Raw genomic sequence first — 121,917 nt, forward strand, 5'->3', positions numbered from 1 at the left:
AGATGCGCCATCATTTTCGTCCGCCTGTTGGCCACAGCCTAATGCTAGCTGCGGGGCCGACGCTGGGCAGCCTAGGGAGACTGCAGTGGCTGGCACCAATTTTTTTTTCTGCTCAGATATGCAAGTGTGAATTCTAAACCCTATGTTACATAATTGGTGCCACTACTCAATTATGACTGAACAGCACATAATAGCAAAGTATATCCACAAAAACATGGTAAAGTCATGTTAATACAAATTGTTAACCACTTTGCTCTTTAATCTACATTTACAGAATCCTTGCTATCTCTGTACAACCCAGATCAAAATTCTGACAGTTTCTAAGTACTATCAGTTTAAGAAGAGTCTGCTAGACAAATGTAAAGTGAAGAGTGCTGGTGACTGACTTCATGCAGTCAGTTAACATTAAAACTTTGTCAGCTCATCTACTAAACACTTGAAGCAGCATCATCTTGTGATCAAATCTGGCCTATGCTCCAGTTATGGAAGATACATATATATAATATCTAAGAAAAACATGCTATCAATAACAAATTGGCCAGTCAACCCTGTGCCCCCCTTGCCAAGGCTCCAGCTGCCCCCTGCATATGGCCAATTATCCTTATAGCTTCATTGGCATGACAATACTGAGACCTTAATGTTGGCAAGCTGCAAATGATGGTACTGGATGTTGATCAATGAGGATACTTATTACAACATCTTTAGTTGTCACATATGTGATAGGCAATACAAATCTTGTATTAAATCCAAAAGTGCAGGTCCTGTAGGCAGGTGGGAAGGCTTAGTGCTGCCTATATGATTTAATCTCTGAAAAAACAAGCCTGGAATGCAAGAAAAAGATGCTACCCTAAGCATATGTACAAAACAATTAAATCTGAGCTCTGTGCACTAAGTACATGGTCAGCTGTAGCTTGACAGTAGGGAGAGCCCATGCTTCAAATAATTATGCTGTTGCAAAGGTTATCTCAAGCAAACATGCCACAAAACAGTCTTGAAATAAAAACAAATATGATAATTGATCACACTTTGACCACACTTGAGCTTGCCATGCACACCAGGTTGAGACAACTGATGTAATATGGGTATCTTACTCGCTAGATTATTTTCTGTGGACTGGAAACCAACGTTGCAGGATCATATGGTGCAGGTCATATTGAGTGAGGGGCTCAGGATTCATGTCCCTTCAGGTTTTATCTGAGTAGCCCAATACTGGGCATGAGTATTCAAAAAGAAGAAAGAAGAAACATCCAAAGGCTAAGAAAGTATCCATCAATAATATGTTATAACATAGAGACAAATGTTGCTGGTGAGGGCCATGAAAAATCTAAAATATTTGTAAATTGTTTTCATGGCAAATTAGCAGGCAAATATTTGATGACCAAATAAGCTGATATCTTCTTCTTCAAGTTCATTTGGCTAGAGCACCAACCATCCAATTATCTCACCCAAGGAAGAGAAAAATAACACTTCAGGTGGAACGGTGACTCGTTGTTTATAGGGCTCATGTAATAAACACTGCTTACTATGAGTGCTGGTCTCATAAACAAATTCCATGATAATGTATGGGCTTGGTATTTAAGGAAAATGAGGGAAGCCAATTTTGCATACATGGCTTGAATTTTTACATAGGTCTGCTAATTGTGATGTAATGAGGCAGAGGTCAGCATGCACATTGTACAAACACACCCAACTTTTGTGTTAGGAGCACCACATGCCTTTCAGGGCACAACATAGGTTGCATTTAATGCACAGCAATAAAATCAAATTTAACCATTGACTTAGATCTGGAACATGAAGCATTCCATTAACAGCATGACAAGCACAATAGCATGACAACTAACACAGGTCACACCCACCTGTATGCATTGAAGACACGACTACTCCCCATCTTCAACTGAAACTCACATGCCCATCCCTCACAGCTGTCAAAAGCAGATGCAGACAAATTTCGGTTTTCTTCCTACATAAAGCAGGGAAGAATGCATCCAATCTATTACCGAGTGGCCGCGCTACAGTCGAAAACGGAATGTTGAGGAGCCATCACACCAACACATCAGACATCCGCTGATTATTCACGGTAATCTCCAGATTCAGCGGACCATATGACACCGCTCAATGCCTTACGCAACTCGCGAACAGAAACAAACAAGGCACCCGTCACTCCCCGCTCTCCTCGTCGTCACGATTTTTCTAAGCTGCACGCAAGGTTCACCGTGCAGCGTACACAATGGGCATTTCATACGCAACACATGGCTAGCCTTAACATTTTTTAGCCAATCAAAAGTGACATAACGGAGGGAATTATTGATTCGCTTGAAAGACTAAGGCTTGATTGGGTCCTTTTCCGTGAGTCGAGCAGCGCATAACGTAGGCGGAACACCCGTATAGGTGCGCAGCTCTTGCTAATATTCTATTTTAAACACAAAATTTCACGGCTGGCACCAAATGTTATATGTAGAAATCGGCTGCGCTTGCAGAAATCACTATATCATCTCCAGTTAGCTGAACTTATTTTGGTGATAATGTACTCCGCGGCGTTTAATGCGTTTGCTGGCCCAGCACGTGACGCACAAAACCATTGACCTATACAAATCTCAATGCACAAAACTAGCAGTGTTTAAAAAAACGAAACAAAATGCTATGATCGCACGAGCTGAAGACGAAGTCAAATATAAGAATGAAAACAGTACGAAATGAGCCTGGAGAATCATGATAACTAGAAGAGCCTCTTAGCCTTATAAGGCAATCGCTCACAGCGGCCACCCGCCGTGTAGACAACACAACGGTAGCGTTTTAAACGGATTAATGATGCACGCGTGCAATGCAATTTTGCGCCTGACAGTACTGCTCGAGGGCTGTTCTCTCCTTGGACTCTGGTACTGCCTGAGTCGTGTTGGATGGCACGAGAATCGCTCCTGGCGGCGATTAATATTTGCTGATATATGCGCCCTTAACAGCCGAATGCTAACTCAGTCGGCACAGCAACCCTTTGACGCAAACGCCCTGTTCGGAACTCGGGTTTCCTGACCCACACAGGGCCTTCCAATGCCTCATCATGAACTCTCATCGTAAGCTCCCTTATCCACCTTCATCGTCAGAGGGCTCCGACCAACGCAAGAGGCCCTCTGGCCTTAAGAGTCCCGTTCCTGTCTCCGTTCAACATGCATTCTCTTGGGCGACTGGGGGGCTCTGGCTAACACAGGAGCCTCTGTTACGCACTGTAGATCACTGACCGACAAAGGGGATCTCATTGCTTCAAGTGTCTTAACCAATGCACATCGCGAGTCCCGGCCTTGTCGCTGCTTGGGAAATAGTCCTCAGGGCTCAGATCGACACAAAACCGACGACTCGGTGTTGGCGTTCTCTGACCGAAAGAAAGGCTTGCATTGTCCCAGGGTGTCCCCAATCGGTGCATGAGGCTTTCTGACCGACTTGAGGGTTCGGTTTCTGTGGGTCAGGGCCCTTACAGGGAGCAATGGCGCAGGCAGGCAGGGGGCACAGGGGGCACAGGGGACACGTGCCCTCTTAGGTTCCGAGGGTGGAAGGGCCCCTCGGGGCCTACAGTTTTGGGGCCTGATGTGAGGCCCCGAAAAGTCCGAGAGGCCGACCGGAGGATCGCATCCAGCGGCCCGGACCGCAGGGTTGGGCACTTCAATGCCATCTGGAGGGACTTGCGCGTTAATCAGGGCCCCCGAGTCGATAAGAGCGTAAAGGCGGTCAGACACCACCCATTACGCACAGTGTCGGCACTGGGCCTGAGGGTCCATTCTCAAAGCAGGGAGAGAGCAGGAGCCAGCGATTTACATTCTTCGGGACGTCTGCCAAGGGCCCACAGCGCCTAACAGGGAGCTTTGTGTTGGCAGAGGGTGCGAGTCGGCCAGAGGTAGTGTTTGAGGAGACCCGAAGAGTCTAGAGGAGCTACCGGGACCGACGATCAAGGGCCCGATTGGAGGGATTAGGGGCACGAAGTGTTGGTCGGGTATTATTCAGGGTCTCCAGCCTGTAGGGACAGGCCCTTAAATGGCGGTCAGATGGCCGATTGCGCCGATCGCGGAACCTCTGAGTCGATATGGGCCTATATGCCGATCAGGTACCGCCAGTACCGCACAGTCAGCTCCGAGTCGATATGATCCTGAGGGCCCACTTCCCAATCATCTACAAAGCCGGAGATAGCGACTTACACTGGCCGGGGCCTCTGCATCTGTCAGGGGTCCACAGTGCCTAACAGAGGGTCCTGTATTCGCAAGGAGCCCCTAACTGACCAAGTGCAGTGTTCGATGAGGCCCGGAGAGAGGCCAGGGCGGCCCGCCCGAGCCGACGATCAGTGCTCGGTTAGAGGGCATGAGGGCCCGAAGGACTGGCTGTAGATCGCATAAAGAATCACGGCCCGTTGGGTCGCGACCTTAAACATCAGCCAGAGGTCCTCTTGCACCGTTTGAGGACCGCCTGAGACAACGCACGTGTCTCAGTCGACCAGAGACCACGAGCAGCGAACGATGGGACCCCTGTCAGTCTCAACACTGGAGCAAGAGTGAGGCCGCGGCCCCGAGTTACGTTGGCCTGGATCCCTGAAACAATGGCTGGGCCCCTGCGTCGGTCAGGGGCCTACAGTGCCTAACAGGGGGTCATGTGCCAGCTAGCGGCTTCAGTGCCTAACAGGCACTGAAGTGCCTAACAGGCACTGAAGTGCCTACAGTGCCTAACAGGCTAGGTCATGTGTCAGTCGTAGGCTTTGTTTGAGGGGGCCGAAGTTGGCCACCGGGCCGACGCTGCGCCGCCCACGGAGATTGCCCACGCCGGGCGTGGAGGTTTTTGTTACTAAGTCTTGGGAGCGCGCATGTTTAAAACAACGTACATCATTCGTATCACTAATCGATTCTGGCTGAGTGTTGAACATTTTCTTCAGACATGGTCTGAAAAGTTAATACAAACTGTTGACCCATCCGATCTACAAGCTACATTCGCGGGTCCCCCAATATCTCTGTAGAATCCAGACAAAATTATGACAAAGCTCATAAGTTCTATCGGCTTAGAAGGAGTCCACTGGAACATTTCAAAATACAGATCGCCAGCGTTTTATTCCATTAAATTGCTCAACTCATGGTCTCTTCAGTGTATTGACTGGACAATTCAGTCACAGCTTATCTTGCTGCAGATTCTGGCTTCTATTCCGGCTATAGAAGGAAACAATGACAAAAATGTGAATGAAAAGTATATCCTCGCTAGCAAAAAGGCTATGTCTGGCGATTTTTTTAGGGGGTCTTTTATCTAACAGGAGCTCTTTGCCAACCTTCAGCCTTCACTTGCCAATGCTCTGGCCACGCGACTGAAAGGGAGCATGCCACCTTCTCTGAACTTGTCACTAGTTGTTAGATCAGGTGCGTCCGATTTGATCGGTGGTTCCAATTTTCTCGAAATCCTTCTGAACAGCCCAGAATATCGTTTTGAAGAAGCCCCTCATATGGAAGGAGCATCTTAAGACTCCCTCCTCACCACTATGAAAGTAATAAATTACATTTGCCATGGTTTTCCGCATGTCTTCGCATGTCTTCTGTACTGTTTCATCACGCTGATTTGCCAAATGCTTGTGTAAGAAATGTTCCGGACGCTGGAAATACTCTGTTTAGAGAAGAAGAAAGCATACAAACATGAGGCTATTACCCCGCGAATTCAAAGCAACGTTATCTTCCAGTGCTTCCAGCTGTGCTATTGTATCACACATTATCACATCACCATATATACGATCATCGTCATTATCATGTGGCATCATCCAAAAGACCTCATGCGTCAAACACTGCAATTGCTAGTGCTGCTGAATGTGTTTCTACAGCATCACTGCTGTAGGCGCAGTGGGTGCTGCGCGGGTCCTCCGTTTGCAAGCATTTTTCGGCCTGTGGCAGTGAACCCTCGCACGTACGATAATCGTCAGTGTCATTCGGACTCCGGGTGTCGTCAGGCTGGCTAACCGTTGGCGAGCTCATTGAGCACTGAGTATGCGTACAGGAATGTAGCGTCATGGTCACTGAACATCCGGCTCAAGGAGTACCGCTGTTACTATCAACGCGCATTGCGCATGACATTGACATGACGGAGTTTCGTTTGCCACCCGCTCGGACCGGATCAAAAGAGGATCGTTTCCCGCTCGAACCGGATCGGGAGCGGGTCGTTTCCCGCTCGAACCGGATCGGGAGCGGGTCGTTTCCCGTTCGAACCGGATCGAGAGAGAGTCGTTTCCCCTTCAGAGGCCAAGGACCTCGGAACAGTGTACCCCAGGAGTACAGCAGGCTCACAATGTGTTCATTGGAACGAGCGGGGAAAGGAAATCCCAACAGCAGGCTATCCGTCTCAGCGTATTTGGGGAAGGGTTGAGTTCCAATTTCTTAAATGGTGCGCGGAGGAGTACTTATGTTTGGTTTTACTTTAACTGAAGTGCATTTGCTTTCCCGATGAAATTTTATAATTTACAATTTATTTCAACATATATCATTTAGTTTCAAACTGTGAACGTGCAAACAACCGCTTATTCACTACCAGGGTCATCAAATTTAACCCTGACTTTGGAGGTTTATGAACTAACTGAAGTAAGAGCTATTGCTTCTTACGTGTGTGATGCCCATAACTGCAGCTACGCTCTCCCACGTCGCGTTTATTTGGTTCAAGTATAAAGGAAATAAATAGACCAGAACAGACATATCAAGACAAACGAAGCTTTCAGCTCACATTTGCACGGGACGCGACCTTGGTGGGAGGCCTGGTGTGGCGCGCCAAACGTTGGATACCGTTCCATGTAACATGTTTAAATGCGTTCTGGGAGTGGTCAGATAGCTCAAAGTAATGTTTTAAGACTTTGACCTTGACCTGTGTCCCTGATACACTTTTTGAATTCGGTCTGGGCGTTATTGTGATAAGTATGAGATCCATATCTGCCGGCTTCGGTCAGTGGTGTGCCGCTGGGGAGACCGGCCAGTGCTGGGTTAATGCGAAGTCTTAATCTATCCGTCTGCAGAAATAACGTTGGATAGCCTTTTTACGCGCACACTGTTATTTAGTTGTGAGGCGTGTGTCATAACACGGCAAATACTTCAAACGTCGTGTACTATGTTCGATAACAAGCCGCTGACGAGGAATTCCGTACAAGCGACACGCGGCCGATCTCCAGACAAGATACAAAACTGCATGCCCTCAGAAACACGTCGTGGTCAGTCATTGGCAATGACAAGTTCAAAAGCAAGGATTTCAGCGCCAAAATCACGTGACTTGTCTTGACCTGACTTGACCTGACCTTGTAAGAGCGTTGATCTTACTAGGTACGGGCACTAAAAGTCACATAACAAATCGAATAACGATAAGTTAACTCAGTAACTGCATCTTCGCTTTTCATTTAACATGCGTGACGACGGCATTGCGGAAAATACGTAAAGCTTAACGTTCCATCTTACCCAGAAGGTCGGCCAGTAGGAGCAAGCCAATGAAATATATGAAATAAGGACTAGATAAATCCTTCGCACAACAGTGGTAACTACATAAAACTACAGTAAATAGCTGGGTACTCAAAAGCAAACTAATTTAGTCTTAACAGCATTGTTTTGGGAAAAACACGAATTTTGAACCGGATACGTGTCCCCTAAAACTGTTTGATGTCATCGATTTTGGTACCGATGGACACAGGAAGAAGCAAATAATGGCAGAAGCCACCTCATCTATGAGTTTTCCCCACTTTACGCGAAGCTGGCACACCCTATGAATAGTTACATCAGCCAATGTCGTTGTACTAGTGGAGCCAAATCCGAATCCGAACATGTGGAGCCGAATCCGAAGTCAGCGGTTGGAAACACGTAGCCCAGACCGTCCCATTAGCTTAAAATTATGAGGCTAGAACAGAAGCCGAATCTAATGCACCACGATGTTTTGGGGAACTAAGACTTCATTTCCATCAAAGCTTAATGGGAAAAAACATATCATCATAGCTTACGGACTGGTTGAAATCAGGTGTTTCCATTACGGACGAGAAACTTGTCCGAACTATCGTATTCGTCTTGCGTGTTGGTCTACGCACAATGTTGCGGAAAATGACTCCCCAATCATCGTCCGGTGTCAATTGATCTTGGAAATGACAGGCTGGTTTTGGCTTTCAGGCTAGCATGTGCCACAGCCTCAAAAAGCTGTGTGGTAGGTATACAGGCTTGACAGGACGTGCACACATGTCTTCATGAAGTAATGTTGTAAGGATGTAATGACAATGCCGTTCTGCGGCGATCAGACGTGAAAGGCTGGCAAGACTTGTGCAGAAAATTCTGGGATGCGTGGGATGAGGCTGAAGTTTTTTTTCAATTTCCCCACGAATTGTGTGGAGAGTAAGTGCCTTCGCAAGCACAGAGAGGGTTCACTGGCCTCCTCCAATATGCTGTGGACAGTGCTCCTAAGAAAAGCTCCCGTGGCCATTCCGTTTTTAATGTTGTGTACTCTGTTTAATGCCTTTCTCAAGAACTTTGGGGCAGAGTCATACACCTGACATATGTAGTCGATCTTTGATACAATAAGGCTCTGTAAAGCGGTTGTGCAGTCAGCCCTACACGCACATCTGAGGCAAGGCCTATGAAATATTCAGGGTTTTGAAACAATGATCGTAAAGATGTTTGAAGTATGGGCGGTGCGTTAGCTTACTGTCAAAAACGACCCCAACAAGCTTTCAAATCCCACTCGCATTCTGCAATAGCATTTGCGGTAACGACCACTTAACGACCAGCTGAATACGAACTGGTTTCTTCTTGGGCGGAACCGCAGCACAATCCGTTTTAACCCTCGGCCTGGTAGCGGAGAGGGGGTGGAGGAGGGTTGGGAACACTCCTAAGTAGTTTTCTGAGGATACCTCTCCGGCGTGTCTTGAAATCGCGCCCCTATGGGAAACCCATTGGGCATATTTTGACACCAAAGACGTGCGCCTGGCGTTTCTGGTTTTGGAGAAGTGTTATTTTTGTGGAACACTGCACGCCGACCTACGGCGGCGGGAGGCGGCAAAAGATGATTCCGCGGACTGCGTACAGCGGGCCGACACTGCTACATTAATGAAGCCACACATCATACACTTAAAACACTTGAAACATATAAAACATAAAACCTCAGAACACATAAAACTTGAAATGAATTTACTAAGAACTTGACGAAGTACACGCTTCATTAGTTTTCGTCCGTTACGAGGCATGGTTTCTTACATATGAGCATGTAAAGCTGAAAAAATGGATTTTCAGCGCAATTTGACATTTGACATGACATGAGGGTGTTAAGTATAGACCTAACAGCATTATCCTTACCACCAATAGCGAGATCTTGTCGACATAAATCCGCTGTTTTTTTCTCACCGGGCTCTATCTTTCGTAGTTTGGAAACGGCAGGAAAGTCATATCGAAGCCTCCTGTCTGTCCGCGCTGCGAAAAACGGCGAGTCCAGGCGAGAGTTAAACAAGGGACTGGACCCTAACAGGGTGCCGACTGTGCTCTGCTGCTGTTCAGTCGGGATCACAAGACATCGCAGCTGACAAACTGTCTCAAACCTAAGATTTTTAGCAGCTTTATGACATCATGTGTTAACTTCCTCACATTGGAGAGACAATGCAACTTTGGGCCTAGCGGGTTGACTTGCTGCCCAATATGCATCGGCTTGGTTCATAATTTGGGACATTATTACAGCTACTCAAAGGCTGCCATCAGCATGTCCGTCGTTATTTGCTGGTGGGGATGAAGGGACCCATTTATATTTGTCTTCAAGGCATGGTTTTCCATGTTATGCCAATAACGGGTTTGATTTTTTTTTGCTTGTGTACGGGAATTGGATTGCGAACTGCTTTCGTTATATTTTATGGTTGCTAGACTATCATGATGAACCGCCTTACAAATCAGTTTTTCAGCCATGTCATATAGGTAAATGACATCATTTTCTCCCACCAAAGGCCCAGCATAGCTCTCACCCAACTTTGTCTATGAACATTGTCACCAAAACTTCGTTTTCATGCGTGATCATTTCACCATTGGCTCTAGTGATAGGGAACCCAAATTTTCTTCGCTCTCTGGCGAAAAATATAGCTACTGTAAAGCCGCTGAATAATTATCCCCCACCAAAGCCTGAGAAGACGAAAAAACAGCCTTACACAAACGCCAATAACCCAGCTTAAAAATGGCGCAAATCACCATTGCAGGGGACCACACCCAACAACTAACTACCATCTAAGTAGTAACTGAAAAGCTAATTCATGCAAACATTGTCATCTTTCATATTTTGGCACATGTGTTCCGTGATCCAAACATCGAACTCTTCTTTGCTGACAGGGATGCATGGCACCTGAATACATGAAAACGTAAATTTCCTCAAGAACACCCTGTATCTAGTGCAAACCGTTTAACTCAGGGGAGCATGACCCGACACCCCCTTGGCTCGCCGCTGTGGGTCACCACCCCGCAGGCCATGGTAGGTTTGGACTGCTTCTCGTAAGAGTACATGCGGGAAAGACATCCTTATCTGGGAGAGCTTTCTGGCTTTTGAGGGAAGAATGGACAAGAAATGTATGGTGCATGTTGACGTGCCTTAAGATTACTACTGTTGGATGTTGACGTTCCGACTTTGTTGCCCGGCGCCCGGCGCTGCCTTGTCCCACTCGCGCCACTAACATCCGATTATGTAATTTATTGCAAGTTGCATGATAAGCCTTTGTTCATCTCCTTATTGCAGCATTTCTTGTCTGAGTATGCTGTATTGTAAGCTGCCATGGTGGGATGCTCTGCCGAGCTAGCCGGGAGCGACCGGAGCAGGCCTCCGGTTGGATGAAACCCAACTAATTTCGAACAGCGTCGAGCGTTGTGATCGGTGGATTGGTGGCCCGGTTGGCCCACGCGAGAGGCTGGGTCGGGTGTGCGTGTCAGGCCATGACACGGGTGTGCCGTTTTTCAACAATAAACTGACAAGTGAGCTTCGAGTATTTGCAAACCCGGCTTGTGATGCGTGGCAAGACTCGCGAAACTAACTCCTCTGGTTTAGCTACCCCCAGTTCGGTGCTGTGCCAACTATCTGACAGCTTGTTCTGTCTCCGTTGGCGGCATTCTTGCGACCCTTCTGGTACTGGTCAATATCCTTCAGTTTTTCCACGCATGCTCACACGCACACACGCACACATGCACGCACGCGCATACGCATGCATTCACGCACGCGCGCACTTTTGAGGAGCACCAGTGCGCCCCATTCAACGTTGCAGGACGCTCGGGCTGGAGGTATTGATAGGCTCTGGATGGGCTCGATCAGGGAAGCCGGCATTGACGTGTGACGGCAACAAGCGCACTGTTGTTGAGGCAAGCGTGCTCTGTTGTGTTCGTCATGTTCTAACAGTGGCAGAGCAAACATGCAGGTCATGCAAGCCTCCCCTGCACAATATTCACATCATAATTACACCTACGGCTCCTGCAAAAGCGTTGGTTGAGTTCCGGAATGTTTCCACAGGGTGAAGGGCGGTAAAGACAAAAGATTAGATCTTAAATGGCAGGGTGCATGCTTTTAGGCTGTCAAGTCAAGACTTACAGAATAGCGTGCAGACGGTGGCGGGCTGAGACCACGGCTCCCTTTACGACAATCGCTGTGTGGTCTCTATGGGCACCCTTGCACACAGCAACATCGACGGAACGCTGCGGCGTCGCTACAGTCAGGGCAGCCGGCCACTGCCGAGCCGGCCACGGACAGCTGCGGGGTCGGGACCGTCTGCCGGCGATGTGGCGGCCGTGCGGCCTCCGTCTGCTCTGCTGGGGCCCGCTGCTGGCCGGCGTCTGGAGCCAGACGGCGCCGGTGCTGCACTTGCGGGGGCGGCATCGCGCCGACCGCCACGCCGTTGGACTAGTGCCGCTGGCCGAGACACAACTGCCCAGCCTGCTGGCCTGCTCACAGCTGTGCGCGCACCACCAGTCATGCGCCACGCTCAACTTCGGCCGTCTGCCCGGTGCGGCCAATTGTCAGCTGTTCTCGGAGAGCGTGTGCGACGTGGAAGGCGCCGAGTTGGTACCCCGGTCTGGCGCGCGCTACCTGGACGCGTACAGGACGCCGCCGGACGAGTCGGCGACCGCTACACTCTCGGCATGCACTGTCCACGGCCTGTGCCGGACCAGCTGTATGGAGGCACACACCACCTGCGAGCGGGAGGACGTGTGTGACCATCTGGCGCCGCCGGGCCGCTGGAGCTGCCGGGACGGACTCTGCCGACCCGTGTCCGGCTACTGGGCCATCACCAAGCGGCTGGCCCTGCCGGCCTACCTCCGACTCAACACCAACGGCCGGCACGTCCTGTTCAAGCGCGTGCGATCCTCCGTCTGCCGGCTGCAGATACGCGTGCGACTGCGTGGATGCACGTTCGTCCAGATCGACGCCATGCCGGACAATGACTACATAATATCCAGCAGCCGCCGGTATCGGTGGACGTTCGCGCACAACGGCACCGTGGCGCTGATGTATGTTGACTCAAACAACTTTCAGCACCAGCTCAAGTCCTTCAGTGTACCAGGGGCGCTTCCCGACTCTCTGTTCGTCCACTATTCGTTCGCCTGGTGTGAGGGGGTGCTGTCCCTCTCGAAGGACGGCGCTCTGATCGGCACAGCTACGCCTCTGGCGGCGATTCAGCCCCAGTTTTTAGCGCTTTTCTCACAGGACGTCGTCGCCGACTTCGAGTTTGCGTCCGACGTGGCTGACGAGTGGATGTTCGACGACAGCTTCTACGAGGCTGGCCAGCAGGGTCTCATGACTCTGCCGGCTGGTACCTACCTGCTGCGCCGCCTGCCGGCGCCTTCCAGCGACGTGCGCATCAGTTTCTGGTGTCAAGCCAAGCGGGACTGCGACGTCGTGCTGGCAGAGCAGCTCCAGTTCAGCCTGTACATCAGGGTGATCGTAGGCGGCTGGGGAAACACTCAGACCGGCATAATGCGGGCCACGCCCACTGGCGATACATTCTTCAGCGAGGTCAGCACGCCAGGCATCCTCAGCAGCACAGAGGCGCGCCTCTTTCACGTGCATTACAGCTCCAGCGCGGTGTCGGTGCTGGACGGCAGAGGCGCCGAGGTGTACCGCGCCGCCACACCGCAGCCGCCGCTGGCCGTCCGCCTGCTGGGAGTGGGCGGCTGCTGCTCGGTGCGCGCGTTCAGGGTGGTCGGCGACCAGACGGGCTTCGAGCTGACGGGCTGGCTCAACGGCACCGGCTTTCAGAACGGCCTGGACCTGGCCGACCCCATCTAAATCTACACCGTGCAGTGAAAATCAGCCCCTGGCGCGATATTCCCGCTCAGGTAAAAGTGCACCAGGCTGAAAAATGCACTAGGCACCAAAATTATTAAACTTTGTTCACAAATGTGTGTACCAACCGTACAAACCAATCCAGTCGCCATAACCAGTTTGCCTTCATTTGATAGAAAGCCAGTTCTAAAACTCCTCTTTTGGGGCAGCCCACATTAACACAATCTACGTCGCATTGCCCGAAAGCTTTCGTGAGGCTTCAGTCACACATATGTACATGACACGCAATTTCTGGTCTCAGTCATGTCCCTGATCTACTAGGTATGTGAATAGTAGCATTTTGCTAAGTAAACTAGATGTATTTGTTTCTATAACTACATCAACACCCTGTAATGATAACGGTTACACCATCTACCATGCTCCTGAACGGTGCTATGAGGACTTTTCACCAACAAAGTGCATTGTCATCTTTCGGGTTTTGGTAGTGATCGACTAGGATGGGGATAGGGGAACAGCATATTATCACCGAACAGAAGTGATCCGTCATAATCACCCCAATTCTTCTTCCACGTTTTTCGACGTTCTTCGACGCTCAGGTCATGTCTGGCTAATGACCTAAGGTGGTTTTCGTCAAAGATCGTCGGATCAAAACGTGGAAAACTTGAGATATATCGGAGATGCTTTACAATTTGGCCTTCCTGTAATCCACATAGTCGTAAAACAACAGCATTGTTATTGCCTGACCTTCCAAGGACATGCTCTTGTTATGATAGGTTGCCGACCTAACATAACCCTACGCTCTGGCCGGACCTGAGTGAAATTCGCTCTAAAAACGCTGTCGGTTGCATTGATTCCCTACCCAACAGCATCCTTTCTTCATCTGTGAGTAAAGCAAATCACCAGCGGTAACCTACCTCACTTGACCAGGAGGTCTGCATTTTGAAACTTCGCATTTGAAATTTTTGAAACTTTGCGCTGCCAATATTTGTCGGTTCCATTCACCCTTTTACTTCCTAGTGTCGCTTATGCACCTCTAAGCAGTGGCGATAGTCAAACACGCCAAGTGTGCGTATCGACCTTATTGGCCTTGCACCACAATGAGATCCTTTCACGGTTACGAATGAAATAATTGTCTGAACTATTGTCCTCGTCTTGTGAGTTGGCATGTGCACAACTTCTCGACCAATTAGCCCTCGGCTGTTGTCAGGTTAAGGGAGCCCAGAGAAGGCTGAATGATGGCTGACTTTCAGCCATGTATGTGTCATAGCCGGAATTCTCTCCTTAAAATGCCGGGATCACAACCAGGGTCTTCTGATGGCGAGTCCAAAGCTCTCCCAACTGAGCTAACCGGAAAGGGCAGCTGGAACAGCTGGTAGAGCACAGGCCTCGCAATCAAAAGGCTCTGGTTCGAATCCCAACAATTGCAAGGATATAGTTGGGATTGAACGCACACATGGCCGAATGACAAACATCATCCAGTCGTTCTCAGGACTTCATAAAACCGGACAACGGCCGGACAGGTAGGTGGCCGAAACGTAGTGAACATACCAACATTCCAGTCGAGATGCAAAAGTTCAATCAATTAGACCATGCGTGGTACCAATACTCGTCTCGACCCTTCCGTAAAATTGAGGTCCTAATCATGGCAAACTGCGTTCCTTTTTCGTTGTTTTTTTAGCATAATGCACTGTCTTGAACAGTTCCATTTTCTTGCCCAGGGATCATATTGCGGTCCAAACAAGGTCAACACAAGCCGCTGACTGAAAATGAGTGTCCCACCTTTATATTTCAAAACATACTTCGGTCAAACCTCAGGACCAGTTACGTCCTGATAATAGCACCTGGTAGTGCGACTGGAACGCCATCAAGATATGATGAGCAGATTACGTTTAGGTGTCTTGTTCCAAATAGCGCTGTTAGCGTGTTATCACAGCACTGCACTCCTTTCTTTCTTGGTAACCCCAGAGCAAAGCACTAGTCTAGGACAACTGCAGTCGCCGCGATCGCCATCCTCCTGACGACGGCAGAATCTGCTAAGGACAGTCGTTAGCTGTCACAGACTTGAGGTACCACTTTCGACCGGAGCATTGCCTGTTTGCCGGCTTAAAAGTGACACTTCTTCTGGCATGAATGACGTCAGTACAAATGAGCGATTGTGATTGGCGCATCAGTCGGCGAAGGCCATTTACCGAGAAGTGCATTGATTGTAGTTTGAGCCAGTGCGTCACTATAGACTATGGGGTGCTCTGTTTCCTCAAGTCAATGTGCGTTTCGTAAAGAGCTACTGTGTTAAACCCCATAGCGGAGAAATCAGTCATAGCAGAACATTTTGTCGAATTCGCGTGATGATAGTCTCATGTTTATGGTCTGCAAGTTTCATGCTATGCAAGATTTTGCATGCGATTGCGTTTCCCTATTGCTGCATTTCAGATGTGGTTGTAATGATTTATAATAATCTGTGCTTTTGTCTCATAATTGTTTTCATTAAGCTTGAGTCAATACATTACAAGCGACGCTAACGTGCTTGTGAAATGTTTCTGGAGGTTCTATGGGATTCACCAAAACCTTGGTAGTTTTTCCCTGTCATAGATGCGGCTAAGTCCAAAACAAAGCGAGCTCTTTGCGCACAGTTTGCTTGCGGTGGCAAACTGCTCTGCATTTTAACAAGAGCCTCCCGACATTGCCCTATGCATGGAGGATGTTGAGTTGTTGTTATTCCCGATTCTGAAAACGATGCGGTGCACGGTGTGGTGAGTGGATTGGTGCATAAGCGGAACGATTAAATCTGGGCGCCTCCCCTAACAAGAACGAGAAACAGTTACCGCTGCCAGCGAACCCACGACTACCATTCTCTTGCTCTATCTGCCACCTGAGACGGCCATGCGCCCGCCGCAGCCGCTGCTGGCCGTTCTCCCAGCCGTCTCCGGCCAGCGGCGGACACCGGCCGGCTGACGCTGCCCCCTCCCCCTCCCCCCCCCCCCTCAGCTACCCGTACCCGCTGCAAGGGCTTACGAATCGTATGGTTTGAAGGAGAAATGTTTGACTTTTTGCTGTCTGCTGCCCGACAGAATTGTGTCGACCGATATCTTTGAGACGCGTATTGTGCTGTTTGTCTTAGTTTAGCTCGTAAAAGTTGAGGATGATGCGTTTTGTTTCAATCAATGTTGACATTCTGGTCTCATGAAAGAGAGAAAAGTTTAACGCATAGTGTTTTGGGTCTTCATATAAGTCTGGAAGGATGTCACTTCGAGCGGAGGTTGGCTCCATGTTCTCGTGGTTGGTGGCATGTAGGACTTTTGGGATGTTGTGGTCCTGTTCGGGGGCAGTGCGAGCGGTATCGCATTTCACGGAGGACGTCCTGTTTGAGGAGTTCGTGTATCAGGTAGGAGGTCAGTAACGTTAGTTGGCAGTTGGTGTTGGTTGGGCATGAAATAGTGTCAGTTTGTGTAAGTTCCCTTGTGACCTGATCTTGCTCCACCCCAAGTCGTCCACAATTGTGCGAGCGTGTGTTCTGTAGAGTGCAATGGTGACTGGTCTACCTGCTCTGTGCTGTATTCTTTCGAGTCTAAGAGAGTCGCTGGTTGTCAAGAGTCCGTCATAAACTGCATGTCAAAGTCAAATAAACGACGAATGTACACGGTGTATACGTCGCTGAGAACGCATTGAGGCAGAAGTCGTGATAGTGAGCACAGATGTTCCAGCGTTCTATTTATTTAGGAGATGATGGCACCGACGTGTTAATGGATGTGCAAATTAGTACATATTCAGGCCGAGGTATTTGTGGCTGATATCGTGTGGTGTGAGTTCTAGCCCCTGCCACAGTCGGAGCGGAAGATTTATTGCACCTTTAAGTGAGTTAAGGGGGTCAATGGGAGTCAAGGGGGCTTCCTTTCCAGACCGTTATGAGTGCTGGAACGCACTCAGAAGCGTGACTAGAACTAATAGACTGTAGATTGTAGTCTGAATTGTATTTTAGTAATCTTGCTATGCTTGCTCTTAATCAAGGAAAGTCCACTTTTGCGTGTTCAAGGCTATCCAAATTTTCAGATCGTTTGTAGTGATGTTATAACTGTTTACAGGCTGTCCTGGAGCCGCGTTGTGATGGCGCCGAGCCGGGTTTGGAACACATCGGAGCTGTCTGGGGGGCAGGACAGGACCGTACATCTACTGCCATGTCGGGCGCCTATTGGGCACGTGCTGAGGCCCGTTTAGGGCCGAGGTCAAGTGAACAGCACGGTCCCTACTTCTATGTATTGGTTGTGGGCACCCCCTCTAGCGGACGTGGGAGTGGTGCCATGCTACTCGACCAGTGAAATTGCTCACCCGAGCCCCTCACGGGATGCCACGTCAGACCTGCTAAGCTCTGCTAAGCGTAATGAGCATGATTGTTTGCAGTTTGTAAGTCCGAGCGTAGGCTGAGAGTACCGAGCGGCGGCAGAACATGACCTTTCTCAGACATGCTAACTAGCGTGCCTCACAAGTCGTTCCGTCACACTCAGAGCACAGACTGGTCACTAATTTGAAATGGCACTACGGCCCAGTAGACCTTTCGTGTCAGCTCCCGGCGCAGCACCGTCCACTGCAGGCAGTGTGTAGGGGGGCGGCTCCAAAAAACACGCCGTAGGAAATGTCCAGCCAAGGGTTATTGTCGTTCCTTCGTTTATTTCATCACCAACGGTGAAGATTTGAGGTATGTATCAATAATATGCATGGAACACACAACGCTTCAATAAAACCATTTTCATGCCTGTGGGGATGAAGTCTCTTATTTAAAAACAACCTATGACAGGACGCTAATAATATAATAAAACTACCCCTCGTTTGTAACTGACCTCACGATTACAACGGTCTGATGATGGCACTTATTGGTGCCTATGACGTTTGCGTTTATGCATGCATGCGTGCGCATGTGCGCGTATGCATGCGTGCGTGCATGCGTACAAGCATGCGTGCTGCGTGCGTGCTTACGTGCGTACTTGTATGCCCGTGTGTCTACATATAGGGAGCGCTTTGGTACGTGTGTGCCCGTGTGTCTAAATATAGGGAACGCTTTGGTACGTGTGTGCCCGTGGGTCTGCATATTGGGAGCTACCCGACCTTGCCATCGCCGTTTTGAAGACACGGAGCCCTCCTGGGCATGGCACGCCAAGCGGTTTTTATTTACTTGAAACCCATTGAAACAGAACTTTCACGATATAAGATCAGGAATAGAACTTCAGATGTTCATTGAAAGTGTGTGTTTAATATTTAGGGGACAGAAACTGGTGGTGATGAGTTGATGATGAGTGCCTTATTTTGCAATTTGCTTGCTGCAGGTCCCGGACAGCAAACGTTCAAAGGCTAACATCTGATATAGTTTTGGCAAATCCACTAGTCTACCGCTTGCAGGAAACTGCACCTGCAACATCCTGTTCTCACTACCAGAACGAAGAGTTCTATCCAAAAGAGGGCAGTTCTGTGGCTTCTCGGGCAGCCGTCAGATTTAACGGAGGATAATAAGTTGACCGCTTAAATATCACTGATGCCTTCGCAGCCAGCAAGAAGTGCATTCAAACAATTTTTCTCTTCTGAGGCGTGCCAACAGTTATAGGGTCATTGCACAAAACATCCAATCAATGATAACCCGAAACGCCCTCCAATTTGACGAAAACACGACTACTTACTAATATACATCCCTACGTGGCATACTTCAAATCGGTTTATTACCTTGCCAGGAAAATTAAAATAACCTGCATCATCAGTGATAGTTAAACTCATTCAACGGCCGCTTTATACACTCGCCAGGCAAAGGTGCTAACCATGCTGAAAAGTTCCCACCAAGTACAGAACAAGTTCATTGCCTTACCTTTTCATGCCCTTACCAATGAAAAACAACAAAACATCTTCTCCATGTGGCACCGTACTGAAGACTTGGATCTTAAAGTGCATAGCACTCCCTCGATACTTTTCATGAGAAGTAAAAGTGATGTATCAAAGTGGGGACACCATCAAACGTCTTACAGGATATGATAATCCGCAATGTCCAGAACAGGATGAGATCCTGGCGTCACATGATATATTTTGCGGCTGCCGCGACCACGTTGCTGGTTTGTGAACAGGTAAATCATTGACACAGAATATGAAATACTCTACGAGGTACAACGTGGACAGGTACAAAGTTGTACATTTCAGTCATTGGTTATATGGAAAGAACATGCGCACACAATGTTGACCTACAAATTATCCCATAATTTATTTTATAATTCACGTTCACCCTGGCATTGGTACTCAACAGCCAAAACACGTTTATGGAACCCAGAATTTGGTTATGACACAAGGCGAGCCTCTTTAAAAGCATTTGCTTCTTCAGTTCGCGCCTTCATTTCACTCGAATTCCAGTATAATACCAGGCCAAGCAACGGCGTGGATCGGTCGATCGTTGCATGCTGGCCTCCAGGGGTGCGGCCTCCCATTCAGCTAGAGGACCACACCACAAACTTGGGATCTAGTCTCCCCCCCTAACTTTGAGAGAACAGTGAGCCAAATCCGGGTAAAAAACTGCTGTTTGGTGAATTTTGGGCGTGGGCTTCATTATTTATCACGGTTCAGTCCCTCCCCCCCCCCCTTCTCCCTCCAACTCACTTCGCGAAAGTACCCCCCTGAGCCATGCATCATAATATATGCTCAAAGTCTTCTGAATACCTTGCACTCAAAATTGAACACGGGACACGCTTATTACATATGATGGGTATTTGTGTCGCTGCTTGACGTATTCTTGTAGATATGAACGCGAAAAGCGAAAAAGTTAGATTTCCTTTAAAATTGACCTTCCAACTGACAAAATGGGGTCAAATCTTGACCCAGCAACATAAAACTTATTACCCGTCGCGAGCTTTTATTGACGCCAATCCACTAGTGTTTTCCGCTAGTCTCTATCTTTCTTAGCTTGGAAACGGCAAGAGGCAGGTCGCGTATCCCCCTCCCCTCCTTCAGCCCGCGTGACGAAAAAAAAGGCGAAGCAAGGCGAGGGCTAAACTGCACGCCGCCATTTCGACAAGCGTCATTGCTTCCAAGCCGTCTGCACTGAGTGAGACACTGTCGATGGCTCCATAGGATGATATAGATTCATTAATCGAGCGAGTGCGGTGTACTGGCAGCTCATAGCCCCACTACATCAGTGCTATCGCATGCTCGCAGCCGCGATCCTCTCGCGGAACTATAAGTATTGTTTCTCGGGTCGTTGTATTCCAGCCTTACGCTACGGGACGGCGGGTCGCAGTTGCTCCATCAATTGTCCGATGCTCGGTCGAGGCTTGGTTTGAACAACGAAGCTCGTGTCGACCAATGAGCGATGTGAATTGCCGGCCGATAGCGCTCCCACAAAAGCATCGCTTGCGCATGGTCGCGCACGATGCGTGACACGCGCGCCAACATTAAAAGAACCATACCTAGTGTATACTTACCTATTCAGTTCAGAGGGGGCTCCAGCGCTCTCTCCACGACATCTTGGACTCCAGCCCCCAATTTTGAGAGAAATGTTGACCAAATCCGGGGGGAAACTCGCTTTTTGGTGAACTTTGGCCATAGGTTACATATTTTTTCCACGATTCAGCCCTCCCCACCACCCCCACCTACCTCACTTTGCGAAACTACGACCCTTTTGGCCGAGCCATGAGTGTTTATACCGGTGTCGTGTGGGGCAAGGCGGGCCAGACCGGAGAGAAGGCATGCATCACCTCCAGAACGGCACGACACTAACCAGACCAGCCCGCTCTGGATCTGAGTCACGCATATTGAGCAGAAACAGCACAGGATCTAAGACAGTGACGGCCGACTGTGGGAAGTAGGGGAAAGGGGGCGGAGTGGGGGAGGGACCAGGACGGAAGACGAGAAGATAAGGTGGGTAAATTTGATCCTTGTCAGGAGGGAGAGACGCAGACTTACATCAAAACAGGCCGAAGACTATGGCCGGCGGCTGTCTGTGGGACAACGGCAGTGAAAATCAGCTGTGGCGGCCGAATAACTCATTGACGCTAGGTGACTCGCGATGATAAGCGAACCCGGAAATATGCGTTAGCAAAATGCTCATGACTGCTACCTTGGAAATCAGGATAAACAAAATTATCTTTCGCTAGCCAAGGTGCCGGAGTAGCGCCGGAATACCGTAAATATTACTGCATTGTTTCACCGCTAATGTTATGTTATGGAAAAGATATGTCATGTTACGGAAGAGATAGAGAGAGAGAGAGAGAGAGAGAGAGAGAGAGAGAGAGAGAGAGAGAGAGAGAGAGAGAGAGAGAGAGGAGAGAGAGAGAGAGAGAGAGAGAGAGAGTTGAGAGATTATATAATGTTCTTCTATATCTCTTATTCTTCTCTCTCTTCCTCTCTCTATTCTATATATATATATCTATGTATGTTGATTATGTACTTTATGTTACAGTACCCAAAATAACGAACTATCATATCTTCCAGACATGGGCTTAGATACGAAACCGGATCATTCAGCCTGGGATCAGGGTACAACCATTGCATACCACTACTTGCTCTCATCATCGTTCAAATGGCTTGTACATTCCCATGAACGAGGGCGGGGATTTACAGGTTAGAGGTGATTTCAGGATCTAGGGAATTTAGGAATTTAGAACACTGCCTTCCTTCTGGTGGGCTCAGGAGCTCTTGTTTACGATTTCATTCGGTACTTGATATAACAATTTGCCTGACTTCAATAAAAAGTTCCAAAAGTGCGTTTAGCAATTCTATGAACTGCATTTTTGCAATGCGTTTGGCGATTATATAAAGTGCAGCCCAGCGGGTCTAATGCAAGTCAAAAGTAGGCGAAGTGCACGGGAAATAAGAGAAAGCGGAATAATCACAATATTGCAGGGAAACAATGAAGTCATGAATTCGCCCAGGTCAGAATATGGCCTTAATCTATAAAACGTCCAGGCATTTGGCCTGTCTACACAGGTCGAATCTAGAGCCAAGTGAGGTGGAATGAGAGACATCCTTACGCAAACAGGCATGCATGCATGCATTCATGCAGGGGTATCACTTCCTGAAATCGGCTGGGTCCTCATCCGAAGAGGTTGACCTCAATTGGCGCCAAAACCCGATTTCCTCCCGGACGTCGGCAACTTGAATTTGCGTCTTCGATGTCCAAAATAAAAAAAAACATCGATTCAACCTCATTTTAGTGCGGAGAAATGGATTCCCATTTTGAGCCACTCTGAGTTACCTTTCTAGTGAAAAGCCTAGAGCTGAATGTATTTCACGGAGAAATATTTTACCTTATCTTAGTAAAGGATCACCGATGACTATGGTTGCCGCTTACCACGCATTACAACCACCACAACCACGCGATTGCAACCAATACACTTGCCACTGTTGGGAAACACGCATTAACTTTTGTCTGGCCCACTCTGTACTTTTTAAAGCTGTCGCATATTGCAGTTGATTGTTTTTGTGATCCTAATCCAGGCGCTATCAGCTGAAAAAAACTTGTCAAACATTCGCTCATTGGCCAAATGTGGAGGCCGTAGCATGACAAAAACGTCAGATAACCGCAGGGTCCTAGTTGGCACAAAATTAACATGATACTTATAGTGATGTGTTTAAACACCTTCTACCTAGTATACTAATAGTCAAGATGACTGTCCTGCATTGATTTAGGCCCAAGTATTCCCTCTTTGTTCATATGCGTTGAGGGGGCTCAGGGAAGCATTGGGAGTAACGCCTCTGTGAGCATGTAAACGATATGAGGCCCTGAAAGCCGACCCAAAGCTCCTGTTATTGTATATGGACATGATGTATCCCTGGCCAGTTGGAAGCCCATCTGCTGCCCGGCCGCGAGGCGGAGGACGTCGGTCCATCTGGCAGTCACGTGTCCCTCGCGAGCTGGGAGTCCACCTGCTGCCCGGCCGCGAGGCAGAGGACGTCCGTCCATCTGGCAGTCACGTGTCTGTTACAAGGATCGGGTGTCAACAGACGCGGGGGGGGGGGGGGCTTCCGTGGTGGCTTGGCTTCGGCACATGCCGTCGGCACATGGAGCGCCCAGCGCCACCGGCCGCCGACACGCTGTCGCTTGAACAACAGGGGGGCGAATGACAGGTGTCCGACCGAACAGGCGCCACCTGTCCGAAACTGACTGCAATAATTAGCTGTAGCGAATTCCTTCGCTGAGCTACTGTGACCAGGGGTGTACTGAAACATGGCTACAAGAGACATAAGCCTTTGAGTCTGTATTTGCACGCGTTGCGCAGAATATCGCCTTTTGGCGACGCTCCATGTCAACTGGTGGCGAAATTCCGATTTCAATCCGATCCGAACCTTCTGAATACGTCTATGTTGCTACTTGCAATTATCACGGTCGCGTATGACTGATGGTGGAAAAGCTGTCATATTGCCACGGTTATTGCACACGCGAGGCACTTTGTACATTGCAGTGTGCGCACGTCCCAACAGTGGCCACAGTTGGTATGGTAGACTGTTCACGGTCGCCGTCATGGGATAGGCCTGGTGTTCAAAGTACGCACACACTGGGTGCACTTAAAACTGGCTCCTGCTGAAGACTGAGCACACTCGCCTCTGGCATCCCTGCGTCGCGCTGGTGCTCGCCACGCGCACAGACTGCGTACGCGTGCGTCAGGCTCCCTGGTCACGTGACCGGGAGACTCATCTCGGTGTGATTCTCGACACCCTCCGGCGTCTGCCCCGGTTCGAATAAACAGAGCGGCGCTGGTCACGGGATGTGCGGCGTCCGGCTGATTCAGCCCGTCACGGCGCGGCGGACGGAGCGGGCGGCAGTGCTCCGCCGGCGGCGCTCGGGAAAGGGGCCCCGCGGAGAGCCTGCTTACGAAGGTGAGTACGGCGTCAGTGCTGCGCCAGCGGCGCTCGGGAAAGGGACTCTGTCGATAACCTGCTTACGAAGGTGAGTTCGGCGCCAGTGCTGCGCCAGCGACGCTTGGGGGAGGAAGTCTGCGGACAGCCTGCCTGCCAGGGGAATTCGGCGCCAGTGCTCCGCCAGCGGCGCTCGGGAGAGGAAGTCTGCGGAGAGCCTGCTTACGAAGGTGAGTTCGGCGCCAGTGCTCCGCCAGCGGCGCTTGGGGGAGGGAAGTCTGCGGAGAGCCTGCTTACGAAGGTGAGTTCGGCGCCAGTGCTCCGCCAGCGGCGCTCGGGAGAGGAAGTCTGCGGAGAGCCTGCTTACGAAGGTGAGTTCGGCGCCAGTGCTCCGCCAGCGGCGCTCGGGAGAGGAAGTCTGCGGAGAGCCTGCTTACGAAGGTGAGTTCGGCGCCAGTGCTGCGCCAGCGGCGCTTGGGGGAGGAAGTCTGCGGACAGCCTGCCTGCGAGGGGGAGTTTGGCGCCAGTGCTCCACAAGCGGCACTCGGGAGAAGGACTCTGCGAATAGCCTGCTTGCGAGGTTGAATTCGGTGCCAGTGTACGTGACAGACGCCGCTACACTACCCACACTTCCGCGCGCGATGAGCTCTATAGTCAGGCATGGGTATAAGTCAAGCAGTCTGAGTCCAAGCTCGTATCTGAGCCCATTTGGAATTAAAATCCGAATCCCTTGTCCAGGCTTCTCAGATCACGACCCCCACGACCCCCTGAATACAGGTCCTTGAATAATGAGCCAAGTTCGAGCTCTTGAGGGCTGACATGGAGTCCGATCCTGTGTCCACGTTTGTGTTTCGAGTCTTGTGTCCGATAACATCACAGAGGGCGACGGAGCGGGACAAGATACATTTTGGTTATAAAATATTGTCTTGCAATCCAAACAAAGCAGATGCGAGGTGAATTTTTGCATCAGATTTCCGGGAGTAGATAGAGGCTGTGCGTGAAAAATGTCACCAGGGTTGACTTAGATGTAGTCTGACTTGACTTGAATTTAACGATGACATCCTCACAGCTTGTCTTGTGAGCTTGGGTTCACCGACAACCTTTATAAATCGGTAATCATGGGTACTGAAGCGGATACACCCTGTTCCAGACTGGGTCAGTTTAACGAAACCTAACTGGACTCAAGCGAGGCCGGTCTATGCAAACCTTAGTTCTCCCAGCCCAGCATGCCCTTCATGTGCCTAACGGCCGTTAACATCCTGTGTTTTGCGACTAAAATGCACCCCTCCAACCATTTTTTTAAACTCGTCATGTCTAGTCTGAGGCCCAGGTTTCTAGAATCTTTGCGCCCAAGTCACAGTCCTGACATTTTGAGTCCGGTTCTGATTCCTGGTGCTTTGAGTCGGAGTCCAGGATTAGGCCTCCCAAAGCTCGGCAAGACTCAGACCTATGCCCAAGAACACGAACGACACTGATCATTCTGCAGGGTTGACTTATAAAGCTCAATTATTTTTGTTATGTTATCAATCGGTGTCATCAGGAAATAAGTGTTCACAAGTGTAGCATTTTAGAAGCAGACAATTTTAAGCATTCTATCATAACATAGAAGTGTTTGTATTTTTTCACCATTAGCAACTCCATTAACTACTCGTAACCATTGCGAATCAATTTCTTGTTTTGTTTATATTCTTTCACATCGTTAGCTGGTTGCGCCTCTGTTGGCAGAGAGTGGCGCGCGTTGGCAACTTTGAGTTTCTCGTCCCGCTGTTAATCCTCTCCCCCGCGGCTGCACTGGGAAGACCAGCTGGACACCCACTTATAGATAATTGCGCACACTAAAAAGTCCGAAATGCTGAAATATTGCAACCTTTTGCACCTTGTCTTCAGCTGTGGCGAACTTGACTAGAACGTTGTCAATGAACCGTGATGTGGTGTTGACCTCCTGTTCTACAGCCCCGTTCGAGGGCAATTTTTTAAGATTTTTTTAAATTAATGACCTCTGAAAGCCAGCCTTTCCACACATTTACTTGAAGCTGGTTTTCGGAACAACGTAAATGTTGAAAATATCAACATTTGCGTGTTGTTTTTTTCCATAGATATTCCACGTTCGTTTGGCACAACTTACTTTACTTTAATTTGAATGTTCGTTAGTCGCATTCAGAGCTGTTCCTAGACGTCGAAATGCATTCTGTGACTGGGTGTTGGCCGACATAGTGATAAATGCGCACTCTCTGCCAGGGCGCGTTCGTCGCAGAGTGTGCGTTAGAGTCCTCCACGCTCTCTGCCGGGGCGCGCTCATCGCAGGGTGTGTATTAGCGAGCTTCACGCTCTCTGCCAGGGCGTGGTCGTCGTGGGGTGTGCGTTAGAGTCCTTCACGGGCAGGCTATCCTTTACCTCGTCCGCCCGCTACCCATGGGGCGTGCCCGTGTCCGCCTGTAACCCATTCCAAATTAGTTGCGCCCAGTTGTACCACGTTGCCTACCCGGTTGCATTTGTCTAGCACTGTAGTTCTAAATTGAAGGAAGGTTGCAGGAAAGTGTACACCCAAACTCTCTCATTTACATTGGTAATGGAAAAAGTTTGTTAATGGAACTATTAATGTTTCTGCCACATTAGAAAGCATTTCTTGAAGCATCTATCCGAAAATGCGCAAGCGTCTAAGCCTTACCTGCACTGCAACCCATGATTTTGCCAACTATGTACTCGACCCAACCCACTCCCCATACATATGGATACCCATAGGCTTATCCAACCCGCAAAGTCTTCCTGTTAACGTCCGACATGTTGCCTGCTGCCAAGCGCGCGTTGAGTGTGGGCCATCCCCGCCAGGGTGGGCAACGGCGGACCATCCTGGCGAGGCTGGCCCGCATGCCGGCCAGCCGCGGCTGGACCGGTGTCAGCTGTCCAGCTAACCTCTGACTCTGTGTGATGCCTGCGTCCAGCGATGCTGCTGTGGGTGTTGCTGTGCTGTGGGCTTGCCACGGCGGCTGGACGCCGGGTTCAGCAGGTAGACCGTCTGACCAATCAGCTCTCAAGCACGCTGGTGAGTCTGGCCAATCAGCCTAGTGGTTAGTCAGACCAATCATGGCCCAGTGCTGGGTATGTCGGGCCAACTATGCCCCCACCCCATCCCCACCCCACCCCAGTCGTAAGCCCATCACACAAGCCAGCTCTCTCAGCAAGAGGCGAGTGCGGCTAATGAGCTATTTAATGCAGGAGCCCGTCACATCAACCAGCCTTCCTCTACATTGTGCTGAGTTTGTAGGAAATATCCCTCCTCATGCATGTACTCTGTTCGAGCAATTACGGTGATTATGAGACTGATAATATTGTTGCTGTTGACGACAATAATAACAGCTATACTCGGTTGACGTTTTCCTCTCCGGAGGAGCACGACTGCGAGGACGGGACGTACCCAACGCCGGCGAAGCATGCCATACCCAACTACATCATCATAGACGTCGATCTCCTCTCAGGAGGAGCAGGACTGCGAAGACGGGACGTACCCACCACCGGCGAAGCATGCCGTGCCCAACTACATCATCAACCTGGACCTGCCGCCCGAAGTACCGCTACTGCAAACTTATGGAGGATATGGGACCGGCGGTATGTGGATGAGTACTATTTAGATGTTTGTGAAGAGTACGTAAGTTGTGGCTGGGGAACGGTAGTCCCTTCACCTAGCGCGATTGCCACGGTATGAGGAGCCAGCTTTTTATGGTTTATCTTAACCTGTATCCCAAGGGTTAAACCACCGGATCACTTTGAAAACAAAACATGATCTTACAGCACTCATTGCTCTTTTTGCTGAGCGGATTACTATCGTGTGTGAGGCTAGGTCCCATGACCGCCATCATCTTCGTCATTAGCCTCTGCCGTGGTCGTGTAAACATGCTGCATTCGTTCTCCAGTGGCGGTTAGTGCCAGCGTAGAACATGCACTCCGTGTGTACAAATCAATATGGAAAGGTCAGCCAGCAAATGGCTGGGAAAGGCAGACCTGGTACATGCCAGCGGTGTCGGAGCACTGTACGGCACGCGAATTACCCCATTAAAGCCCTGTTTACCAAGAAAGCTGCACGTGAAATGATCCTGTGAAATCTCATGGCTACTTGGGGCGGCGTGTTCAGGCCCAGGCGCACGCGACAGACTGTGGTCCGTGGTCCAGGCGGCCCCAGCGCGTAAGCCGACCTGGAGCGAGGGCGTCCGTACGGTGACCTTCCCGCTCCTGCGTGCGTAGGCCAGCAACCTGCTGGAGATCGTGCGGCGCGAGGCGGCCACACTGTTCGGCGACGGGCTGTTCCGCGCCGTGGAGCGCGCCTCCGAGCTGCTGGGCCGCCGCCTGCCCTACCCGTTCCACGACGAGATCCGCGGCATCGCCATGGCCGCCAGCATGTCCGAGGGTAGGTGGCCGGGGACCGAGGGAAGGTGGGTAGAGACCGGGGGTAGGTGGCCGGGGACCGAGGGTAGGTGGGTAGGGACCGAGGGTAGGTGGCCGGGGACCGAGGGTAGGTGGCCGGGGACCGAGGGTAGGTGGCCGGGGACCGAGGGTAGGTGGCCGGGGACCGAGGGTAGGTGGCCGGGGACCGAGGGTAGGTGGCCGGGGACCGAGGGACGGTGGTTAGAGACCGGGGGTAGGTGGCCGGTGGCCGAGGGTGGTGGGTAGGGACCGGGGTAGGTGGCCGGGGACCGAGGGACGTGGGTTAGAGACCGAGGGTAGGTGGCCGGGGACCGAGGACGGTGGTTAGAGACCGAGGGTAGGTGGCCGGGGACCGAGGGACGTGGGTAGGGACCGGGGATAGGTGGTCGGGACCGAGGGTAGGTGGCCGGGGACCGAGGGACGTGGTTAGAGACCGGGGTAGGTGGCCGGTGGCCGAGGGTGGGTAGGGACCGGGAGTAGGTGGCCGGGGACCGAGGGACAGTGGTTAGAGACCGAGGGTAGGTGGCCGGGGACCGAGGGACGGTGGTTAGAGACCGAGGGTAGGTGGCCGGGGACCGAGGGACGGTGGTTAGAGACCGAGGGTAGGTGGCCGGGGACCGAGGGACAGTGGGTAGGGACCGGGATAGGTGGCCGGGGACCGAGGGACAGTGGTTAGAGACCGAGGGTAGGTGGCCGGGGACCGAGGGACGGTAGTTAGAGACCGAGGGTAGGTGGCCGGGGACCGAGGGACAATGGTTAGAGACTGAGGGTAGGTGGCCGGGGACCGAGGGACGGTGGTTTAGAGACCGAGGGTAGGTGGCCGGGGACCGAAGGACAGTGGGTAGGGACCGGGGATAGGTGGCCGGGGACCGAGGGACAGTGGGTAGGGACCGGATAGGTGGTCGGTGGCCGAAGGTGGGTGGCTGGTGACCGAGGGTAGGTGGCGGGGACCGAGGGACAGTGGTTAGAGACCGAGGGTAGGTGGCCGGGGACCGAGGGACGGTGGTTAGAGACCGAGGGTAGGTGGCCGGGGACCGAGGGACGGTGGGTAGGGACCGGGGATAGGTGGTCGGGAACCGAGGGTAGGGGCCGGGGACCGAGGGACGGTGTTAGAGACCGAGGGTAGGTGGCCGGGGACCGAGGGACAAGTGGTTGAGACCGAGGGTAGGTGGCCGGGGACCGAGGGACGGTGGTTAGAGACCGAGGGTAGGTGGCCGGGGACCGAAGGACAGTGGGTAGGACGGGGATAGGTGGCCGGGGACCGAGGGACAGTGGGGTGGACCGGGGAGGTGGTGGTCGGTGGCCGAAGGTGGGTGGTGGTGACCGAGGGTAGGTGGCCGGGGACCGAGGGACGGTGGTTAGGACCGAGGGAGGGGCCGGGGACCGGGAGTAGGTGGCCGGGGACCGAGGGACAGTGGGTAGGGACCGGGGATAGGTGGTCGGTGGCCGAGGGTGGGTGGCTGGTGACCGAGGGTAGGTGGCCGGGGACCGAGGGACGGTGGTTAGGGACCGGGGATAGGTGGTCGGTGGCCGAGGGTGGGTGGCCGGGGACCAAGGGAAGGTGGTTAGGGACCGGGGCCGAGGATGGGTGGCCGGGAACCGAGGGTAGGTGGTTGGGGACCGAGGAAGGGTGGTCGGGAACCGAGGGTAGGTGGCCGGGGACCGAGGGAAGGTGGTTAGGGACCGGGAGTAGGTGGCCGGTGGCCGAGATTGGTTGGCTGGTGACCGAGAGTGGGTGGCTGGTGACAAAGGGTAGGTGTCCAGGGACCGGGGAGGCTGGTGCGAGTCACAGTGGGGCTACGGTATCCATCGCAGAATATGCTGCACTGTCACGAATCTGGGTAGCTGTTACAAGGTGCCAAGATCTGTGGTGCGCCGCTGTGGCACGGTGAAGGAATCTGTCATGCGACCCCGTGACCATGCTTGTGGTAAATCGCGTGAAGCCTCCCGAGAATCTGACTGGTCACGTGATCCCGTCGCTGGGCACCCGCAGCTCCCACCACCGGTTACGATGGTCACGGCATGGGTCTCACTTTCACGAGGCTTGGGTCACGTGTCTCCGGCACTGGTCCCACGCTCCCGGGACGGGCCCACGTTCCCGGCGCTGGTCCCAGGTTTCCGGGATAGGTCCCACGTCCCGAGATGGACCACACACTGTCGGCATTGAACGGTGCGTCGATGGCAAGCCTTCGGCGCCAACGCTGGTTCACAGCACAGCAGGTCCATCTAAACACCAGCTACCTCTTCTGGCCGTAGTTTACAGCGACCGTGAGTCGCACTGCACTGTTACATAACGTCCCGTGTGGCCACGCTGCAGTGCATGTCATGCAGGGAAGCCGAAGCAAACCCCGCGTTTGCAAACAAGTTGTGAGCGTAAAACATGCTCGTGGCTGCTCGTGAGGCACTGTACATGGCCTGCGCTTCCACCTCTCGCCATATTACTTATGCTATGCTACTCATTATATACGCGTAGCACGGGTATGTACTCATCTGTGTGCTCCTTGTCTCGGCGGGTTTGCATGTTTTCACCATTACAGGATAAACAGACAACCCGAGCAGATGCGGTCTAGTAAAGCCAGGAGCCCTGTGGCCGATGTCGAGGACCGTGAACGTATGAATCAATTCCGAGTTTTACTACGGATTTACAGCGCGGGCATCACTCAGGGTGGAAAGTATTTGCTTTCGCCGTTAACGCTGTGGGCTCCCTAAAAAATCTGCATGATTTCATACTCAGTTACCTACGCATCTCTACAGAGCACTTCGTCACGTTTAGAACCTACTTGAAGACGTACAAAAGTGCCAAATGACTGTCTTCAAACCAGACCACGCGGTCGCCACGCAGGCGGCCTCCTGATCCCACAGCCGGCCCGTGTGCGCGGCTGGCTGATCTGCGACTCAGCGGCATCTTCGGCAGGTGACGTCACACTGATGAACATCTTCTACGAGGTGTTCACTGTTTGCACTTCCATCGTGGCTGAGGGCACGGACGGCACGCTCTACCACGGCCGCAACCTGGACTTCGGCCTGTTCATGGGGTGAGCCGGCGCCCGGGCGGCGCATCCGTCTGGTACAGTGGGCGCCGCTCGCGCCCGCCAGGGTGTCCTGTGCAGCGGCAGTCATCAGTCACCGAACGCGACGGTGGCGTGGAATTAGTCTGCGGCGTGCATGTAACCTGGCCATTCTGGTGGGCCTCGGGATCGACGCAGCAAATTTACCACACCTCATTTGCATGAGGGAAGGCCCACAACACCGACAAACTATTTAAAACTGTGGGAAGAACGTAGTCCTTACCAATCAATAGACCACACTCTTAAGCAAAACCCGGGATGAATGAAGAACTAATAGCAATATTTGGGTCTTAGCACCACAGTACAGAACATCATCTACATGGCGTGTATTAGCTCAGCTGGAATCGGTCCGAGCATGAGGTGGAATTTGTCGATGCGGTTCTCGGCTGAGCATGTACATGGCCGCTAACCGCTGATACGGCAGCCAAACACGCTAACACCCATGCCAAGGCTGCTCAACTGACCGCTATGACGGGCACTATTTCAACAAAAAAGAAAGGGTGTTGAGTGATGTCCCTAGTCGGCTCAGTCAAAAACGTTCGATCTTCTTGTTTACAACCTGCGTTTCTGCGTTTGGCATCTGCTTCTGTGTTAATTACGCGAGAAGCAAAACATCTAGCTTTTTTATTTCAACTTATACTGGGCAGTAGGATAGAGCAAATGCGACGTTGTCATGGGCACACGATTAATACCATTCCCCTTTTCTGATGTAATCGAAGATCTCTGATCGTTTCTCGGCTCCTGGTGTGTGCACAAAAAAACCGCCACGAGTGATTCTTCCTCCTGTCATCGAGGCAGCATGCCATCGCCCCATGACAACGATGGAGAATAAAATTGTTTTCATATCGTTTTTTTCTCTCAAATAGAGTAGCCGGTCTTGCAAACAATAACCCAGACCTTCTTAGCCTAAACCGATTGCTACCAGGCCATCCGCTGGGAATGGCTCGCTGAGAATCGAGGGTTCCTCAGTCAGCATTCTGAATTGAGCGATTCAGTCTACCGGGCGTGACATGTTGGCGACAGGAAGCCGCACGATATGTGCCGTCCGCGGCGGCGGAAACGACGCGCTAGATAGGCCACGTCCGTCCCACTCGACGCCGGGCACGCGCCGGCTGTGGGACCGCGGCGGGAAAGACGCCGTCAGATAGCTCCGACGCGGCGCCGGACATTCGCCGGCTGTGAGGTCACAGTAGGAAAGACGCCGCCAGATAACGACAGTTCTAGTGCGCAGTTCCAGCTACCGCTTGCCAGGTGTAGAAGTGCAGTCGCCGAAATGTAGTCGAGTTCATACTTCCGCCTGATCTGTAAACCGCTTAACGGCTGTGTATTACACAGGTCAGTGGCACTATCTGGGCCGATCGATCTGAGGGGTTATTGGCAGTGTACATTTAGATGAAATAAGCGCAATACCCTCAGGTTCTCTCAATGAGTGGAACTTTATTGTTCAGTAGGAGGTTCTACACGTCTTATGTTTCGGAGTTTTACCACGGCTTTGACGGGCTTTGTACAGACAAAATTAGCTTAATTTTCTGATCGCCCATTTCGAATTGTCCAGGTCACTCATTGATTAGTTCGAATTTCCTCCTATCTCGGGCCTCACACCCAGGAAATAACGCATTTAGTGATTTTGTTATGTCCTCGCCTTTCGCGCGGCATCTGCATGGGACCACACGCGCCCGAGTAATTTTATTGAACAAATCCCGCGCAACCCTGGCTACCGTGTTCTTCGTTATGGTTCAAGCGCATTTGGACACGTAGACCCGTTCTTTAAGAACCGGTCCACGTATACATGCTGCACATTTGCACATCCGTGCAAACGCTGTCAGGCGTAGCAACTGTCATGCTCTAGATCGCGACAATTAAATTCATCATCGCACCCCATGGACCTTACAATCGTTGTAGCCCGCGGCTTGTCCACAGATCCTTGCCTCCGTTGTAGCCCGCGGCTTGTGCATGGATCCTTGCTTCCGTTGTAGCCCGCGGCTTGTCCACAGATCCTTGCTTCCGTTGTAGCTCGCGGCTTGTGCATAGATCCCGCCTCCGTTGTAGCCCGCGGCTTGTCCACAGATCCTTGCTTCCGTTGTAGCCCGCGGCTTGTCCACAGATCCTTGCTTCCGTTGTAGCCCGCGGCTTGTCCACAGATCTTTGCTTCCGTTGTAGCCCGCGGCTTGTGCATAGATCCCGCCTCCGTTGTAGCCCGCGGCTTGTGCACAGATCCCCGCCTCCGTTGTAGCCCGCGGCTTGTCCACAGATCCTTGCTTCCGTTGTAGCCCGCGGCTTGTCCACAGATCCTTGCTTCCTTAAGCCTCCGTTGTAGCCCGCGGCTTGTGCACTGATCCCCGCCTCCGTTGTAGCCCGCGGCTTGTGCACAGATCCCCGCCTCCGTTGTAGCCCGCGGCTTATGCACAGATCCCCGCCTCCGTTGTAGCCCGCGGCTTGTGCATAGATAACCGCCTCCGTTGTAGCCCGTGGCTTGTGCACAGATCCCCGCCTCCGTTGTAGCCCGCGGCTTGTGCACAGATCCCCGCCTCCGTTGTAGCCCGCGGCTTGTGCACAGATGCTCGCCTCCGCTGTAGCCCGCGGCTTGTGCACGGATCCCCACCTCCGTTGCACTTTAGGCCGCTGGCGTCCGTTTGTTAATTTTGAAAACGATTGTACGGACGCCATTTTGTTATGCCGTCGCTCCCAAAACCTTCAACAAGCGAGGAGCGCATACTCAATTTTTGGTTATGTTTTATCCATGGAGTTATACTATGGGGTGTTCCACTTTGGTATCGGGTTCTGAAACAGTCATCTTGGAGATCATCCGGTGCAGTTCACAGTCCTGCTCTTCTTAAGAACTAAACCCCTCTAGTGTTCGAGCTAATCGCCCATGAAGATGTACAGGCTATTCGTGCAGGCTACTCGAAGGCACCCAAGCATCATCATGTCAAAATAACGGCATTGAAATCCTGCCATTTTATTGGCCATGCGGTGATCAAGGTCAAAAACATACAATTGTCGCTTTCTTCATACCTGGCGTTCGTGAGTACAACTTCCAGATATAAGGGCCGTCAATGTGCTCTCAGCCAGTATCGTGCAGGGTACAATGACACAATCAAACAATAACGTATTGAGGAGTATATTTACTAAATGGATGAATGATGTTGGGTCGATCAGTTTTTCCACTTAAAAGTATACTTTAGCTATACGTGAGCTTATTTCATCATATCTGATGTTTGCTTCAATATTTTCCAATGTGAAACATCCCCTTTGAATAAGCAAATAACCATCACAAGTTGCAACCCTATTGTAACGCAAAAAGAGCGTAAGCATTCCCGCCATGCACAGTTGATCAACAACTAACAGATTGATGAATCTCTCAACAGATAATGAAAGCAAAGACAGTGCACGCGGCAAAACACGAGTTTCAATCCATCGAGGAAGCTATCAGCTCAGCATCATCCGTGGTCTCATGCCAGTACTTTCTAACGTCGCCTCCTCCTCTGTGTTATCGAGCGCTGTCGCTATTTTACCCCCGAATGTACCGGACAGGCACTGTCCTCCTCGCGACCCCCATATTGCTTGACGCCCGCCAGCAAATGTTCGCCTGCGTGTTACTGTGGGTGCTCCCAGAGGCATCAGCTCGAACCATGCATTCATGGGTCTCAGCTGGGTAGCCCAGTTGGGTCTCATGTGGGTTCCAGTTTGGCTCCATGTGGGCCCAGGTGGGCGGCCCATGTGGGACCCAGTTGGTTGCTCATGACATGCCTACATGGGACCGAAATTGGCCTTAACTCGGCAGCCCAGATGAGCCCCATGTGGATTCCAGTCTGGCCCCATATGGGCCCCAGGTGGGCTGCCCATATGGGACCCGGGTGGTTTCCCATGACATGCCCACATGGGACCCAAGCAGACAGCCCTGATGGACCCCATATGACTGCCCATATTGAACCCACATGGGTCCCAGCTGGACATGGCGACTGGCAACAGAAGGGCCTGGCCAGTTACGAACTCCAGGACCAAACATGGGATCTTCAGGGCCCCTGAATCTAATTCCTTTTGGTGGTTATTCATGTCGTTCCACCCGTGACCGAAGGCTTTAGTCCCGATATCTGGTCGGTTTACTATACCAGATTTGAACCGGCACCAATGGTGATGACTCAGCCTTCTGGCGATAAACTGGCGGATTGGCCTGTTACTTCAGTTAGTGACCAGGGTGTGTATTTTAACGATGAAATTGGCCATTCTGGTTGTCCAGTTAATTTCGCTCCATTGCGAGCGTCCCATTCGTGGCGAGTGCTCGAGCCCGTCTGTCTCAAATGGCACGACGCTTTAAAACGTTGCGTAGCAAACTGATTACGTTTGTCGCAAGATGCCATGGCCACCCACAATTTTCACTAGTAATATGCTTTGTTGTTTGGTATTTTACACTGCTAAGTATGCGAAGTAAATGTTGGCTGAACAATCTGTGAAGAGTATTGATCTGAGGGGCGTTCAAAAAACACTGTGTCACTACTGATCTGTGACGTCAGCACCGATAAAGGATAGTTTGACGTACATTTCTATTACCTGCTAAACATCATTCTGATTTAAGGTATTATGTTTGGCAGCATCTTATTGCTTAACTTGCTGATGCAGCAAAACGCCAACGTTTCAACATGTGTTCTACATATGTTCACGCTGCATAAGTTCACGAGTACCGACCAATACTAAGCCTTGAGTTTCGTCTAGCTGGTATAGCCAGTTGTAATGCGGTCTGGTCTGTTGAAATTTGTTTGCAGTTTCGCAATATTGCCCCAATTGGTTTGCAAAAGTGTTAATTTTTCTCACCCATCATATCCGGTAAATCAGAAGCTTTTTCATCTCTGTTGCGCCACATCAGGCTCTTGTCTGCCTTCGTGCGTGTTCAGATTCCATTCTAGAAGGCAACGAATCATCTTTGGTGCACTTGGCTGTTTTTAAATTATTGCCGTCAAAACAGATCTGTGGCCTAGACACATTTTGTTCGAATGAAAGAATGGTAGCTGCTAAGTCTGGCTGAGTTTGTCACACGCCTTGTTTCGTTCTCCGCAGAGCGATGCCGTGAGCTGAGCGTCCGTGTGTTGACCTGCCCCTCTCCCGTTTGTGCGCAGCTGGGACCGCACCAATCACACCTGGGTGGTGGCCGAGGCCCTGCGGCCGATGACCGTGACGCTCGAGTACACCAGGAACAACCGCACCCTCTTCCGCACGGCCGGCTTCGCAGGCATGGTGGGCGTGCTCACTGGAGTACGACCGGTACGTGCGCGCTAGAGGTGTTAACTTAAGTGCGGTGGTGCTCCCACAATGGCGGTATTGACTGGGCTACGCCAACACGCCCGTTAAAGTGGTATAAACTGGAACACGATTGGCACATCTGTACCACGGGACCGGGGTGCGGCCGGCACGTCTGTGACGGGGTGTTGGCTGCGGTGCGGCCGGTACGTCCGTGACTGGGTTGTTGGCTGGGGTGCAGCCGGCACGTCTGTGTTGGCCGGGGTGCGGCAGGCACGTCTGTGACGGGGTGTTGGCCGGGGTGCGGCAGGCACGTCTGTGACGGGGTGTTGGCCGGGGTGCGGCCGACACGTCTGTGACGGGGTGTTGGCCGGGGTGTGGCTGGCGCGTCTGTGACTGGGTGTCGATTGGGGTGCGGCCGGCACGTCTGTGACTGGGGTGTTGACCAAATGTGTTTAGCACGTCCGTGTCAGGGGTACTTAATTGATGTTTTGTACTTTTATGTTGTTCATATACGTCGCTACTGCTCCCTTCCCGGCAGCTCAGTGGGTTTGGGTGGCCGCCTTTGAAATTGCCCGCCAATGAAGGGGTGGGTTTGAGTCGCTTCAGGCGCGTGCCATTTATCCCTGGCTGGACTGGTCTGTGACCGGTGACAGCGGCCGCACGTGCAGCTGAGGTCAGAGGGGACTACGGACCGCACCGAGCGATGCGGCACGTCAGTTTTCGCCGCAATGACGTGCTGTAGACCTAGAATTTCACGGTCGGATAGTGGGGCCTGAGCTCACGGAATATGCACTGCTTAGCGTGGGTGCTGATCCCAGAAATTCTTGTAACAAAAATTGTCGGGATGAATCTCTGAACAAAAAAGAAAGCAAAAACAACGACAACGACAACACACGATTCTGAAAGATTGCCAACTAGGTACAGTATTCCGTTTCAATTAAGTCGGATTGGTAGAAGAGTCATGGCATGCAGGAGCGGTAACCCCACTTTAATAGCAGTCCATCAGCATCGCCAACACAATCCCCACGTCAGTCACCCACCTGAAAACACGTCGAAGCTCAGGGTCTCCGAAGGTTCCAGTGAGAAAGGGGAAAGACGGGTGCAGGATGCTCGCAGGCTGACGCTGTGGCGAAAACAGACAGGGACCCCGGGGCCGTGGCCTTCCCTCCCTAGGGCCCCAAGGTGCCCATAGGCTCCGAAGAGACCCATAGCGGGCCGAACGGGCGCAGTTTTTAAGCACAAAATGCGTAAAAATGGGCGTCTTTGGGTCCTCGGGCGTCGAAGAACAAGCGGTAGTAGAGGGCCCAAGAGGAGACAAAAATAATTATTCGCTGATTGAGAGGGTCGGTACTGGGGAAATTTTAAGGCTCGTTATGTTGTCCAGAGGCCCTGAGCTGTTGCGTGATGCACTATATTATCACTTTTGGGTTCAGTTCAACCTCTTGAGAGCCTACCATGCTGCCCTCAATTTTTTGCATGTGCTCGGAGTATCCTACGTTGTTGCCGGGCCCCACGTTGTTGTCAGTATCTGCTGGTATGCCGAAGCACTCTGGACAATGAGGTGCTCTCCACAGATTCTTCCCATTCGCACGAAAGGCTCTATATGTCTATATACTATAGCACGGGGACCCCATATGCTAACCTGGCGGGGTACTCTCCGTTGCTTAAGGCCCTTCACATTCGTCTTGCGTTCTTTCCACCTGCTCGGAGGACCTTGCGCTGTTGCTGGGGCCCCATATAAGTTAACGCACCGAGGCACTTGATGCTCAGGAATCCTCTACATTGATCTGGGGCTCTTTCCTTTTCATCTCATTTGCGAAGGGCGTGTCACTCTTGTCTGGGTCCGTTATTTTTACCTGCCCGGGTGCTCTTGATCAGATCAGGCTCAAGGCACACACAAGACACAAGGCACCTTTTCGATCACGACACTCTTTGCCCGGAGAGCTCTGCGCCCTGGCCGTGGCCCTCTGTGTTAACCTGTAGGGGCACCCCCAGTCGTTCAGGGGCCCACCACATTGGCCTTGGCGCCCTTCTCGCTTGCTGTGAAGACCTTACACTGATGACGGGAGCTACTTTGTTGGCCTGTCGCGGCAATCTCGATCGTTCAGGTACCGTATCTGTTTGTGTTGGGTTTTCCATTTCATCGGGGTGGTATGGTGCCGATGTGGCCCGAATGTTAATCAGCCGGGGCACTCGATCGCTCCAGGGCCCTCCACCTTGCTCGAAGGCTCTTCCCATGAAGTCAGACGGGCCACACTCTGTTCCCGAAACCCCCACATGTGCTCTCGAGTGCCAGGGGGTTTCGCCTGCTCTTGTGTACCGGCCTGTTAAATTACTTAATGTGCACATACACGCGTTAATCATACCGTGTGTCATACACATGCACATCATATACATGTACACAAGTTAGGGATCTACACGATAACGGTCTCCCTTGATGCCCCAGCCTTCGAGCAGCGGTCGGATATGCGGCGATGAATTTTGACGCGCAATTGCCGAACATCATCTTTCGCTCTGCCGAAAGCTGCAGTTCCGTTGGCTATTAAACAATTGTGACACTTCTTTTACTTGTGTATCATGTCCTTAATGCATTTTGAATGGTAGGATATTATATTCTCCTCAGCTACAGTCAAAGCAAAAACCCTAAGTTAGTCGCCAGTCATCAGCTAATCACATTGACCAGGCGGGTCGTTGTCGGAAGCCGGCTAGCCGTAGATAACCCGGAAATCAAATGCCGTGCTTTATTTTGGTGGTATTTAACAGCTGACGAAGTCCATTTTGTCGCATCTTCTACGACCTACTTAGCCTCAAAATGACAGGCTCCACCAAGATTCGGAGAAAATGCACGCGCCCCATGCATGGTCATACGTGCCACGTCTAGTTTCTTATGGTTGTGCACGGGAAGATGGGCGCTCATGGAACAGCTAACATACGTAATGCATAATGAGCGTGCGTAATATCTAGATTTGATTACCGGATGCGAGAATCTCTTCTTTTTGGAGGGGTCCACAATGTTGCGTGACCCCCCCCCCCCCCTCTTTGACGGAACCCTAGGCCCGCCACTGGGCTGATGACAAAGGGCAGAAACAAATTAAGTCGTGAAACCTGATTTAATTAAAGCAATGCAATGTGCCAGAACGCGATGGAAAGTGTTATCCGAAAATTTCTGACAATGTTCAAGTGTCAGCTGTAGCTAGTAAGGCGCAGGCGAACCGTTATGCCTTTTCCGATTATTTGTCGTGGAGATCGGACATCAGGGCAGCCCCAGTGCTGTGGATAAAAGGCCTAACAAACATGCATATGTGAAGCTCAAAATGATGCAAGTCACGCGAATCCGCTCAACGTTTCTTAATAACCCCATCTTGCTTCAAACCAATGGGAGAGTTCCGGAAGATCGGGAACATCATGTCGCATTTAGTGGAATTTGATTTGAGTAGACGAGTGCTGGACTAGTAGACCAGCTGGTCTATGTCGGCTTAAAGAATGCAATGTCTTTGCAGGGACTCGGAGTGCGCAGTTTTACATGCTCGGCTTATCATGTTCCGCGCGCTTGTCGTACATTTGGGACGGAATCCCAGCGGTAAAGCGAAATACGAGCACTACGTCTGTGGCGGGGGTATTAAATGGGGTACGGCGGGCTTCGTGGCGGTATGTAACGGAACGTGACCGTGTATCTTGTCACTGGGGTGAGGCCGGCACGCTCGTAATGGGAGCGTTGCCTGCAGTAAGGTTGACGCGCCTGTAATGAGGGCGTTGACTGCAGTGAGGCCGGCACGCCTGTAATGGAAGTGTTGACTGCAGTGAGGCCGGTACGCTCGTAGTGAGAGTGTTGCCTGCAGTGAGGTTGACATACCTGTAGTGATAGCTTTGACTGCAGTGAGGCCGGCGCGCCTGTAATGAGAGTGTGCTGCAGTGAGGTTGACATACCTGTAATGATCTTGACTGCAGTGACCGGCGCCTGTAATGAGAGTTGACTGCAGTGAGGCAAGCGCGCCTGTAATGAAGTGTTGACTGCAGTGAGGCCGCCTGTAATGAAGTTTGACTGCAGTGACACGGTGCGCCTGTAGTGAGAGTGTTGGCTGCAGTGAGACAAGCGCGCATGTAATGAGAGTGTTGACTGCAGTGAGGCAAGCGCGCCTGTAATGCGAGTGTTGACTGCAGTTAGACCGGCGCGCCTGTAATGAGAGTATTGACTGCAGTTAGACCGGCGCGCCTGTAATGAGAGTGTTGACTGCAGTGAAGCCAGTACGCCTGATATCGGGACACTGCCTGGAATGACGCCCGTACGTCTGTAATTTGGGTTTATGACTGAAGTGCGTCCAGTACGTCTGTAACGGGCGACGTTCAGCAGAGCCTGGAGTGGGCAGATGTCACTGGGTGTTGTCTCCTCGTCTGCGAGGAACGGGGCTACGGCTAGGTTTATCGGAATATGACAGTGTCATTGTTCGGGGTCGACAGAAAGCTTATCACTATTGGCAGGACCTGTTCTATTTAAAGGAACTCGCTGTTAGATGTGGCATCAAGCAGACGAGTGGATGACGTGATCTCGGAATGACGTGGCATTTGGTACCGCCCCTGTGAGCGGAGCGGTGACGCGTGGGTCTGGCACGCGATCGATCAGAGGTGCCGGTGGGACCTCGCCGAGTCATTGAGAGCTCGGAGTTCTCACCATTCGTGTTGCAGGGCCTCTTCTCGCTGACCACTGGCGAGAGGTTCCCATCTAACAGCTCTGTTGTCTCACCATGCGTGTTGCAGAGCCTCTTCTCGCTGACCACTGGCGAGAGGTTCCCAGCTAACAGCTCTGTTGTCTCACCATGCGTGTTGCAGGGCCTCTTCTCGCTGACCATTGACGAGAGGTTCCCAGCCAACAGCTCTGTTGTCTCACCATGCGTGTTGCAGGGCCTTTTCTCGCTGACCATTAACGAGAGGTTCCCAGCTAACAGCTCTGTTATCTCACCATCGTGTTGCAGGGCCTCTTCTCGCTGACCATTGACGAGAGGTTCACACTGAAGCCGGGGCTTTGGTACATGCTGCAGTGGGCGTTTGGAGCCAAAGTCCAGTGGAACACCGTCATCACAAGACAGGTGAGCAGGCTCACAGCAGCTGTCTTCGTGCTGGCTTTTTCAGACAAGGAACTAATTTCGGCCAAATTGTGAAATGCGTGGACAGTAGGATAAACCCTATAGTAGGATCCATGCCCATGGAATGTTGCCAGGTCTATTAAAATGGCCCGATACATCACCCGAGAAGCTGTTTTCACTTCTCAACGAGTGCGGTACTCAGTGAATTGGTCCCGGGAACCAAATTTGTAAACGCGAAATGACAGAGAGGCACATGATGACGACATGAAAACGCCCCCGTTGCAAAATTCAACCGAAATTGTAATATACCTGACGATGAAACGCTTGGTGTGTTTCGTTTTGGTCGGTCCTAAGTTTCTTGCATTTCAGCTTTGGTACCAAATTAAGACTGCCTTATAAAAGCAGCATTAAAAAGGGCATATGTGAAGAACTTAGGTTGCCGCCACAAGATTCTGTCGCCGCGGGTGTGGTTTTCCGTCCAGGACAGATGCAGGCTTTGCGCGCTGTGTTCTCGGTGATGAGCACTGGTGCACGCGTTGCAGTTCATGCCAGGCGTGATCTCTGACTGGTGAATGGCATGGTCGTGATCTGTGCTCATTTCGGCGAGATGCTGTCCGTAAGATGCCGCCCAAAAAATCGATTGGTGGCGGATATTTTAAGGCTTTCTACAGGTATGAACGTGACCTGACCCGCTATGGCTTCTGACCTCCACTGATAGACACCCCACGGAGAGCCTGGCTAGATAGTGTTCAGCTCGTTGTATGGTGCAGCGTGCTTGACATTCGGCCTTCATAACTGTTGAACTGCGATGCAGGTGTGCGTGTGCTCGTTCTGGTAAGTTAGTCATCAGTTCATCAGCAATTCAGTAGTGAAGTTAGTGTGGCAAACGCGACTGTCCAGCAAATCACTTCCCCACTCACTTCTACTTTGTTTCCCCAGGTCCTGGAGAACGGCACCGATTATGGTTCTGTGGAAAAGCAGCTGGCCAAGACGGCGCTGATCGCTCCGGTCTACTTCATCCTGGCCGGCAACAAGTCCGGGGAGGTGGGCCTGATGAAGTGCGGGCGTGTTGGGCCGGGCCGTGCGGCCCCTTGCGGGTGTGTGGGACCGGGCCGCCCGCCTCCCCGCGGACGAGTGGGGCCGGGCCGTGCGGCCCCCTGCGGGTGTGTGGGACCGGGCCGCCCGCCTCCCCGCGGACGAGTGGGGCCGGGCCGCGCGGCTCCTGCCGGGCACCTCAAGCGCGGAACCGCCAGCTCCTTGCCGGTCCAACGACGGGATCCTCCGTGAGGTCGCGGGCTCCTCCAACACGGGATCACAGACTCCTTGTTCACGGGGCCGCACACTGTTCGGACGAACACAGGCTTCCCAGCAAACACCATACGCTACAGGCCGCACGCTCCCCAGTGGTCATGACATGCCACAGGTTCCCCAGTGGTTATCGTGCACCACAGTCTCCCCGACACAGGAACATGGTGAAGGGGATAATAATTCTACATTTGGTACGGCTTTGGCTCGAATCCCTGGAATTTGCACGCATGCGCCAGAGCTGGTAGACGGTGTCATACCAGGAAGCTGTATTCTCTGTTGAGAGGCAGACATCTTGAACATTGTTGCCAACAACGCAAGTTTTCTGCTTTGGGTATTCCATTTCGTTGATGATACACTGTGCAACGTCCAGCAGGCCGCGTGTTTTCGCACTGGAAACATTTGCGTTTACACGAACATGGATTTATTCATGGGATCACGGTCGTGTTGGCCCAAACCAGTAATGTTGCGTCGCGTTATTTAATGTATGACAGGTATCGCGCTTGTGTCGTTGGGGCTTTACGACGCACTCAGCTGCGGAGGCTTTATGGTGTCGTCTGCCTCTCACCCCGGTTAGAAGGGCGGTCACCGCGGGGAATCGAACCCGGTACCTCTGGTTTCCCAGACGCGCAGTGGCCAATGCAGACGCGTTAACCACTACACCATCGGCAACACAGGTATCGCGTTATGTCTGTGTCTGTGCGTGTGCGTGTGTGTGTGTGTTGTGCGTGTGCGTGTGCGTGTGGTGTGTGTGTGTGTGTGTGTGTGTGTGTGTGTGTGTGTGTGTGTGTGTGTGTGTGTGTGTGTGTGTGTGTGTGTGTGTGTGTGTGTGTGGTGTGTGTGTGTGTGTCGTGGTCGCCGGCACTGATGGCAGCTCGGCTATCCAAGACCGAACTCCCCAAAACACCAAACGCCTTTCAGGCCTGCGTCATCACCAGGGACCAATACAAGGCGGACATATGGCCCCTGGGCATCGCTTCACTCACCCAGAAGTCTCGGTGGTAAGTTTGTTCTTTCTTGAATCTGGCTCGACGGAAGGTAAGTCCGTCGCTTGTACTTACTCCACTCATCGAATACCCGTACTCGAGTCGCCAGGTGCATTGCCATATAGCACTGTCCAATCGACCATTTAGAAGGCATGTTGTATCAGAACAATCTCAAGATGAGGGAAAATTCTAAAATAAAGCAAAATGCAGGCAAACTAAACGCACTTTCAAACTATTGTAAATGCGACAAAATCTGGGACGGGCGCAAACGACCCCGGCAGTCGACGCGCCCGAAAACTCCAATCATTCATCAATCTCTGTCGAAAGAGCGACGGTGACATTTGAAGCAATAGGGATCTCGATGATGATCAGACCATCAGACCAGACCAGACCATCAGATCAGATCAGATAGGGATTAGACCATCTCGTCCGCGTCAGGTCCATGAGATCACGGTCATTGGGAGCCAGTCGTCGATACATGTTCTCGCATTAGCGCGGACGCAAGGGATGATTTGGCCGGGAGCGTATCCGTGACAATATGAGGGAGAAGCATGTGCGCGGGCTCGTGAAGCATGCAGAGTACAGCGTCCGATGCAGCTCCGCTGTGGTGACCAGGTGTGACGTCCGGCACGGAGCCAGCCGTCGGCCCCCAGCTCCTGGTGACGCGGTACCGGCGCCGCGCCCTCAGGTACCTGCTGCAGACCAACTACGACCACTGGAAGCGGCCGCCGTTCTTCGACAACCGGCGTGGGCCGGGCGTGCGCTGCATGGACCGGCTCGGCCAGGCTGCGCTCAGCCCGGCCCGGCTGTACGATGTGCTCCACTCGAAGCCAGTCAGAAATCGGGTGCGTTTCGCCAGTGCATGGCGACGGAGGATCGGAGGGGCGAGGCGTCAGGGCGCATTGAACGAAGCGTCTCTCGGCTCCATGCCATGATTGTGTTCTGTGGCTGTTTTGTGGGCGCGGTCAGAGCAGCACGCTGGCCAGGTGAGCCCGGCGCCGCCGCGGTGACGCGTGCTGAGGTGGAACGCGCCCTGTTGCAGCTGACGGTGTACACGGCTCTGCTGGAGCCCGCCCGCGGACATCTGGAGGCCTGGCTCCAGTACTGCTCCGACCCGGACTGCGCCATCTGGTGAGGCATCGGCGGCCGGGCCGGCGAGTCTCGGCTCACCTGCCCCGGGCGGGGCAGACGTCCTCCTCCCGGGCGCTGGAGCACAGCGGCACGCCAGGCCGGCGTGGCTCGGCTCGCCTGCCCCGGGCAGGGCAGACGTCCGCCCCCTTCCGGCCGCTGGAGCACGGCGGCACGCCAGGCCGGCGTGGCTCGGCTCGCCTGCCCCGGGCAGGGCAGACGCCCCTGCCCCCTCCCGGGCGCTGGAGCACGGCGGCCCGCTCCCGTAAAGCCGACTGCGCGATCGAGTCGGCGCGCTGACCTCCTGGTCCGATTGATTCCCATTTGAAGTCAGGATACTGGCGGAGCGTACGCGTTTTCTGTGCACCCTTTGTGAATACAAACTATCTATCGTACACGAACGTGTACACCAGCGTCCATCGGCCAGCAACGGCGCAAGCTCACGCGGTTTTTGTCGTGTTGAGCCCAGTACCATAGCCAAATGACATTACATTTATATACGTGACTCCGAGACATGGCTTGAAGCTACCACTCCGCACCCTCATATTCGTACTGTCACTGGATTTTGGACAATGAACGCGAGTCATTTCTGGACCGGACAGCAGTAGCTGCCAGACAACGCCTCTTGCACCGGGCGCGCTGTTGAATAGCCGCCCTCACCCGGGCCGTCCCTGCTGCCACCGGCCAGTAGACACAGCATGCCACCCGCATGACTCGCAATTCATACCGCCAAGTGGACCAAAAATAGCCATGTATTGCGCTGATTCCATAAAGCTTCACAGGTTCAGATCTGACGTTGGTGAGACTTACCACCTCGACAGGCACAGAAGGCAGCACAGCTTCATAACCAACAGCCAAAGGTATCGCTGAAGTGGACAAAATCGAAAACCAGAAAATACCAGCAAGGCATGTAGGTTATAAGTTGTACCTGCTTAAGCGCATTGATTCATCACCTTTTTCCTGATGCAACTTCAGTTAAGCAGATCTTCGTACACAGACATCTGGGACATCCTGCTTGCCTCCCTGTCCGGAATAAAGCGATATATGCCCTGTCAATCTGTCTAAAAAATGTCTTCGACAACATCACCCGACCTATTAATGTGGATCTAGTTCAGCTGTTAAGTGTACTAGAGTCTCGGAAGTCATTGCTCCTGCTTGGAAGTAATCGACGAACCCGCATTGTAATCACACTTCACCGAAACGGCTTCCGCCCAATAATGTATACACAGCGCAAATGACTGTCTCGCCCCGTTTCTCATACCACGTATCTAACGCTAAGCGAACCTGCTTGCTCACAAGCCGTCACTGAAAGTGTCATCTGGCAGCGGCGGTGCCGGTCTGCTGCGAGTGCTCAGCGCGGTCAGTGCGGGCCACATCGAGCAAACGCCACCGGAGCCAGCACACGCAGCCGCCGCTGGGCCGGCGACTCAACACAAGGGCAGCGGCGAAGGCTCAGCCAGCATCGGTCACTCGCACGGCAATAACAGCGACGCGCCCTCGCAGCGCAGCGGTGGCGCCATCTGGTGCGACTTCGAGCGTCGGCGCGCGTCCGGACCGCAGCCGGCTGCCCGCCACGGCAGCCGAGGGCCGGAATTTGAGGCGAGACACACGGCGCCGCACAAGAGCAGTGCCTTTGGCCAGAGCATTGAGACGCGACGACGGCCGGGCTGCCGCAGTGCCGGAAGCGCGGACGGCAGCAAGGCGTCAAAGCAGCCGGCTAGCTAGTCGCAGCGGAAGCCGTGCCGGAGCGGATCCCGCGCCGGAGTGGGCGGCCGCCACTAGAGAGCGCGATGTTTGCGCTTGATGCGGGCGTACGGCCCGATCTCCGGGTCGGTGATGAAGTCGTAGAGCACGCGAGTCCACGAATCGTGCTGCGGCAGGTCGTCGTAGAACTCGGGCGCCATCTTTCGCACCTGGTGGCAGAGGCGCACAGGTGGTAGCGGGCGCGCCAGTCGCTCGAGCAGCCCAGATCAGACGGGCACACGAACTGGACCGCGCACAGTGACGGTCATGCGGCGGCGCGGCCCCACGGATATCGACTGCCCAGTCCCGACACGAACCAGTCCACGCACCCCGGCGTCGGCTCCCCGACACTGCGCTGTCCTCTCGCCTGAGGTGGGCGACTGCACGACCCGGGACAGTCAGTTCACCTGACGCGGGCGACTGTTTGTGGCAGCCGCCTCACGTAACGCAGTCGGCTGTTAGCGGTAGCCGCCTTACTTGACGCAGTCGGCTGTTAGAGGTAGCCGCCTTACCTGACGCGGTCGAGTGTTAGCGGTAGCCGCCTCACCTGAGGCAGTCGGCTGTCCGTGGCAGCCGCCTTACCTGAGGCGGTCGGCTGTCCGTGGCAGCCGCCTCACCTGAGGCAGTCGGCTGTCCGTGGAAGCCGCCTCACCTGGGGCAGTCGGCTGTCCGTGGCAGCCACCTCACCTGAAGCAGTCGGCTGTCCGTGGCAGCCGCCTCACCTGAGGCAGTCGGCTGTCCGTGGCAGCCGCCTCACCTGAGGCAGTCGGCTGTCCGTGGCAGCCGCCTCACCTGAGGCGGTCGGCTGTCCGTGGCAGCCGCCTCACCTGAGGCAGGCGACTCCCCGGCACGGCCGGGAAGTCATGGTGCTCGTTATGGAAGCCCACGTTGAATGTGATGGCGTTGAGGGGACCATAGTAGGAGTAGGTCTCGTAGCCCTTGCGGAACATGTAGTGCTCCGAGATGAAGTGGCCGGCCACCGGGTGCAGGCCCATCGCCATCAGGGAGCCGCCCAGCATGTAGAAGAGCGCCTTGGCACCTGTCGCAAGCGATGGTCACCAGTGACGTCCCGCACGCCGAGCCCGCTGGAGGCGTGCCATCACGTGCTAAACCAGCCAATAGTGCTGTCAGGACCTGGCACCAGATCACCTGTGACGGTGTGCTTGAATAAGCGGGTAATGGAGGACTAGGTTGTCAAAATCCACTGTCCTGTTGTCGCTGAAATAACATTCAAAAACGCTTGCCTGATATGGCACCGACAGACGCAAGAGCCTTCGCCCCACGGCTCCGTCTCCGTCCACCGACAGATACCCCGGCCGGCTCCTCCCCTCTGGCTCGAGTGTCACGGGGTCCGCCGACAGACCTCCCGCCCGACCCCTCCGCTCTGGCTCGAGCGGTGCGGGTCCACCGACAGACCCCCCCCCCGCCCGGCTCCTCCGCTTCGGCTCGAGCGGCGCGGGGTACACCGACAGGCCCCCGGCCGGCTCCTCCCCTCTGGCTCGAGTGTCACGGGGTCCGCCGACAGACCCCCGCCCGACCCCTCCGCTCTGGCTCGAGCGGTGCGGGGTCCACCGACAGACCCCCCCCCCCGCCCGGCTCCTCCGCTTCGGCTCGAGCGGCGCGGGGTACACGCCGACAGACCCCCGTCCGGCTCTCCGCTCTGGTCTCGAGGTCGGGCGCCACAAACCCCCGTCCGGCCCCTCCGCTCTGGCTCGAGCGGCGCGAGGTCCACCGACAGACCCCCGTCCGGCTCCTCCGTTCTAGCTCGAGCGGCGCGGGGTCCACCTACAGGCCCCCGCCCTGCTCCTCCGCACTCACCCAGCCAGTAGCCGACGGCCACGTTGAAGCCGATCTGGATGGCCGAGTTGGCCAGCTCTAGTCGCGTCGGAGGCTTCGGGTACGTTATGACGGGCCGCAGAGCGTAGAAAAGCGGCTGCAGAAGCACCCAGACGAACTTGCCGAAGGTGGTGCAGAAGAGCCGCGCCTCCAGCGCCGTCGGCAGGTCCGTGTCCAGCTTCTCGTCGCCCTGGTACTGAAGCGGAGCGGAGCGGATCTCAGAGCGAGGCCCGGGCCCGGAGCCGCTCGAGACCTACTTCGCTAAACAGGCAACTGTGAGCCGTATACGACACTACGCAAAAGTTAAAATATTGTCACCTGCATTTACAGCATCCTCCACAATGCCGTATTGTGTCCGATAACTAGTCGGCGCTTTGACTCGCTGCGCTGCCGAGTGGCCTCCGCACACGACACGGCGGCCTCATCCGACACGGGATCTACATATGACGTGGAGGTAGGAACTGACAGCCTCCGGAAGGGGGAAGGGGAGCGGGAGGCACTGTTGCTGTCGCCGGCAGCAGATGCCACCATCAGACGAACCTTCCCCGGTGACACCGCATGGGTGCCAGAGGCCAACTCACACAGCGAATGCCCGGTGCTACAAGGGAAGCGATGCCGCCGCGCCTATCCCGTGCTATGTGAGAGGACAATCACACAACGTCCTGAACGAACGAGAAAACTTACGAAACGTAACACCCAACACAGTTCTAGAATGTCATCCTTTTATTAAGCCAGAATGAACAAACCTTCCGCCTCGAGCAATATGGAAGTGGTGAGCTTTTTGCTTACAATCCGCAGACGAAAAAGTTACAGCCCGTAGACGGCTGATGCCGAGCGCTTCCTGTTCATTTGGCCTGTTGGAAACCTCATCAAATATTTGCTCTCATTACATAACTGACTTCAACGGCAACGCCATGGGTAGTGCCAACATTACATCCAGAGTTGGAGGGAGAATACCGAGTTTCGCCAGAGTGAGCGGACGCTCCGTCCGTCCCTACTCCGTCCCGCGTGCTCCCGGCACCCAGCCGACAGACGTCACTAGCTCAGGTCATCCGACAGCACCTACCCGATGGTGTTCCAGGTGGTAGGCCTTAAAGGCCACGGAGAACGGGATACCGATGGGCAGGTTGGCGAAGATGCCCAGCAGCCGGTTGGCCAGTGGCCGGCTGTGGCCGAAGGCCAGGTTGTGCGCCAGCTCGTGGATGGCTGCCGGCGAGCGAACACGGCCCACGTCACGCGCCGGGCTCAGGCTGACGTCACGCGCCGGGCTCAGGCTCACGTCACGCGCCGGGCTCAGGCCGGCGTCACGCGCCGGCCTCAGGCCCACGTCCGTGGCCGGGAGGGAAAAGGGGTCGCGCGGGGCGCCAGGCAGCATCATGTGACAGACAGCGCGCCTCTGCTCGTAAAGCGGCGCTTCGTATTAGTCCACGCGCTCGTGAAGGACGCTTCGTAACCACACAAAGCGGCGCAAATCAGAAATAAGGGTCGCCGCTTTAAATGTCACAAAAACGCGTCGTTTAGAACCGGAGCTTGCCAGTGAAACCAAGTGACTTCTGGCGAGTGTGCTCAAACAGTGACTGAAGGACGCGTCGATTCACAATTTAGTACCAATTATCTTTGTGCTTTGTGCCGGTGCGACACACCAACCACAAGCCCAGTGACGGCAGAAGGCGATAGTCAATAGATACCACCCGACAATTCTGGAGCCTCCGCCAAACCGACATAATCCATACTACGATCGGCAGAAAGGTCACGCAAAGCCACGGCGCCAAACAGACCATCACAGTGCTGCAAAGCTGGCTTCGTTCTGCACACACACCGACCAGACTGGACCAGACTGGATCAATGCTGAGTCGAACGGCTGGACACATCGGCCCACGCAGCCGGTCCAACAGACAGGGCTGAGGCCAGACAGCAATGGCGGCTGGCGCCCCCGTCGTCGGCCGGGTGCGGCCACCCCCGCTGAGCTCGCGGCGGCGTCCCCGGCCGGCCAGCGGGTCCGGGCTGCCGCAGACGTCACTCACCCAGCATCAGCGAGTGGTTGATGACGCCGCCAAGACAGTAGGCGAGCAGCGTCACCTGCAGCCACGGCCGGCCGCTGACCAGGTAGATGCTGACCAGCTGGAAGACCACCATGGCCGTCACCTTGAACGGCATGGTCTCATCGCGACCGAACAGTGTCTTGATCTCGGGGTGCTTCTCTGCGGACGGAGGGTGCTGGTCAGGGGAGAGACGACGGTGGGACCGGACAGGGGACGAAAGTCGTAAGCCACCAGCACTCGCTACAGGCGGCCTGGCGGCGATCAGACGCAGGCTCATAACCACAATACGGCATGCAGGTGTGGCCATGAGCAAATCACAATCGTCAGGCAAGCGAGGGGCTATCAGGAATAAGCATCACCACTGTGTGGAACCTCGGCGACCAGATTTCCTTCGAATTCGTGGTTATCAACCTCAACAAACGTGCACTGAGCACTCAGCAGCGAGCAATGGTGGATATCGTAGCTCGGCTCGGGAAGTCCACAAATTTCCCGAGCTTGAATCACACCTGGGTACACAATCTGAGTGGCCCGCAGATAAGGAGTCACGAAACAGCGCACTGTATCGGGCTATGACGGCGCCGAGAGGCCGCCTCTTCCCCGACCACTGACCGGCAGCGGCGGCTGCCACACCCTCACCGGCCGACTCCCGCCTGCCGCCCTAGCTGGGCTGGCGGAGACAGGACCACAGCGGCCTCTTCTTAGAAGCTGGCTCTCCCCCTTCCAACGGAGGTCAGCCGCACTCCCGGAACTATTACAGGCTCTCTGAGACACTTGGGGCCAGCATGGTTACGGCCCATACCCCCACCACTGCGCTGAACATGTAGTGGAATACTGTCCCTTCTAATCATCCTTTTAAAGGTTCACTGGCCTCCGTATGCTGTCAACTTTTAACTCTAGGTGAGTGTGAGAGAGCAAGGGATGAAAGTGCGAAAGAGACAAAAAGTGAGTGGGTGAGTGAGTGAGTGAGTGAGTGAGTGAGTGAGTGAGTGAGTGAGTGAGTGAGTGAGTGAGTGAGTGAGTGAGTGAGTGAGTGAGTGAGTGAGTGAGTGAGTGAGTGAGTGAGTGAGTGAGCCTGTCCACTACGTTGGCAATTTCGTGCAGCCAGTTTGGCAGCAACTCTGACATCGTCAAACGTTCGTTACGCCATCAAATGATGACGTATTGAGGCCACATTTACTGCGAGCGAAATTTTGTTGTCTTAAGCAGTCAGTTGCATTCAAACAGACCAACAACTGAGCTTGTAAGTGAGCTTACTTCATCGTATCTGATGCTTGCCTTCATACTGCCATGTGGAACATTCCCTTTAAAGGGAATGTGTCAAATCTAAGGATATGGAAGCAAACATCAGATATGATAAAACAAGCTCATTCAAAACAATTAATGTTCTTTTTAAGTGGGAAAGACTGCTCTAGACACAACAATCTCTCTTAAGTAAACATGCTCCTCAATGCGACATGGTTTGATTACGTCATGGTCCCTTGCACAACATTGATTGAGAGCCAATTGACGGCCGTTATATCAGGAAACCCACTCACGAACACCAGATGTGAACGCCTCGACAATTGTGCTTTTCTTGGCCTTCATCGCCGCGTAGCTTATGTAATGGTAGCATTTGAATGACGTTATTACGTCATGAATGCCAAGGTAACTTTTAAAAAATCTCGTCGACATGCCCTTCCCCATTTTCCGAGCGCGTAGCTCGGAAACTAGAGGCTTGGGTCTTACGAATGGTAGGATCGTGAACAGCACCAAAAGGTCTTCAAGATGGCTATTTCAGTTCAAAACCTCATATAAATGTGAAACATTCCCTTTAGGTCGTTCGATTTCCAGCCTTGTTTCTGTCAATAATTATTGCCACTGACCACATTTCCGCATTGCGCAGCACAAAACGTGGTTCGTGTTTGAAATTTGCACTCCACGTATTCAACTGGTTGAAAGCCGACTGGTCTTCGTTGATGCCACGAATCGTGCTGACTAGGATTCCGTCAGCCATGAATAACTCGGTGATCATATTTTTGTTGACCTTGAGCACTACATGGCCACTGGGGTGGTGGTAACCGCGTGACGTTTCTATGCCGTCACGCAAACCCGGATGGCCTCAAACCGTCTGCACGAAACAGTGTGCACAGGTTTGTAGATGCTAAGCTCAGCAACAACATGGTTTTGGGTCTTACAAAGAGCGTAGCTGTAACCTGCATTGGATGATCTTCCAAATGGCTATATCAGCTCAAATCTCGCTATAAATGAGGGGCACCCCCCTTAAACTCGGAATATGCTTACTGGGTGTGTCGTGCGGGAGCGGCCTAGCCAGCCGTTAGCCGGCGCGGCCGGCTGTGTTTATGCCTCCGGGCCATTGTCCGTGACCTGGCCGAGGTCGCGTGTGCGGACCGGAGCGGCCGCAGACTACAGCTAGAGACGGCCGGTTAAGGTCGGGGGCTATATCTGTCCTGCGCAAGTGCTGGGTGTTGTTGCGTATTTAGTATCCGAATCGTAATTCAAATACACTGGGCATGCCAGCTTCAGTTACAGGGCGCCAACAATTTATTGGAAACTCAAGCGCTATCACACAATTGCACTACGTGGTTTTCTACACTTCTATATATTTCAATAGATTTCTACACACATCTACATATTATATATTATATATATATATATATATATATATATATATATATATATATATACATAGGTAGCTTTCTAAATCATACGCAGATTTCTAAATGTAGACTTCTAGAATCATACTACACCTACGTACCGGGCTTCGTACCCAGCATCTATTACCATGGTGAATACCTAGACCCCAATATCTACGCCCGGAAGACGTACGCTCGGAAGAACTACTGCTATGGACAAGAACGCTCGGAAGACATACGCTCGGAGGACCTGCCCCGTGAATATCTCCTGGCGGTGTCCGTTTATCGAGTCCGAGCATACCTTGATATGCTGTTACATCTGCATGCATCTCTGACATATGATATCAGGGTTTTGCTGGAGAAATATCTGGGTGCAAAATGACCATCGCCGTTGGCGTGCGCTAAAACCCCGATCATCAGCCCGCGATTTCGCTCAAGGGGCCATTAATTCATTTCTGACCAATGAAGCACAAACACCACATTTCAGACCAATTCCAACATAAGCCCGCCTTCGCATTCGGCGTACCTAATGCACGACTGCACGGGTTGGGTGCGCCGATCCGAGTATGCAGATATAATGCGTCACGGCCGGGTTGGTTCAGATTATGGAAGCAGAGGCCCGAGGGGAGGGGGCCGATTGGTGCTTGTTTGATGACAGCCATGCATTATTCATGGCATATGGCTGAAACCGGAGACCACCGATCGTTGAGAAGAAGAGTACATCTTAGAAAGAAAGCGGGGTAAAAGAGAGGTAAAAGAGGGGTAGGGGTCTTACGCCAGCACGTATGCAAGATTAAGAAGCCTTTGTGCATAGGTCTTCCAGCATAGGTGTTTATAGCAGGTCTTCAGGGCAGTAGGTCTTACAAGTGCAAATCTTGAGTGGAAATCTTCCTGAGCATAGGCGTTGGGGAGTAGGTGTTCCAGGGGTAACTCTTCAAGCATAAGTATTCAGAGCAGAAGGTCATCTGGGAATCGGTCTTCCCATCCCCCACTGACTGCATTCCGCATACCAAAAACATAGCACATTGACTTGCCTACCACAATCAATCGAGGTGACATCATCCAGCTACAGCACACAGAAACTTACCTGTCATTCATTCTGAGCAGACATGGAGTCAGCACACATTCCCAGTGACTCTGCAACCGGTTCTCTAATCTTTTGCACTCACTTAGAATTTCCTTCCTTCTTGTGGCATGAGGCTCCTCCGTGTATGACCATTCAAAGTCTTCACGTGATACCCTCTGTCCCATTGTGCTGATGACCTGGAAGGCATTAACAAGGCTTAAGTTATTGAAAAATAACAGTGTGTGCATCACCAAAAGAAATGGACAGACAAATTCAATAAGAAATGCCAGTCTGGAGATAACACTAGCATAACATTGGGCCATTGCTGAGCATTGACAATGGCTTCAATCCAATGAACATATATCTAAAATATCTCACATCACAGACATATGGGTAAACATGTCATATTACAACTGTTGTGTTTTGACATCACAATCATAAAATTTACTAGGCAATTTGCAGCAGGCAACATGGTGCTGTCCATGGCCCTAAACATTCATGTCAAGCAGTCACAAATAGAAATAAAAATACCAGGATAGACCACATCTTGCTAAGCAAAGGAAGCTTGAACATGGTGTAACTTTCCTGTTTCATCCACTATATATATATATATATATATATACATACATATATATATATATATAAACACAATTAGCATTCAAAACCCAAACATCCTTTTCAGAATTTCAAAAGGTATGCAAGCCTTTTCACCCAAAAGGCTTGGATAATTCTTCATCAAAACCAATTATACTTCATCAGTTTAACTTTCTTCATTGGCGAGCTGCCAATAAAATAATTGAAATACGATGACATCAAATCAGATGTGAAATAAACCATGTTGTTGCCTACAAAGTAAATGCAAACATCAATTTATCCAATTACCACACACAATTTATCCTTAACTCACTGACAAGCAGATGTTGTTGCTAACTAACAAAATAACACTGTTGCGGGATACCACCTAACCGTGACACCCCCCGCCCCTCTCACCCACCAGCACTCCACAGTACTTTTTGGACCAATGCACACTGAAGGTAGTCCAATATTTATTCAAACCACATTCAATTACAAAACCGAAATAATACAATTATTGCACTTGCGGAACCCTTTGCATATGCCAATCCCTCCCCGCCCCTCACCGTGCGGCCGACAACGCTCTGCGGGGAAAGGCCGCGAGCTCAGGCAGGCTTGGGCAAGGCTTGGGTATAAAATGAGTAGGACAAGTGTAATGAGAACTGACTAATCAGCTGACGATGACGTCATTACCAGGGCCCACTGCACCAATTGCTGTGAAACCCGAACTATTGCATTTATCATATCTGGTTTCCACTTTTGGCTGAAAATTCGGCGACCCTAGGTCAACTCAAAAGTCATAAAATTCTGCAAATTTTTCCTTCCGTCCGTCCAGTTGGCTCAGTTGGCTGGAGCGCTAGATGGCCTACCTCCCGGTCCAGCCATCCGAGGCGGGATGGGTTACTTTGCGTTAAATTGCAAGCTCTGCCCCGCGCACATATATTTTTTCGTACATGCGTATCCTAGCAACCCTTGTCAGCTGTGTTAGAAATAGCGCTGACCGAAATGGCCCAGCTATTGATGTTCTGGCACAATATTTTATCTTGCCAAATACCAGAGGTGGAGATAAATATATTTATAATATAATTTTGCATACACATTTATATTTGCTATAGCTCAATAACTAGCTCACAAGAACAACGAGAAGCAAGTTTTTGGAGCAGGAAAGCTGAGGCCACTAAAACTTGCATTGTTGGGCACACATTGAATGAAAGCGATAGAAACGCAGCGAAACTTCCCAAATATTTTGTGTTTGCGTCTTTCTATCACTGCCATGCATTCTTTTTTGTAAGTAGTTCGGACGTCAACAGAGCCGTCCAATGGTCATAAGATCGCCACGTGGTCCAGGGGCTTAAGATCGCATTTCGTTGAGGGCCTCGATTTCCCGGGCCGCGGACAAATCCCAGCTGAGCGAACGGTCTTACAACCCGCCCCTTCTCTTTCTCCCACCACCACCTTACTCTGCCGTAAAGACGTGTATCCCTACAAAATAGCACGTTATACTGATGAAAATCCCGCGGATTGCAGGTCTCCGTGAGGAATTTTGGACGATGCAATATATTCGATCTCATTTCCAATTTCTGAATCCCTTTTGCCACTCAGTCCTCAGATACCAAAGGAAAGCATAAAGGCATAGGAACCGAAATGTACTCATAAATGTAACTAAGGCACCCACATAAGGAGAGAATGGGCATGTAATGTAACAATGGAGGGAACGGGCATTTATACCCAGAACTAGACTCAGTCGCGTTCATTTAGTACATTCAAATCTCATGATGTTTACCGCACCCCAGGCCAATCAGTCCTGTGTTCAATGCTTTCCTCAACAAAGTCGGCAAAACTAGAGCTCTGACGAGAATCCATAACCATTAAAAATTATTAGTCATTGCAAACGTTCCTGTATATCCGTTCTGAAAGCAACGGGATTTAAAGCATGTTAATTATACAGATGCCTACATTGCTAGTTTATTCCATGTCGTAACTTGTATGGAGAACGGCGTAGAACCGGAACCCCAGATGATCCCACGAGAAAACCCAATGCACGGGATACGAATTGGAGCAGACAGGTCTCGCACTACGTCAACTGACACCTCCTATCATTTCTTGAAATCCCGTCTGCTGTACTCTTTTAATGGCTGTTCGAGACTGTCTCTGCGAAGGTCCACACGAGTCGGCGGTCGGAACTAGACTATTTGTTTTACTCCGCGAGGCGCTCTGCCATCTACCGTTCGGTCTAGATACTACTACTCGCGCACTATACTCGGTACTCATATAATGGCATAGCCTTGAAACGAGATGGTGCAAAGCACCGGACGTCATTGCCTTCTTATGGCAATGGCATAGTGGTCCTCGTACAATAATCCCGGCTAAACACTCGACGACGTGTTTTGTGGACGGTGATATGAACGGGCTCATCAGCTTCATGTCATGTCATGTCATGTCATGCAAGTGTATTCAGATCGATAGAACACACCTTAGCAGACACGAAACGACGACAGTTTGGATGCATTCCGCCCAAACCAGACATAACACATTCCGTCCAAAGGGCTTCTCACAGACACAATAAAACAACACTCACAGGCTATCCAAGCGATTTATGCGGCCAAAAAGGAGACTGCACCAAGCACAGCGTACAGTTTCCCGTCCGCAGGCGAACACATGGTCGTCATAAACCACCAAATACAACACATCATCGTCACATATCATCGTATCAAGTCACCCCTGCTTCTATAGCCACAACGAAAACAAAGACTGGGCAACATTAAATCGGACTCCTTTCCAGCCCTACGCACAGCAGCAGCCGAGCCGAGCCGGCACCCAGTGCAGGCATGCAGGAAGCGGCTGGGTGCCCCAAGACAAACATTGTAAGTTCCAATGCGCACCACCTTTATCCTTCAATGCATGCACACACCAGATATCTTGCACACATCCCCAAGCACATTTATCCTTAAATGTGTGCCACCACTTTAAACTCTGTATTTGGAACGACTAGAAAGACCTCAGATAGTAAAGCCCGACTAACCCTCAGCTTGTAGCCATAGGCATTTACTGAGAGGCCAGAATGTTTCCATGACAAGACATCTGATGAACATGCAATGCAAATGTGCACATGAAAATGCAATACAAAAATGATCATAACACTGAACTGAGAGAAAACAGTCTGCATAAGAACATTTCTATGGTTTGTTGATTGTTTAGCTACCCAACTTTCCGTTCCATGACCTCAACTTGACATGTTCCGCGACCCAGCGCTCAATTTTGCTCGACGTAGTCCTGCGTACTGTGCGGGGCACCAGTCATGAATGCCGACAGCGCCCTGTCCCATGTCGGGTCATGCTTAGGGTGATCGTCCAGATCTTGAAGAATGGACTGCTGCATCTCGCCTAGGAGATCCGACATGGTGTTGCGCGCACCGGCCCTTTGGTTAGCTACAGGCGGTGTAAGGCGGTCAGGTACAGTCTAACCTGGGATATAGAAACGCGTATTCAATACGTCGCTTGTGCGCCGGAAATGTGGTGAAATATGACGAACCAATGCCGCCACTTTTAGTACAATGGTTACTACAAATACTTCCCCCTTAACAAGATCCGTACTAAATATTCTCGAGGACGTGTTTATAACGAATACCATTGCACCGTTTTTTGTTTACGTCAATGGAAGTTTGCCTCTAACTCGTCACTATTTATGCATTCAGACGGGTCACCTGGAATTAACGCAAATCCGGGCACGTCCTCAGGACTCGTCTCTCTCCGGGCGCCTAGCCCGGCATTCAGCTCTCAAGGGCCACAAATTTTAAGAGCAATTCAGGGCTCATTGTGTTGAGTTTTATTTTCACATCACTCACCTTGAAATTGGGGGCTGAAACATCTGGGTTGTTCTCATTCTGATTAATATTTATGCGAGGTTGCAATTTCTACAAGGCTTAGGTGTCGTAGTGAAGAGATTATAAGAAGCTGAGCCCTACTCAAAATGCTTGAAGAAGCTATTGCTAACATCCGTGCTGCTATTGAGGCAGGAAGAACAGATATCCTGCGAACTTTGATTGAGGCCTGTGAACAATGTAAGCTGCACTCATGACTGGGAATGTAGCTTCCTATTCAGTTGTGGGGGGAAGGGGGAGACTTCATCTCCACAAATTGGCCTCCAGTTCCTCCCAGATCTTTGAAGAAAGTGGTCCAAATCTGGAAAAACTTTATGTTGGCATATTTTGGGGACATGTTGGGTCATATTTCACAGGTAACCCCCATCTCATTTTGTCAAACCACACTCCTGTTTATCACCAGTGTATGCATATCAGTACCCATAAACAACCTGACCATGTACAAGTGGCTGTTTACAGGCATAGATACTGATATACAGGTAGTTAAGCAGGCTGCGCAACATTGATTGCTGTATGTACAAGAGATGGTATAGCATGTATTGTTTCATATTTTTCATTTTTTGGGGTTATCATGTTTGGGCATTTCTAACATACTGTCGGGCAGTTATTTGTTGACGGATTGCCGTAGCCTGTTCTTCAGTAACCTGTCTTCTGTAACTATTGGTTTAATGTCCTCCTACTTGAAGATGGTAACATAGTGAAGGCAATACAAAATCAGGATTGCAAGTCATCTGTCAGTTTGGCTATTCCTAAGCATGTGTTTTTTAATGTGTTTGATGTGCTAGATGATATGCATGCCCTCTTTTTTGTCCAACAAATGTCAGACAAGTTGAATGTTTGCCTTGATAGAAATTCTGCACATACAAGAAGAACCTGCATGTAACAGATTGGTGGTGCCACAGGGGTGCAGCCAGAGCCTTGGCAAGGGGGCACAGGATTGTTAAAGGGCCCCCTAATAGTAAAAGGGCCCCCAAATCTGCTGCATGCAACCCATTTGGTATTGAGGGCATCTATGAATATATATATATATATATATATATATATATATATATATATATATACATGTATGCTAATATATTTATATAAATATGTTGGAAAATATGGGCAGAATCCTTTGCTTTATGCATGCTCAATAGAAAAGTAAGTGCTAATTCAGCATTGGCAAGTCTGGTACAGTTTAATATTTTGAGATCTTATCTCATTGTCAGAGGTCTCATTGTGGGAGAAGACTAAATGGCACCAGAAATAAGTTTTGAGCTTTAAAGGATACAAATTCTGCACTCTTGGAAAACATCTTTTGGTATCAAGAACACAAATGAAGCATGGCCAATTGAAGTAAGACATAATCCTATTTTCACTTTGATACATATAAAATACACTCACAATGGGAACAGTACAAGACACAATGAAAACACTATTGCAACAATCACATCAATAGTGCTCACCATGCACCAACTTATAGCTCAAGAGTTGTACAAGAATTTGTTTGTTAAGGGCTTGGGAGAGTTTGTTGATTAATATATTCTCCCAAATTTGAAGGCATCCTTTATCATTGCCCATCTGTAAAATGTCGGTGTGGTCCATCAGTTGTTGTCGTGTCCCATCCCATTCTCAATCAAGAAGTGAAGGGCCATTCAGTCCCACCGCGGTGTGTTTTCGGGTCGTCATCAACATGGGGCGATATGCCCTGGCCGATGCGAAGCCCCTTGGAGGGATATATCATGTTTCGTTGGTCCGGTCCCTGAAGCAGGAGACCTTCTGGCCCGCGTAGTTGACCCGGGATTGACGCGTGAGGCGTCATTAACGCAACAACATCCTCGCTCACGCAGGTGGTCAAATAATTGGCACATAAATTCCAGTTGAGCTTAATGGGCCCATGCTGGAAAAGGGATGGAGGGCCCACCATTCGGCACTGGGGGCCCTGACCGGCAAAGGACTCTTCTATTAACTCAGTGTGAGCACTCATCACAGATTCTTGTGTCCTTCAGTTGTCAGAGGGCCTGGACCAACGCAAGAGACCCTTTGCCATTCAGTCTCTCGTCCCCATCCCTGTTGAACAGATCTTTCCCTGACCAATTCGAGGCCCCGTATTGACACAGAATGCCCTGTTAGGCACTGTGGGACCCTGAACGACACAATAGGTCTTCCAATGTAAATTGCGGGCCCGGCCTGGTCCCTGCTTGGGAAATTGGCCCCCAGAGCTCAGACCAACACGTGGCCGACTGTTCGTTGCTCGTGATCTTTAGCCGAAAAAGAGGAACGTTTTTTCTCAGGGGTCCCTATCAAGAGATCATCTTACTGACGTTTGAGATCACGGCCCTATGGGCGGGGATTCCTAATGTAGCCTACAGCCAGCCCTTCGGACTTTTCATCCATCCCATCGGGCCCTCGATCTTTGGTCTCGATATCCCATTGAAGGGCCCGAAGGGGCCCTCAAACACCGCTCCGACTCGGGGCCACTTGCCGCCACAGGACCCCTGTTCGGAACTGTGGCTCCCAACCGACACATCACTGTCAGGGACCTAACCTCATTGTGTCCGGGACCCCAAATATTGCAAATCGCGGGTCCCGGCCTCGTCTCCGTTTGGGAAATAGGTCCTAAGGGCTCAGACGGACATGGAGCCGCCTTTTCAATGTTCGTGGTCTCTGACCAACTTAACCTGCATTGTCTCAGGGGTTCCTGAAACGATGCAAGAGGACCTCTGGCTGATATGTCAGGTCACGACCCTACGGTTTGCGATTCTTTATGTGACATGCAACTGGTCCTTCGAGCCCTTATGCTCTTCAACCGGGCCTTTGATAGTCGGTTCCGGATGCTCTTCAACCGGGCCTTTGATAGTCGGTTCCGGTGTGCCGCCCGGACCCCTCTTCGGGCTTCATCAAACACTAACCTTGGTTGGCCCTGTTCCCTTGCGAGCACAGGACCCTCTGTTAGGCACTGTGGAGCCCCTGACAGATACAAGCCCCCCGACCTGAGTAAATCACTGGCTCCGGGTTTATAGCGGATTGGGAAGTGAGTCCTCAGGCCCATTCCGACACGGAGCGGACTATGTGGTACGGTGGTACCTGACCGACATATAGGCCCATGTCGACTCAGGGCGTCCCCGATCTGCGCCCGTTGTTTGAGGGTCCGTCTTCGCAGGTCTGGGTTCCTGAAGAAGACTCCGACCAGCCCTTTATGCCCTTAAACCCTTGAATCGGACCCTGACCGTCAAACCGGGCCCGAGCAACATGGCCTTTAACGGACTCGAGGCACCTTGACAACACAGAGCCCCTGTGAGGCACTTTGGGCCCCGAACAATGTAAATCGTTGGCTCCGGCTTTGTCCCTGCTTGGGAAATGGGCGCTTAGGCGCGTGCCGCCACAGAGCCGACTGTGCGTTACTGGTGGCGGCTGACCGAAATGTAGGCCCTTATTAACTCAGTGGGCCCCTGATCAGCGCGCAGAGCCCTCTGGCTGGCATTTAAGTGCCTGGCCGGCCCCGTGAGCCGGGGCCCTGAATGAGGCCTCTCGCTGGTTTTTTGAGCCCTTTATCGTAGGTTCCGAGAGGTTGAAGGGCCCCTCGGGGAGGACCTACGAAAGGGAGGGAGCACGTGCCCCTGTGCCCTCCCCTGCCCGCACTTCTGGTATCACATTGGTTGTTCTCTTGTTAAAGTTACTGAATTGGCTGTTTTGTGGTTTGAATCAGCTGTTTCCATCACATCTTTCAAACATCATTTCCATCCTTTGATATTCATCCACCTATCAGATCATCTTTAAATGAGGTCTGATGAGTAAGAAAGCGAGTATCATAATACATGGACAAAAACAATTATGCCTTTTAAATTTGAGCATATATCAAATTATTGCTAGCAATTTGCAAAGCTTGATTTACAGATATTGCTTCTTTGAAAAGTAAGAGGGTGGGGGGGGGGGGGGGGGTAAGCAGAGAGCAGAGGACTATGCGGCAACCAGCTGTGCACTGACTTAAATCTACAGTTATATAAATAATGATTCAGAGTAACCAGATTGTGAAAATGATGCTTTGTCTAACAAATTTGTTCTGAAGGAAAATGTTTTCAGACCAAGGCCATGTTCTTCAGGTTTGTGTGAGCCTCCGCAGTATTTGTGGTGAATAGGCTCAAAAGTTGAGATCCAAGAGGGAAATGTTAGGATTAAAAAGGGGATTAAAACGGACATATTTCTTTCAGCTATCTTAAACAATTAAGGCTACCAAGCTTGATTTGTGAGGTAACGGCAGTGAGGTGGTTATGTCATGTCCCCGGGAAACCAGAGGTGCAGGGCTCGATGCCCACGGTGTCTACCGTTTCCACCAGGGTGAGAGGCGGCGACGCCATATAGGTTCAGCAGATGAGTGCGTCGTGAAGGCCCAGTGGCGCGCGAGCTTGATACGCTGTCAGCTGATCGTGGGCCAACTGTCCCGCCGTGTTGTGACGTCAACGAGCGGGAGAGTCCCGCCACAGCAGACCTCACCCCTAACTCATCCGCTGACGGCGAGCTCGCCTCGGCAGGCGAGCAGGCCGACGCCGAGCACGTGACCAAGGACCGCGTGCTGTCCGGCCTGTGGACGCCGGAGGGCACGCTGCTGCACATGGCCACGCGGCTGGGCCGGCCGGACGTGGTGCGCGCGCTGCTGTATGCCGGCGCCGACCCGGGCGTGCAGAACGCCGACGGCGACACAGCCGTCCACCTCAGCGCCTCTGACACCATGCGCAGCGTGTACACCGACGAGCTGTTCAAGGCCACCGCCCAGTCCAAGTGAGGGACGGGAGCGAAAGGGCCTGAGGGAAGAGCTGGTTAGGAGAGGGGTTTCTCCGCTCAGTGAACGTGAGGGACGGGCACTGGGGGGGGGGGGGGGGGCATGCCGCCACGAAGTCCAGGTGAAGGATGGACGAGTGGGGGGGGGGGGGGGGGCACGGTCTAGGTGAGGAATGGACAGAGAGTGGATTGATAATCTCAAACTCGCCATTCCCACTGTGGGGTGACCTCGTATCTCACCCAACAGTGAGAGCTGCATGTGACACCGGGTCTTCCTCTGCCAGAAGCCAAGGTGCCTTGTGTGACCCCATGTCTCCGTCAACCCACAGTGGGTGCTGATCTCATGTGCCCCTTTACTGGCATTAGTACCATGTGTTATCTCGTGTTTCCATCTACCGGTAGTAGGTGCCGTTTGTGACCTTGTATTGCCCTGTACTGGCACCCTGTACTGGCAGGTGCTGTGTGTGACCTCGCGTCTCGCCTCCCGCCAGTGAGGGCCGTGTGTGCCAGCTGCTGGCCGCCGGTCTGGGCATTAACGCCTGGGACAGCCCTCTCAGTCGCAACACGCCGCTGCACTGGGCGGCCAATTTCGCCGACCGCGACATGATCACCTGCCTGGCAGGTCAGTCCGAGCCGCCGGTGGCGCCGCCTACCGGCTCGCGGTGTGCAGCCCGCTTTCGCCCCGAGGAGGCACCACCATACGCTACCTCCTCGGCAGTGGGCGGCGAGCCAAGAGCCGTAGCAGTGCGGACTCTGTTCATTTGGAGCTCCCTCTGCCTTATCCTTACTTGCCTTCATCGGAAGCGATGGGGCGAGAGACACAGCTTCCATCGATGTGCTGGGCACCAGCTGTGGTGGAAAACAACATGAAACATAACGTTTGGTGAGTTAATCGTAGCGTGGCACCAGCTCAGTGATAAATGCATATGTTTTTCCGTTCTTAAACCGTTTATTTATAATCCACACTGAAGTTTCAGTCACTCTTGAATGAAGGTCGTTCGAGTTCTGCGGAAGTGGGACGAACCAGTGCCCAGGATTTACACGCTGTGCTTAGTCACCATTGTCCGGTTGCTGTCTGCCTCCAGGAGGCGAAGCCTGCGCCGGATTCTCACCACACCATGAAAGGCTACTCAATATTTAGAACAAAATGTGCTGGCAAACACTGTGGCGCACGGTGGTGTACTGTTGGCAGAGCGTCAGTGTGCCTGAGCAACAGAGATCGCCTCGTAGCCCTTTGCTCAGTGTATTTGCCATCTAGGCTCAGCTTTCCATTGATGCAGCTCAGGCAGTTGATCGCAGAGTTCCCTCCGCCTTTGATTATCTTGGGGCTCGGGCAATTGGTGGCAGGGCACCCTCCGTCTTTGGTTTTCTTGGGACTCAGACAGTTGATGGCAGAGCTCCCTCCTCCTTTGGTTATCTTGGGAGATTATAACGCACACTATACCGTTTGGGGTTGTGATGACAGCAGCGCGCGGGGGCGTACTGTAGAACAATTTATTCACGAGGAGTCGCTCCGTGTTTTGAATACGGGATCTCGGACGCATTTTACGTTACCGCCAGGTCAGACGTCGGTTTTGGACCCAAGCCTGGTGAGTCCGCAGCTCGCGCAGCTTTTTACTATATACCTATACTAGACTATAGCCGACGACCCTATGGGAAGCGACCACTTCCCAGTGTGGTTGGAGTACTGTGACGGAGCGGTCCGCAGCCCTCGACCACGACGGTGGAATCTTAAAAAAAGCAGACTGGAGTGAGTCTCAGCTAGAGATGAACTTTGGTGCACAGGCCGTGGATGGTGCAAACTACTCGATCGAATACGTCATATCCGCGTTTTTTTACGCGCAGCGAACGCAAGCATTCCAAAGACATCTGGGGCTCCTCGTCGCACCCCGGTAGCGTGGTGGACCGACGAGTGCCGAGCTGTTATCCGGGCACGTAGGCGGGCCTTTCGGGTCTTTGACCGCCACGCCACAACCGATAATTTAGTCGCATTTAGGAAGGCGAGAGCTTTGGCCCGGCGCACCATCCGGTAGGTGAAGCGCGTCTTCTGGCAAGAGTACGTGGAGCGTCTAAATCGTTTCACTTCTGTGTCGCTAGTAAGGTCACAAATTAAACGTGTCTCTGGCCAGTCTTCCGCGGTTCCTCCACCGGTTCTTGACGTTGGTGGCGGGACATTTTACATCCCTGGTGACGTCGCCAACGAGATCGGTCGTGCGCTTGCGGAATATTTTGGAGACGGTGACGTTGATCCCCAGTTCCCGCGTCAAAAGGCGCATTGTGAGGCCAGTCCAGTGGACGTTTCCACCTCTGTGCAGCTTGCCTACAACGAACCATTTACAATGGTGGAACTAAGGGCTGCTGTTGGCAGGCTTTGGTGTGTATCAGAGGATCCTGACGAGATAGATAACGATATGATCCGACATCTACCCATCTGCGTACTTGACGGTCTTTTGGCCATTTTTATTCGTTTTTGAGAATGAAGCGAATTTCCGAACCTTCGGCGAGAACCTGTTGTGGTGGCCTTTTAAAGCCAGGTAAGAGCGGCAAAGATCCGCTTCACTTCAGGCCCATCTCACTTATATCTTCACTGTGGAAGCTAATGGAGAGGCTCGTCAGTGGTCGTTTCTCTTGGTCTTTAGAGAAACATACCATTTTTACATTTCTCAGTGTGGTTTTAGGAAACACCGTAGCATCTTACACTTACAAACTACAAAGTGCCTCACGAAGACCATATAAAGGATTTGTGAGCCAAATGTTTTCAAACCCTGAGTGTCCTGAAGTGCATCACGTGCACATCATATCGTGCGTACAGGGAAGCGCTCTTGCTCTTCCGTCACTTTCATATCAGATCCAAGCTTGACTATGCTTCTTTTGTTTATAAGGGGGCTTGTCAGTCAGTAGAGCGCTCCTTGAACACGATACATCACACTGCCTCACGGATCACGGCAGGCGCATTTGGGACCTCTCCGACAGCGGGCCTCGATGTCAAGGCCCACGAGCCCCATTTGCCCACTGGGAGAAAGATACTGGGCATGAGATACGCCTGTAAGTTGGCACAGTTCTCCGATCGCCCAACATACCAATGGGTCTTTCGCGCAGAACAATACGCATGCTTTCTGACTGGGAGAGGACATCAGATCGCACCTTTTTGTGTGAGGATGTTCATACTTTTGCGGGGATGTGCCATTCGCACACGGCATGTGATTCCTTGGGATATTGCTGAGACCCTCCGTGGACACTGTGAAGCTCTACCCGACCAGCGGCGGATGTCTCGCTTTCTCGTTTCGAGAAGAGGCAGGTGTCCCGGGACGAGTTTCGACTGAGGTCGTTGGAGTTGGTCGCGTCATACCCCGAATCACAAGACCTACACGGACGGTTCGAAAGCGGATGCCGGTGTTGGATGTGCTCTTGTGCAGGTTCCTGTCACACGGTATTTTGCTTTGCATGGTCACGCATCGATCTTCACGTCCGACCTAAAAGCCATTCTTAAAAGCACATCATTTCATAGAAATTTACAGTGACGATCAACACGTAGTTTTATCGGACTCTGTTAGTAGCCTCATGACACTGCAGGATTTGGATTCATCACATCCCATTGTTCAGAACGTTTTAACTCTTCTTACTACACTGTCGCGAATCCGGGAAGCAGGTGGTATTCTGCTGGATACCGAGCCACGTTGGCATATCGGGTAATGAAGTAGCTGATGCCGTGGCGAGGCGTGACACACGCATTTGACATCCCTACTTTGACAGTCCCTGCTAACGACCTTATATGCAGTGTTACCTGTACACATGTTGAAGCAGTGGCAGGCGAATTGGGATGCGCATGCTGCCAATAAACTGAGGGAGTTGGGAGCCCCGTTGGGACCATGGGCGTCCAGCTGTCGTATGGTGAGGCGGGATGAAGCGACGCTATGTCGCCTGGGAAAAGGACACACGTACGCAACTCGCCATTACTTGTTATGTGGGGAAGACCAACCACGATGCCCTCGCTGCGGGGATCGTTACACCGTACATGTCTTGATAGATTATTCCCACCTGTCCTCGGAACGGATGCACCATTTTGGATCAGGGTCAGTGCGCCAAACACTCTGTGGTATGTTGGGAGACGATTCCACTTTGTGAAATGACGGCCACATTTTTAGTTGTCGTGAAGACATACAACTGCACGCCATATATCAGACGTAACCTTATCTCCTCGCTCTGTTCAAGCATCTGTTAGATCAAAAGGGAGTTATGGGCGCCATATGACCAACGTAGTCGGTGCGCCCCAAAGCCCACATCACCGTCATCGAGGCTCGTGACACCTCCGTGGCATCACCATCACTGCTGCGCGACATCTAATGTCCAGACACGGTGGTGTCGCTGCAGGGCCTGGCGCGCAGCACCGCTGCTGCCGACCGGCCGCAGCGGCTCGGCGCGCCGCCGTGTTTTGCGGTGGTCCGCCGCTGAGCTCGCGGACCCGGAGCCCGTGGCGTGCGGCACGTGGCACGGCTGGCGCCTCCCTCCGGAGCCATGACCGTGGTACCACCAGTCCATAGTAATCCCACGGACTGGAGAAAGAAGACTGCTGGTAATCCCATGGGCTGATCATCGCCAGTCCATTGTAATGCCACGGACAGATGATGGTGCCGCATTGGGTCCCGGCTGCAGTGCCCGGTGAAACAAAAGTCGAGGGCCGGGTCTGGACCTGGGCCGGCTCTGGGCCTGGGCCGGGTCTGGACCTGGACGGGGCGCCATTCGTTTTGTAGCCTCCTTGAAGGTGGGCGGCTGCTGATCTTCGGCGGCTAGCTGCCTGGGATGTTGGCTGGCGGCCGCCACGTAGGTGGGCGGAAGGTCGTCTCCCGATCCTGGTGCCAGCGACCCCCCTGCGAGGGGCGGCGTCCGCTCTTGTCGTGGCCTCTGCGCAGGGTGCTCTCACACAATGCTAGCCGGAGCCAGTTGTCCCCTGTTCGGGTGATATGACCATTCGTGGAATGCTGGAGACGGCGCGGGCGGCACGGGCGCCGACCCAAGCGCTGCCGATTCGCGTTTAGCACACTGCCAGGCATAGAACCAAATCCACAACGCAACGAATAGGCACGCCAAAAAGACCGCGGCCGTGTTGAGTTCGTTGGCGATGGTCACGGTGAGCTGCTCAACGGTGTCTAAGATGTCTGCCTCGCACGGATAGACTCTGGCTAATTCGCCCACCAGCACTCTTCGACTGTCACGTGCTGACACTTGCGCTGCTCACACCTGTGGTCAGGCGGGTTCACTCCATTTGCAGCGCACACTGCCACGTATTCGTGGAATGGACCAACATCGCACTGGCCGTCAGGTTCTATAGGATTGACCCACCGGCACAGACTGCTTCGATGCCACGAAGTGGCAGAACGGCGCGCTTGCACGACTCCGGTCGTTGCCACCTACCGGCACACCAAGGCACTTGCGCTTCGAGGTACTGCCGCCACCACCGCCCGGCACAAGCAGTGTCTAACCGCCTTGAATTCGACAGTTGCCACGGCTCTGGAGATGTACAATCGGATATGTTTGACTTCCCCTTTCCGACATTTTTGTAGAAATGCAATGTATAGGGTTAAAATCTCCTTTCATGTAGATTATTTTTTATTGCCCCCGAGCAAAAGTGGAATGGGATGAAAGAGTATCGGTCTAGGGTACTGGACGCCATGTTACCAGGTCATTTGTCGAGAAAAAAAGTTTGCAGAAGAAAAGTCGTCTTAAGACGCACTGGTAGGCGTAAGACAAGTTTCAAAAATTTGTGCGGGGGGACCAACTCAAGGTTGTTTATCAGGGAGACAAACCCGTCAATCGCGGGCTAGGGGGGGGGGGGGATAGACAGGGAGGACTGTGTGCGCCCTTATTTCACGTAAAACATGTGGGAGATGAGTTAATGTTCTGGTTGCTATGCTACACATACACCTACAACTGTTTTCTACTGGTGCACAATCTTACCCACTGGATTTATTTATACCATTCGGAAAACAAGGGGACCCAACTACTGAAAATTACTCGTCCGTATCAACATTGTTTCCTTGAGAAGGCAAAATTCCACGAGCGGGTTGGCATTCTTGGTCATTGGTGGGGCTTCTACCTCCACCGTCGTACATGACAAAATACGGCCTGGGCACAGCCAGCCAGACTTCCGAATTCGAGTCTATGGGTCAGCGTTGCGTCGAAAGTTTCATTTGCCTAGATGTCGGAAACTGATTTGCGAGATGTAAGGTTTTGTTGCCGCATTTTAGACAGCAGCGAATTAAAAAACTTCACACGCTAACTTCCAAAATATGACAAAACGAGAAAACCGGAATTTCTCCTACAAAACCGAGTCTTAGAACGAATGCCCTTCTTTCGGACGTGTCTTGTCTGAACCCTGCTCCCATCCACCGCCGGCGGCTACTGCTCTGAACCGGCTGTCCCCTGCGTGAACGCCTGCAAGCTGATCGCATGACAACGTTGCTGCATGTTTATGAACCAGCATCACTACTTATTGGTGTGTAATGCAGATTGGCGCCTGCTTCAGTACGTATTTCCGAATTACCTACCCTTACACCATAGAACAGCAGAAAATACACTTTCGGAAACTGCCTGCTTTAGGCACGAATTTGTTCACCGGCCATTCATTTGCCCCTTCTTCAGCGTGGTCTGTATTTAGCGTATGCATTTAGCGTAACTCAGTATTTTACGAAACAAGGTGACTTTTCATGCGTTGCCGGGCTTTTCGTGCAACATCCGTAAATTTACCATTATCACGCTATCTGATAGAAAATTTAGTCGTTACTTGCAACGCCTGGCAGTTTCTGGGACCTTTGTTTTCACCATTACCACCTCAAAAAAATTGGCATGCACTGATTGGCTCAACGCAAGCATTAATGAATAATGGAAGACGGCAACCTCCCTCAAAACTTTGCTTAGGTGGGACTAACAAGCTTCGAGGTTTTCACAATTTTCTTGTTCAGACAGGGCACCGAATCATGACATCTAAACAAGCACGTTTCACACGCTGGGTGGCACTTCGGGTGCGTAGCGCTGTACTGTTTTGGCCCTGCGCCACGAGCTACCTGGTATACCTCCGCTGCTGAATCAGAGCCGTTCAGAAATGCCACTCGCAAACTCATGGCTTTCTGATCGTCGTTGTCAGCCGCCTTTGATGCCGGTGCATACTCCAACGTGTTCTGAAAACATGCTCCAAATAATTTGTACATTTAAAACCATGGAGCATCACAAGGCTGGTGCCTGGCGAATTAGTTTGGTTAATTGTAGTTCACAGGGTGAAAGTACATTGCAAATACCGACGGTTCAATCACACAGAAAACATAGAACGGCCACACAACATAGTTTGTGTTTGATTCAGTCAACCCTTTCTTGTAACGCCCAATGTTCTTCTAACATTTCATACCATGCTTACGCATTATCAAAATCTTGATCAAAAATAAGAAAAATGAAAGGGACAAATTTAACATGATAAACATTAATAGTCGGCGGGGCAAGCAGCATACCAACGGTACGTATGGAAAACGCCCGCGAATTCGGGGCATTTCAAGGTATGGTTAAAATTTGTAGCTAGGTAGGGTTCTAGCGGTAATTTTGTGAGAGTTGCATAAAACCCCGGTATAAAATAAAAACCTGTTTTTTACGTGGCATGCTGGAATACGCCGTCTATGACGGATCTGTCAATAACTCCATGAACCTATGCTGAGGCGGCTAAGCAGGCAGGCAGAAAAACCAAGGGTATACAAAAAGCCGCAACGAAGCTGTTGGTACTACAGCAACCTAGAGTTTACCCAGTATATGTCCGTTCCCCGTAGGCACATGACAGGATAAGATGCTGTCATTTACCCCATGACACACTGAAGCGGATGGCTAGTCAACTGAATAAATCGGCATGCATGTTTAAGGTGGCACAACAATAATCTGGGCGCAGATTAAGTCTGAAAAAGTGGAGGGGCCAGTTAATACTGCTGCCCCCCCCCCCATGCGCACACCTTGAAAAAATTGGGGAGGCATGAACTCTACCCCCCCCCCCACCCCCGCTCGCTCCCACGCGGGACAGCAGTGCGTTGTATCACCAAAAATATTAGGCGTTTGACACTCACCTGAACATGTGGTATGTGCAAAATTGGCATAAACAGACTTCACTCCCTAAAAATGGCGAATGTTAGCACTTCCAGTTGTTAACAGCTTTAGGTCGCAAATCTGTCCGTCAATTGAGTCATGAGTCATGAGCAAAAAATGAGTCAATTCAGACAGAGCTGTCTTTGCACGGTCCTTGAAACGAAAATGGCGGACTTAATGACAACAGCATAAATTTGTATTCTACCACTAGCCATAAGACTTGCCCTTTTTCTTCGTATATTTGTAAACATCATTAGGCATCTTCATGCAACATTACGATTTTTTGGAGCCAATCACGCAAATGTAAAACGATGCTTCAGAAAGTTATTTCTCAAACCACGCGAAAACAGCTCTCCGTACATACACTCCGTCACTCATGATAACGCACAGAAAGGGTCTACAAGCCCAATACCTCGTTGGCTTGTCTTTGGCTTAATACCTCGTTGGCTTGTCGGTATACGTTTTTACACCTCGGTCTCGAAATGCGTCGGGCCCAGCGCACATATGGCTGGGGGCAGGCCGCGTAATGCAGTCAGAGCGCGCGAACCTATACTTATCAGACTCGGATCGCGTGGGAGATGCGCGGGCCAATCGACTGTCCACTAGAACAACGGTGACCGCCCGGTCTGTTAATAGGATTCCAGGCGATTGGCTCTGGTTCTGATGTCGTTGAAAGTTTTTAAGAAGGTTGACGCAGTGGCACAGGTACCTGCTTGGGTGAAAATCGCGTGAGCCTCCACAGTCTGTCAGTCAAATATGGTCGTACTTCTTCCATCTGGAGATAGCTCTGGCCGCGAAGTTACAAAGCTTCTGTGGTCGCCCCCCTCGTGTGCTGTCGCCCGCTCCAATAAGTGCTACAGTACCGAATGGGCGATATCATCACGAGTCTCCCCAATAGCCTAACCGAAGTAGACTGTGACAGTCAATGTCTGCTGCGACGGACGCTACGGAGCAGGTCAGTGTATCGCCCAATATCTGCTGCAACTGACGCTACGGAGCATGTCAGTGCATCGCCCAATGTCTGCTGCGACTGACGCTACGGACCATGCGAGTGCATTGGTCAATATCTGCTGCGACCGACTCTTCGGAACATGTGAGTGCATTGGTCAATGTCTGCTGCGATTGACGCCTCGGAACATGTGAGTGCATCGCCACGCAACGTCATCAGTATGTGCCAAGAATGCCGTGCGCTGGCCAAACACATCATCCAGATCCCGCAGAGCGCGAGAAGCGGCGACATTGACACGCATGAACTGAATCGTAACTATGGGAAGCCCGACCCCTTGGATGAGAGCTGAAAGTCATGAGCCTACTTTTTGTGCGTTACATTTCATGCCGTGTTTGTTAAACCACCAAGGGAGGTACGGAATGTACCTGCATAGGGTTAACAAGGGAGCCAATGTTGTTTTATATTCCAGAGACCTGAATCCGGATGTCTTCCGCGTATTGTACGATGCAGGATGCCTGCGCCTTCCGCATGCAAGGACAAGCCATCGACATGAATCGGGTACACCAGGGGTCCCAGGGCTGGCCCCTGGTGGTGTCGACAGGGTTCAGAAGTGGCCACGAGTCACGCTCACTAGATGGTGTGTGGACACGCGCTTGTTACCATGTTGACTAGGCGAGAACAGGTGATGAGAAGGCAAAATAACAAATATACATGCTCAGCGCGGCCGGCGATGTTTGTTAATGTAGGCAAAAAAGATAGCCCGGAAGTCGGACGCTTAGCTCAATTTTAGAGACTTTTCGATGTGATGTACTGACGTGAGTTTGCATGGCCTGGGAACGTGGCGGGAGGGGATGAGACTGGCATTTACAGTACAAAAGATGAAAGGCCACAGAACGTGCGCCAAAGTTTTACAAATGAAACGCCAAGTCGATCAGCACCAGCCAACAAATGAAGTGCTGTTGCACGATCTCGCCGCGGCGCGGCGCTGGCCGCCCGGCAATGTGCAAGATAATCGGAAGCCCCCGCTGGTGACCCGCCACAGGCACACCTGCAGGCACGGTCCAGTTGAGATCACTTGGCATGCACGGTTACAGACCTTTTCAATCCTGATTCCTTTCCACATTTTGATAACGACATTGTGAGTGTCTCAAAGGTAAAGAAAACCATGTCGGTAGATTTTGTCAGTTGTCAGGCGTTGTCAGTTCTTCGAAATGCGCGACAAGCAAAATATAAAAATTGTCAAAAAATGGCTTGGTACAACGCCGGGCTTAATAGCTTGGCATTACTTGGGTCATCCTCTGAGCTTTATGCCAGCAAGGACACCCTATCAAGTGACTTAACGACATTGCCAAGGTCGTGACGTCTGAACTGTGGATGGAACTGCGTTAAAGTTACAAAGCCAGATTCGGCTCATCACATGACTCCATGGAAAACATCATCAAGACATCAAATACCTGATGTGAGGGTCCTGTCGATTTATCGGGAGACACGTGGCTCTGTCTTGACAATTTCCTGTAACAGATAACCTGACCATTTTGCGATATTAACATGGCGAAGACAAGTTTAATCATCAAAATGAGACGCCTCGTTGTGGACTCGGATCGCAACTTCGGTATCGCATACCAACATTATATTTGTGTAAAGAGTGTATTAAATATAAATATAAAAACATCTCTCTGCATAAATCCTGATATGAACGCCACAAGAAGCGTATATGACCACATGACACATTACATTACATTGCACCTTATAATCGTGACGCAGTACCCGAGGCAGGCCATTAGCCTCGACGCCTCGTCACCCACAGCACATCACTGTCGCGCGCCACTGCTTCTCAAACGTGGTGCTTGCACCACTGCCGCGACTTTTCAACAGCAAGCGTGAAGCACGGCCCGGCGCTATGCCCGGCATGAGACCGCTGTGCTACGTCACGTCTGGCACGGATGACGTCACACTCCATCGGCTCGCGTAAAATCCACACTGTGCACAATGTATGTGTTCTGATAGAAGCCCAGAAACCTTCGAATGCCAAACAATGCGGGCCTAAGAGGAACTTTCCTCCCTCCCACCTCACCTTTTGGCTGCGTCCCTGTTTCCGAGTCAGTGTCAAAGCACCGTCGCACCACGTGTGCAAAGCGTGGCGTCACACTCCGACAGCATTTGTGAAACGCGCAATCTTGCGTCGTCTGTTGACCCTGGCAGGAACGCTGAGTGTCTTTCACCGCGTCCGATTTCCATGACGCCACGTTCCAAGAGCACGTTCGAAGCGCGCAGTGTAGCGCAGCACATGTGCTGAGGCAGTAAGGCGCTGTCGTTGCGGAGCGCGCCACAGCCATTCGACTCCTGCCTGGCGCGCCGCTGCGTCCCTGCGCTAGCTGGCCGCCCTGGCGCCAGGACTGATGGCTGACCCCCTGCTCATGTGGTCGGGTCCGCTCCCGGCGGGGGCCGGAAGGGCAGCGGCGCCGCCCTTCGGCGCCGGCCCTCTGGTGGCCTCGACGAAGGAGGGCAGGTGTGGGTCGTCGGCCGGTGTCGGCCACCCCCGTCCGACCGCCTCGACGTACGTGGGCGGAGGGTCGTCGCTCGCGCCGGGGCCCCGCACCTCGGCTGTGGGGGGCGCCGCGCGCCCGTGGCCCGGTCTCCACCCAGACGAGAGCTCCGGTGCCAGCCGGCCGGCCGGAGGCGGCGGCTGCCCGGCCTCGGCGGCCGGCCGGCTGCTTCTCGCCGTGCGGCCTGCCGCCCGACCCGCGCCGCTCGCTTGCCGTCGGTAGCAGAAGTAGTAGAGGCACACGCAGAGAGCCAGTGCTGCCAGGAGCAGTAGTACGGTGAGTCCGAAGCTCATGGCGCGCGCGCGCCAAACTTAGTCAACACGGGGTATGTGGCGACCAGCCCTCACCACTGACTGTCGCGTACTGCTGGCGCGCCTGCGCGGAGTCCCCCCCCCCCCCCCGCCACCGTCCACCGCCATTTGCGTTGCCAAACTCGTCTGACGCTCACCGGATCGGCACGCCCTTGCATCAGAGCTGCAGTATTTGGACCGCCTGCCCGTTGCAAGCGGGCTGCCCACCGTCGGCGCTCGGATTCCATGGATCTTTTTAAGTCTAGACTCTCAGTGCTCAACGTAATATGGACAGTTTTGATGCCATGAAATGTGTCTAATGTCGAGCCCATTGGTGCCAAGTTTACATTTGAGAGAGTTGGATTTGCTTTCATTTGCATTCCCAATAACCGCTTCCGTGGCTTCAGTCAGATGGCTGCCCGCCCCCACGTACTGCGGCTAACCAGTGGCGCCATCTGTGATGGTGCCGTTATGGCTGAGAGGGACCGCTGATGTCGGCGTCTGCTGAGCCGAGGCTGACCGTAACCGACGGATGAGATCAGATCCCAGTGCGCCTATGGTGCCGTTATGGCTGAGAGGAGCCGCTGATGTCGGCGTCTGTTGAGCCGAGGCTGGCCGTAACCGACGGATGAGGTCAGATCCCAGTGCGCCGGTGTGGACTGGCTAACCGCTAACGGCAATGTCCCCTGCGCCGCTGCTCGACGTGGCAGACGGCTGCTCACATCCTTCAGCGTATCACGGGCGGCATTAGAAGATCAGCATTCAACAGACGGCCTTTTGCGTAAAATTTGCAATCAGTTACTTTGAAACTCTTACCAAGTGATTTCTTGAGAAAAGGAAATAAAATAGAAGCATGTTTTAGGTGTACGTAATTAAGTGCACACGTCTGTGTGCCTGTTTCCTTTTCTAGCCTGATGCACGGCCGTGGTTATGCTGGATTTCACAATGGGGTGGGGTCAGGACTTAATAATGCTGATCGGAAAAAAGCGTCTTAGCGCGCCACACTTGCGAAACTTGATCGCGTGATGCATGGCAACGTTTCATCTTTTTATTATTGTTTGTAAGTGCGTACCTTGCTTTTTTAGTTGCCGACATTCATTCACACGTATACACATGAAGCAAATATTGGATACGAGGGGGAGCACGTACTCGCGTGAGCCTCAGCGGTTTCCCTGCGTTTCAGCCGGCTTCAGCCTCAGCCGCTTCCCTCTGTGTGGTGCGATGCCAGCCTCAGCCGTCCTTACCACTTCCCCCCCTCACTTCGTCTCAGTCTCAGCTGCTGCTGATAGCTTAGCTGTCGTCGTCATCAGTGGCTTCCCTTCGTCCCAGTTCGCTCCCCTGGGCCTGAACCGATTCGATCCGCCTCAGCTGATCGCCTTGGTCTCAGGCCGCCGCTTTGTCCCCTTTGATGTGCCGCGCAGCGCTAAGCGAGATGTCAGTGGCAGGCTGCGTAATTGTTGAGCCGAGCCGTCGAGTCGTTGTTTAGACAGCTGTCCATTGCTGGCTGCCGCACCATAGACCTGCGGAGGGTGACAACGCGGATTCGATTAGGCCGACCTCGAACGCGACCTGACGAACCGCGCCGCGCTGAGCAGGCGCCCCCGACCTGCGCCGTCCCCACGCCGTCCCCCGCGCCTTACCGGGCCCTCTAGCGCCACAGCTGCGAAGCTGTAGTGCAGCGTGCTGCGGCCACCAGGCGGCGCTGCAGCACCGAATTGGCGGCCTGGGTGCCGTCGTTGCCCGGTGATGGGCACGACCTTCGGGCGGGGGCCGGTCCACGCCCTGCTCTCCTCACTTAGGCGTTTATGTTCGGTGGTGTCGTTCACCGGGATGTGGCGGACGCGTGCGTAGCGTACGTATGCGTATGCGACGCGGTAGGGGCGAATATAGTCTGGTTGGGGGCCAAGCCGTTCGAACTCTGGCGATGGCGGAGTCGCTTGGCTTATGCACGTTGGGCCACCTGACCCCCCCCCCCCTCCGCACACTAGTGACGGCTCTGCAGCTTCCTTTGAGGCAGGGCGGCGGTCAAGTGGTCTTGGGAGTGATGCTCCCAGCCGTGACTCATGGAAGAATTGACAGTGCTGAGCAATGGGGACTATTTTTCGTGTGAAATATCGGAGAACAGTGGGGGAAGCCTTTTTTTGAACAGGCCGTTTTGCTGTATGCTGCATGGAGTTGCTTGAATTACCCGGTGGCCCCGCGTTCCCGCCCATCTGAATATTTGTCCGGACCCATAGACTCCTCGGCAGATTTGTGCCTGGCCCCATAGAGTCCCCGGCAGATCTGTGCCTGGGCCTATAGAGTCCCCGGCAGATCTGTGCCTGGCCCATAGAGTCCCCGGCATAGCTGTGCCTGGCCTATAGAATCCCCGGCAGAACTGTGTCAGGGTGCATAGAGTCCCCGGCAGAGATGTGCCTGGGCCCATAGAGTCCCCGGCAGATTTGTGCCTGGGCCCATAGAGTCCCCGGCAGATCTGCGCCTGGGCCCATAGAGTCCCCGGCAGATCTGTGCCTGGCCCATAGAGTCAACGGCAGAGATGTGCCTGGGCCCATAGTGTCCCCGCCAGATCTGTGTCCGGGTGCATAGAGTCCCCGGCAGATCTGTGCCTGGGCCCATAGAGTCCTCGGCAGAGATGTGCCTGAGCCCATGGAGTCCCCGGCAGAGATGTGTCCGGGTGCATAGAGTCCCCGGCAGATCTGTGCCTGGGCCCATAGAGTCCTCGTCAGAACTGTGTCAGGGTGCATAGAGTCCCCGGCAGAGATGTGCCTGGGCCCATAGAATCCCCGGCAGAACTGTGTCAGGGTGCATAGAGTCCCCGGCAGAGATGTGCCTGGGCCCATAGAGTCATCGGCAGATCTGTGCCTGTGCCCATAGGGTCCCCGGCAGATCTGTGCCTGTGCCCATAGAGTCCCCGCCAGATCTCTGTCCGGGTGCATAACATCCCGTGAAGTATCTGTATTCGGCTCCTTAGAATCCTCAGGAGCGATACTGCTCACCATTTGCATTATTACTTTCCTATCAGGAAGCATCCAGTTATGATTTCCCCGAACCCAACAACGAAACTCAATTAACATAAGCTTTGCGTATTGTTACTTCTTGTCGTGAATGATGTAGGTGGCTGGTAGGTCCAAAAAAGGCGTTTTACACAACGATCTCATTTGTAAAACACCTTTAAATCGCCGTGATGAACTTTCGCTATATCGCTATAACCTGATCCACCCCGCACCAGCGGAAATGCTGCTCCTGTTTTTGTGCTACCAGAGCATATTCTTAAGGCTATGTGCAAGTGGTAGCAGCATCCCCCACTCAGCGCCTACACGTTGACGCTGCCTGAACAGGTAGCTTGCTTGACTCAAACCTGATTTGACTTCGTTGCAATTTGTCCTGAGTCACTCATATTTTCTTTGGGAGGGGCGACTCCTTCCGGTTGGGAAACGTCTGCCCCCGAGGACCATTGCGGTGTCGTCCGTCGATAATCTTCACTTGGAGACGCTGCGTCCAGGCCTGTGGGATCCTCTTACAAAGGTGTGCCCGGCTCTGGTTCTGAAGACCCCGAGCTGAGCTGGGTGCGGGCCCCGCGCCCGTCCTTCGAGCAGTTGGTAGCCCGGCCGGCCGCCGCCGCACGCGCGGTCGCATGGGGGCGGAGGGGCTGCCAGCACAGACGGCCGGTGACCCAGCGCCGTGTGAAGCAGATCCTTTCCGCGGGGGCGGCACTGCTGCCGGAACGATGCGCCCTTCGGCGGCCGACCGTGTGCCGGCACTCGTCAGGGCCTATGAGCGCCGGCGAGGCCCCAGTGTCGTTGCGTGTCGCTGTTGAGCGTAAGCCGACTTAGCCTTGATTTCACCGAGGAGGGAAATCGATGCGCGTGCTGACGGTGTGTGCTCACTCCGCACAGTAGTCTCAGGTGTGGGCACGCCGCCGTTATGGACATGTGCAGTGCTCACAGATGGTACTGCCAGCTCGACAAATTATCTTATTGGTACAAGCGTGCTTGGAGACATTTATACCGTTGAAGGTCGCACAGCGTGATGGATGCTTTTCACTCAAAGGATAATTTGCCAAATCAGTGTTCGTCGTCACGATCCCGGCATACTCAGCCGGAACCAAGGAATCCGCGCGGACTTAGCCCAAGGTCGGGTCCGGGGCGTCGCGTGCGGGTGAGTTTATGACGTCATTGACGGAGTGCACGAGTCGTAGCCGGCTCCACATGCCACGTCGATCTGATAGGCTGATCGGGGTGGCGCTCTGTCGCCTATGAGCTGGGTGGTATGTTTGTTCATGTGCGTCTTACCATGCGCCGCGTGGAGCGTCTCAGATTAATGAACGCGACATGTTACCGTCGCTGACCTGGCCATGGAAGGCCTGGTGACTCGTACAAGCCCACATGTACTCTGCACACCGTTGCGAACTCCGCCCCAGTATGCCTGGCGTGTGCGGCTGTGTTCAATCATCGGCTGTTCCCTCAGCCTGGCCGTCCGAGACGGCGTTGGCTTTCCCTCCGCCTCCCGGCCAGCCATCCCGGTCAGCCACGGCCTTGCGTGTTCCATTCGCTCCTGCCACGTGCTGAGGAGTGTGCTGGGGAGTACACCGGCAGATACGGCTGCCGCTGCGTGCTTCCGGCGTCGTCGCGGCTGTGTGAGCCTGTCCCGCTGCGAATAGCCGGCTGACGACGCGACGGACGCGGCACTGTGTCGCGCGCCATTGCGCAGGCGTCCGGCTCTGCTCGCGCGGCGCCGTCTCTCCTCCGACGGCCAGGCGCCTGCGGGCCAACGCTTCAGCTCGTGCTGAGTGCCTTGTCGTGCTTGTCTTGTCGCTAGCATCGTACAAATCAGCGCAAAAACAACTACGCGACCACCAGCGGACGCTTCAGCAGCAAACGCAGCGCCCTCTACGCAGTCGGCGGACGCCGGCGCTTCAGACACGCGACCAGCTGGGCGGGGCCGCTGCCCCCCCCCCCCTCGAGATGAGCCGGCCGGCCGCGGCGTGTGCGGCGCGCGCGGGCCCGCACGCGTGAGCCGTGTGCGTCGGCCGGGCCTTGTTTGGACAGCAGACGGGTGTGTGGGCCGCGCCGCCGCCGCCGCCGCCGCCAGCTTCGCTCTCGGCCACTGGAGCCACTCAGCGGCACAATGACAGCTGGGGACGCCGCTGGCAGCGGCGCGTGCAGCGTGCGGGGACGGCGGGCGCCGAAACGCAGGGTCTCAGCTGATAGCGCAGGGGCGTTGCCGGGGCCAATACTGACGCGTCCCTGCCGTAACCACGAACTGCTGCGGCAGTGTTGAATGCATGGCGCGTACCAGCGGCGGCACTAGCTAGGCGCTCTGGCATGAAGGCCAGCGAGATGTCTTTTGCCTGTTGATTTGGGCTTGGCGATTTGGGGTGTATTCACAGCGACCCGGACGACAACACATTTATGCCGTTGACGCCATTCATGACATCATACCCATATTTTCTGCCTCTTTTGGTGTTCGTAGCAACGCGGACAACTAACAATCTACGTGGCGTCACGCATAATTTTTTCCGGACCCGCATAATCTTCTCCGTTACTTGGTCAAAGTCGAGACAGAAATGGCGCAGCAGGTTAGATTATAAACAGATCAATTTATTCAGCCAGAACAGACCAATGGTGCTGAACAGGCGCGTTGTACGTTACAAACAGGATAGTATGCAGTTTCCATTGTTACTAGCACTTATCGCACGCGTCAGCGAAAATGCTGGTGTCTCAAATGCGTAGTAATTGTCGAGAACGTTACGAGGATTTTGAACAGAAAGCCTGGCGCGCCGCGAATACGTCCGCCGAAGGTTTTACGTGACGTCGCGGAGAAACGGGCATTCGTGATGTGCTGCGAATGCACCGTTGGGCTACGCGCATGCAGCGGCCATCTAGGAGACAGAGCAGGAATACATTTTAACAATCGGTCGCAGCATTGGTCAGCTTAATGTTGACTCGGGTGTCAGGGCCATGGAGGAGAGCTGCTCACTGTCCCGCCGTAGACACGGACAGTGATGCGGCGTCACAGGCGTGTGGGCGGCGGCCGGGAGTTCTATATTGTGGGTCGTACATTGTGACGTCTCGGTCGTAAATTATGGGCCGTGACCTCACGCTGTCGGAAGCGTCCGGCGGCGTCGGCGCCGCTAAACCCCTGCGTATCGCCCACGTCACCGATACGGGCCGGAATGTCCTGACGAGGGAATCTCCCAGACGCTGCTCGGCCGGGTGCTGCAGCAGGCATCGGCGCTCGGCTGGTTACGTAGGCAGGGGGGGGGGGGGGCGGGGGGTATTGAGCCAGCTGCGAAGGCTATGCGCATTCCGCAGCCGGGGACAGCGGCGTAGTTGGTTTTCTTACCTCGGTGCACGTGGTTGTTTCATGACTGGTATGCATGATAATTTCGGTTGTACAACGGCGGTGCCAGCTGCACTACGAACGATTGCATTCCGCCTGCGCCATTGTCAGGTGTCATTCTGTCGTCATATTTTTCACTCCCACCACCACTGCTCTGGATAAGTTTTCTCGTTTTCTAGTTTGTCTTTACTTACCCTATCATCGTCCCTGCCCTCGCAAAGTTTTGTTCCGTCCCTGCCTTTCTCTGTATGCTCCCGCTGTTGACGTGACCTCTGCGCCGTCAGCCGTCAGCTGCTATTCGCAGTGCGCCTGTCTGTCTCCGTCGCAGCTGACTTCATCCCTGCGCCGACAGCTGCTGTTCGCAGCAGACCTCTGCTCTGTTCTGCCTCTGTCGCTATTGATCTCACCTCTGCGTCTGCCCCTGCATCTGTCGGTCCCTGCTTCTGCCCCACTTTTGGTATCTGCGTCTGTCTCTGTATATGATGTGCCTCTGACGGACACGGAGACACTGCCTCGTCCTCTGTCTCTGCTCTGTCTTTCCCTTTTCTCTTTCATCATTTGTGTCTCATGCCCCCTCCCTCTCCAGTCGCTCCTCTTTTTCCTCTCACCCTCCTACCCTCCCCCTCCCTCCCCCACTTCCCCCGTCCCCCTTTCTGCCCCTCGTCCGGCGTTGCCTTGTGCCTTTCACTCCGCACACCCACTCCTTTTGCACCGTTGTCGCGGGATCTGCGGGCGGTTCCCGACTATCCGCACCATTCTCTCGCGCACATCGTCCGATCAGCTTACGGCTCGGGGCAGGTCCCTGCCACGCGCGCTGTTGCCGGTCAACGTCCGAGCGCCCGCCGGCCGTGTTTGCGCTGTTTCTGCATGTGTCAATGTATGTGTGCAAGCGGTGGCCGCCGCACGTGACGTGCAGCTGTGCCGCTGAAGAGTCAGTGTAGCTGGGGCGGGACCAGCCGCTGGAGGGTCAGTGTAGCTGAGGATGGACCGGCCGCTAGAGGGTCAGTGGGGCTGGGGCTGGACCGGCCGCTGGAGAGTCAGTGTGGATGGGGCTGGACCGGCCGCTGGAGGGTCAGTGTAGCTGGGGCTGGACCGGCCGCTGGAGGGTCAGTGTAGCTGGGGCTGGACCGGCCGCTGAAGAGTCAGTGTAGCTGGGGCGGGACCAGCCGCTGGAGGGTCAGTGTAACTGGGGCGGGACCGGCCACGGGGCGATGAAACTGGGGCGGGACCGGTCGATGAAGGGGCGGCGGGGCTGGAGCGGGACCGGCCACCTGAGGGTCGGCTAGGCGGCGGCGGGCGGCAGCGGCCGCCGCCCCCTACCGCAGCTCTGCCCCGAGCTGACTCGGCTGGTCTGGCTCCTGCTCCAGGTGGCCGCCCTCGCGGGCCCAGCGGCTGCGCTGCGGGTTCAGAATGCCTGTGCGACCCCCGGCACTGCCAGTACCTGACACCGTCGCGGTGCTCGAGTCGGGGTCATGATACCGCGGGGCCCGCGGCTCCGACTCAGCCACCCGTAGAACACGTCCGGGCTTGCGGGCAACTGCTCTCGCCGGTAAGGGAGTAGTGACAGATGACTGCATGGGGTGGGGGCTTCCCCATCGTTGGTAACATCCCAGCACCTCCTGTAGATGATAAACTCACGAGCAATGGCATGCAACTTGTAGTTTTAGCGGTTATTGCACCCGTGCAGCCCGATGGTTGTGAGCGGGACGACTGGAGAAGCAGTGATCCATATTTATTGGTCTCTCTCAGTCAGAGTCTCGGCAACATTCCTCCTTGCATTCGTGGTAGTCCAGCTGCCGGTTGATACGGTTCTGGCCGGTTGTGGGTGACCTGGATCTGCTGGTCGGTCTGGTAAGTCGGGCTGCTGGGTCCATCACCAGCCCGAACGTCCACCGGCTTCCAGAGAGCCCGGAAATGTGCCGGCCAAACCGGCGCCATTACCAAGTGTTTCTCAGGCCCGCCAACGGCAGGGGCACCGTGCTGCCTCGCGCTGGCTGCCTGGTGACAGATGAGGCCGGGCTGGCGCGGTGGCAGTCCTGGTCCGGCACGCGCTCGGCGCACGGACCGACCGTACGCCGACGGGCCAGCCTCCGAGGCCGACTGGCCTTGCAGTGGACCGCGGGCTGGTTGTTCAGCTGTGCGTGGACGGGGCCGGGTGCACGTGCCGAGTCGTCATCAGTTCGGTGCTGCGATGGGTGGGTAGCCGCCGTCAACATCAGGAGAGGCCCGCGACTCAGCCTGGAGGCTCGGCCACCCGGCGCATCTGCCCTGCCGAGCGGGACATCTGGCGCACCGGCGATCACTACGTGTGGACAGAGATCCGCCGAATGGAGCACCTAACCGAGCGACAGTGGGTAAGCTGTCGGCGATGATCACGTGTCGACAGAGATCGGTCAAGGGAGCACCTAACCTAGCAACAGTGGGTAAACTGTCGGCGATGATCACGTGTGGAGGGAGATCCGCTCAATGAAGCACCTAACCGAGCGACAGTGGGTAAACTGTCGGCGATGATCACGTATGGACAGAGATCCGCTCATTGGAGCACCTAATTGAGCGACAGTGGGTAAACTGTCGACGATGATCACGTGTGGACAGAGATCCGCCGAATGGAGCACCTAACCGAGCGACAGTGGGTAAACTGTCGGCGGTGATCACGTATGGACAGAGATCCGCTGAATGGAGCACCTAACTGAACGACGGTGGGCAAACTGTCGGCGGCGGTGTGTGGAGTGTCAGTGGTTCGCTCCGGCGTTGGTGAACACCCGTGTGATAAGAGGACCTGTCATGATTCTTCGTCCTGATGACGCCGCTTAGCTAGGATTTCGGTTAATCTTCTGAACCCACTGCAAGGTTGATGCTTCTTGGATAGCGAAGTGTTGCGTCAGCCTACCGGATGTCTGCTGACCGGTTTTCTCCGCAGTCTTTATGTGAGGGACTTCTTGCATCACGACACTCAAGGCTAGGCGCAAGGCAAAGGTCGAGGCTCGCACCACGCAGCGCTTCCCAATGGATCGCCTATCGGGTGCGTCCCTCCGCTTTTGCCTTCGAGCCGGATGGGTGCATTCTATGGACGGTGTCAGCACTGTTTTGTACAGCACGCACAGTGCGGCGTAAGCCACAGTGCACGACTGGAGTCGGAAAGCCGGTTTTCAGAAAGGATGGTGACGTAATCCTGTTCACTAGTCTAGCTCGACGTTGTTACAAGGAAAACTTGATGATTTCCTCTGTAGAGAGAACGCCCTGGCCCTTTATGAAGTGGTGGAGTGTGACGGGAATATGATCGCACACGCTGGGCATTGCACCGACGCTGGCGGGGCACCGGTTTGGTGAATGCCGGCGAGGCAGGCCAGTCGGCAAGTCGCCGTTAGCGGGTGTACCGTCCTGTAAAGGCTCCCCGCACGGTACGACGCTACAGTAACCACTGGTCTGTTCCGTGCCTCCTAGCAGCAGCTGTTGAGCCGGTGAAATGGAACAGTGCGGCGGCCGGTAGCCAGCCAACTTCTTAACTGGTATCAGAGAGCCGTTCTGCTGTTAACGCAGCCTATACGCGTCTGGTTCGGCTGCCGCTCGCCTCGACCATATGCATCCCTCATCAGGAGCACGACGCGTGTTCACCGCGTGTTGGTCATCGGGCTGCATCAGCTGACGCCGGCCAAGCTAACACCGGCGCCTGGAGCGGCAGACCTGGCCGTGACCGGTCGGCCTTAGCGCGACGCCCCGCCCGTAGGCGCCGGTGGTCGAAGCCGCCTTGTTGTTGGTGGGGTCAGCAGACTGGCCGTGCGGCGCCGCCGGGCCGCCGGTCCGGCCTCGGCCCCCACCGGCGCCCGTCAGTTCTGTATATGTCCGGGATGTGTGTCAGGGTGAGGCGGCCGGGCCCGACGCCCGCCGCCGGACCCCGGCCGGCCGGGTGTCACTTCCGCGCGACGGCCCACTCAGCGCGTCGCTCGGAGCCGCCGCCGCCGCCCGCCGGCCGCGGCTGGCCCCCGGCTGGACGGCGGCGCCTGGAGCCGGGCGTCTGCTGCGATATCCACCGCGGCGTCTGCTGCGACATCCGCCGGGACGTCCGCCGAAGCGACCTCATGAACCATGGGCCGAGTAGTAGCACCCCTCTGGCCCTGGGCATAGGCGGATCCTGGGGGGGGGGGGGGGGGGGGGCACGGGGCCATGGCCCCCCCAAAAAGCTCTGAGAGTATGTTTTGGCCCCCCAAAACATTCCCAGAATTTCATAAAAGTTTCGCCTACTTACCTCAAAATGATAGCCTACATAATAGCAAATACATAATAACAAAATAATACCTCAAGATGAGGGTTACGAGCTTCGTAAACATAAATACTGTATATAGAAGATCCTAAAGCATTGCTGGGCTTGAATGGTGTCCCTACTAGGTACTCGCGAGAGGCACCATGCACTGGACCTCGGATCCCACACCAGCCAGTTGGCGACGAACGGTTGCCCCCCCCCCCCAAAAAAAAAAACAACTCCAGGCTAGATTCGCCCCTGGCCCTGGGACGCAGCTCTTCCGTGTCCGGTTTGCTGCGGGTCATCCAGGCGTCGGCTCGCTAGTCAAATTGGCCGACTTCAGGGGGGGGGGGGGGGGGACGTCCGTCTCGTCAGTCTTCAGCGCGCGTCGCCCGCATCGGAGCGCAGGCGCGCCGGCGGTCGTCGCCTGCACACGTGGTTCCGTCCGCCACGGTCGGGAACGCAGCGGGTAACCGACTGGTGCGCCCGCGAGAATCGGCCCGCTGGCGTCCCGCAGCCGTGCTGGCTGCTGACTGCTGACTGCGGGCTACCATCAGCCGTGCTGGCTGCTGACTGCGGGCTGCGGGCTGCCGTCAGCCGTGCTGGCTGCTGACTGCGGGCTGCCATCAGCCGTGCTGGCTGCTGGCTGCCCGCAGCCATGTTTGTCGCGGACAGTTCTTCCCTCGGCGGTGCTTGCAGTTGCGTACTTCCCTGCGTTCCTCAGCAGTGCTGTTTGACGGCTGAGCTCTTCCCTCGGGGAAGCTGGCTGCTGGGCTTTCCTCAGCGGTGTTGGTTTTGCTGAGTGTGGCGCTCTGCGAGAGGGGCTCACGAGGCCGCAACCGCTACATGACAATCGGGCCGGCAGCGGTGCCGAGAGAGCCGCAGCCCCGTGCTCTGTCCTCGGCGCATATCTGCCGTTCCTCCTTTTGAACGCTCTCGGCCGGCCGCACTGGACTCAGGATTCGCTTTTCAACGTCAACGTTTTTTCACCCTGATCTGAGGTCATGGTTTATGTAGCCGGATCCTGCAGTCGGCCTTTGTGGCCTGTGCCTCCGTCATTGATCCGTGAGCTGGATGAGCCGACTTTACCAGTACCCACGCTACCCCCCCCCCCCCCCTTCCCCTCCCCGGTGTCGACGCACGGTTGATGTGTTGGGTCTGGGTCTCCCTGGCAAAGACGGACCGAACGGCGACCATCGCCTCCTTGCGATCTTATTTATGAGTCATGTCATCTCCATGTCGACGAGCCATGTTTAGCGTCGGTCGATCGGGAGCTGGGCTGCGGTTCGTGGAAGACGAGGAGGGGTGGCAGTGTGAGCGGCCAGCAGCGATTCCAAGCTGGCCGCTCATCCGGCGGCGCACTGACGTCAGTCACCGCTTCCGGACGGCGCCGCGGCCGGGCGGTGGTTCTGTGGCTGCCGCGTGCCCTGGCATAGCCGACCCCGGGGGCGTGATCGTGATTCGATTCACGATTCGACCGGGCTACAGCGTCGGCGGCCAGGCGCCGCTCGGTGCGGCCGGTCGCTCAGCCTCCGTTGCCGACCAACGTTGCCGGCCAGGCTGCCTGGTGTCGGCTTTGCCCCTCCCCCCCCCCCTGGCGCAGGTATCCTGCCCCCGGAATAGGTTGCCCTGCCCCCGGTGTAGGCTGTCCAGCCCCCGGTGTAGGCCGTCCTGCCCCCGGTGTAGGCTGTCCAGCCCCTGGTGTAGGCTGTCCAGCCCCCGGTGTAGGCTGTCCTGCCCCCGGTGAAGGCTGTCCAGCCCCCGGTGTAGGCTGACCTGCCCCCGGTGTAGGCTGTCCTGCCCCCGGTGCAGGCTGTCCTGCCCCCGGTGTAGGCTGTCCTGCCCCCGGTGCAGGCTGACCTGCCCCCGGTGCAGGCTGACCTGCCCCCGGTGCAGGCTGACCGGCAACCGATCTGCAGCCGCCGACTGTGGGATGTCCCATGGAACCAGCGGGTCCCGTGGTCACCAACCGTGGACAGCCCCTGCATCACCGGCCTCAGGCGGTCCGTCCTCCGTCGCATGTCATCACGAGTCACCCATTTATCACCGGCTATCTCTGCCAGGCTCTCGCTGGTCGGCCGGGCTCGCCCCGCCGGGCCATCGCTGGTCAACCGAGCTCGCTCCGCCGGACTCTCGCTGGTCAGCCGATCTCGCTCCGCCGGACTCTCGCTGGTCAGCCGGGCTCGCTCCCTGGCCATCACTGGTCAGTCGGACTCGCTCCGCCGGACTCCGCTGGTCAGCCGAGCTCGCTCCGCCGGACTCTCGCCGGTCAGCCGGGCTCGCTGCGCCGGACCACCGCCAGGTTTGATCAAGTTTGACACCGACTGCCGGCAGTTTTTGTCTGACCTGAGGACATTTGATGATAACGCATTGCACGTAAACGATCTTAATGTTGGATTAAGGCAACGATTAACTGTAGAGAGAATTTGGCGCTTGTACAATATCCGTGAAGATGAATGCCCGATCAACGGCTATATTTGACAATACACGTACAGAAGGCTGCCGATGACATGGGCAAGATAGGGTCCGGCACGTCTTGGCTTCCAGCATGTGTAAACTGCGAATTTAACTATGATTACAGATATGTTTGAAGCGCATCGCTTAGGGTGCCAATTGAATGCATCACTCAATGGCTGGATTCTTCGGACGTCTGCAATATCGATATAACACTGTTTGACACCCCGTGACGGGGCAGGCTAGCCGTACCTTGGCATCGCTTCTGCCAGGACCCTCCGAGTTAGCTGTGAGGTCACGTGGTTACGACGTCTGCACCCAGTCGTAAGTAGCCCGAGAATATGAAGAGCCAAAGGCATTATGCCGGCGCGCCAGGGTGGCCATGTCCGCCCCAGTCTTGCGAGGCGGCAGGCGGAGCTGCTTCAGGCACGCATGATTGAACCCAGCAGGCATTGGGGACTTAGCGTGGGCTAAAACTTATTAAATGAAGTGTTCCACATTTGTACTGGTGTTTTGTATAAAAGTAGCCACCTGGAAGATAATTCGGTATAGTTCAAAGCCATGCCCTTCCCTAGACCTAAAACCCCCAGCTTCTGACACGCCCGCGAAGATGTGCACACTATTTCAAGATTAGCCAGGTATCCATGACACCATAATAACGTCATTCGTAGCCTGCCATTCCACTGTTCATGTGACGTCCAGGGCCAATAAAAATATATTCGTCGAGACGTTCATACCTGGCGGTTGTGAGCGTGGTGTCCAGATATAACGGCCGTTAATTGGCTCTTAATCAGTGTGCGAGCGATGCAATATTCTAATACAAATTACGCTTAGTGCTACATAGCACAATCACTTATACATGTTTCCTAGTTAGGACAGCGATCGGACTTATAGTCGTGTAGATGAAAAACGCTATAAGCGAGTATTTGAGTACAAGTAAGTATCTTAACTCCCGGATAAACACACAAGAACACCTCGAGAAAGAGCTAAAAGACGAGCACATAACGATAGTTGTCTCTGAGAACTTCCTGCCGCTACAACCATCACTCGGGAGGTTGAAGTCAGTTCTGTGACAGTGAAGGCTGTGCTGGGAGTGAATGTGAGTGCTGACGAGGGAGTGATTGTGAGTGCTGACTAATGAGTACTGCTATATAAACGTTCCATGACCCAATCAAACAATGACGTATTGAGGAGCATATTTACTAAATAGAGGAAAGGTGTTATATAGAGCAATCTTTTCCAGTTGAATTATACTAACAGTCATAAGTGAGCCTAATTCACCGTATGTGATGCGCGGATAAGACTGGGTTCATATTTTGTCATGCCTTTATCGAAACAATAGCAGAAGTATTCTGCTATTGTTTCGATGAAGACATGTTGCCGAAATATCAACCCATATATATCTCCATTCTCCCAGTTTTTATTCGAGTGATAGGACTAATACTGCTGTCTTATCCACGGGAATAATGTTCCTGGAAAATGCACGGAACAATTTACATAACATCTGATATTTTCCATCAGTATCAGTATCTTCAGTCTCTTCAGTGACCAATATCAATCAATATTTTCAATTGTGGAACATTACCTTAACGAGAACTCACGCCCGGTGCTTCAGGTTATTGACTTCAAAATACAAACAACGGATTTGCATCTTCCAGGAACTTCTGGCTTCTGTTCCGGTTAAGTATTGTTAAGATAAGAATAAAAGGAAGGAAGTCGTGTTCTCCAAATGAAGTATGCCATAACTGGTGACTTGGTCTTTCATGAGGGGTCACCATCAGATGGCTCTTCGTCAACTTGACGTGATTACTAACCTCAACCCCTTTACCAAGGTTCTGGCTGTGCTCATCTGAAAAAACTTCCACTTTGTTCTACAAGGTTTAAAGAGACTGTAGCGTGATTCAAAATCCTACCAATTCCAGCTTGCATCTCCACCCAGTTATTTTGCTCAAAATTCACGAAGATTGAACTGCAATTGACAAGTCAATTCGCATTTATATGGATGACCGCTTTCTTAAAATTCGACCAATTTTTAGTTCAAAACCCAACATACATTCAGTAACACTTTTGGACCAGACATAATAGCAAAGTCATGATTGGCCAGCATAGTTTTACTAGGGCGCTCTGACGCTGTTTGCTTCTCCGTAACGGTGATACATGAAGCCATTTAGACCCAACCTTACAGCCACTGGCCACGGTTTTTCAACTTTGTGGTCTGCCCCAACCAGCTCTGCCCACTGTGCCTGCCATGTTCACTTCTCCACACCGTTCAATTGTCCATGCGTGTTCACATCTTCAGGCTGTTCAAAGCCGTGTGCAGGCGCAGTAATCACGTGACTTATTCGCCGGTCGGGGGAATTGTATTAGCAGGGGTGATTCCAAGATCCCGATGACGTACCCGGCGGCGGGGTGTCAGAATCAGTGCTATGTCGATACAGCAGACGTCCGAAAGTTTCGGTGATTTGGTGATGCATGAAGCGCTCTCACTGATGTGCTTTCAATGCATGTTGCATTATTGCTCAATGTTTCCGATGAACTTTTGTTTTACTGAATATACCGCATAACGTAATCCATCATGCTCATTTATATTAAGCGAAAGCAAAATAATCTCGTATGTTTTAGAACACCATGCCGTTTTAATGGTCGAACCAGGTACCTTTTGCTTAGTTCAGATATTTAGGGTACATCTAGGGTTCAGGTATCTAGGGTGCATGACGAGGTCTGAAGGCATGTCGGGACACCGATCTGGGATTTAGTCTTGTTAGAAATATTGTACCTGAAGGTCATGGAATCGCCTAGGGATCTCGAATTCAAGTCATGTGAGTTCACATAAATGCCTTCCTACCCTGTGCATTTTTATCTCTAGCTCTCAGTTTTTGAGATCTTAGGGTGGTCACTTTGAGCCCCCTCCTCCAGAGTGCATCGCCTTCAGCTGGCCACTCGTGCGCATGTTAATCGACTCAGGACAGTTTGATGAACCGAACCGGAACCGTTAAAAAATATTTAAGAAATTTGAGATTCAACCTTTTACCCTTCCAGCCCTTACTGGAGACGAGCGGAAGCAGTTTTATCCGTCTTTTCGAGAGCTCAGAATAAACACAGAACTGGGGTGGCAGGCACTAATAACCCTTTTGTCGACGGTGCGGTTTGACATTTTATTTCCTTGCAATGAACAACTACACTACAGACAGAGAGCCACGAGGAACTATATCGGTATTCATTATGGCCACGGGAGCGTACCTGCGGAAGTATGAATTAAGGGACAGTTCAAAAGTAGGGCGACCATGCGTTGCGGGACAGATAAAAGGGGGCCTTTCACTTTCACTTTCACACTTCGGATTTTAACTTAACTGGCCACACTGGTACTCAGTAGCGGTGAACAGTGTTTGTATCATGCAGTATTTCAGCTCATACGTTTCGGATTTAAAATGTATTACATATGACGGACACAAGCCAGACATATTTTATAAATACATTCGGACACACACGTAATTAATAATAGCATACCAATGTTGTTTTAGTGCTATACATTTCCCCGCTTTTCCCTTTTTTTCGCGGATGAATTTGCTGCCAATATACCCAGTGCAACGTGACACAAAAATGCCGGAGGCTATACATCCGAAACGTGCGAACGGAACTAAGTCAAAACATTTCGACTTGGTAGAGAACAGACTACGGCACCGACAAAGCGCGGGTTATTGCGTGGGGGCGGCATACTTGATGCGCTCGTGAAAACATAAACGGACCCGACAGTTTCTGAGCATTTTACAGGATTCATGTCTGATCTCGGCAGGCTATGCACATAACGCCATGGAACGAACTGCATGGTGTGGGCGCATTTGCCGTCCAGAACCACCCATGCCGCCTAACACTGCGATCCGTCGGGACGTCAGTAATCGATCGTGAGGCGGCCACGTCGTTTTTCGAAACCGATCTCGAAAGCAATACGCTGTGGCCAAAACCGAAAAGGAAATGACAATACTTTGAACAGGCGTGAAAATGACAACAGCCCAAATCGTGATCCGCCGTAGATTTGCGAATTTTGTTGGGAAAAGCCCGGCCTGCTCGCCGGCCTGCGGCTGGCTATGACCTGTCTATAAAGTCACGTGCTTCTGCTGAAGGTCTTCCGCGCCGCAGATATCTTCCACATGCGCCTTACTGCGCGCTGAGCAGCCGGAGGTCTTAAAACACGGGACAGAAAAAAACACCGCTTACACAACAGCATGCATTCCTACCTGCACACCGATGTCCTCTGCACACCTGAACACATATGGGTTCATGTGTGCAGAACGCAATCCGATGTGAAACGGAATAGATAAACTTTTCAGTTGTCACGCGCATTGCCTGATATGTTGATACAGAGTATCACACCTTTGGAACAAATTTCGAAAACACGATCTGATGAACTGTCAAGACCTGCCAGTAACAACAGCACTTGGGAGCAAAACTGCATCACTAGCAGAATGTTACGCGCAAATATTTTTTTCTTCAAATTTAGACTACGCGGTCAAAATTTCAGACCAGTACTGGGTTTCTTCCATCGCTTAGTATTCCCGCATGTCATATCGTGCAGACGTATTTCTAAAGCATTGGATGATTCTGTTGCGTTTAAGACAGCACTTACCATTGTGAAGTTTATGACCCTTTTAGATGAGTTTTGACTTTGCACATTGATGTAGATTACGGCTAAAGACTTCAAAGATGTTGAAAATGAAGTGTTTTTTTCAAATGTCTATGGGTGTTCACATCTTCACACTAGTTGGTGCCGCGTGTACGCGCAGTTATCACGTTACTTACCCACCGGTCGGGAGGGTCGTGCCTCGCCATGGGCTGTCTTAATCAGTTGTGTTTCGGTATTGCAGACGTCCGAAAGTTTCAGTGATTAGGTGATACATGAAACTGGTGCTTTCACTGATGCACTTCCAGTGCATGCTAAAGGATTTCCCCATTTGCAGTTTCACGCCCGCTAGAGTGAGCCAAAGTGGGATAGGCCCCAGTCATGATCATTTCAACCGCAACCCCTCAGCATGCATTTCACCGCTAGCTGAACATCGTTCCCTGCTTCCCAAAGTGGTGCACCCCTCCGGGCGCGCCCAGTCTCGGAGCTCGCGCCCGTCGTCGCCGTCATTCGCCGCGTGTTGCCGGCGTCAGCCGCGGCGCGGACCGCGACACGCGTCGGCTGGGGTGCAGGACCGGCACCTGTCGGCGCATTGCGCACGGTGTCGGCGCCCCGACGACCGGCCGCACCGGTTCACCTTGGGCCGTCTGGGCCGGCGGCGGTCGGTGCGGCTGCACTCGGCTGCACAGGCCGCCTATCGATCCCTCTCGCGCTGGACCGGCGCATGTTGGCCGCCGCCGCCGCCGCCGCCGCTCTGCCCCCCGCGCGGCTCGATACGCGGCCCCTGCACGGCCGGTGGGCTGAGCGCCGGGCAGCAACCCTCGCTTCTGGTGTGTGTGGGTGTGGTGAGGGTGGTGCAGCAGCGCTGGATTTAGGTGCATTCATTCGTGCTGTTTGCTGGCGTGTTCATAAAAGCAGGCCAGAGTGAGTCTGGTTTGCAGAATTCTTCGGTCGAGACGTGCAACGTGATGAGACAAGATGTGCATCTAAGCTGCTGTGTTTGGCGGCTGTTTGGCGGGAGGGAGGGGAGATATGGGAAACGTCAAGGTCAGGTGGTCAGACTAGCAGGCGGCGGCCATAATATTCTGGCGTGGGTTATGAATAAGTCAGACAGGGGCGGATGAAGCCGGTTATCAAGATAACGCAGATATCGCGGTTTATCGGGAGACGGGTTCTGCGCTATCGTGCGTTGTTATCGATGCACCTCCACCTCCGAGATGTCATCGCGGCGGCCACGTCCGGCGTTTGAGCGGAAGTTGAAACAACGCTGGCTAAGCACGGAGCTCACAGCCTGGCGTCATGATGTCCGTGTCGGGATGTCAGGATGCCCCACGTACGTTTGCACGTATGGTGTCGTTTGGGGCGGTGAGGGGCGCGGTGTTTGGTGTGCTTCGGCCGCCTGCTTGGCCTCCAGAGAGCTACGGCAGGCGCCGCTCCGCGCCCGAGGCGATGGGTTGCATGACTGCGGCTGCCAGGCGGACATGGTGGACGCCTTCCCAGCGCGATGGGCACACGACCGGCCCGGCACAACATGCGAACAGGCGGTCCCATGCGACAGGGAGCCGCCGCGTGTCGCGTGCATTATGCAGGCACGTCGCATCTGTCAGATTGCATTGTGTAGACCCGGACACAGTTGCAGCACACCCGTGGCCGCCGAGGACTGTCTCAGAGTCCCGAAATAACCTTGCAAATGGAAAAAATACCCCCGCAAATGGAAACGATTCGTGGTTACAAACGTAAAGTTAGCCTTGAAATGTGTCGGCGCAAAATGGCCATTGCAGTCGGCGCCCCCTTTAACACCAAAAAGCCAGACTTGGACTGTCTGTGAGTAAATTGTAGCTGGATTTGTGCAATTGAGGTTCGCAGTTCTCTGAAATACGGCGCGATTAAAGATGTCCGCAACTCTAAACCACTGCATTTGTAAGGAATCTGCGGAGCTCTAACATTTTCTGTTGCATGCCTGTGTGCCACGACTCAGCTCATGTATACAACGCCTGTCATGCAATGGCTATTGGTACTGGTGAACGCCAGAGCACCACTTCAGCTAGGGATGACTATCGCTACTGGTGAACGCCAGAGCACCACTTCAGCAAGGGATGACTATCGCTACTGGTGAACGCCAGAGCACCACTTCAGCAAGGGATGACTATCGCTACTGGTGAACGCCAGAGCACCATCTCAGCAAGGGATGACTATCGCTACTGGTGAACGCCAGAGCACCACTTCAGCAAGGGATGACTATCGCTACTGGTGAACGCCAGAGCACCATCTCAGCAAGGGATGACTATCGCTACTGGTGAACGCCAGAGCACCACTTCAGCAAGGGATGACTATCGCTACTGGTACCAAGCACCTAGGGATGACTATCGCTACTGGTGAACGCCAGAGCACCACTTCAGCAAGGGATGACTATCGCTACTGGTGAACGCCAGAGCACCACTTCAGCAAGGGATGACTATCGCTACTGGTGAACGCCAGAGCACCATCTCAGCTAAAACACCGCTGTCACCATGTCACGGGCAGTGCATGGGCTGGAAAGAAGTCAGATCAGATCAGATCAGAAAGATCAGAAGCGTGAGGCTGAACTTCGTCGATAGGGGTGCCGAAAGTGTAGTATTAACGCCTCTGGGTTAACCACTGTGTCTGGTCCCGCAGGGGCACCGGTTTCGGTCGGCGTAGGGGACTAGCGCCCCCTCGGATCCCAGCTCCGGTAACGGGTGGACAGCACAAGCTGTTCATTTCAGGGCGTAGCGACCCTGCCAGCTTGTCCCGCCCGCTCCCTCCTCAGCACCCTTGTCACACCCGCTCCCTCCTCCTATTCCTGCACCCGGCCCTTCCACCACTCCTCATTCTCGTTTTGTGGGGTGTTGTACCATTACCTGCACGTGACATGTACTCAGCCTTTTCGTCACTGATGCAGGCGCGATGGCAGAACCACTGGGGCCGCCTACGCATAGGACACACTTATGTCACACTTCGGCGCCTGCTATTTGCTGGTGATAGCCCCCGATACCCTCGATGTTGTGACCTTGCTGGAACGCGAGTGCAGCTCCCCGGCTGGAATGCCTCAGATCTTACGCTACCTGACATTTTAGGTAATGACTCTCCAGCTGTCGAAAATGGAAAGATTTTTTCAGCTTCTTTATGCCGTTGCTTTTCCTGTGACGTTTTCTCCACTCCACCGTGCTGACTCACAGCCATTTAGGCTAACTGCGGTTGTGTTTCAAAAATCCATGTGAATTGCGACTTTGTCCCGTAACGCAATAGTTATGGGCGCTGTATGACCACTTGCCGTTGATGCGCCCCTAAACTCCAACTTATCGTCATTGCAACGAGAGTGCAGTTCTTCGGACACATCGTCCAGAGTCACACGCTAAGTTACTTTTTAGGGGATTGTTCACATGCTGTTGAGTTTGTTAAAGTGTTGCAGTTTCTTAGCGCTGTAGATTTCCAGTAATCTTTTCATCGTGATGCCAGGCCCCATCATCAATACTTTATAGGGTGACCTGGTTGATATCCACTTGATTTGCGGCTCTCCATAAAATGATGGTTATGGACGCTGCATGACCTACAACAGTCGATGCGCCCCAAAACCCCAAATCGTAGCTATGGGCATTGCATGATCTACAGCAGTCGATGCGCCCCAAAGCCCCAAATCGCCCTCAACCACTGCGTCTGGGAAGCCAGAGCTCCGGGGTTTAATTGCCCGTGGTGCTCGTCGTTCCCGCGGGGGTGAGAGGCCTCAGCAGCTGATAGAGCCTCAGCCTCGCCATATAGCCTCAGCAGCTGATAGCGTCATAAAGCCCCACTGATGACGACGAGCTCAGCCAATTTAAAAACACGACCCTTGGTCAAAAAAGGCCTGAAAGCTGCTCAGAGCCCTTCCGTGTGCCGCTGATTGGTTTCTGTGTTTCTGTTACCAAAGCAGTTCGCAAGGCTTTGGTCCATCATTTGTTTGGCTGGAAGTTTGTTTTGCTTCAAACCATCTGTTTGCGTCCTTTTGCTGCCGACAGATACAAAAAGCTGCCAAGTAGCAGCCGAGTGATGTGGTCCAGACTTGGCGTTTGGAAACCCGGTTTATGCCGGATGTCAGAATAAATGTTATACCCTGGACCGATTCAAAGGGTTGGAAGGAAAACCAGCATAATTTGCCGTGTGGAGAAGAGAGCAAACGTGACATGCGTACCGAACTGCTCAAATTTAATTGGGCCAGATCCGTGAGCGGCGCCGAGCGACCTGGCGGGCGTCGCGACCCGCGGTCTTTTTGTTGCGTTTTCTGGGCACGCCTTTTCCACAGAGGAGAAATGCGAACGCCGCTGGTACACTTGTACATGCTTGGTGCTGAGCCTTGAACGCACGGCATTTGTCACTCATTGTTCGACTTATGCGTTACTTTCCGGAGGGAGAAACAGGGCTGCACTAAGCTAGTGTAGGCTAATAAAACACTGGCCCTGCTGTGGATGGGTCTCATGGGAGTCTCTCTCATCTCTCTCTCTCTCTCTCTCTCTCTCTCTTCTCTGGAGAGAAAATCCTCAAAGAGAGGAAGAGAGGAAACCCTCGCTCTCTCTCTGGCAGAGAGCCTCTCTCCTCTCTCTCTTCTCGCTTTCCCCCCACTCCCCCCCCAACCTCCATCCCCTCCCCCATCCCTCCCTCCCCCCGCTCCCCCCCTCCACTCATTTCTGCCCCCCCCCCCCCTCCCTCTCTCCCTCTCTCTCCTCCCTCTCCTTTCCTTCTCGCCCCAGCTCTTCCAGTCTCTCTCACCCTCTCCCTCTCTCTCCCCCTCTCTCTCCACTTGCAGGTCCGTGCAGTTGAACATACCCTCCCGTTCCACCGTCAGCGTAGTTTACGGCATGGGAAGCGCTTGACCGTATTCGGTGTATGCGGGCCAGACATAGGCCTGGAGGCGACAGCCGTGTACGGTGTGTTCGGCCCGCGCAGACCCGGCTGGGAGGAGGCGCGTGCGTTGAACGCCAGCCCGCCGGCACGAAATGGAGGCCGCGGACCAAGGCCGGGGGGAGGGGGGGGGGGGGCACCATGGCACGCTGCATGACAGCGCCGGGGGCGGGGCGTCCGACGCCCCCCGCAACCGCCAACAGGCTAACTGAAGGGGTGGATCCATCGGTGAGCTACGTCGTTCAGCTTTAGCAATTTTTTAAGGCAATTTGTCGCCATAGGTTTATTATATGCCGTTGCCAATAGCCACGGCCGCCGTGTTAATGCAGAAGCTACGGTATGCAATACATTCCTTGAGTCTCAATTGTATAGCGCTTTTAAACACTTGTGTAGCGCATCATGGATTTATGCCGCTTCAAAACACCTATGAAGCGAGCGCTTCGTGGGTTCAGGCGGAGGGACACAAGCCACGCGGTGCGTCGTTGATCATTTGTGTGCTCTGTCAACGAGTGGGATCCTCCCGCTTTTGCTTCGTCACGGTGTTTTCACTTCCGTGTCATCCACTTTACGCGCTTCTTGCCACCCAAAGTGAGTCATCTGAACAAACATGCCACTCACAATCAGAACAACCTCGCCGAGTTGCGTGACGTCAGATGACAGCAGGAAATGAATGCGCGGTGCCGTCGGCGCCGTGCATGTCCTTGTTGTGCGGAGTCTGCGACGGCGCCCGACTTGGAGGACAGCTGCGCTCGCCTGCACTTCAGAGCAGAGTACACGGCAGCCGTCGTGCCGGGACTGTGACACCGTCGCACTGGGAGCAGGGGACTCCCCTCACAGTCAGCGTCCTCGCACACCACCACCGCCAATGTTGGCGTAAAGCGACCGATGGAGACGGCGCCTCACTCAGCCCAAATGGGACGCCACGTTCGCGCCGGTCTCAGAACACACCGATGACAGCTGAACGTCTTGGGGGTCGTTGGCTGAGGCTGTCTGTCGGGAACGGGTGGCAGGTGGCGGCGAGGCCGGCTGCCACCTGTCCCGATGAGCGCAGCCGGCCGCGCCGCGGCCGCTCGTGTGGCAGACGGAGCCCCGCCGCCGCCGCCGCCGATGATGCTCTGATCTTAAGCACGAGCTGCCGCGGGGGTCCCGCCAACCCGCGTGACGGTCGTCACGGCTGCGTCCCAGCCGGCCCGGCCGTCGGTGGCCGATGGCGGCCGCCGGCGCCGCCGTGTGGTTGCGACACGGCGGTCGCCGACCGGCCGGCTGTGACGGACCGTGACGCCCTGTCGCCGCGTGACGGCCGGCGCCTGCCCACCGGGTGACGCGCGTGGCGCTGCGCCGGAGTCGAGCTGGGCTGGCGAGCGAGGTTTGATGGCGGTACGATCTCGATTCGTGTGTTTCCATGCGCGCCTGCGTGAGGTCAATGACGTTGGCGTGACAATCGCCCGGGCTGGCGAGGTTCGCACCTTGGCATTGTTTGGCCAAAGTAGGCATTGTTTGGCCAAATTAAGCTATTCTTGTGTTTTCTTCATATCAAATGACGCGAAAACGGAACTGGACTCCAGTATCTTTTACGACATGGTGACGTCCATGGCCAGGGACGTACTTTATCAATGTGTGGAGAGGTTTGTCTGTTATGCCTTGCCTACCCATTGCTGCGCATATCCGGAAGAGAGGAGGGTATGACTATCACACTGGTTCTGATCAGCACAGACCAGGCGTTGGGCGCCGCACGATAGCGTTTGAAGTGGCAAGGGGGTCGCTAGCTCCGCTCTGATCACACAGGTGTTTGCGGAACAAATCCTACACTGCCAATGTTGGAACGCTGCCAACCATGAGCCGAGTATGTGTCATGGGAGGGGTTCCGCCGGCCTTGGCAGGTGCGCCACGAATGCTCAGAACGTGTTCGAGTTGTGCGCATCCAGCAAGTGACCCGTCAGAGGCACGATTCTTGCCGGCAGCTGGGAATGGTCGTGTGGGGGGGGGGGGGGGGGAGAAGCTCCATGGGAGAGCAGCCGGTGGTCAGAGCAACTGCCAAGGACACGGGTAGGCTGTCCGGTAAACCGCCCGCGAGGCGAGCGAGCGGCCAACTACAAGTTGGTGCAAGAGCTGTTTGGTAGAGGCTTTTCTCTACAGCGAATGACTCACATGAGGGCACATGCAACGAACGCTGTCGAGACCTAGCTGCACCGAGCGGTGAGAGGTGTTGTGAGCGGGTCCGTCGTGCAGCGGCCGCTCTGCGCTCCGGCCGGGGGGTGCCGTTCTCGGCGGCTGGCGGCGCGCCGTCGGCCCTGCGCTCCCCTGCTGACATCGCGGCACGTCCGGCCGGGCCGCGCGGCCACCCGGGCCGGCTGACCATGACCGACCTCGGCCAGACGGACTTGGCTGTGTGTTAGTCTGGGATTCTGGGATCGGTCTGGGATGATGCGGCCCCTCATGGCGACTGCAGACTGTCGCCCTGCATAAACAATCATGTACGGCGCTAGCACCGGAGTGGGAAGGCTCTAGAGCCGCTAGATAACCGCGAATTCATGCCTGTCTTCAGGGTGTGCATTTCTGCGTCATCGCTGCGACTCACTTCACAAACATGGTGTTATCTAAAACCGTCGCAGGTGGGGCGTTTGGCATTATGAACATTGTGTTTTAGAACGCGTAGATTAGCTGCAAATGATGTATCACTGGAGTTCGTGATCCTTGTAGCATGACATCAGTCCATGACTGCATTAAACATGTGACGTGCGTCGCATGTCTGAAACTGTCACGACTTGTATCTTATTTGTTTAAAGTGACCTGCTGCGCTCTTTTCACAATAAGACATTGGTACTGAAGTCTGGCATTCTTCGAGGAGGGGGAAATCTGATAAAGTGAGCTCTGAACTCTCAGTTGCCAGAGCGTTTTGCATCCGAGGCTTGAGCTTCTTCTCGCGGGCGATCAGGCATCAGCTTGCTCTGCGCTGCCGAGTCACTTCTTAAAGCACGAATACTGGGAATGACGCGTACGAAACATAAATTTCTGCTTCTACTTCTGCATATACGCTGACCTGTCTTGTGTTGGGAGGACGGCCTGACACTGATGGCTTAACCGCAGTGCATCGAAGACAAGCCATAACAGACGCTGTGGCGGTTTTTGAAAGCAAGCTGCTGTAGGACCGGACAGCACCTAACTTATCTCTCGGCCGGCTGCGATGCAATCGATTAACTTGATCCAGATACAGATCGCGTCGATGTGACGCCCCAGCACGGCTGTCGCTGGCCGGTCATGCCTGCCAGCCCTCCCGAATGACCCGACTCAAGGACGCGCCGGCCCGGCGCTGGGCGGCACTTGGACCCGACCCAGCCGCACCCCTGGGCGGATCAAGTTAGAAGGTGTCGTCACGGGCTAGTGCGGCCGCATTCACTCGCCTGGTGTGGCTTTTTTTTCTTACGGAAACCGGGACAGGCTGTCGCTAACGTGCCGAGGGCAATGCGGTCGAGCCAAAACGTCAGCGATTTTTCTCCGAACCCGACAATGCTGCGAGATTTGACGCGGACAGTACAGCGCTGTTTGTCACGCAGTGGCTGTCAGTTGGGGAGGAGTCTCCTAGCAACCCACAATTAGCCAGCACTGCAGATTCGTCCCCGCCCGGCGCCAACGGCATGCTGTGCCAGAGGGGCGTGTCGCTCCGGCCACTGAGTGCGTGGCTACAGTGCTGCCGCCGCCGCCGCCATGGGGCGGTGGCGGCGGCTCTTTGTTACCTGCGCGTGTGGGCTCTGTAGCGGGCGGGGGCCGGCGCCGCCACCCGTCGGCCCCTGCCGCCGCCAGCCGGCCTGTCGCCCCGACGGCACACAGCGGGATACACAAAATAAACATGTATTCTACCTACGATGCGATACCATACCATAAGGCGATTCACTGTGGCGCGCGGGCGACCGGTCAGCTGCCGGGCGGCCCCGTGTCCAGCTTGTCCAGCTGCTGGCTGCGCGCAAGCACCTCGGCGTAAGTTGGCGGCTCTGTGCACTTGTCGCCGCCCTCGGCACCGCGCACCACGTCCTCGTAGGCCGGTGGCCGGTCCGTCTCGGAGCCGGCCGGGCCGCGCACGCGGGCGCCGCCGCCGCCGCCCGCCTCGGCGTCGGCCGCCTCACGCTGCCGCTTCTTCATGCACAGGTAGAGGAATGTCAGAAAGTACACAATCACGATGAACACAATGACGTAGATGAAGACGTCCGAGTTGATGAGGTTTTCCTCAGGCCGTTCGCCGTCGGGCAATGGGTCGGAGCCGTTGTCGGCGGCCGAAAGCTGGTCGGCGGCCGTCAGCCGCGGCACCTGCGTTAGCCGGGGCTCAGTGGGCCCGGCGCACAGCTCTTGCTGGCCCATCATGCACATGCACTGGCTGAAGAGGTCCTGCCGGCGCTCCGGCTCGCTCAGTCGCGACAGCTGCTCACATTGGGCGCGCGCACCGTCTGCCATGGCTTCGAGGTACGCGGCGCGGCGCCGCTCCACGCCGGCTGGGTGCGGGACTCGGCGCTGGCCCGACTGCGACCCTCCCCACCGCCGTCTCTGCGCTCACTGGCGGACGGCCGCGCCGCCAGGCTTTATCGGTCGGCCGCGGCGCGTGACGTCACGGAGTCGGCGTACTCGGCGGCTGCCCTCCCCTCTCCGCGGGGCCCGCTCGTACCTCCGCATATGCGCGCGAGCGTGGCGACCGGATGGCGCGTGGCCTGTGTGAGGACTTGTGCCCCCTCCCCCCTCCCCGGCGGACGGCGCGTGTCACGCGACCCACGTGCCGCACGTGGCGCGCCCGCCGTTACCCGCTGATGAGACGATACATGGTCTGGGAGGACGATCAGCGACGCATCGTATGGTTATTGTGGAGGTCGGGGCGTCGGGGGAAGGGGGATAGAGTTATCTTACGTCCGGTGTGAGTTGGTGAGGTGCGCCCTCGTGGCTGCTGCTGACTGCGGTGACGACTGGTCAGGCTGTTTGGCATTGCTGGAGGCCCACTTTCAGGGCTGATACCCGTGCTAACTTCGTCTGCAGATGGTTTGTTTTGGAGCTGCAGGAAGAACAGCCGACTCGCGCCGCAAGACAGTCCCTTCCTGTGTAGCGTCCATGGCCTCCGTAGTTAGCGGATTCTAAAATACCGGTGGGCAACAACACCCGCGGGGTGCGCCGTGGGGCACCAAGTGTCACAGCCAACGTGAATGCCACTTCAGCTGTTCGTGACCTGCACGCTGTGTGGATCTACACAGGCTGTCGCGGGCGCGGGAATGTAAAGGTTGTGCCCCGGGGGCTGCAACCTTTACTGACTCGCTGTTGGCCGAATCTCCCATGTTGCGCTGCACGCCGCCGTCCATTAGCAGCCCCCCCCCCCCCCCCCCCGGCCAGTGACATTGTGTGTTGCTTCCGCTGTCCTCGGTTTTGTGCATCCTGGCAAATTGCATGCAAAAACAAGCATCATTTTATAAAGAATGTCCGTAAACCTCGGCCGGCAGGGTAGTTGAGTTCCCCGCACGGCTTTTCGAGCGCAAACAGAAAACGAACACTCGCAGCAGCACTAAGTTTTCAGTACGTGTTCACCTATCAATGTGCCATCTTTTGCGTAAGTTTGAAGTTTTGCTCTGCCAAGGTCAGTTACCTATGTCAAGTCAAAGAGGTTAGCTTCTAAGAAAAGCTATGACCATTCATAACTTTTTTTGTACGCCATTTGCCATTCATCAAACTTACATAGTTGTAGAACATGATAGTACCTACAGTTTGCCTATTTTTGATTTTGCGAAAGAGGTAAGGTCAGTGATCTGAGGTTAGGTCAGTTTTTGCTATTTGTGAGAAATAATGCAGTTTTTGCGTATTTTGTACAGTTTTGGTATTTGCATTCGATGAAACATGCACAACCATCATGTGACCACAGAGCACATGATACTGGCCCAGGTCATAACCTCCTATATGGGTACCTCCAGCAAATCGCTTGCTGAGCTTGAAAAAGGCTATATTGCAGGCGGTTTTGGGCGCAGGATTAGAATAATCAACTGAAAACATGTTATGATATCATTTAAGTGCATAATGAGGTTGCAAGAGGTCACGTATCACGCAAGGACATACAAGGTCATATGGGATCATGAAAGTCCCATGGCATCTGTTAGACACGGCGAGACAAGATGAACGAGTGCGACGCGGGTAATACCTTTTTATCACATTTGTGAAGCTGATGACGTATAATGTCATGTGGCAATGTGCTTGTTCTCAGTTTGTTACAAATGCACTGCCAAGCGTCGAAGGGGCTATGTATAATGTACACAAGAGCCGTGCGATCTCGAGCAACTGTTGTGTACAGTGTACAACACTGTATCTTACCACAGAGAAGCAATGCACGGGTCACTTAGACTCGGTTAGCACTAGCACATGACTGTATCTGTGGGGACGACTGTTTTCCTTTCCTGAACTCAAGTGGCCTCACGTTTGATCTAAGGTGAATAATTCGTTATGTTTTCTTGATGGCTACGAGACCTCCACAATGGTATGTTCGTTTTTCTCGTACGACGTCTGGAAGCTGAAGATCCTGGGGAAGTCAACTTTCCTCGGCTGGATGCGGTTATTGTATCCCTGAAAAGTTGTAGCAATGAGCATTTGTGATGCGTACTACTGATCGCAAACGGCGTGTTACTGCATCTTCCCGCTGAAACGCAATGACCCCGGTCGGATACAGGTGAAACCAGTCTCAAAAGCTTATACCATCTGGCCATGCGATATTGCGCGCTTTTGGTCGGCAGCGATTTCGTCATAAGAGCCCGACGATTTATTGGCAAGGAAGCGCCAAGCTCGCGACCAACGTGTTCATCAGCGTGTTCATCATCGTGTTCATGATTTTGTGGGTCATTGCCCGGACTCCATGTCCTCTACCTATTGCACGTACAGCTGTGTGACCGGTGGTGTATGTGCGAGCGTCCTGCTTTCCAAGGACACAACCGCTGGTGGTCTAGGGGCTGTATCCCTCAAAAGTTGTAGCAACGAGTATTTGTGTTCCGTACTACTGATCGTAAACAGTGCGTTTCCTCACCTTCCCCGATGATACAATGTCCCCAATCTCTGGGACCTGGCTCCACCCACCCTGCACTCCGCACGGAACGGTCGCCCTTCAAGCTACGCGGCCCGATGCTCTGGCTGAGCGGCAAATGACTTTTTTAACCGATGACATCAAATTTAGATATCGCTGGCCGTCGACCTATCTCCTGTTTTGCGTTAGGGCCTTTTGGCCCGTATCTCGCGACGTTCCCCTAACAGAAGGCGTATGAACCGGTACGGCCAGTCCATGTGACCCCGTGACGTCAGAGATCAGGGGTCGCCACAGTATTTGTGAGGGCTGATCAGGTGGTCACTGCTGCTGCGTTGTGCCAGGTCAGATCCACGACAGACAGACAGACAGACGGACAAATGGATTTGAAACAGATGGAGACGGTATTGCAGTTACTTCGCAAGTTGTAGGTTGAGAACGCCAGGGCTTGCGGGGATGCGGGCCGTAGGAATAGGTGAAGGGATGGACCCCGCCAAACAAGTATTTGTGCGGGGTTTATACAGTTGTGCAGCCACAGCGCTCTATCTCCACTTTCAGTACAGAGTTCACTGCGCTGTCGTCTCAGTTATCCTTCTTATCTCCAATATGTTTTGAGCAAGAAACCTTACCGACGGTGACAATTCTCATACACCAGACTCTTTGGTGCTCTGCGCCAAGCATGGTGAGCATATTTTAGCAGCCTTGACCATCGCAAATTTGAACAAAATCCCTGCCTGAGCAGATGATCCTTTCATGGGAAAGGATTTCAGCCGGCGCGCCATCCGGATTCGCCCAGCGGCATGTAGCTGTGTGATTGGGGCCAGTTTAATTTGAATTTCGGCTGCTTATATATGCAAGGTAGTGGTGGCGCCTTGCGGAGTCGTTCCTCGTGCATGTTTTGTCCTTGCGTCGGGATAAGAACACCGCGCTTTGCATCCTTCGATATGATCGACGGCAGCGCTCATACCCCTGCGGCCTGTACCTATTTGAGCGTCCGCCGCCTATCGCTGGAGAATGTGGCGTACGAGCTGTGACAACGACCACACCAGCTTCCATAGAAATGCCCGCAACTTCAGATGTGGCCGTTGAAGCATGCTCATCTCAATCGCTTCGTCACACCTGCTCTCGCCGGCGCTGCTGCAGCCGTACCCCTGCCCTGCGACAATGACACGGCGGGGCCGAGAACGCCGCGCTGACTGCGTCCCGTCCCTCGTGTTGCAGATCGGGGCGCGCACGTGAACGCTGTGAACGCGGAGGGCGCCACGCCGCTGCACGACGCCGTGCGCCGCGGCCAGCTGGACGTCATCGAGGAGCTGCTGCTGAGCGGCGGCAACCCGCTGGCGCGCGCCACCGAGGGGTGAGTGAGGCTGGAGTCGGGCGTCACGAGGATGACCGCGGGCGAGGCAGCAGGCGGTACATCCCCTTTCTTCCAGCGTGAGACGCTGGCGACGCCATGTAGCTTCAACAGCTGAGGGCGTCGTAAAGCCACAATGACGCGGCCGGGGCGGAAGGCTGGTGTAGATGGGACGTGATGGGCCTCTCGGAAGGTGCCACAGTCTTCGAAGTGCTGTGAGAGATTATACACCTTATCTTGTTTCGTAAATTAGATTTCTACTAAGCACCGAAGTGGCGGTAGGCAATCCCACAACAAGCTACTACGGTTTGAAATGGCTTTGGGTTTAAGCGTGTTTAACATTCTTGCAGCGATTGGGCATGTCCTGTCTTCTTTGTACAACAGACCAGGAATGACGCGGGCAATGAGGTCAGCTGTCAGATCGGCGTCGCCGTGAGCGGTGTTACGCTGCGTGCGCGTGTAAAAGGCTTCGTCTCTGGCAGCTCCGTCAAAGCTTGACAGGTTTGCAGCTGGGTCAAGTTGTGTGAGCCGCGTTTTGCAGCGAGATGATCCTGCTACATGATTGGTTGGTGTGATCTTCGCCCGGGAGATGTTGACGTCTGCTCTAAGTATTCGCGTTATCATTGGTCTTTGAACGAAGGATTTCCCGGTGACGTCAGCAGCAGCGGCCACACTGTTTTTCCCCGTGTGTATGTCGCAACAAATCCCGAACAGCGAGGCGGCACTGGGCAGCGCCATTGTCATGGGAGAGCAGCTGTCGATGTTTGAACACATCTGGCCGGCGTGCCGAACAGCCGCTGATTCGGAGGGGCGCGTCCGACTCCCCCCCCCCCCCTTCCCCGACGTCGATGGTCGGCTATACTTGGCCAGGCTGGGTCATCAGCACAGCGGGCTAGTCTGACGCCGGGTGTGGACGTGAGCTAAATCTGTGCGTACAGGACGTACAGTGGTCGTTCGCATCACCCGGTGACAGTTCTGTCGTGCCTGCTGTGGATGTGGACTGAGCTGCGGTTGGTAGGGGATTGAACTGCCCAGCCGGCGTTGCCGCGGTCCGCGCTGATGATCTGGGACTCGTAACTCAGCGATGCTGGAAACGATTCACATTATGTTCACATTGCTTAGCGCGGCAAGTCAAATGCGTCTCTGGCCAGTTCGCACCTTGCCAGAGAGAGTCGTTCTGACGTTGGTCTTGCATTGCTTGTCACGGAACATACCCTTTCCCGCAGTCCGGCGTGTCTTAAAGGTCGGAGACGAAATAATTTGTTGAAAAGAAACCTAGTACCTGACTCGTGCGTTGAGAATCCATACAAGTTTCCATGTCATCATGGAACTTCACATTCCATGCAAGTTTCCGATAACATGCATTATATGGCCAAAGCTACCCGTGCCAAATGTTCTGATACCCTGTAGGTTCGCCCGCGGGCCCCTGGCTGTCCGGTCGACGCGTCTCTCGCCACACCCTGACCTGTGGTCCGACGTGACTCTTAGATCGGAAGGTTAACTTGGAGTTGTTATGCCGAAACAACAACCCTCAGGACACGAAGAATTGCTGGTTAAAAGACGATGTCAAGCAGTAGTTGAAGCGTATCGTGAAAATGCTCAACGTGTCCAGTTTTGCTTATGGTTATGAGGCTATGGGCATGCTCTGGGTTTCTGGAGTCATAACCCTGTGGGGAGGCGGTTCCCCAGGGGTCTAAGATCGCAGTACCCTAAACACCAAAAGAACCTTTTGGCACCAAAACAAAATCCAGAGCCTCAAAAGGCCCTTCGAATATAAAAGCCGGGGACCTATAGCGACGAAGCGATGTGGCAGCCCCTTGACGAAAAGAGCCCCTATGCTCCGATTTGGCCCCCGACCGAGCGAAATCCTGGCTACGCCGTTGTCCTGCGGTATGTCAGTTCAATACACGACAGGGAGTTTGCTCGTGCTGGGCGGCTGGCGTGGTTATGGACGAGCGAGCGGACACTCTTGCGGATGAGCCTTATGGGCATGGGTAAACATTTAGGCTCAGATGACATTGACTTACATTTGTTTATGGGGGTGGTCTCGACAACAAGGTGCAAGTCGCTCGAGTCTGCTGCGTCGATCCTGAACACGCGAAGCCGTGCTGTTTTGACATCTTCGTGTCTCGTCACGGATCGTCATCTGGGCTGCTTGTGCCTATGTCGCATAGGCTCCGGGGCCATGGCACTGCTGTTACTGTCGAAAACTTTCATACAGTCATTCTCGCTTCCAAGCGCTTCAACAGTATATAGTAATTGGCTGACAATCAGATTCTGCTGCTGATCGCATGTCCCGATCGCGAACGCCAATTCACCGTAAATAACATGACTTTGGGTAAGTGTTAAATATAACTCACATGAGGCACGAGCATATCGAATAAATTAAGAAAGCGTCCTAACAAGACATGCACATGTAGGTAAGGAACGTGCCACCGTGGATAAATACACAAGAACACCACGAGAAACGGCCAAAACACACGGACATAACGCTGGTAAAAATTTGCACGCAGAAACCAACAACACCACCCTGCGGCGCGTAGAAGTGACACAAGTGAGTCACGCGGTAGCGACTCTGACGTCATGACACAGCTCAATGACGTGACCAAATGATAACGTGTTGAAGGGCATATGTACTAATTAATGAAATGTTGTTATTTAGAGCAGACTTGCAGTTAAAAGCATACCGATAGTTCCAAGTGAGCGGTTTCCACCAAACATAATGTTTGCTTCAGTATCTTCAAACGTGGAACAGCCCCTTTGACAAGTACGTCCTGTTGTGTGCAAAGTCAGTTATGTTCACCACATTGCTCAAAATCGCAAATAACAGGAGCTAAAGGTCTTTATTCATAGCATCGCCAAGTTAAACCCAAGGCACTTGCGTCGCGGGGGGTGCTGACGGGGGTGCTGCCAGATGGACTGGTGCTCGGCTGTCCTGCTGACACCGGTCTGACCCTGTGGTGCGGCCGGCTGACGGGGGTGCTGCCAGACGGGCTGGTGCTCGGCTGTCCTGCTGACACCGGTCTGACCCTGTGGTGCGGCCGGCTGACGGGGGTGCTGCCAGACGGGCTGGTGCTCGGCTGTCCTGCTGACACCGGTCTGACCCTGTGGTGCGGCCGGCTGACGGGGGTGCTGCCAGACGGGCTGGTGCTCGGCTGTCCTGCCGACATCGGTCTGCTCGCGGCTGATGGCGCTCGACACCGGGTCGCGGGCGGGGCACCTCCGCCGCCGGCAGGTGGTGTGCTCACGCTGGGTGGTGTCAGCTCACGCTGGGTGATGTCAGCTCACGCTGGGTGATGTCAGCTCACGCTGGGTGATGTCAGCTCACGCTGGGTGATGTCAGCTCACGCTGGGTGGTGTCAGCTCACGCTGGGTGGATGTCAGCTCACGCTGGGTGATGTCAGCTCACGCTGGGTGATGTCAGCTCACGCTGGGTGATGTCAGCTCACGGTGTGGTGTTCAGAGGGAAGCGCAATCGTTCAATTTGTGTCTGAATAATGCTTTATGTGAATTGCGTGCTCGGGGCAATATGACTGATGCGTGCGACTTTTCGCCAGCTGTGGTTGCAAGCTTCTCTCCGCTGTTCTTGGGTAACTTTTGATAGTTTCCAGCAGACTGACCAAGTTTTCGGTTTCCGTCAATTGAATAATGTGACACGTTCTGGCGAACGTTATCTAGGTACAAAGTCAGGTCAAGGATTCATGTCAGCATTGAAGGGATATGAGCAAGGATATCTGTTTGTAAAATCGGTCGTTGGTGACTGCGGGACTAAGTCAAAAAGATTGATGTGACCTACCCCAGACCCTGATTTTTTCCCGCATTTCCGTGCTGACTGAAATTTGCGTCCGCGATGTTGAAATTGGAAGAAGCTTTTTCAATATTTCGTCGAAAAAAATTGGTTTCCTGCAGGGCAATGACTTTCTATTTCAAATTAATGAAAGCCGTGTTTGGTAAAAGCTTTGAATGGGGTGTGATGCGCATAAAAGAGCATCTTTATTTATCTCAGTAAGGAGTCGCTCATGACTACTGCTGCTGCTGATCGTGTTGTACAGTCGCGACAGCCGCGGTTATGGAAAAAGACACTTGCCACTGTTATCAATTAATACATACTGCAGTGAATTGTTCTTTTTCTCAATCCAGTCGTTATCTTCTGAAAACAAACATTTCGAACATTTCCACACTGGCCTAGCATATGAAGGAGTTGGCCCGACAAAAACATCAGGTACCTTCAGGATACCACTTGCAACAAGATTAGCGTGGTACTAATAGTGATGTGTTTGGGTGCCTGCCGTAAAGTATTCCAGTAGTTCAGATAATTGTTCTGCATTTGATTCAGCATTTCATCTTTTCTCATATGCATTGAGAAGGCTTAGAGAAGCATGGAAGGGGTGGGGGGTCGGGGTGGGGCTCAAGTCGGCGCTGGAGGGGGCGCTCAGCCCCCGGAAAACATAAAAAATGACGCCCCTAGATGCACCTCAGCCTGCGCTTTTAAAGACAGCAATTTTGAGTTTGAATCATTGGCCATTTGGTTTGTGCATTTTGTTTTATCCATGTCAATGAGTTCAATGAGTGTGCGTTATTTATCACAATGTTATTGTTTTCATCCTACAATGATATTATTTTAATGTAATTTTCCGCTGCTCTGATATGCAGATCAGGCAAAGTGATGAGGTATGACACCATATCTGTTCACAATGAAAGGTCATGGCCGGTCAGTCTATGCATGCCGGACTCGTGATTTGTGTTGCTCATTTGTGATAACTCGACCAGAAAACCCAGCGCGTTGTTTCGAACTAGTGAGCACCGACCAGATGTGAGTCGCACTAAGTAAAAAAAATTGATCCCGGCAGTCGCTCGGCGGGATCGCCGCGGCGGCCCAAGCGCGCGCCGGATACTCGGGCGTGATCGGCGACGCCGCCGGCAAACACGCCAGCCACATGTGTGACCGCGACAGCCGGCTGCGGCACACAGCGGTACAGCGGTACAACGGCGCAGCCGGAACAGGTGGCCCGCCGGGCTCATCGCAGCCGCAAGTGTAATGCAAAATTAGCATGAAATTGCTTTGCCTGACCTTGACTAAGCACATTCGTCTGCTCCTGACCAGCCGACCTTGATATGGGCTGGCCGGGATCGCTTACCTTTTGAACTCAATGATGAATAACATGTGCCCAACGCATCATAACATAACTTGTTCGTTTTAACAACCTGCGATGCTTTGCGACCAATGTAACTGGCCCGGCATATCCATCACTCTGTTGAAGTATTTTTATGTTTTACCAAGGATTTCACGTGAGCTGTGGCGTTATCAGTTACGTGGTATATGTCCACGTCCTGTTCTCAAGGATAATCAGTGCCATCAATTGCCGCTTCAGTTTTCCCGTGCCAGCGATGAGATCCTGAAGCAGCGGGGAGACGGTAGGTGTTCCCCAAGGCGGTTGTGGTTGGCAAAATACCCCGAGACATGCCGGGCTGTTGTGTTATCTGCCCTCCTCATCCTTGCCCTCGTCCGAGTTATTGCGATGAAGTGACTTGACCACGTTTTTTGTGGATTCTCTCGCGTTCTGGAATCATATGCTGTGATCTCAAACGATTGGCGTCGCTGGGACAGCGCCGCGAATCGAAGAAGGCCAGGAGGCAGCGCCCTGACCTCCGTTCCCAGGTCCGACTAGCATCGGACGCTGGGTAGATGAGCGGTGGGTTTTACCACCGCGGCCGTGCGCTCTGTGTTGATAAGCCGTCTGTGGCTCTGAGTCGGGTCAAAGCCGTGCCGTCCAACCCGTTTTCGTCCACGATGTGAAGCGCTAGGGGCCGTGCCATTTTGGGGTTCACCGAACTCGTTCTGGTCATGAGCGACGCAAACAAACCAATTTTGCGCAACGGAAATGGATGAATAAATCAAAAGTAAGCATATCTTAATCAATAACCAACCGATAAGCAATCCGTGGTTGATAATATGTTTCCAAGAGGTCAATATATAAAAATATCAGTAAACAAAATCTGAAAAACAAGCCCACCGCATCGGACGCCTGCGCTCACTCGACGCGATGTAAGATACCCGGTTTAGTTTTGCTTTATAGAACGGGCTACGGGAGAAGGAATCGCAGCAACGGCAGAAGGCCGCGGCGTTGTGCGGAGCTGAAGACATCACCTGTCATAAGGAGTACGGTAGCCCCGAGGCGTTTGGCTCGCGTCACAGCCCGTGGGGGGGTCTGCTGGTGGGGTGGTATATTATGACACACACGCACGCACGCACGCACGCACGCACGCACGCACGCACGCACGCACGCACGCACGCACGCACACACGCACGGAGTGCTCGAGCTCTTTTGACCAGAGCCCTGCCAGAGAACGCCACTTCACACTCAAAGAGAGGGAGGTCAGCCATGTTCTCAGACTGGTCCAGGAGAAGCCATTGCTCTGAGCGTCCTCATTACCAGACGGACCGCAGGCTATGCGTCACTCAGCACCTGTCCTTTCAGGTCAGGTGGCGCATTTTTTTTTGTCCAGCCTGCGTGCCCGCCGTAGCGTCAAGGTCGGATCCGGGATCGATGTGCCTTCCTTCGATACGATCGATGAGTGATCCAATTTTATCATACCACAGATAGAGCCAGACCCAGACCCGTGTAAAAAACCCTGCCACCAATTTTGTTTTGCTAGGCGGTGCTGGAAAGCTGGGGTGTAGCTTTTTGGCAGACCAGGAGAAAATTTACGAAAGTAAAATAAAAGCAGGCGCGTCGCAGGGCCGCCGGGCGGAGCTGGCGGGTTTATGCGTCGTCAGGATGCCGCTGGAGGGTGCGGGTGCACCGGCGAGCACGGAGCCTGTTTACTACCACCAGGTGCCGCCGGCCATAAGCAGCTGCGCGGGGCGTGCGTGCGACAGCATGGCCCGCGCCCTCTTGCGACCCCTTGCCAGACTATGGAAAAGTACCGGCGGCGCTCGGCGTCGACCGGCGCCGCCGGCGGCGCTCGGAAACGATCGACAGCCCGTTACTGGTAGCGGTTGCTGTGCGGCTGGCTGGCGGGCTGAGTCCTCGGGCAGGCCCGGTCAATAGGTACCCTGCGCAGCCCCGCAACGTGGCGCGTCAATAGGGTCGCACGTGCTGCCGTGGCTACGGGGACGCTCGCCGTTCGCTCTGGCACGTCTCCTGCAATGCGTGAAAGGCAAGACACTACTCGCTCCGTCGGCTGCTCGTAGGGTCCGTTGTTGGACTGAACCAAACCCTTCGCTGTCTCGCTGAAATCACACTTCGAATTTGTCGCTCGTATTGCACGGAATCCAGCGATATAGCTGAAGAGAGGTCGGTGTAAAACAGAGATGTTGCAAAGTTTGACGGAATTCGGCAGTGCCCTTGCTGGTCCGGGAGCGAGCTGGCACCCATGCAGGACTTTCCACACAATATGCCGCCAGGTGCTCTCAAATGTTTGGAAGCCTGACTATGCCACAGTATCGCCCACCCGCTCACCCCCCTGTTGCGAAACACATGGAGTCTTCTTGCGCTGATGTACACAGGTGAACGCAGGGCGTGTGCAGTGTTGAAGGCACATGCTCTTCTTGGATACGCCTTTTTATTTGATGGTCTTGTCATGCTTAACGCATGAATTGTATGTCAACAGATGCTCGAGATCTTGCCTTTGGCAAAAAACGTTGATGATTTTTTCCAGATTGAGGTGAAGACTTTTGGTGGAAAGGATTTCTAGATCAGTTCCAACGCTATGCAGTGCTCGTTGTGTGAGCCCTGATCCAAAAATCCGATCATGGAACTTCAAGCAAACAGCGGAATTTTTAGGACGGAAGTCCAACGTGCCGTTAGGCTCAGCACGGCCCGTACTGCCCTCTGACATCACGTGGCCTTAAACGTGACCGGCGCCACCGGCTGCGGGCCATCCCGGTGGGGGGCAAATAGCGAGCGTCTGAAAAGATGCGAGCCCATCTCGCCACGGGGGCGGGGGCGGGGTGAATCGGAAGTGGACGGGCTCATCACCTGAGCTACCGGGACGGACCGTCCTCTTCTACTGTGAGGGCAGTGTTTGAATCCCATGAGGGGCTTTCGGTATCCAGGCTTTGGTTGCCTCGAATAAGCTCGGTAGTAGATTGCTATTCGCCGTTCCGCATTTTGTGATCCGTTTCCGTTAGGTGTGTTTATGTGACACACCCATGCCTTGTCTTGCTGAACCTTACCCACGTAGAGTGTCAGCGAGACAGTATGCGTTCGACAGCGTCTGATGATTGGATGCTCGTTTCTCACCTGGTCATAACCGCCGTGCAGCCGTGCTAAGTTGTGCACGATCCACGCCCGTTGGACGTGCCGGCTCTGACCACCGGGCGCCGCCTCCGGCAGGAAGTACGCGCAGCGTTCGCCCGCCGACCTGGCGGCCGACCAGCCGGCCGTGCTGGCGCTGCTGACCCGCTACCGGGTCACGGCCGGGACGTCGCGCGGCGAGGGCGACGGCGCGCCCGGCGGGTCCGAGCGCAAGGTCAGTGGAGCTGCGGCCTGGCCACAGGGGCGGCTCAGCAGCAGCGGCCGGCCGGCACCGGACGCGGGGGACGGGGCGGCTCCGAACACGACGGACGCCTCCCGGCTGATCCACAGGTGTGAGGATTGATAGCAAGGTCCGGCGCTTACTTCCAGAGATTGATTTACGAACGGTGAGAATGAACTGAGGTTATGATATTGTCATATTGCGCTTGATTTTTGCGACGGAAACGAAATTAAACAATTAACAGAGCTGGAATAGTGTACACCAGCGCCTGCCTCCATCATCGTTTTTCGGTCTCGTCTTTTTTAAAATGTATAACAGAGCATAATTGGGATGGTGGATGAAAAGGTGGCATCCCACGCGACCAATGTTGGCAGTGGCCCGGTGGCTCTGATGCGATAGTGTTGTTACAATTGGCGATAGCGTGCTGTCTGGAGGTGTGCGTCGCTTACCGCACAGCTGCCACACCAGCCGTGGGGCGGGGGTGGGGGGTGGGGGAGGGGGCGGGTTGGAGTGGGGAGAATGGACCGGTCGGAAGGTAAAGGGAATGTGCCGGAACGGTCCGGAATGGTCCAGAACGACAAGCGTCACGAATGTTCTGCGAGCGTGACGAATGTTCCAGAAGCGTAACGAATGCTTTGGATCATATAGAATGATGTAGAGGTTTCCGGAACGGATAACCCGCTAGAATGCTTTCGGGGCGTGAGGCATCTGTGGGATGTAGAGATACAGGCTGTAGAACCCTACTTTTCCAAAACATGGCATGAGCTCGATGTACTCCCAAAGTGGTTTGCATTGAACTGAGGGACGTTTTGTCTCTAGCGCGCCAGTGATCCCCAGTCGTGCTGGAATGTCCTAGGTGTCATTATTCGTAGGGCTCAGTCGGTCATACATGACAGTCACAGTATTGTTAACTCGATTTCAGTCATTTGTCAGTGAACATCGAATGGGAGTGAAAAGCGAACTCAGTCCTGAAGAGTAGGTACCAGGGCCACTGCAACTGCTGCACGTAAAAGCGTGTCATGGGAAAATGAATAAAGGAGCACGACCATGCGAGCGATGTGAGCGATGCTGAAGCGTCCCTTCCTGAGCGAGAGGCGTGATAGCGCATGCATGCCGGTCCATTGTGGTGCACTTCAATTGCTCGATGTGTTGCGTCTCGCCGTGCAACGGCATTCCGATTTCGCGCTGCTGATCCGGTTTTTCAGCAAGTTGTCTGCAGTCAAGCATGAGCCACGAGCATGAGCCCGAACTGGCTCGGAGTAAGTGTTGCGCAGGTTCATGCGTTCTGCGCAGTGGAGACATTCTATCGGAGCTAGTTGTGTAGTACCATGCATGCCGGCAGGAAGACGCCGATTAAGGTGCAGGTACTATGCAGGTGCTCTGCGTCATGAATGTCGCGGTGGTAAGACTTTTGCAGACATGCATTTTCCATGAGAAGGAGCCTTTACTAAGTCGATGCAAGCGTTGCGCAGGCCCGCGCGTTCTGCGCATCGGGGAAGCGGGGGTTGGAAGGGGGGGGGGGGCATTCCATCGGAGCTGGTTGTGCACTGCCATGCATGCCGGCACGACGGCGCCGAGATTGGCGAGCAGGGCTTGCGCGTCATAAGTGCTGCCATAGTCTCCGCAGGCATGATGTTTTGCGGGTTAACTTAGCTCACTAGCATATAAGGTAGCCATCTCGGACAGCGTCGCTGCATGAACGATTGCGATTAAGCTTTTGATTGCACGCTGCGTCCCGTGTAAGTGAACGTTATTTACTCGTACTTAACCGTGCAGCCTGCAAACTTTTATGATTCAGTGCGCAGTAGGAGGTATAGAGGTAAAACACTTCCTCACACGCGGCACTGGGGCCAAGCTTGATCAATGTGTACCGGCCTAGGCGCCGGTGAGGCCTGGTGTGCGCTGGTACTGGTACACATAGCCACTCACGGTGCTCAGCGCAATGCATGCCAGCGCATTCTGGAAGGCATCGACCAAGTCTTGATATAGTCAGCTCTTACCGCTCCGGTATCGACGGGATTGAGTAACGGCCTCCTATACAGTGATGCGGCGTTGTCGACGTTCCTCTGTTTGGTATTGCTGTCCCCGAGAATGGTTCATCCACCATTCACCAGTCGCGGCCAGAATAGGCTGGCGACCTTCGGTTGTAGAGCATTGCATAAACTCGGTGTTGTTCACGCGTTAGCGTGTACGTTGCGTGTGGTGGGTGCTGCTCACCCCAAAATTGTCACGCCATACTCAGTTTGGTGAGGTGGCTGGTATATTGTGAGGCTCGCTGTCGCGCATTGGATGCACATGATGCACGTCTCTCAACGGAACACGTGTGCCGCGTTGTGTGAGCCTCCCCGGCGCGACCCCGCCCGGGCAGCGACGCGCGCCGGCCGTTCCAGCGTGCAGCCAGTGTTTGGGGGCCAGGCCCCAGGCGGGCGCGTCAGAGGGCTGACATGTCGGTTGTCGTGAGGCCTCAGACAGGTTTGTCTTCGGGCTGGCATGTCGGTTGTCTTGGGGCCTCAGACCGGTATGCCTTGGGACTGACATGTGGGCTGTCTTGAGGCCTTAGACAGGTATGTCTTGGGACTGACATGTCGGCTGTTTTGGAGCCCCAGCCAGGTTTGTCTGGGGGCTGACGTGTCGGCTGCCTCGCCAGATGTCTCAGACGGAGCGGCGCTCGGAGACAGCCTCACCGGCCACCGCGCACTCGGCCGGCGGCGGGGAGCGGCACACGCTCGTCTCGCGGCTCGACAGCGTCGGCTCGCTCACCTCGCTGCTGAGCGACGCCGCGCTAGGCCCGGCGTCTTCGGCCGGCGCCGCGCCCTCGCCGCCGCCGCCACCGCTGGCCGACCGGCAGCCGCAGGTGAGGAGGCGAGCTGGAATGGCCGCCGGAGGGCTGGAGGAGGCCAGCGCGGGCCCGGGCCGCCGGAGGGCTGGAGGAGGCCAGCGCGGGCCCGGGCCGCCGGCTCCGGGGGGCTGCCATCGGCTGGGGGACGCCAGTGCGGTGCTCGTGCGTGCGCCGTTCTCTGCCGAGTGCCCGGGACGGTGTGTGGTGACGGACGGCTGGCGGACGCGTCTGTGACGCACGTGGAGCCGATGACACCCACGGCTGCAGGAGCGGCGTCAACGGCCGGTCGCAGCGAAGCCGCCGGGACTGGCGTACATGTCACCGCTGGTGGCATCGGTACGGCTTCTCCAGCCATGGCAACTGGACACTTGTCACCACACGCGCAGACCTTCTATTTGCGCTTAAGCGTTGTGTGAATGTTTTTTTTAATAAATTTGGTCCGAATCCTTTGAATGGATGGATTTCTGGGATCAGCGCTCACGCTAAGCAGTGCTTGTTGTGTGAGCCATGACCCCCACCATCCGATCGCGCAGTTCCAGGCAACGGCAGAATTTAGTGGCGAAAGCTTAACGTGCCGCAATGCTCGGCACGGTCCGTCCTGCCCTCTGACGTCAACTGACCTTTAGCGCGACCGCTGCCACCGGCCGCAGGCCATACCTGCCAAGGGCAAATAGCGAGCGCCCTAAAGCGACTGGAACCCATCCCGCCACGGATGGGTGGGTCGGAATGCAGGCGCTCTAACCAACTGAGCCACCGGGACGGACAATATGCGTTAAGAGCCGTACTTTCATACGTAGCAGCCGCACCTGACTTGTCCCGCACATTGTGGACGTGCGTGCCGCGGCCGGTGCGTCGGCCGCCGCGCCCCGGGAGCCGCCCCCTTCGCTGACGCCGCGCCGTGCTGGGCAGCTGTGTGGTGACCTGTTGTGGCCGGTGCGCCGGGTCGCCGCGCCGCGGGAGCCACCCCCTCCGCTGACGCCGTGTCGTTTTGGGCAGCTGTGCGGTGACCTGCTGTGGCCAGTGCGCCCGCTGGTGACGGACAGCCGGCTGCACCTGCTGTGGCCGCAGCCGCGTCGCCTCCAGCAGCTGGGCGGCGCGCCGTTCTGTCCGCCCAAGGCGCTGGCGGTGGCCGTCTCCCGCAGCAGCAGCGTCGGCCTGCACAGGTACGGCCGCCGGCCGGCGACACACACGGTGCGGATTGGTGTCACCGGGGAGCTGGCGAATAGGTGGCCTTGTATGTTTGCTTGGTACGGGCTTCAGCATGTGCTGGAATCCATTCACTTGGCTCGTATTGTGGTCTCACGTCAGCCTGCACAGTAGTGATGCAATTCCCCCGGTGGCTAGTCAGCATGGTCTGGCCGCGGTGAAACTGGCGGGGAGCAGTTCATTCTCTTCGATATTTCCTTTTTGTACAACTTGACCACCTGGGTTTCTTCGATTCGCGTACTTTTCTATTTCCCGCCAAATGCTCGCACCGTTGTGGAGTTTCGTCGTCGCGGGGCCGAGTCTTCAACGCTGTTCGCGTCTGACCGGCGCCATTTCGCAGCATCCTGGACACGTGGGACGTGCACCGTACCGACTTCGCCGCACTCGGCTGTAACATCAAGATGGCGGGCGTGCAGAGCGGCTCCAGTGGCCAGCTGACGGCCGACGTTCTCTGTACGGTCTCAGACAGACTCATGTCCGTGCCCGAGTCGTACAACCTGACCATCCGCGCGAAACAGGTGGGCAGCGACACGTGTTTCTCGCAGCCGTCGTATCACGTTCAGGTGTCTGTGTCAAGCGGATCGCGAGGACGCCGCCGCTAAACAGTCTGCCGTCTGCCGGCCGTCTGCCGAGCCTCGACGGTGATCACGTCGAACACTGATGGAGAACGCGGTTCTGCGTGACTGGTTCGTGATCCTCGCGATGAGCGCCACGGGCGGCGGCCTGTCCGAGCCCACGTATGTCCCCCGCGCAGCGGAGATTCACGTTAGCCGCGGCCGTGCCCGCCCCGCCCCGCCCCCGGCCTCGCCTTGGCCGAGCCACCCCAGCCCCGGCGGGCCCGACCCACCGCGCCAGCCACGGTCGAGGCGATGGGGGCACCGACGGCGCTGGCCCCGGTCCCGAACGGGGCGTGGACGCCGTTTAACCGAACACGCGTGCCAAAGGTCGGCTGGCAGCTGGCCAGGGGCTGTCCGCCGGCCACGGAGCGGCCGTCTTGTAACGTGGTATGCCTCAAACCGGCTGCCGGCTGTTTCGACGGATAGGCCGGAATGCAGCACGTATGGAGCTAGCGTGTTATGCAATGAATAACGGCAGTAGCCATGAGGACCGACGACTGGGGACTGGTGCCGCACATTTGTTTGTCTGTCTCTTCCTGTGACAGATTGCGGTTGCGGGCTCTTGTCAGAAGTGCCCCGAAATGATAAAAAGAAACAGGCTTCTGAAAGTCATGCTGCCCCACCCGTGTGCCCTAGTGTTAGCTGCGGATCTGCCCGCCCAGGCCGCGTATCCGAGTGTCAGTTCACCTTCCCGCTCTCCGGCTGGCATGTGCGCTTGCTGCGTTAGCTCACCGCCTGCCCGCCAGGCTCGGGTGATCCTCTGGACTCATCCAGGCGGGTGGTTAAGCTCTGCCGTTCGGAGGCTCCGTATGCGACTCCCCCACCCCCCTCTCCGTGAGGTCCTTGCGCTCCCACCAAGTCGCCGGGTGACTGAAGCGTTAATTGCTTGTCTCGCCGCCAGGTTCGCATTTGTGCCGGCGACGTAGCCGGCCTGCGTCACGCGCTGTCGAGCCTGCTGCAGCTGCTGCGACTGTACAGGGAGGACGGCTGTCCGCAGCTGCTGGTGGCCGACCAGCCGCGACTGGCGGAGCGCGCCCTCCTCCTGGACCTCAGCCCGCATGGCCGCGTGCCCCGCCTGGTCAGTGGGCGGGTCGGCTCGGGGGCCCGTTCAGGGGGTTAGGGAGCGGGCGTCAGTCACCAATCAGTGGGGACTGGTCAGGCAGGGGATCAATCGTCAGGCGAAGCTCTGTCAGGGATTGTCACTCGTTGGTCGGTGGAGGCTGGACGGTCAGAGATCAGTCACTCAGATCGGTCAGATTAGAGTCACATCAGTCAGCCATCGGTAAGCGCACACAGGCATGGATCGATCGGCATTCTACGGCCAGATGGAGATGAACGGTCACCGATCTAAGTCAGACCGGCAGTCGCCGTTCAGTGGTGGATCGTCGGCCAGGATTCAGTCCGGACTGGCCACGCAGGAAACGTCGCCAGCGATCAGTCGAAGCGAGATAGTCAGTGGTTAGTCGGGGCTCAGTCTGGGCTGGGCGGTCGGGATCAGTGGTCAGTCGGTATAGGTCACCAGTGAGCGTCCAGTCTGGTCTGTCATTCGGAGCGGCCGCCAGCTATACCGACAGATGCCAACGGCGACATTGGGAAATATCGAGGCTCTCTGCGGGATGGCCGGTGGTAAAGGCCTGTGTTGCCCACATTGAAAAGCCATTTGTGGAAATGTACGCTTATTAGCGCTTATGTTAAGGAAAACTATCGCTAGTTTGGCTGATATTGCTTAGTTGTATTTTGTTTTGTTAACATGAACAGCGGCCTCTCACGAGCTTTGATGAGATCCTCTACCAACGGTGTTTTATTTAAGCGCTTCATTTTAATGGAAACGGTATTTCTCACACGTGTATGTCTGTGAACGGTGAAAATGAACGGAGAGTGTTGCTATGCCACACGTTCCAGAATACGGCGCCAGTGGCCGACTGGTATTTGTGAAGTTATATCCAGTCACGTGGATGCGCAGCATTCACAAGCATATACCCTTGGTGGTGGTGGTGGCGGTGGAGGGCGGGGATGTCATTGTCCGATCCTGACCGCTGCTGGTTGTCACAGATGTCAGTCGGGGTGTTAGGCACGCCTGCCAATAAATCCTACTGACGCCTTCACATTCTCCCCTGGCTG

The 121,917-nt window shown here is 53.9% G+C and overlaps 4 protein-coding genes across 7 annotated transcripts in view; 2 read left to right on the plus strand and 2 right to left on the minus strand.

The window, feature by feature from the left end:
• LOC119103188 (leucine-rich repeat neuronal protein 2) overlaps window positions 1-2,200 on the minus strand; it is a 9,616-nt gene extending 7,416 nt beyond the window's left edge. The window contains exon 1 of the mRNA XM_037226635.1: window positions 1,857-2,200. Within this exon, the coding sequence (XP_037082530.1) occupies window positions 1,857-1,888 (32 nt within the window). The 5' untranslated portion in view covers window positions 1,889-2,200. The remainder of the gene's footprint in view (window positions 1-1,856) is intronic.
• Window positions 2,201-24,009: 21,809 nt separating this feature from the next.
• LOC119103197 (acid ceramidase) lies at window positions 24,010-45,701 on the plus strand. 2 transcript variants are annotated; one of them, XM_037226645.1, is made up of 11 exons: window positions 24,010-24,090; window positions 27,012-27,112; window positions 27,546-27,675; window positions 28,309-28,471; window positions 31,403-31,523; window positions 36,671-36,815; window positions 41,765-41,878; window positions 42,815-42,919; window positions 44,102-44,181; window positions 44,855-45,011; window positions 45,209-45,701. In XM_037226645.1, the coding sequence occupies exons 3-11, from the start codon at window positions 27,592-27,594 to the stop codon at window positions 45,299-45,301; spliced, it is 1,062 nt and encodes a 353-aa protein (XP_037082540.1). In that variant the 5' UTR covers window positions 24,010-24,090; window positions 27,012-27,112; window positions 27,546-27,591; the 3' UTR covers window positions 45,302-45,701. The 2 variants fall into 2 exon arrangements, with proteins under 2 accessions (XP_037082540.1, XP_037082546.1); XM_037226651.1 differs by lacking the exon at window positions 24,010-24,090 and adding an exon at window positions 24,418-24,510.
• Window positions 45,702-46,028: 327 nt separating this feature from the next.
• On the minus strand, window positions 46,029-55,807 carry LOC119103214 (sphingolipid delta(4)-desaturase DES1). 3 transcript variants are annotated; one of them, XM_037226660.1, is made up of 7 exons: window positions 55,754-55,807; window positions 54,718-54,811; window positions 50,898-51,074; window positions 49,940-50,079; window positions 48,856-49,069; window positions 47,865-48,076; window positions 46,029-47,207 (listed from the first exon to the last, which is right to left on the minus strand). In XM_037226660.1, the coding sequence occupies exons 2-7, from the start codon at window positions 54,797-54,799 to the stop codon at window positions 47,073-47,075; spliced, it is 960 nt and encodes a 319-aa protein (XP_037082555.1). In that variant the 5' UTR covers window positions 54,800-54,811; window positions 55,754-55,807; the 3' UTR covers window positions 46,029-47,072. The 3 variants fall into 3 exon arrangements, with proteins under 3 accessions (XP_037082555.1, XP_037082560.1, XP_037082568.1); XM_037226665.1 differs by lacking the exon at window positions 55,754-55,807 and adding an exon at window positions 55,609-55,747; XM_037226673.1 differs by lacking the exon at window positions 55,754-55,807 and adding an exon at window positions 55,522-55,542.
• A 3,091-nt stretch (window positions 55,808-58,898) lies between these two features.
• Window positions 58,899-115,250, plus strand: LOC119108088 (ankyrin repeat domain-containing protein 27). The gene is made up of 6 exons (XM_037231668.1): window positions 58,899-59,247; window positions 63,579-63,825; window positions 64,317-64,447; window positions 106,521-106,656; window positions 114,993-115,128; window positions 115,245-115,250. Exons 1-6 carry the CDS (start codon window positions 59,157-59,159, stop codon window positions 115,248-115,250), a joined length of 747 nt encoding a protein of 248 aa, XP_037087563.1. The 5' UTR covers window positions 58,899-59,156.
• Window positions 115,251-121,917: the final 6,667 nt, after the last annotated feature.

This window comes from Pollicipes pollicipes, unplaced genomic scaffold, assembly GCF_011947565.3.
Source record: "Pollicipes pollicipes isolate AB1234 unplaced genomic scaffold, Ppol_2.1 Scaffold_2555;HRSCAF=2994_pilon_pilon_pilon, whole genome shotgun sequence".
Classification (NCBI taxonomy): Eukaryota; Metazoa; Arthropoda; class Thecostraca; order Pollicipedomorpha; family Pollicipedidae; genus Pollicipes; species Pollicipes pollicipes.

Bases quoted from the DNA above. Each gene is read 5' to 3' on its own strand.
- LOC119103197 (XM_037226645.1), top strand. From the start codon at position 27,592: ATGCCGTGCCCAACTACATCATCAACCTGGACCTGCCGCCCGAAGTAC. The intron at 27,676-28,308 runs GTATGTGGATGA...CTGCGTGCGTAG, and splicing joins TGGAGGATATGGGACCGGCG to GCCAGCAACCTGCTGGAGAT. The intron at 44,182-44,854 runs GTAAGTTTGTTC...CCGCGCCCTCAG, and splicing joins CTCACCCAGAAGTCTCGGTG to GTACCTGCTGCAGACCAACT.
- LOC119103214 (XM_037226660.1), bottom strand. From the start codon at position 54,799: ATGGGACAGAGGGTATCACGTGAAGACTTTGAATGGTCATACACGGAG. The intron at 50,080-50,897 runs GTGAGTGACGTC...GCTCGCCGGCAG, and splicing joins CAACCACTCGCTGATGCTGG to CCATCCACGAGCTGGCGCAC. The intron at 47,208-47,864 runs GTGAGGCGGCTG...CTCTGCCACCAG, and splicing joins CGGGGAGTCGCCTGCCTCAG to GTGCGAAAGATGGCGCCCGA.
- LOC119108088 (XM_037231668.1), top strand. From the start codon at position 59,157: ATGCTTGAAGAAGCTATTGCTAACATCCGTGCTGCTATTGAGGCAGGA. The intron at 59,248-63,578 runs GTAAGCTGCACT...TCGCCTCGGCAG, and splicing joins GATTGAGGCCTGTGAACAAT to GCGAGCAGGCCGACGCCGAG. The intron at 63,826-64,316 runs GTGAGGGACGGG...GCCTCCCGCCAG, and splicing joins AAGGCCACCGCCCAGTCCAA to TGAGGGCCGTGTGTGCCAGC.